The sequence below is a fragment of the Leiobunum rupestre genome, chromosome 1 (genome assembly GCF_980474605.1).
Source record: "Leiobunum rupestre chromosome 1, qqLeiRupe1.1.hap1, whole genome shotgun sequence".
Taxonomy (NCBI): domain Eukaryota; kingdom Metazoa; phylum Arthropoda; class Arachnida; order Opiliones; family Sclerosomatidae; genus Leiobunum; species Leiobunum rupestre.
Window position 1 is genome coordinate 31,342,945 of NC_143384.1, and position 142,036 is coordinate 31,484,980.

The 142,036-nt window shown below is 38.5% G+C and overlaps 9 protein-coding genes and 2 long non-coding RNA genes across 17 annotated transcripts in view; 7 read left to right on the plus strand and 4 right to left on the minus strand.

The window, feature by feature from the left end:
* The first annotated feature begins 21,099 nt into the window (after positions 1-21,099).
* On the plus strand, positions 21,100-27,126 carry Ipo9 (Importin 9). The gene is made up of 21 exons (XM_090178293.1): positions 21,100-21,301; positions 21,443-21,591; positions 21,648-21,938; positions 22,018-22,104; positions 22,179-22,298; positions 22,358-22,458; positions 22,517-22,575; positions 22,814-22,965; positions 23,021-23,119; positions 23,178-23,424; positions 23,522-23,681; positions 23,751-23,898; positions 23,954-24,032; positions 24,926-25,074; positions 25,135-25,263; positions 25,331-25,432; positions 25,490-25,830; positions 25,885-26,018; positions 26,466-26,581; positions 26,679-26,760; positions 26,849-27,126. The coding sequence occupies exons 1-21, from the start codon at positions 21,163-21,165 to the stop codon at positions 27,049-27,051; spliced, it is 3,087 nt and encodes a 1,028-aa protein (XP_090034419.1). The 5' UTR covers positions 21,100-21,162; the 3' UTR covers positions 27,052-27,126.
* A 198-nt stretch (positions 27,127-27,324) lies between these two features.
* Positions 27,325-29,867, plus strand: LOC149962099 (dolichyl-diphosphooligosaccharide--protein glycosyltransferase subunit 1). Its single transcript, XM_090178305.1, has 8 exons — positions 27,325-27,714; positions 27,773-27,831; positions 27,893-28,202; positions 28,269-28,475; positions 28,545-28,737; positions 28,804-29,162; positions 29,230-29,475; positions 29,532-29,867. Exons 1-8 carry the CDS (start codon positions 27,457-27,459, stop codon positions 29,712-29,714), a joined length of 1,815 nt encoding a protein of 604 aa, XP_090034431.1. The 5' UTR covers positions 27,325-27,456; the 3' UTR covers positions 29,715-29,867.
* A 534-nt stretch (positions 29,868-30,401) lies between these two features.
* Positions 30,402-39,931, plus strand: LOC149962100 (uncharacterized). 2 transcript variants are annotated; one of them, XM_090178368.1, is made up of 8 exons: positions 30,402-30,530; positions 30,948-31,096; positions 31,157-31,371; positions 31,433-31,713; positions 31,859-32,008; positions 32,078-32,221; positions 32,282-35,284; positions 35,355-39,931. In XM_090178368.1, the coding sequence occupies exons 1-8, from the start codon at positions 30,492-30,494 to the stop codon at positions 39,627-39,629; spliced, it is 8,256 nt and encodes a 2,751-aa protein (XP_090034494.1). In that variant the 5' UTR covers positions 30,402-30,491; the 3' UTR covers positions 39,630-39,931. The 2 variants fall into 2 exon arrangements, with proteins under 2 accessions (XP_090034494.1, XP_090034503.1); XM_090178377.1 differs by lacking the exon at positions 30,402-30,530 and adding an exon at positions 30,598-30,785.
* A 10,283-nt stretch (positions 39,932-50,214) lies between these two features.
* LOC149962101 (uncharacterized) lies at positions 50,215-52,854 on the minus strand. Its single transcript, XR_016478092.1, has 2 exons — positions 52,418-52,854; positions 50,215-51,270 (listed from the first exon to the last, which is right to left on the minus strand). It is a non-coding gene; the product is annotated as an uncharacterized LOC149962101 (long non-coding RNA).
* Positions 52,855-53,042: 188 nt separating this feature from the next.
* LOC149962102 (uncharacterized) lies at positions 53,043-53,550 on the plus strand. The gene is made up of 3 exons (XR_016478093.1): positions 53,043-53,149; positions 53,224-53,335; positions 53,407-53,550. It is a non-coding gene; the product is annotated as an uncharacterized LOC149962102 (long non-coding RNA).
* A 2,021-nt stretch (positions 53,551-55,571) lies between these two features.
* On the plus strand, positions 55,572-59,092 carry LOC149962103 (dnaJ homolog subfamily C member 2). Its single transcript, XM_090178391.1, has 11 exons — positions 55,572-55,826; positions 55,888-56,157; positions 56,215-56,313; positions 56,377-56,602; positions 56,669-56,734; positions 56,795-56,886; positions 56,949-57,549; positions 57,616-57,716; positions 58,525-58,638; positions 58,700-58,866; positions 58,974-59,092. The coding sequence occupies exons 1-11, from the start codon at positions 55,697-55,699 to the stop codon at positions 59,040-59,042; spliced, it is 1,935 nt and encodes a 644-aa protein (XP_090034517.1). The 5' UTR covers positions 55,572-55,696; the 3' UTR covers positions 59,043-59,092.
* Positions 59,072-59,883, minus strand: LOC149962104 (mitochondrial intermembrane space import and assembly protein 40-B). The gene is made up of 2 exons (XM_090178403.1): positions 59,682-59,883; positions 59,072-59,584 (listed from the first exon to the last, which is right to left on the minus strand). Exons 1-2 carry the CDS (start codon positions 59,701-59,703, stop codon positions 59,199-59,201), a joined length of 408 nt encoding a protein of 135 aa, XP_090034529.1. The 5' UTR covers positions 59,704-59,883; the 3' UTR covers positions 59,072-59,198.
* Positions 59,884-60,249: 366 nt separating this feature from the next.
* LOC149962105 (UDP-N-acetylglucosamine transporter-like) lies at positions 60,250-74,724 on the plus strand. 4 transcript variants are annotated; one of them, XR_016481273.1, is made up of 6 exons: positions 60,250-60,384; positions 61,270-61,429; positions 66,429-66,676; positions 67,202-67,285; positions 72,794-73,726; positions 73,802-74,724. XR_016481273.1 is itself a non-coding variant. In XM_090178412.1 (5 exons), the coding sequence occupies exons 2-5, from the start codon at positions 61,273-61,275 to the stop codon at positions 73,439-73,441; spliced, it is 1,137 nt and encodes a 378-aa protein (XP_090034538.1). In that variant the 5' UTR covers positions 60,250-60,384; positions 61,270-61,272; the 3' UTR covers positions 73,442-74,724. The 4 variants fall into 4 exon arrangements, 3 of the variants coding, with proteins under 3 accessions (XP_090034538.1, XP_090034551.1, XP_090034559.1); XM_090178412.1 differs by having other exon boundaries at positions 72,794-74,724; XM_090178425.1 differs by having other exon boundaries at positions 60,256-60,371; positions 72,794-74,724.
* On the minus strand, positions 74,264-85,925 carry LOC149962106 (uncharacterized). Its single transcript, XM_090178441.1, has 4 exons — positions 85,729-85,925; positions 85,326-85,658; positions 84,713-84,824; positions 74,264-76,866 (listed from the first exon to the last, which is right to left on the minus strand). Exons 1-4 carry the CDS (start codon positions 85,874-85,876, stop codon positions 76,377-76,379), a joined length of 1,083 nt encoding a protein of 360 aa, XP_090034567.1. The 5' UTR covers positions 85,877-85,925; the 3' UTR covers positions 74,264-76,376.
* Positions 85,926-86,528: 603 nt separating this feature from the next.
* On the plus strand, positions 86,529-90,785 carry LOC149962107 (transketolase). Of its 2 annotated transcripts, none has more exons than XM_090178462.1 (10): positions 86,529-86,691; positions 87,925-88,042; positions 88,223-88,336; positions 88,393-88,490; positions 88,554-88,745; positions 88,882-89,009; positions 89,257-89,456; positions 89,512-89,833; positions 89,898-90,329; positions 90,402-90,785. In XM_090178462.1, exons 1-10 carry the CDS (start codon positions 86,588-86,590, stop codon positions 90,572-90,574), a joined length of 1,881 nt encoding a protein of 626 aa, XP_090034588.1. In that variant the 5' UTR covers positions 86,529-86,587; the 3' UTR covers positions 90,575-90,785. The 2 variants fall into 2 exon arrangements, with proteins under 2 accessions (XP_090034588.1, XP_090034579.1); XM_090178453.1 differs by lacking the exon at positions 86,529-86,691 and adding an exon at positions 87,419-87,656.
* Positions 90,786-102,406: 11,621 nt separating this feature from the next.
* Positions 102,407-142,036, minus strand: part of LOC149962108 (sodium- and chloride-dependent taurine transporter-like) — a 63,793-nt gene continuing 24,163 nt past the window's right edge. Inside the window, exons 1-12 of one of the 2 annotated variants that reach the window (XM_090178475.1) lie at positions 137,491-137,998; positions 135,139-135,270; positions 112,135-112,402; positions 111,209-111,341; positions 109,283-109,417; positions 108,149-108,252; positions 107,843-108,080; positions 106,959-107,096; positions 106,782-106,884; positions 105,320-105,420; positions 104,985-105,155; positions 102,407-102,642 (exon numbers count right to left, since the gene is read on the minus strand). In XM_090178475.1, coding sequence (XP_090034601.1) covers positions 102,550-102,642; positions 104,985-105,155; positions 105,320-105,420; positions 106,782-106,884; positions 106,959-107,096; positions 107,843-108,080; positions 108,149-108,252; positions 109,283-109,417; positions 111,209-111,341; positions 112,135-112,402; positions 135,139-135,270; positions 137,491-137,680 — 1,806 coding nt within the window. In that variant the 5' untranslated portion in view covers positions 137,681-137,998 and the 3' untranslated portion in view covers positions 102,407-102,549. Of the gene's footprint in view, positions 102,643-104,984; positions 105,156-105,319; positions 105,421-106,781; positions 106,885-106,958; positions 107,097-107,842; positions 108,081-108,148; positions 108,253-109,282; positions 109,418-111,208; positions 111,342-112,134; positions 112,403-135,138; positions 135,271-137,490; positions 137,999-142,036 lie in introns of those variants that run through there. The other variant, XM_090178482.1, reaches the window with a different exon arrangement.

Sequence of the window (142,036 nt, forward strand, 5' to 3'; positions counted from 1 at the left end):
TACCTTTCATTAGACCAGCTAAAGGTTTCTAATTTGTTTATTAAAGTTAAAACCTTCGGTTGAACTGGTGGAGGTTTTTGGCAAGTCTTCGATTTCTTAGGATTGATTTTTGCGACGTACCTAAAACATATATATATATATGTACATAAATAAAAATTAAACGTCACGAAAATGAATATACTACACCTTTGTAAGAATTCAAGTGTGCAGACACATCCTTTAGGGTACTCCACGTTAGCCATGTAGTATAAACCAAAAAGAGCGGCGATGTTTTCTACAAGGTTGTCGCTTTTTAAATGGGTATTAAGCACCTTTTTATCCATAGATATCATCATCATCTCGGCAGTCAAAAGATCACTGCCTGTTTTTAAAAATAAAAGGTTTTAAGCAGTCTGTTAACGCGGATACACGTCCGTTAGACCATCCGCAAAGCAAACAAAAAGAAACAATCCATTAGGTTGTGATTAAATGGAGTTAATTATACACTTATATTTTGATTGAAGGGTTTTTTGGCGAGAATTTGCGGATCGAAATTAGACTAGCCGGAAAATTTGCGACCGGCAAATTTACTAATACCGTTTTCCTTTTACGCTCGCGGAGCACTCGTGGAGCTATCTCGGAGCAAAAGCTTTCCAATGTTTTGTTCCATTTTAACGATCTCGAATTTCTTCTAGGAGAGACTTTGCAACGCTAATTTCTAGAGGACGATTAAACGTGTCTATTGGTTTCCCTAGCGTTAGCAAAGTAGAAGGAATCTCGTGAAAAACAACCTTAACGTTAAGTAACCGGGTTCAAGAATGTCTAGGGGTATGATATAGGTAAATATACAACGAGAGTATGGGTGTCCAAACGGTTTAATATATTATAAACCAAAATAATAATAACAATACAAATAACAATAAAATACTTAAACACTTAATAATAATAACAATAAGCATGCAAAAACACGAAATACGCGGGGGGGGGGGATACGCGGGCTCTCTCTCTTTATAACAATAGTTTGAAGCCTGTGGCTTTCGCTCACCGATTGATGAAACGGTCTGGTGCCGTTCAACGTCGCTCGTTTGGGTCTCCTTAACCCTTTGGCTCTGTCCGCTCTTTAACTCGGCCCACTCTCTGGCTCGATCCGAATTCTGGCTCTGTCCGAACTCTGGCTCTGTCCGATCTCTGGCTCTGTCCGGTCTCTGGCTCTGTCCGGTCTCTGGCTCTGTCTGGTCTCTGGCTCGGTCCGGTCTCTGGCTCGGTCCGGTCTCTGGCTCGGTCCGGTCTCCGGCTCGGTCCGCTCTCCGGCTCTGTCCGCTCTCCGGCTCTGTCCGCTCTCCGGCTCTGTCCGCTCTCCGGCTCTGTCCGCTCTCCGGCTCTGTCCGCTCTCCGGCTCTGTCCGCTCTCCGGCTCTGTCCGCTCTCCGGCTCTGTCCGCTCTCCGGCTCTGTCCGCTCTCCGGCTCTGTCCGCTCTCCGGCTCTGTCCGCTCTCCGGCTCTGTCCGCTCTCCGGCTCTGTCCGCTCTCCGGCTCTGTCCGCTCTCCGGCTCTGTCCGCTCTCCGGCTCTGTCCGCTCTCCGGCTCTGTCCGCTCTCCGGCTCTGTCCGCTCTCCGGCTCTGTCCGGTCTCTGGCTCGGTCAGGTCTCTGGCTCGGTCAGGTCTCTGGCTCTTCTGTCACTCAGGACCCTGAGGACTTACTCAGGCCTCTGAGGACTCACTCCATCTCTCTGTCTCTGTCTGACATCAAATCTCTCTAACTCCCTGGTTTTGTTCAGCACCATTTCAGTAGGCGTGGTTTAATTACGGAAACTGACATTTGGTGGCATCTTATTGGAGAGGTTAAAAGGTTAAGGGTAGCTTGGAGTAGGCGACTTGGCTTGAAGATTATTGGCTGTAGAAGGTTCGTGTATAAAAGGAGAAAGATGAAATCATCTGGTGTCTTTCCCAGGAAGAAGGTCGCACGACGGTACCACATGTCGCCACGTGTCTTTCGGGAAGGGTACACGTGGTTGTAGTTTTTATTTTTAAAGGTGGCCGTTTGAAATAACGCTTCTTTCAATAGTTTACTATTGACGTCCGAACGCCGTACAATAGAGAGCGAGAATCTCTAAGTCATTTACGATACGACGCCGAGTATTTAACAATAGAGAGAGAGAGAGAGAGAGAGAGAGAGGGGTTATAGCGCACAATGGATGAGTCAAGATGTGCGCGCTTTCCCAGCACCGAACGCTGGTTAGGGGAGAGCCACATGTAGAGGGGAGACGATGCAATACACGGACAACAATAATACATTTTACGAGAAAATACTAATGATACCTTTTTACGACTTGGACACCCGTAAGAAATTGAAAAATATAATAGGGACTTAAAAACTAAAAGGCTCGGGGAAAACATGATTTCCTCCTACATATGGGAACGCATATGGTAGGACTTAATTAAGGAAGTTAATGTGAGAAAAGGTAAAATCTAAATAGGAAATATTTTAAATGCAATAATTTTTAAAAAACACTAATCTTCAAATAACACCATTAAAAATGAGCGTTACAACTTCATGCCGTGACGTCTCGACAGATTTTTAGAGCGATCACCGAGCGAATTCGAATTTGCTCCGCGAGCGCAAAAGGAAAACGCTTTAAGTAACACTAATTACTCTTACATTGAAAGTAAACACTATACCTAAAACAGCCATACAAGGATGCACCTCCAGTTGTTTTTCAATATCAACTACGATAGTTCCAGGCTGCAATAAAATGTAATGTGACAACTACATTTTTATGAAAACGTCAGAGAATAATTAAAATAATACCAAAAGCGACAAACGACCGAAAAGTGTGTCACTTGTACCTTTGCGCCAGTGCAAATATTGACCGCGACATTGATGCGCCTTCTATGCTATAGAACAATTTGATACTAAACTCTTATCGCGAGCTATTCTTGCCTAGAGTAGCTCGCGATAGAAACCCAGTCCGTATACGGTGGCGTTGCAGTGGCGAATTCTCAATTGGTTAAGCTAATTTTTGCCCCACTATCAACCTCCCGCGACGAGGTCACAGTTCAAAAAGGTCTACCACACATTGTGAATCTTATCTCGCTTTTAGCAATAGGCATTCAGAGCGTTTTCAAAACGACAGAATTAAGGAAAAGTACCTGAAAAGTAGGGAAAATAATATTTTCGTCTTCTTTGAAATACTTCATTAACGACAAAATGACACAAGACACGGTGTTTTGACTTTTTGCGGAAGACTTCTCAAACTTATCAATCACGGCTCTAATTTTTGTTTCTTTTTTAAATTTGGATAGAAATCCCAAAATTTTCCTCCCCCTTGTTTAAAAAAAATCATCAAAAAGGAAAAGCAAATCTTTGTCAAGTAGCAGCTTAGTGTGTGTAAAAATTCCGTAAGTTTCGAACAGAAATGGCCAATTTTGCAACAAAATTTGAGCATGTAGTTCTTCGTTTATATCTTTCCGTTGTAAGGCGTATGTGTCCTTTAATTTGCTTTTCACAAGCTCAACGTTTGGGTGCTCTTCGTGTGCTAGATCTTTCATTTCATCCTGTAATTTTTTGGCCGTCGTTGTATCATTTTCTTCAGGGCTCTCATTGTTACAGTCTGGCCTCTTAATATACTTCGTTTTTGATGATTTTCTGACAGGTTCAATATTGTTATCTTTATCTCTTGATAAATTCTCAATTCTTACTTTGAGCTTGCGTGCAAATCCCGCGTAACCGCAACCGAGAATTTCACCATGAATTTTGTCAGTGATGGATTCGGGATAGGCGTTGTATAATTGCTCAGCAACTACTTTAAGGTCGGCACCCAATGGCCTAGAGCAATACTTTCTTACGTCTTCTATTAAATCTTGCACAGCGTTTTTCCTTGCCTTTTTACTTAACGGCTTTCCCGACAGAAGCTGTGTTTTAACACTTTGCCTGAATACACTTAACCTGATCTTATATTGTTCAACCCACCTGTGTGGATCTCTTCTGTGTGAAGTACTCTGCATAATTTAAACAAAGGGTTACACTTTTCATCACATACCAGGAACTCATATCCCTACATAGAATGATTATCTCCACCTATCGTGTGTGGTATGATGTGGGGGAATAAAAGGGGCGTGGTTAAGTGACGTCGCTGCGCGGGAAAATTCAGAGCCTCGCGCGTCAACCGATCGTACAAGGTCCGCCCCTTTTGTTCCCGCCTAGATCAGCGCCAAGGGGACGGCGGTTAATCATTCCAAGACTGCGTTCAGTAACGACTCAACGGAGAATACGGATAAAAACCGTTGAGACCGTTGAACAGTTTACTAAATGCTTTTACTTTCCGTTGTCAATAGCAGACAAGTAAGCCCGTTTTATCGTCTGCTACGTTGCTTTTTACCACGCTGTGATGTCAGGTTACCGTTGCTCAACAAATTAACCGACTGGAAGCTAGAGCAGGTTGAATTGTTTTCTATCGGTTGTGAAACGGTTCCTTACACCGGAAGTCGAATAATTATAACAGTAATAAAACGGTTACGACGTTTAATTTGTTGAAGGTTACTGAACGCAGCCCAAGTAGCGTTATGGATTGCAGCACAAACAAAATAGATGGAAGAACGCTTATTATCGGCTTTTGCGAGGCGTAATTTTTCAGGAATTTTAGCGGGGTAAAATCTTGCCAAGAACTGGCGTTCGAACTCATTGTCTACAAATGTTAATTTCCTAAAATGGAGTAACGGTAACATATTGCTCTTTTTTAAACCAAACTAAAAAGAGTTTAGGTGCCTTTACTCTTGGCGTTTATCCCCATGTTGAAACCTAAGAATCGTGTGAAAAGACAACCGAAATTTAACGTTAAAATAAGGCCTCTTAACTAATTTTTAAAGTAATTCCCGCCTGGAAGCATGAACCACTTCTTAATTTCATTTAGAAATCGAAAGTACTAATGCTACTATAGGAATGTAATTGACGTAGCTTATAGGCAGCTAATCGCGAAGTTAATAACAGTTATGTTTTACTTTCCATACTGCTCGCGCCAAAAAACAATAAATACTCTGAGGCGACAACGAAATAAAAAGGTACAAGAGCGGTGGGGAAGGTAATGGGTGAATGCCTATTTAATATTTCAGGTCCCGTCTCTCTTTTTCGCTAGTGCGTACTTCCATCTATTTACTTTTGTTATTAAGCTTACCGCAGATGGCAAAGTACACTCTTGACTATTATCAATTTGTGTAACTTGCATTGGCTCTTCGACATCCGTTGGCTCATCGACATCCGAATCTTTGAGGCGATCAGGTAATGGGGCAACGGCTACATATTGTTTAAGTTTTCTAGTTTGTATGGGTTTCAAAATACTTATGTCAATATCATTGTCGTTGATGAGATTGAAATCCGATGGCGAGTCAACGCCTAAACTAATTAATCGCTCAAGAAGTCGACATAAAGTTACAGGATTGTTCGATAACAAAGGCAAAGCTAAGAGTAAATGCTTCTCCAGCTCTTTTTTTATTTCCAAAGAAACGAGCTCAGAATCCATATGCTGAACATTTTCCATCTGTAAATATTACAATAAATTTTCATTATTTAAGATCTTAACAGGTAGAGATTATTTGACATAATTTTTTTATAAAACAATTTCAGCCATGATACACTCGATGCTTTAAAGAGATATAGTCAATTTCATTTATTTTGTAGGAATTCAAAGGGTAAAAGTCTTTTGATTCTTTAAGTGGTATTATAGTTGAAGTCTTCATTGAATTTAATGCATAATTAAATGACGTTTTATGTAGCACTGCGGAAAATAACTCCACTAACACATACACCTCATTCAATTTTACTATTAAAGATTCAATTTTACCAAATGTTAAAGTGTCTTCATTGTTATAAATAACGATAAAATGTCCAAGTTCATATGCGGTACCCAAATATGTAAGTTTAGTACCACATAAGCTATTTAATTCATTAAGGTGGTGTTTTTCCGCTGCATTAGAAACGTTCACGTCGCAAAAATATTTGGGAGAAAACCCGACGGAACTAAGAATATCGAACTCCAATTCTGGCCCAAAATACGAGCCACTTGATAAGTAAGCCTGAAGCTTTTGATGCTTGATCGCGAGTGATTTGGTTATGTTGGTGAAATTTTTGGTTTGACGGGCACATTTTTTAAAAAAACCGTTTTTACTTTCGAATCTTAATGTAAAAACGCGTATTAACGGACCAAACTCCAAACATAATTCAGGATAATGAGCAAAGACGTAATGGTGTTTGGGTTTTAACTTGTAGTCTGGAAATATTTCTTTTAACATCGTTTTATATTCGTCTAAAAGCTCTATTAGCACCGCGACATCATCTTTGGATATTATAGGCGCACAAACGAGTTCTACAATCATTTTAAGTGGCAAATATAGGGACCAGACTGGATCCGAGTAGTCTTTTATGTTACCACGTAAAATAAACGAAATAAATCGGAGCAAACACCAATTTTGAGAAGCGTTTCCGGTAAGTTTTCTAGTATCAACAGTTTGAGGACAGGGCCTGTTATTTACGTCACTACCAACAACTTTGAAATGAGTAACTAAAAAATTGAAATGTTCTAATGTCAACCATTGTTTTACTTTTACCCAATAGTCTATAAAAAGACGAAGATCGTACGATACAATTCCTTCGAAAAGGTCATGTGCTAAACATGAGGGTAAACCCGGATTACATACATGGAAGCTTTTTAAAACATTAAATGGCGAATTGAATCTTATACCTCTAACTAGTTCTTTCTCATTGGTGGATAACTGTTCTACTGCATTATCATATAAATCAACTGTTCGCTTTTCAGAAATTATATCTGTTTCAATATCCCCATAATCTATTTCGCAATATCGGCAAATTCTACCTTTACTAAATGACACCTGGAAACCTCCAACTTCATTAGAACCCAAATTGTCTCCTACTATGGCGAAAAGATGAACCTGTACATTTTCCCCGTTTAATAACGTCATACCACTATTTTCTAGGTCTTTTAAATCACCGATAAGTTTACTAAAAAATTTAACCACGCCTACTTTCTTCATATCATTTTCCTTACAAAGAGAAATTAACTGAATGTGATCTATGGTCGATCTTTTTTCCGGAGGGATATTTAATAAAGTGTAATATACACCTATAAGTTTGTTCTTGTTTTTAGCGGGACCCAAAGGGTTAACAATTTGGAAAGCATCTTGGAAAATTAACAAATTCAGGGATTTTTCAGAAAAACAGTTCACGTCATTGTAAACTTTGCCGTCGGTAATATCTTTAAGTAAACTGTTTGACCCTCTTTTATACGTAGGTTTCTCAAATTTTAACAATTTAGCTACTTCCCGATTTGATATGAAGGTCTTTAGTGAGGTTTTAACGGAAACCTAATGATAAACTAGTTTTTTTCCTTCATGGTACCCTAATAAAATGCCAACAGGAGACACATAATTTAGATACGACTTATTAAATTCTTTACGCTGATATTCAGTTTTAAAATTGTTTTTTGTTACTGTACTTAAGAGGTCGTACTCTTTTACCGTTTTCAAAAGTTCCGCCTGTATTTCGTCGTTAAGTCCCATAGTCTTAAGCTTAGATTTCAACTTTATCTCAATGTAGTCTAACTCAATTTCTTTTAATGATTGAAACTCTTCTATTATGCGTTGTATTGTTGAAACAGGAATTAAATTTTTGGCTTCTAACCTCAGGTAAAATAATCCCAAGTTCCTTGTAAATAATATTTCAGGGTCTTCCAAAACACTCTGGTTACCGTTATCGGGGGAGGAATCGAATATATTTCCACCGGTTTGACATTCGATTTTACAGGAGGATGATTCAGTTGCGGGGGGTTCTATAAGTGCTATTTTTTGCCGAGGTTCTTTATCTCCTTTATGATTTCGCGTCAAATGCGATGTAAACGATGATATTACTGTAAAGGGTTTTTCATATTTACACTTAAAAGGACAGGAAACACCAGTGCCTTTTTGTATATGCGATTTTAGATGTTTAACAAAATTAGGGAAATGCTCAAAATGAAGTAGACAATTCTGAACAGTGCATTTAAAGGAAAATGTCGAACCCAAACCATTTAAATTTTCACTGGCGTTAAATGATCTTTTTCGGTGTTGTCTAGCGCAATGACTCTTAAGCGAATGGTAATTTATGAAATTGTAGTTACAATTCACGTATCCACATGGATATTGCATTTTTGCCACATTCTGGTGAAGTCTCATATGCTGCACATATTGCTCAATTATCTCACAAGAAGTGTTACAGTTATTACACGTTCTAATCATATCTATGTAGTTACAGATATAATTTTCAATACAAAACCATCCGTATAATTATTCTTTAACTATAAATATTCCCCTTGTAAAATCAATTGGCGCACCTTTGACCTTGACAAACGTTATTTTTTATTTGATTTCAAAATGCTATACGAATATGACGAATAATATGGCGGTACGTTTAGGTCTCATACAAAGCAAGGTTAATCCCCGTTTCCGATCGGGCCGCCGGACATTTTTCCACTACGGATTTCTTTAAAGAAAAAAAAACGGATGTATGTCAACAAATAAGTTACTAGAAAGTAGCAAATTACATTTTTTATTTCAAAACAAAACTAGCTCCTAACCGTGTAAACAGCGGCCGCTAGTCGTTATACCATAAGTAACGTAAATCCCATTGCATAACACGAGGGGTAATATATTGTTACAACGGCCGATGAACAATCTTTCACAGGAAGTCCACCTCTGCCGTGATGTCGACAAATGTACTAAACAAAATTTATATATTAAAAAAATATATATCATTAATTCCAAGCGCCGAAAAAACCATCCCTCGGAAATTCGCACTTTAAAGGGGAAGAAACTACTATTGTCTTAAAAAAAACTACGTCTACAAAACAAATCATTATTGAAATGGGAACTATTCATGTTGACATAAGTAACACGTGCCATAGTACCTTTTCTCCAGAAAATATTCTTCAATTAAGGTCTGTTTCACCAGTGATTAAAAAAGTGACGGTAAACCTTTTCCGGCGTATATTCAGTCCTATAATAATGTTTTGCTCGCGCAATTCTGCCACCGTTTCACGTTTCCGCGAGTGACTTCCGTTTCTTGATGACGTCATAAATTACACTATGTCGCGATTGCCTAGAAACAGACACTTAAACAATTGCACCCAGAGGCATACTTTTGTTACTTATGATGTTAACCATTAATTTTGTTTAGTCGAAAATTAGATAAATGTATGTATGGTCTAAAATTTGTTATTGGGGAAATGGCAAATAAAGGTTATATCGCGCCTTTACTAACTCGGTGGAAATAGAAATACCAAGCCCACACCAAAAACAGACTTTCGTACTTTGTATCCGAATTAAAAGGTTACGGGAGACTCGAAGGTAATATAAGTACAGTTAAATGAAAATTAACGTCACGTATTTCGACTTCGCGCAACGCCTTCTAGCTGTTCATTTTTCCGAACGTTCATTTCTGAACCTACCAAAAAAACCGAAGTGTCGCCGCTATAAATCTTCAAGGTCACTCCGCAAATTTTGAAATTGAACGCTTAAGAAAAGGGTCGCGGAATTAAGGCAGAGGGCCGTTCCAAAACGCTACACCCACTTGTCAAAGGCGCTGCAGTGCAGAAATTTAAAAAATTTACTACGTATTTTTCTCCAACTCTCTCCACCTCCAGTGACGAGGGCTTAGTAAAAGAAAACTGTTTGACTGAGTTTTCGGTATTATTTTTACGCTTTTGCAACTATTGTGGAAAATTGCTTCCCCGTCATGAACCATTTGTATGTTAAATTTAAAATCCCAACGCCAATAACCTTGTAAAAAATATTCCAGGACTTCATAAAAAACCGCCTTAACTCAAAAATATTGACACTTTAACGGTGTTGAACACGTAATTGATATTGCAACAATATAAGATAATTATTTGTAAAACTGTAAAGCCTTTAATATTTCAATATAAATTTTAAAATTAGCTGGCGCTTTTTGGCCAAAAAAAAACATGGCGCGTGTACACCTTGTTTTTGATGCGTGGGGAACGCGCCTAATTTTACTCGTATTCTTGTTAATTTTTCGTTCGCTTGCATTTCTACAAGTCCAAGAGCCGTATTATTCGTTAGACGAAAGTTCTAAGAAAACCGAGCGGTAACTATTTACTCCTTCTGGAAGGAGGTTTATTATACCATAAGTTAATGATACCTCTAAGTATACAAATAAGCCCTTTCAAGGTGGAATCTTTGTCCAGAAAATGTGATGTCAAATCTTGTCTCTCCGATTCCCGCGAAAATGAAAGACTTGAAAAATATCTCGGACCCAGTGCCGCTGTACGGTCGAGAATGAAACTATATTGGGCTGAGAGAAATAAACCAAAAGCAAAAAAACGTTCTTTTGCCTCTGTGGGGGGAACGAATTTTCTACGGGAATACCGAAATTTATCTCTTTTGGGGAAGTTCAAGCTAGCCTTTCACCAAACGGGATTAAAGAAACGTCAGCTTCGGCAGTTCCAAGTGTATGTTAAGGCTACTTTGATACGCAGTACGGAGAGACATAGGTCGATTTGGACAAGCATATCCGCCATAGGCAGCATAGCCATTTGTCTACTTAGAGTCATTAACTTATGATTATGCACTAAATACTCCCAAATGAATTAAAGTGTAACGAATATAAACAAAATTAGCCTTACCTAAATTTAGGAAGAAGATTATTCCCGCAAAATTTGTTAAATAAATGTATGCGTCTTCAAATACTGAAGGACGACAGATACACTACAAACTGTGCGATTACTTTACGGTTATTCGCCGTGAAAACGAAACGTATGAGGCAATTGGAGTTCGCCCTCTTACCGTACCAGTAAATGTCTACATGGGGTTTCACCCTCTTATCTTTTGTCTGTTTAATTTTTTATCAAGTCGTATCGGTCGGATCGAAGATCAGTCTGCACACTCCCGCGACGAGGTCGTAATTAGAACAAGTTCGCCAAGCCAACTATCTTACCTCTCCTCGGTTCGTGGGATAGTACGGTGTAGGCGTGGATCAGTGGTAGGACGCGCGTCTACTACCGTAGCGACCCAGGATCGATCCCCAGATCATTCCATAATTTAAAAACTTAAAATAAAATTAATTGTACTTCAATTTAAAATATAATGCTAACTTTCATAACCAAATAAGTGCCATTTTGAAAGCTAAAAACTCGGAACAAGGTCGCCAAGGCGACAATATTACCTCTCATCGGACCCATGTTTATGATTTCGTTTAAACTCGTTACGTTCAGCGGCGGTACCGCGGTAAAGCGCTCGCCTACTGTATCAAGGATTGTGGGTCCGAATACCGGCTGAGCCATCAACTATTTAAAAACTGGATCATGTCAATTACTTCTACTATACTAACGGAACGCTATTTATATTGACACCTTTAAATAAGAAGACAAGTTCGGCAAGGCGAAAATATAAGGGTAGTTCGGTAGGCGTTAGTGGCTCGTTGGTAGAATGCTCGCCTACTAACTTACAAGGACAGTGCCCGAGGTGTTTGTTGCCGATTTTGTTCAAAGTCGGGCGTAATGTGAAAACGAATGGGTAGTGCGACGTCTCCTTTTGGGAAATTTCACATCCCATATAGATCTACATTACGCCCGACTTTGAACAAAATCGGCAATAAACACCTCGGGTACTCTCCTTGTTAGCGGATCGGGCTTGATTTTCAGATCATACTAAATCTTATAAAATTATTTAAATTGAAATATTTAAATGGTCGTTATAATGAATAAGTTTAAATGTTTTTCAAATTATTAAGTGAAGCATTGCCTTCAATAGGAAAGTTTTGTCGGTGGCTGTGTCAGATCACTCGGGTGTGTCAGGATGAAGCCTCGCGTCACAAATAAAATACAGACACGTCACAAAAACACGAATTCGCAAAAAAAACCTTATGGAATTTAAATCCTTTTCGCAATTTGAACAAGTTCGCCAAAGCTAAAATATCACCTTGTTAGAGAACCCGTGTCCTACTGTAGTGACACGGGTTCGAACCCTGGATCGTACCATATGTTTATTAAATTTGTAAATTGAAATTAATTTTAAAGTTAATACATTATTTTAAATTTTAGCTTTCAGTATTAAATAACTACCGCGGTTAAAGCTATAATAACCCAAAAAAAAGCATAGTTCATCAAGCGTCGGTGGCACGGTGGTAGAGAAATCGATAATTATATGCAGGTGGGATCGGGTTCGAAACCGACTAAATTTGATTATAAAACTTATTCCATGACCTTTTGGTAGCAGCCCTTCCCTTTTTGGTGGTTATAGACGTTTAACATAATCCTCAGACCGCGGTCCGTCCCAAAAGTCAAGAAATAGACGCAGGGGTTTGGGAATTTCGTACGCACAAACAAACACCGGACGGTATTGAACCACTTAACTACCGATTCTGTTCATTTATGCGCAGTTCGTAAGGGTTATATTAAGGAGCCGAGCGTGCAACCACAGAATACTTCCTTGAAGAGATAGTATTTTAGTTTATCAACTTCTTAGCTGTGAATTTAACTATTGATTTACGAAAATGCGAGTATAGGATTCTAACCCTGGTTCTCCCACACGATAGACATGGATTAATGGATTTATATACCCCCGTACCGTAAAAATACATACCGGGGGTGTTGGATAGACGGGGTAGTTTTGCAGAGAAATTTGGAAGAGGGGGAATAGCGAAAACACAGCCAATGGAACGAGCCGACAACGACAACGCGGAAGGAGGACCCCGCCGACCCCAACCACAGCCCAACCCCGCGAAGGGCAGGAGAGGAGAAGCACAAGCGGGATGCGCCCGAAGTCACCGGTGAAGTTTAATGAGAAAAATTAAGGAAATACAGAAAATACAGAATAACAATGGTTTTTTTTTAAATACGGTAATAGGTGAACAAAGCAAAGCAAAACAAAACAAATCAAAACGCCGAAAAACGAGTTCGTAAATATGAAGGTCCTGATGGTGTAGATGGTTTAATGATGATTTGATGTTAAGTTAAGCGAAGACGATGATCTTGTAGGTATTATGTGAAGTGAATGTGTAGAATTTGTGTAAAGTGAAGTGAAGGTCTGTTAGGTTTATGAATCGAATCGAAGGTCTTGTAGTAGGTTTTTGTTTGTTAGTGTTTGAAGTGAAGTGAAGGTCTTGTAGTTGGTTTTTTTTTTTTTTTGAAGTGAAGTGAAGGTCTTGTAGGTATTTAAATATTGTGTTTAGTTTGAAGTGAAGTGAGGGTCTTGTAGTTTAAATTTTGTTTTGGGTGCGGTGAAGTGAAAATCTTGTAGTTGTTTTGTTTGTTTGTTTGTTTGTTTGTTTGTTTGTTTTTTTGAAGTGGAGTGAAGGTCTTGTAGGTTAATTTATTATTGTGTAGTTGGAGTGAAGTGAAGGTCTTGTAGTTGAAATTTTGTTTTGTTGTAAGTGAAGTGAAGGTCCTGTAGTCTATTATATTATTGTGTATAGTTGAATTGTTGTTTTGTTTGAAGTTAAGTGAAGGTCTTGTAGTTGTTAATTGGTTTTAAGTGAAGTGAAGGTCTTGTAGTGTATTTTATTATTGTGTTTAGTTTGAAGTGACGTGAAGGACTTGAAGTGGTTTTTTTTTGAGTAGATGACTTGGAGAGTTTATTTTTGGAGTAGATGACTTGGAGAGTTTAATTTTGAGTAGATGACTTGGAGAGTTCTTTTTTTTTGGTGTAGATGGCTTGGTGAGGTAAGTTTATTTGTTATTTAGAGTAGAGGAATCGAAGAGTTTTATTTTTTATTAAATTAAAATAAATATTTAGTGTAAAACGCATGTTTGCCCGTGTACCGAGCCTGGTTCCCTAAGTTGTTAAGCAACCGTAATTTACCACTGAACCACCTCGCCTTAACGCAAGAAGTCCGCCTGGCGCTTCTTCCTGAAAACTGGGCCAAAGGCATCAATGTCGCCCCGTCTAGGCCTCCGGCTGTCGAGCAGTCCAAGCAGTCCATCCAACAGCAAGGCTCGCAGGTGTGACTCGGCACTGCGGGGATCTCCCTGCTGTACACGAATCTGTGCTCCATCACAAACAAGCACCTCGCCCTCCGGGCCTTCACTGACACTCTCCAGCCTTCCATAATTGCTCTTACTGAGACGCACTTGGACTCCTCGCTCTCTTCCCTTGAGCTCTTTGGGTCAACCTTCAACGTCTACAGGAAGGACAGGAACAGGAACGGTGGAGGGGTATGTCTAGCCATCGACAGTAGACTCCGCTCTTTCCCTCTGGACCTTCGCACTGAGGTTGAGGCCATTGCTGCTAGGATCACCATTGGCTCTTCCTGCCTCCGCATATGCTGTGTCTACCGCCCGCCATCGGCTAAACCAGCGTACAATAAGCGCCTCAACAAACTTATCGCCAGTCTCTCCACTGCGGAGTCTGACCTCGTTCTCGTTGGCGACTTTAACTTTCCCAAAATCGACTGGCCGTCGCTTACAAGTCCCGCAGCGGAAGATACATCTTTCCTTCACACCCTGCTGTCCTCCAATCTGTCGCAGTGTGTGAAGGAGCCCACCCGTGACAACGCCAATGGTGGGAACATCCTTGACCTCCTTCTCGTATCCAACCCAACCCTGGTGGGTGAAGTCACTCACCTTCCTGGAATCAGCGATCATGACTTTCTCTTCTGCCCTATCCGGGGGGTTAAGCCTCCAGCCCGGGTGCCCCCCCGCTCGGTCATGGACTATAAACACGCTGACTTCTCGAGTATCTCCGCTTGTCTCTCTACTATTCACCTCCCATCGTCGGTTCACGAAGCTTGGAGCACTATACGATCGGCCATTGAAGATGCCACGAAGGCATACGTGCCCGTCAAGCGCATTTCTTCTCGCCAGAACCTTCCCTGGGTTGGGCCATCGCTTCGCCGGCTGATCCGCAAGACCAAACGACGCTACAATCGCACCAAGCTTCACCCTAATGATGCCAATCGCCGACATTTTTCGCAACATCGCGCCATCGTGAAGTTTGCTCTTCGGGCTGCGCGCACGCACCATCTCGAGCTGGTTGCCTCGGACCTGAAATCAAACCGGAAGCGGTTTTTTCAACTCGTCTCGCGAAAGTCAAAGTCATCTCCGGTCCCGGACCTCAAGATGGGCTCGGACATATACACCTCTGCCACCGACAAGGCAAACCTGCTTGCTGCTTCATTCAGGAAAACGTTTCCCGTTTATACCCTTGACTCGGTCCCGCTCCTACCCCGGAGGGCCCCGACCATGGATCCCATCCATTTTTAAAGGCAGGGTATTCTGAAGCTGCTTAAATCAGTCAAGCCCTTCAAGGCCCCCTATCCTGTTGCGAAACTGTGCGGACGCTCTCGCTGCTCCCCTGGCTGCCCTCTTCCAACAGTCGTATGATGCTGGAGCCTTCCCCTCCGACTGGAGCACAGCTAACGTTACCCCGGTTCCGAAGGGAGGTGATCCCTCTGACCCGTCTGAGTATCGCCCGATAGCCCTTCTCTCCCAGGTCCTCAAGCTGGACGAGCACGTTAATGCCTCCCAGATTACTACACATCTTACTACTCACGGTGTTCTCATGCCGTATCAGCATGGTTTCCGCAGTAGTTTTAGCACTGAGACTCAGCTTCTCTGTTGCCTTGAGGACTGGACCACCGGTCTGGAGGCAGCGGGTCGGGTTGACATTATATTCCTCGACTTCCGGGAAGCTTTCGACTCGGTTCCGCATGAACTTCTGAAAGCCAAGCTGCACTCTTATGGGGTCCGTGGCAAAACTCTCAACTGGCTGTCGGCCTATCTTAGTGACCGAAAGTTCCGCGTAGTTCTCCCTGGAGCTGCTTCTGCTTGGCTCCCTGCTTCCTCCGGGGTCACTCAGGGATCGGTCCTTGGACCGCTCCTCTTCATAATTTACATCAACGAAATTGGGGATAATGTTGTCTCAACCCTCTACATTTTCGCTGACGATGTGGCCCTATCCCGGGCGATCGTTTCGTCCCATGACTATCAACTCCTGCAAGGGGATCTCGACGCCATCAATACATGGAGCAAACAATGGAAGCTCCCTCTGAACACTGCAAAATGCGCCATGCTCTGCCTTCGTCGCTCCGGTCAACCACCCGTGGTGCCCGTCTATCGCATCGATGGTGTCGCGCTCAAGGTTGTCACTTCTCAGAAATATTTGGGTGTCACCATCACCGACACCCTGGAGTGGGCTACCCACGTTGCACGGGTCACATCCCAAGCCGCTCGCGCCCTGGGCTTCGTTAAGCGCCATCTGGCCCATTGCTCTTTTGCCACTAAGACCCTGGGTATAAAAACTTATGTCTTTCCCATCCTGGAGTACTGCTCGGCGGTCTGGGCCCCCAACTCGGCAAGCGGGATCCATTCTATTGAGTCTATCCAGCGTCGTGCTCTTCGTTTCGCGGCGAGCGTTGGCTTTTCGTGGGACACTTGTATGACAAACGTTCTAACTAATTTCAAATGGAACACGCTCGCTTCGCGCCGCCGTTTTAGGCGCCTAGTTCTGGTAAACTCTGTCGTTCACCGCCACGGAGGTGCCCTTGCGCCTCTTTCCGCGGTGGCCTCTCAGTGGTTTCCTAAACCCCGCGCTCTCCGCACGGTGTCTGTGGTGCCTTCGGGATTCCGTATTGCGTGCCGCAAGAACTCATTCCTTCCCTCGTCCATTCGGGACTGGAATTCCTTGCCAGACCATCTTAAGGGCATTCCCGTGCAAACTCTATTCCGGAAGGAGTTGGCGAACTATCTCGAACTCTATGACTAAGTGTCCATAATCTCTCAAGCTATTTTATTTTACAATTGTATTACCCTTTTTCGTTGTATGTATATTGTTTTTGCTTATTGACTGTACATATCTCATTTCTCACTGTCTTGACGTGATGGGTCTCTGACCTTTTGTTAAGCTAATAAAGAACTAAAGAACTAAAGAACTAAACGTAAAATCATAGTTCATTCTAATATTCCAACCGTGGCCGCTACCTTCTCATTAACCGCATGCTATTATCAAATGTATCGTTCCTTGTCATAAAACCACAAACAGTTGTTGTTGCTGTTTCTAGAACAACAAGCAATGCTTTTTGTTTTACATATTTAAGCTGTTTCTTGAACAAACAGTATATGAGACGTCAGTTTGACGAGCCTTTACCGTTAATGATGATATATTTACAACAAGATGCCACTATTAAAACAGCTTCCCTATGTATAACAACAGCAAGACGCTGATATCTTGACTAACCACAGTAAACTTGAAATTGCACTGGCAATTTCTGTAACACACAATAAACGGCAGCCTAAGGTTTTTTTAATCCAAAAATTGTCGTTCTTTTGACGTTATGTTCCGAGTGTGTGTAATAGCGCGCAACGCCGTGTGTTTTTCACTCAACGGGCTGTAAATGATTGGAATCAGCTCCCGACAATAGGTGTTTCTAAAAAATACGTTAGGTCACGTGTAAATGTTTTTTCTACGTCACTAGCTAAAGTTATTTCATACATATAATTTTTTTATTGATTTATTTTATAGAAACACATAATTGTGAAGGTTAAATCCTCAGCCTCAGCGTTCAAGACCCGCCTTGATAAGTTTTGTGGCTGGTAAATAAATAAAAAAACAAAAATGTGTATATATATATATATATCTATATAATCTTCTGTCTGTTGTATATAATTTTCTATCTGCTGTATATCCATATTGTATGTCACTTTGGATGTATTTACTCTTTCATGATTTAATAGGCGCTTAAATAAAACATCTTCCCAGAAATTGCCAAGAAGTAATATTTCCGACAGCAAGGACTCGTGAGTTACTATGTTACTATATATATAGTGCTTGTTGAAATATTAGAAAGGCCGCTGGAAACTTTTCTCGAACATAACATCGGTTTTTTGCTAAGCCTTAACATGCCAAAAAAGTTACCTGGTTAAAAGGAAACACTTGTTGCATACCGTACTGCAAAAGTAATACGTTTAGTTCTAAAGGAATTAGTTTTCATCTTTTTCCGAAAGATAATTTTATACGAAATTAATTAACTCTGCCTCCATGAGAAGCCTTAAAATTGCCCGGTAATATAAAAATATTCCGTATAATTTTAATTATTTATACCATAAGAGGATGATAATAATAATAATATTATCTTCTTATATTTAGTTTTAGTAACATTATATATTTTACCTTAAAATATATTATCGAAAATTAACATAAGTCGACGCATTTCTTATCTGACGCTAAATTCTCATGAGGGAAAAAACGCGTCTCCAATGGAATATGATTTTTTAGGCTAGCCATTCTAACCGTTTAACCGACCGACCGGAAATAGGTCCTTCCCAGATGAATTTGGAGAGGGGAGTAAAAACGGAGTATCTTTTATTGAAGCGTCCATTACACAATTTTGAGCCATTCTTCAACTTTAATTAAACATAAGTCGCTTTAAATGTGTAAAAAAAACCGCGTTAGCGTCGAGCTAAAGTCGGCCATTTAGGCAAAATAGAGTGTTAGTTCACCAGTGTGGCGCAGATGGCGTAACTTTCGTTGCCAGCCAAACGAAAAGCATTGGCCAAAGGCAGGGTTTTTTAAAAGTTCTAATCGGACCACGCGACAAAATTTCAAAAATCGTTCTAGTTTGTTATCCGATTTCTATGGGCAGAACCACTCTTTGAGCTCTGATTGGCTGAGATCTGGCTATCGTCTGCCACGGCGTTTAGTCAATTTGACAGTTATGGCGTTTTCCATTGGGACTGCTCCGAGCGTGATCCGGATTTGCCTTCTACGTCATCGCTCTACCACGGAGAACTCCGCTAGGTGATCGGAGGACTAGACTTCCAGCCCTCCCAAAGGAATACGAATTTTTCTCGGAGTCACTTTGCTTAAAAATTGCTCTTTTTTGGTTGCCCCGTCCCTCGAGTTGGGGCAGCTCGGATCAAGCCGTGAGGGAGCAACAGTGCCAATGGAAGACGTGCCTCCTTTTTGGAGTTGCCCTTTTTGTCCCAATGGAACACCTTTTATATTTAGGAGCGCTCCAGGAGCGCTCAGAGGACTCCAATGGAAAACGCCATTAGACGGCAGCATTCTAGTTACCTATGAGAATTCTATGGCTGTTACGATCTCAAAATCGAAAAAACCCAGCGAAATCCTACGGGAATTTCCCGAGCTTGGCTATCGATTGCATCGTCTGCAATTGACTACCGCGAGAGTAGCGGAACCACTCTACGGCCTCTCATTGGCTGAAGGTTCAAAACGAACTGGCGAAAAGATCGGCCGTAGGCGGCAGCATTCTTACCTATGAGATTTCATTGTATTGGGAATAATACTGATAGAATTACAATTACGATTTTGGTTGCCATGGTTACGCGGTACCTGTTCTGAGAAGACTGTACGAAATTCATCTTTATAATTAGGCGGTAGCGCCATCTATATTTTGTAAAGTTATATGGCTAAAAATAAATAATTATTAGCTAACTCACCGTAACTTGAGTTAAAAAGGATCGTGTTGACAGAATAAAATTATTTTTAAACAACTTCAAAGGTTTGTTTTGTTACGAGTAATCATACATTTCAATTTCGCATCAGATTCGCGAAAAAATTCTATTGCAATATAGTTGCCACCACTAGAGACAGATGCCGCCACGGTAGAACGATAAAGTTGATAAAGTCTCCTTATTGAACGAAATTGGTCCCGCGCCAGCCAGATTTAGTTGTACCTCTATTTATTCCCAACTCAATGTGAGATTTCTATGGATGGTTCGATCAAAGATAATATGATATAACTACGTACCCTAGATTCGAAATCACGGCGTTTCTCGATAGCACGTTTTCTGTTGAGGCTCTTACTGAGTTCGCGCCGGAAGTTCGGAAAAATCGGGCTCCATAGCAGGGTGGAATATAAGGAATTTCAAGAGATAACCCAAGATTATATTACTCACCTTTAGTTTTCTTTCGTTTAGAAACATTTTTAGAGCTACAGGCTTGATCCATTATTGTTTTAAAACCATATAACGCAAAAATATCTGGTATCTTGAAAACCGCGAGTCAAAAACAACGGCGCAATTTTCACTAAAACTTTACGTTTTAACTATATGTCGGTAGCCCTGCCAGCTCCATGGAGGCCATTTTTTCCGACTTCCGCCCAGCGTTGCCAGGCGTACCATAATTATGGTACACTTCAATAATTTTACTTCGAAATCTTGGTCGTACCATAATTTTAGCCGTGTACCATATGGTACGCTTTTATGCAATAATTTCCTTAAGATGTACCATATTTTCAATAATTTTTACATAAATCGAATATTACGATTTTTATTAATGTTCAGCCCCATACAAACAAAATTGTCTGGAGCTGGACAGTAACTCACAACTAATTTAAAGTTACTAAACTCAGTTTGCGGCAGTTTGACAGTTCTGTTCTACTCAGCTCCAGCACGATAGCGCCTGAGCGCCATCTCTTATTTTTCACCGAAACACAAAACCACCGACCTAGGCTCCTGGGTTCTCTAGTCACCGGCAACTATGATACAAATACAAATGGTGTAAAAAAATCAGTTCAGCATGGAGACCTGGCGATTATTAACGATCTTTGTGACATTTTTAAAGTGGCGAAAATCAATTAATGTTAAGTTCCTACCTTTGTTTTGCCTAGTTTTTTAATTGGCTGTCATAAGATTTCGTCTGTTGTCAGTTTTTTCTTTATTCGTTTGTTATTTTGTAGCTGGTACTTTTTTTTGTTTTGTTTTTAATTTTTCCTCTTCTTTGTTCTGGTGCTAAGACCTTTTATGTAATTTTGGAGTGTGTGGTGCGAAGACCCCGCTGTCATAGGCACCAAATAAATGTCTTTCTTATTTTGAAAAAAAAAACACCGACTTCCGCCTTAATATCTCTAAATTAGGTGGTTTTGACTCATGTTTCATAAAGAAAATATTATTAAAATTTTAAATAACTACAAGTTCTTTGAATAAGAGGAAATGCAATAGTTTTTCCAAGAATTCAATAATTCTCGATCAGTGATGCAATCATTTTCAGTTTTTGACCTGGCAACGCTGCTTCCGCCGGGAACTCAGTAAGAGCCTGCGTTACGTTCAAGGAGCTTGATTTCCAATCTATAGTACGTAGTTATATTATCTTTGGTTCGATGGTTGTCATAAAAAAGCCCGCCAAATAACTAAAAATTTTTGGTAACAGTGCGGCTCATTTCGTGATGGCGGAATTGAACATGAATGACGTGAGTCGCACACGAAAAGAGGCTCTCTTCGAAATAATATCAGGAATATTATCACCTAACCATGATGTGCGGGTTTGTGCAGAAAACCAAATTAAAGCTTTAGAAGTAACTGATGGTACGTTAAACTTATTTCATTCGATGTTATATATTTCGTACTTTAAGCCTTGGTTAGACCCATGTGACAAGTTGACAGGCCGATGTTTGTGGGCAATGTGAAATATCATACGCTATTCTTTATACAAAACCTTTTGCTTAGAGTTTGGAGTTCATCTTACCGAATTAACACTTGACCCTAATGGACATTTGCCTATCCGACAACTAGCTTCAGTTCTTTTGAAGCAATATGTTGAAGCTCATTGGTCTAACTTATCAGAAAAGTTTGTCGCTCCTCAAACAACAGATGAAGTGAATTTTACTGTTTTTTACGATTTACCTTATTTAATTATGGTTTGTAATTTAAGGCCAAAGCCGCAATCAGACATATGCTACCTCTGGGACTTAAGGAAACAATCAGTAAAGTTCGAACCAGTGTAGCGTATGCCATATCAGCAATAGCTCATTGGGACTGGCCTGAAAGTTGGCCTGAGCTCTTTGACATGATGATGCAGTGCTTGCAAAGTGGAGACCCAAATGCAGTTCATGGTGCCATGAGAGTTTTATCTGAATTTTCCCGAGAAGTTACTGACAATCAAATGGGACAAGTAGCACCTGTTATTTTGCCAGAGATGTATAAAATATTTGCTGAAACTGAGGTATACATTACATTTAATTTTAATTGTTTAGATTATATCTTTTCTATTATTTACTAGTTATTTTAAATTAAATCTTCAGAAATATAGTATTAGAACTAGAGGTCGTGCTGTTGAAATCTTTACAACATGTGCTCACGTAATTGCTGTCATGGGTGAATTTAATAAAGTAATATAGCATTAAAATTTCACTCATAATGAGTACTTAAGTGCAATATCGTTTGTCAATTCAAAAAAACTTAGGGGGTCACTAAAACGTTGTTGTATCCGATTCTCCCTCAATTTACGGAAGCATTTGTACAAGCTTTGGTAATTCCAGATGGAATGACATCTGATAGTGGGTTGCGCAAAGAAGTTTTACAAGTACGTGTTATTATAAGTGAATTAAAAATATTAGACTCAAAATTTTAATTGGTTTCTAGGCTTTAACTGTTTTAGTCAAATACGTCCCAAAGCAAATGGCTACATGGCTACCTCATATTCTAACACCAGTTTGGAATACTTTAACCGAAAGTGCAAATTTGTAAGTCTTAAATTATTTGAGCTTTATCTTAGTTTAATTTAACTTAATTTTTTTGTAGATATGTCCGAACTATCGTTAATGACACTGACAATGTTGATAATCTTATTGACTCTGATGGTATATCGGTTTCAGTTCTCGAAATGGACTTTTTCATGAACCGGAACGTGTTTTGTTTCCTTTCAAAGCTTCCGATTATTCTGAAAAATGGGAGCTGTGCAATGAAAAATAATCTCTACGAACTAGAACAATACGAGGAAAACTTTTACGAAACGGAATTGCGTTCTGGTCCATTTCGAGCATTATCAGTTTATTTGTTTGTAATTGGGGTTGTAACCTCAATATTTTTTATATACAGGCGAAGTGTTGGGTTTTGAAAATTTAGTCTTCACAATTTTTGAGTTTGTGTCTACTCTGGTTGATACGTCAAAATTTAGAGGAATGGTTCAAAAAGGAATGACTGATTTACTTTATTACATTATTTTGTACATGCAAATTACAGAAGAGCAGGTTGGTTCAATCACTATTTAATGTCTATACATTATGTATTTACACTATTTTTCAGATCTCCTTATGGTCAAACAACCCTGATCAATTCGTTGAGGACGAAGATGATGATACATTCTCTTATTCTATTAGAATTTCTGCCCAAGACTTGTTAATGGTTAGATAGAAAGTCAAAATCTATCTGGTTTTGGTTTTTTTAATTTATTTTTGTCCAGTCTTTATGCCAAGAATTCGAGGATGAGTGTGGAACAAGCTTATGCCAGGCTGTGACTAAACATCTTCAAGAAGCTGAAGCCAAGAAATTAGCCGGTGACCCTAATTGGTGGAGAATCCACGAATCTTGCTTATTGGCGTTAGGATTGGTGAAGGATATGGTTATTGAACAGATTCAAAGTGGAAAACTGCAGTTTGATCTTGTTGGTTTCCTCGAAACCGTTGTTTTGTCTGATCTTAATATTGGAGGTTAGAGAGTATTATTTTTTAGACTTTTTCGTTAATAATCCTAGTTTTATTTGGTGAAGCAAATAACCACTTTTTTGCTTTGTCAATTTCAAAACAGGCTTAGAATTTCTTGTTGGACGTTGTTTGTGGACTGGTAGTCGGTTTTGCATTGCAATGAATGAAGATTTAACCAGGAGGTTCTTACAAGCCACCGTTAGTGGATTACAATCTAATCAGCCGTCAACTATACGCGTTTCCTCCGTGAGAGCAGTTTGGGGGTTTGTATTAAATTGTCCATTTATTTTAATACAACACCCAACTATGTTTAAAATTATTCACTTTCTCAGATTCTCTGATCATCTTAAAGGCACCAATCAAGTTGCCATTGTCAGACCCTTTTTAACTACAATTATGGAAGGTCTAATCGGACTTGCAATTCAGTTTTCTAATGAAGTTCTCTCTTTAGTAATGGAAGCTATTTCTATAGTATTATCTGTAAGTACTAAATTAATTTTGTATAAATTCAAAGCTAATTTAAATTAACTTTTAGATCGATTGCGAATTCACTGCAAGTGTTGAAAGCCGTGTTACACCATTGGTTATTGCAGCATTTTTGAAGCATAATAGTGGTATGTCACTATAAATATGACTTAAACCAGGAATCCATAATGATAATTTGTGGGCCATGCTTGTATCCCACACCCGAGACCCTTACACCCACTTTTGTGTTTGATTTAAGAACGATAATTTTATAGGAGGGCAACCACCTTTCTGTCCTTTTTCCCAAAAATATGATTTTGAATGTTTATGAACTCATGATTTTGACATAACACAGTTATTTTATCCATCCATCTAAGCGGGACCAGGGTTAAAATAGGGGATTTGGGCGGGGAGAAAAATTCATTCTATTACGTGTCTAAATTAGGTTTTTTTTTGGAAAATGCATTAATTTTCAAGAGAAAAGTGTATTTTTATCCTACCAACTAAGCGGGATCAGGGTTAAAAATAGGGGATTTGGGCGGGGAAGTACTTTATTTGCATCCACTTAAAGTGGATGTAAATAAAGTAGTTCTAGGTTATAGTAGATGCAAATTCTGTTAACATCAAATCTGTTCATAAATATAGAATAGTTTGAAGAGTGTATCCTACTGAAGAAAAAAATTACAGCCAAAGATTATTAATGCTAATGGATTTTTTTAACCATTTCTGCCGCGAGTCTGTTAGCATTCAAAATCAAATTTTTGGAGATAAAAAAATGGTTGTCGCGAGTTTGTTAACATTCAAAATCACCCCCCATTTGATACCTGAACCTTATTTCCTTTTTTGGTTTCTGAATATGTGAACTAGGTAAATTTTGTTAAGAAACATTTTAATTATCCAAAAAACTTCAGTGACATAACGAAATAGGTTTCTTAAATCCATTTTTGACTTGCGTAATATTTGTATTAAATGTCAAAATACTATAGCCCGAGATATTTTCAATTGATCATTCCAAGTAATGTTATAATATTTAACATTTTAGATCCAGTGTTGATATCCTTGGCTCAAGATATATTCAAGGTTTTGAGCTCGAACCCTGTGTGTATTGAATCAGTTCTACAAAGATTATTGCCAACCCTAGTTTCAATATTGCAAGCTCCTAATGAAAAAGTTGCGAGTGGCCTTCAAGCTGTGAGTTAGTGTATGTTAAATGGTGTTAGAAATGTTTTATTATAAACACATTTGAATTAGGTTGCCATGGATATTATAAATACATTGGTTCGTAGCAGTCCTAAACCATTACCAGAACCTTTGGTTACACAAGTATTTACAGTAGCGGCTCAGTGTACCCTTCAGACTGAGGATAATTCTACAATGCAGGTAACGGTTTGGTAGTTTTTTATACTTAATTAGGTAGATTTTTAGTATAATTACGTCAAATTAATAGAATGGTGGTGAGCTTATGAGAGCTTACGTTTCATGTGCCTTTGAACAAGTATCAGCTTGGCAAGATGATCATGGTCGCACCGGCATTCACTACATTATACAGGTTAAATAATCTCTATAATTTTGTCTTATATTTGCCTTTACTGACTTGAATTTACAGATTGCGCAACATTTACTCGATCCACGATCACCAGAATCAGCTTCGTCGTTTGTTGGCCGATTAGTTTCAGTTTTAATGAGGAAAGCTGCTCCTATGTTGGGAGATAATTCCGAGCTTTTATTAAGAGCTGTGTTGAGTCGCCTTCAACAAACTGATACTCTTAGCGTAATCCAGAATCTAATCTTAGTGTTTGCCCATCTTGTTCATACGCAAATGGAAGCTGTCTTAGATTTCCTATCAAGTGTTCCTGGACCAACTGGTAAATCTGCCTTACATTTTGTTTTGGGTGAATGGTGCTTTCGTCAACACCTGTTTTTTGGCAACTATGACCGCAAAGTGAAGTAAGTTCTTTAATAGTTTCAATTTAGTAGCGTGTTTTAACAATTTTTTTTTAGTATTTTAGCTTTATGTAAACTCCTTGAGCATGGAATTAAGACTAATGATTCAAGGTTAACAGAAGTTACTGTAAAAGGAGAACAAATTATCGATCCTGTTGCAGGCATTAAGACTAGATCCAAAACTACCAAAAGTCAGTATTTTACCATATTTATTTTATACCAGCTTTTTTAGTGCTGGGTCTAAACCGATTATGATAGTGGTATAAGTTACTGATAGTTATTTTATTGATTAATCAGTTCATGTCTGTGATACCAATTTTAAATGGTTAATCAGGGGTAAAAACTTCTGATACCGATATTTTTTGATTATTTATAACTGATTTTTTTCAAATACGTGCTAGTTGGCACAGCTAACCATGAAAATTTAATATTTGATTTATCTAATGACATGAAAATTTTGAAAAAAAATCAAGAATCTGTATCAGAAAAATTAGGAAAATTGTTATTGGTACTAATTTACCACGTGGGTAAAAAAAAATTGGTATCAGTATCTCTATCAGAACTCTAATTCAAAAGCATTTAAATTGTATCAATTAAAAAAATAATTAGTTTTTTTATGTTGTGCTTTGTATTTTTAGGTCCCTTTCAGTATACTGAAATTCCAGTTTTGATTAAAATTTACAAAGCTTTAATCAGTGAACTAGCTAATTCTATTGAAGCTGCCGGAGAAGGCAGTGAATGTGAAAGCTCTGATGTAATTTCTTTTTCAATAACACCTTTATGAAAAAACAAGCTTAGATAGTCAAAGGTTTTGTAAACGGGGTATTTTAATTTTCTAAAATGTTCTTCAGGGCGAAGATTTTGAAACTGATTTAGAAACAAGTCCTGAAAGAGAAAATGCCCTAGCACACTTTTCAGAGGCTGATTATTTGGGTAAAAATTCTTAAAACCATATCTTTTAATATAAAACTATACCAAATTTAAACTTAGGTGGTAATTTTTCTGGTTTGTCTTGCCATAGATTATGGATCTATAGCGGAAGATGATGATGATGAAGTTGACCCAGATGCGTTAGCAGATCCTATTTATCAAGTCAATTTAGAAAGTTATTTAGTACAGTTTTTGCGTTTGCTTGCTCAACAGCCATGCTATCCTTCCTTTTCGCAGCACCATACCCCTGAAGAAATTAATACCTTGAAAAATACAGGAATCGTTGTTTCTTAGACCATTTTTAAACAGATTTTATAAAGAATTTAAAATAATTGAAATGTTAATAAAAGCTTATATATTTAATGAAAAGTTTGTGAAGTTTGAATTTGGCGCTTTCTGTTGTAGGCCGCGTCATTTCCGCTGAATTGGCATTAAGCCGGAAAGTATATAGCCTATTATATTCTTCATATTCGTCTTTTTAATCCTTGTAAGCAGGTTGACTTATTTGATTGGTCCAACATTGCCGGGTTTATTCATTGCCGTAATCTAATTGGGCGATAAAAATACAAGGATTCATTAATTTTTCGGAGTAGTTTGTATTCTTTGACCGGTGATCTTTTTGGTGCGCCGGTTGTTAACAGTAGGCCTCGGCCTAAATATAAATCTTATTTAATCGTCGTTCATTTAACTTAATTTAACATGAAATCGTCGTTATTGTTATTATGTTTCTCCCTATTTTGCTTATCTAAACATATTTTAGCATCCACGGGCGAAGCAACTGTCGTAAATAACGGAATAGTTAATAAAAAAGTTGACAGAAATGTTGACATTTCATCTCAGCTCGTTAAAATTTCGAGCAAAATTACTTTAGAAAATACCGCAAAGTCTCCGGTGACCTTTTTTGTTTTCGCCATAGAACCCGAATTAAAGGAACATCTATCATACATAAGTGCCAATGTAAGTAAAAAATAAATTCGCAGCTATACATAAGAGAGCTTAAACTTTACAATAATAGGCATTAGAAGATGGCAAAATTTCTCTTGACATTTCGGAGACCCAAGTTTTGAAGCATTCGTAAGATGGGCTTTATTTTGACTAGCTAATCACAATTTTTTCATGTATAAATCTATTACAGCAAGGAAGAAACTTTCAAAGTCAAACTACGAAAGCCATTAGAGCCTAACAAAGAAACAGTTGTGGAAATTGAAACAGTTTTCACCCATACTTTGCAACCTTATCCGTCTGAAATTCTTCAGAGTGAAAAGCAACTGATCTTATACCATGGGAATCATTACTTCTATTCTCCCTACCAAACTAAAGTACAAACAACTACAGTACAACTTGCATCTAGCAATGTTGAATCGTACAGCAAGCTGAAGCCTGTATCTCAAACTGAAAGCACAATTGCGTATGGACCATATGAAAACATTGTACCATTCTCAATGGTAATAATACTACTGACATCAGTTTGTTATAGTTAACTTCCAATTTAATTAAATTTTAAACTATAGAACAAAATGACAGTTCATTATGAAAACAGCAATCCATTCTTAGTTATCACTAGTCTAAACCGATTAATAGAAGTATCCCATTGGGGTGTAATATCTATTGAGGAAGAGTACGACGTGAAACATGATGGAGCCATTTTGAAAGGCCCCTTTTCTAGATATGAATACCAACGTGATATGTCTGGATTATCATCTGTTAAATCTTTTAAGGTAAATAAATACATTTCAGTTCTTAGACTTAGATTTAGTTTTTCTTATCAATTTGTATTTTTATTTTAGACCATTTTACCAGCTTCAGCTGGGGATGTCTATTACCGTGATGAAATTGGAAACATTTCTACAAGTCATTTGAAAGTATTGGAAGATTCGGTTGAAGTAGACCTTCGACCCCGCTTTCCATTATTTGGTGGTTGGAAAACCCACTACGTATTGGGATATTATGTTCCCACATACGAATATCTGTTTAATTCTGGTACATATTTTGTAATTTTAGACCTTTGATTAACAATTGATTTTATAATCACCTTTTCATATTTAGGTAACAATTACGCTCTCAAAATGAGATTTGTTGATCATGTTTTTGATGATAACGTAATTGAGGATGCTGTAGTTAAGATAATACTTCCTGAAGGTAGCAAAGATATCAAACTGAAGCTTCCCTACCAAATAGATCGTAGGACTGACGAACTCCATCACACATATTTGGACACCATTGGGCGTCCTGTGGTAGTTTTGCATAAAAAGAACTTAGTCGAGCAACACATTCAAGATTTTGAGCTTCACTATAAATATGAGAAAATGCTAATGTTGCAAGAACCAGTTTTAGTCGTAGTTGCATTCTTTCTCTTATTCCTGCTAGTTATATTCTATGTTCGTCTCGATTTTACCATCACCCATGTAAGAATAAATTGATAGGTTTTGGATATACATTTGACTTAAGTTATTACTATTCCATTTTTTTTAGGATCCTCACAAAGAAAGCCGTTTAAAAGTTGTGGGATTGATTGAAGGTGTTCAAAGTAATCAGCAAACGAGAGCAGATTTGTACACGCAGTTTGATTCTGCCCTGCAAAAATATAAGAGCAGCCGAGATGCAAATGCTTACAAAGCCACCCTGAAGAAATTAAATACTGAGTATCAAACTGCTACTAACAATATCGCTGATTTGCTCACGAAACTGAAACAAGAAGGTTCTGAAGTTGCTGAAAAGGTATTTTTTCCTTGGATTTTTCTTATTACTATTTCCTCTTAAATATTTTTTTCTAGGTGAAAGAACTTCAAAATTTGGACAAAAATTTGAAAGACCTTTTGCAAAAACATGGATCTACTGTGGAGGATTTCTTTGCAGAGAAATTCAACAAAACCAAATTAGTGTCTAGCGAAGCTGCATTAACTAAGAAGAAGGAGGAGGTTGCAGAGAAAATAGTGCATTTAACCAGCACATTCTAAAAAGTTCATTTCATCCTAAATAATTCCAATTCAAGCTACAAAATTGTTTTGTTACCATTTGGTTCAACATGGTGCAAACCCACTACATGTTTATTTTGCGCAACAGGGTTTCGATTTTGTATTAAATAATAAAATGTGTTTTGGCTAAAAGGAGTATATAATCATTATTTGCTCTGTTGTGTAATGAATAGTATCTTAAAAATTTTGGGTTAAAATTAATTGTTTTTAACACAAACTGCAGTAAGTTATGTAGTGTGATCTGTACTGAAAACCATTTTGTGTTTTCCTACGGGATTCTTGTTAAATTTATCGAGGCAGCTGTCAGCGTATGTTATGTATAATGTCCAAAGTAAAGAGAGTGCAAGTATTAATTTACACGTAGCCCATTCTTAAACACTTTCGTATGGACGCTATGAATCATCCCTCATAAATTGGTAAGTCACTTAGTAGTTCAGTGTAAGCTAAGGTGAATAGTAGTACAAAGCCTGCTAAACTTTCAGCTGAAAACAAATCATACAACTGTAGTGCCAGGCACTCCTCTTGAAAAATAACATACACGCTATATATACTTGCTACCTCTCTCGACCAATGAAATTGAAAAGACTAATACTATGGCCAATAGTCTTTGACCAAGGACTAGTAATCGAGCATTTTTGGTCGTTACTCTTCAGTATTGCTATCGTCTTTGGTTGAACGTGATATTCTCTAGTCGCAGCAATGGCCGCTCGTTTTCGCGTTGTGATGCTATGATGTGGGAAATATGATAATATTTTCAAAATGATGGAGGATTCTAATTATTTTTCCAGGATCTCCCAGGTAAATTTGACTATTTCAATTATGGTTTTCATTCATTTAAAGCGGTTTCCTTGGAGTAACACTCGATTTCGGTGCAATGTCTCGAGGGGGACGGAGGGATTTCAGCGAGAAAGGGACGGTTTATGGACCCGTTACTTTCTAGCAGGGGACGCATTTTTAACCCCCTGAACTTTTGAGACAATTATCCCAGGCCGTTTGGCCCTGGCCTGTCCAAAGCCTAAAGTAGAAATAGCCTCAAAAATGGCAAAAAGTTTGGTAATGTTCCTTCCTTGATTAATAAAACAAGGCTATGTTATAATAAAAATAAACAACAAAGGCTTATTTTGTCTAACTTTGACAGTACTATCAAGTGACTTCACAAGGCCTACTTATTAGCCAATTTTAAATCAGCATTTGCTAATGACATTTTCCGTGTAGATCTTGGGAGACAAACAATCTCTGGGAAATAACGTAGAAGAGCGTATATGTATCTTAAAAGAATTATGGTATGCCTTTTCTGAGCCATGGCATGATTTATGCGCAAGTATGCAATACAAGATGGAAGATGGATTTAACCTCTTATATAGGTATAGTTCAGCTCAGGTTGTCTTTTTTTATTTTTAATATTGTTGTTGTTGTATTTGTAGACAAACAACAGAGGTAATTCTCTCCAATGAGTGGCCAACAGTTCCGGCTCGAGCTCAGGATTCTTTAGCATTAACTCTAGTAAAAGTAGGAGAGGCTTTAAATAGCCGCATTAAGAAGGCGAAAAGCTTGTGTTGTAGCTTGGCCAAAGCCATACGAGACCCTTGGGGTGCATCTCTCACATGCATGTTCAATCCAGATGAGCTTCCTAATGCCAGTAAATAAAATTTTAGAGTTTTGAATAATTTGCTTACTAAAAAATATGCTCTATTAAACAGCTGAACAGTTCTTCATATCAGAGCCAAGAGAAATGACATCTGTTAGAATACAACTGTTTTATTCAAACGGGCAAGAGAGAGAGTCTTTGTCATTGTGTGAGTGCTATATTTTGGGAAAAGAAGCTGAGATTAAACGCAGACGAGCTTTAATGCTTCAAACGGAAGGTGACAATATTGACTCTACAGATGAAGATAACACTTATCGAGAATTACTGCCCATATTTGTATGGCTGGTACGACTGTTAAACAAGAAAAAGGATTTAAAAACTATATTTGAGAGAGTAAGTAGATCAAACTTTTGCCCTTGTTTATTCTTATACAGTTACTTCTCTAAATATTTTATATAATTTGAACTTTATATCAACCTCAATTTCACAAAATCTCGTAGTTAGTGTATTTTTGAAGTTTTACACATTTTATTTATAGACATCTGGTCTACCTTGCCACGAAGGTGTCAGACTTATCAGAATATTTTTGGATGAAAACCAGGAGGAGTCATTGGAATTAGCCGTTATCTTGTCACAGATTTTCATACTTCGTGATTTCATTCATTCAAAGATCTATTGCTGTACCAAAGTATGAATTTAAAATTGTTAGGTGTTATGAGGAGAAAGTAAATGCTAATGCTGATGTTTAAATGTTTAGGAATTGATGGAACTTTGGTGCACTTTACAAGTGAAATTAAACAAGCCATTGAAAGTTGTGGAAGCAAATGCGTGGAAAATGGTAGTTCCATTTGCTACCACTAGTGCCCATTTTTATTTATTTGTTGACGTTTTGTGGGAAAAGGTAACTACTTAGTTTAGATTGGTATAGAAAAATTGCTTGAATTTTCTTTTTTATTTACAGTATGGACCTAGTCTCAAAGCTTTGTATGTTGAAATGTATATTCGCGGATTGACTTCTGATTTGAATCACTTGGAAGCCGTTAAGGTCTCTGCCTCGGGTTCAATCTGCAAAGAACTGGAAAACCATATTGCGTCAATTTATTCTAAGATGTCGCAGCTGTTCGGCCGACACAAAAACATTGCGCGAGAGTGTTTACTAAGTGCCTTTGCTCTAAGACCAACTCGTGAAAGGTTGGACTTACTGTTTTCCCTGTGTGATGCGTTGAACGTACCTAATATCACTCCAGCTATCTCTCCAAGCGTTAATGAACCTGAAGTTATCGAACTATCATCTTCAGCTCGAGGAATCTCCATGGTTCCTTGCATGGACCCAGGACGGGATATGTCATCCATATTATACGACGGAAACTGCTCGTTCAAACCTACAAATGTCAATTGTCAAGAAAATGTGACTGATCATAGTGAGTCCTTAATTAAAAAACGTTTAAATTTTGACAAAATTTTGGAGAAGGAAGTAGCCAAGAATGGTGTTAATGTAAACACTTCAACAGAATCAGTGCATACGTCTGAATCGAGTCGGACAGAAGTAAACACCCCAAGTTTGCGTAAATGTAACTGTGAAGGGCGTTGTTCGACTCCAGATCAGAGCCCTCTTTACAAAACCACCTACCCATTTGTACACCCAATTTTAAACTGTAAACTTAAATCACTGCCATATCATATCTTAGCTGACTTGGTAACTGTTCTGGAAGGAACGCGTTGTATGAAGTGGCGCTGCTTTACAGAATGGGAAACCTTTCGTACACTAGGTGAAGCTTACTTGTATGAAGCTAATAATAAGATAGTCAAATCACGTCCCATTCATGATAGCGAAATTACATGTTCAGCCACCGAGTGTGAAGATCAAGCTCAACATCCTTTACCATCTTCTGCTAGTGTGGAATGCAAAGTCAAAGCCCCTCCTCCAATTGCAATGAAAGTGGTTGAGAGAAAACCGTCCACGGAATTAGACACTGAGGAAGATTCGGACAGCGAATTCGAAACCACGCAAACATCAGAGGAGGTTTATTCGGATGTGACGTGGAGAGAAAAGGGACATAAACGTTATAGAAAGAATAAGAAAAAATCTGCAGACCGGACGAAAATGATCAAACAATTGTTGAAAAATAACAAGAAGAAACACCGTAAAGCTAAAGGGGACAAGGACCGAGAATTTGATAAGAGGAATAAAAAGAAGCGTAAGAAAATTAGTCATAAAAATGATATCTCAGAATCTGAAGAAGATAAAGTAGAGGCTGCCAATGTAAAATCAGTCCGGGAACGTCAAAAGAGTGTTGATATTAATAATTCAGCGGAATTGGTATCAATGTTTGGTCCCAAACCAAGGATCATGCTTTCAAGATTTGACGATAGTAAAAAAGATGATGCTAAGGAAGATAAGAAAGGAAATCCCGTAGATACCAATAGCGATGAAACAAAGGAGACTAAGAAAGAGCAGGGGAGGGATCCCAAAAAAGCTGCAGAAAAGAAAATTAAATCAGTTTTGAAGAAAAAAATCAAGGAACTAGAGGTTGTCAATGTAATTAAAGATGCTACTCCTGGAAATACATCAATTATTGGTACTAGCTCTCAGCAAATTTTAAAAAAAATTGCCACCAAGTCCATATTGAACTTAAAAGCTAAAGACAAATTCCAAGCAAGTAATCCAATTCAGCGAGCATTAAGTAATAAGAAGGTACTAAAAGTTGTGAGGAATGCTGAAATAAATAAAAAGAAGAAAAAAGCTAAATTGTGTACAACTGAAACGCAGACGGATCGTCAGCTTAATTTTGATGATTCAATGGTCTTAGGTGGGCCCAAATATCTGGCCCCTCCTCCTAGTAGTATTCTAGTCAAAACTGATCCTGCAGAAATTTCTGATAATTTAGAGTATGACCACAAATTTGGAAAGTTTGAAAAAGGATATTTCTGTTTGAATGGACTGCCAAATCTTCATTTAGGTAGTGTCACCACATTCTGCACCATGACCCCTCCAACTCAGTCAAATGCAAATGTGTCCAAAAACATTTTAAACACAACTTACAATCCAAGCCCAGTTGTTATTACAGCAAAACCGCAGCCACCTTTGCGAAATAAAGCAGCCAAGACAAAAACCATGCGATCTACAAAAAACATTGAGACAGTAAAAACATGTAAAAAAGTTGTGCTTACTACTCCTCAGAGTCGGACTTTGCTACTTACCCCTAAAACTGAGACAGTGGTGGTATCAGCTTCAACCTCAGTTCCTGTTAGTGCGGCAATAGCAAGATCAGTGGATAAAAATCCAGCACCCACTGGAACCCAAATATATCAGTTGAAAACAATGCAAAATGGGCAACTTATGGCAGTACAAGTACAAAAAACTCTGACTGTTTCTACACCAATTAACCCCCAGGAACAAACTTTGAGGTTGCCAATGTTTTCTAAATTAAACGCAATCAAAGTCCCTCAGCAGAGATTTGTACGGCCAGTGTTATTATCTCAAACCATTAATCGAGGGAAAATAATAGTGATTCCACAAGATAGTTCCAAAGAAGGTGCTGTGGGCTCACAAAATGAATTGCCAGTTCATCAGCCAGTCTTAAATGCACCAAGCTCATCGAGTTTATCTATTCCTCGAAATAAAAAAATGTGGACGTCAGTGCGAAACCGACCAGGCAGGTTCGAATATCGTAAAGTTGATAACATAGATCATGGACTGTTGGCTAAATTAAGGGAGATGAAGGCCAAGGAAAAGCCTTTGGATATGAGAAGGTCACTATTAAATATCGAGTCGTATAGTGATTCTCAGCCTGGTACTTCGACACCTCTAAATTTGAGCCAGAGTTCTTTGAACTTAAGTCAACGTGCCCAAGACCTATCCCTGAGGTTGAGTGAGACAGAAACAGTGAAAATAGAAAGTGTAGCTTCAAGCAGTACTCAAGTGGAGCCAGTTGAAGTTCCTAGAAGTGTGATTGATAGCGAGGTAAGATAACTTTTCATAAAACCTTCATCCACAATTTATTATGGTATATGATACAATTAATTATTTTTAGACAATACAAAATCTCAGCTATCCAATGGAGTACCTTCAAGAACTAGAAGGTGCAGACTGCGACCAGGCTGATCCCGAAAGTCAAGCAAATACGGCCACCTTATATGCAGCACCAATGACACAGGAAACTTCAGAAAGCCCGGGTGACTTAAGCATTATGGTTGATACCAGCTGTCATATGTCTGGGTTCACACAAGCACTAAGTCCGAACTCTCTCGTTAATCCCACAACTCCCCAATCAAAGAAAAGAAAGAAGTTGAAGGATGTTGATGGGACAGAAGGAGCCCAAGTTAAAAAGAAGAAAATGGACTCTCCTTTATCGCCAAGCACTTTCTGCACTATGTGTGGCAAGACTATGGCTTCGTCTTATAATTTAAGGCGACACATTAAGGCTGTGCACCATATTGAAGTAGCGTGTCCCAGCAAAATCGATAAAGAATTAGTAGAGGTCAATGCTCAACAGAATGATGGTGCTGAAGTGCAGTTTTCATCTCCGTTAAACTTGATGAGCAATCCTCAAATTTATTCGAACGCTGAGGCTCCTGAACCAATGAATATGGTTTCCATTATCCAAGATGCGCATTCAAACTCAATCAATAACTCTCCACTTCCTACCATGATAAACTCTACCGCCATTACTTCAACTATAAACACAACTTTAATTAGCTCAGTACTAACTCCTATGAACTCACCAATGTTAATAACACCACAAGCCACTCCTTTAAATACATCGTTTGTAACTACGTCATATGTTACACCAGTTTTAACTACAACTTCTCAAAATGTACAATATAACTTAGCAAACCAACCTAAGATTGGACCTGGACTTTTAGGTCCTCAAACTAATATAGTTAGCCAAGGATTTTTAAATGGAATTGCAACAAGTGTCTTGAGCGACTCGATTGAAAATCCTTTACCAAGTTGCAGTACTAATATAACCCCTACTGTTAAGGCTAAGAAATCATCACTTAAAAAGAAAAAACCGAATCCTAACAAATACTCTGAGCCATCTCAATCATTGGACAATGCTCTCAAAAATGCCATGATTGAAGAAATATTGGCTATTAAAGTCGGCAAGAAGAACTTGAAATTAAATTCAAGCCTAAAACCTTTAACACCTAAATTAATATCCGCCACTCCTAAATCAATATCCGCCACTCCTAAATCAATATCCGCCACTCCTAAATCAATATCCGCCACTCCTAAATCAATATCCGCCACTCCTAAATCAATATCCGCCACTCCTAAATCATCTTCAACTTCTAAATCAATCTCCAAACCAAGTACACCAAACACCAGCAAGAAAAGTGTTACCCCTGGTGAGAAGAAATCCAAAAAATCCCGGCCAGTAAAACCACCGAAAGAAACTCTTGCGTCTACCATCAATTGTGCCCCTGCGTCTGACATTGCTTTGTTTACTCAGCAGATACCAAATGACCCTGTCTTACGTAATCTCAAAATGAGGTGGATTGGTGATGATTTTTTAGAAAATTCCCAAGTTATCCAACTCACAGTTTGGGAGATAATTAACAATGTTGTTGATGCTGTTTGTTTTGAGTTAGCAACTAATGATGAGACGCAATCTTTGGAAAATAATAATCCATATAATTTTGACATTTGCACCAATGAAGTCACAGGTACGGAAGCTATTACAGAGTTGGTACCTCTAGGGGATATTCAACAACAATTACCTAAAAATATTACTGCAACAGCATTATGCACCCGGGGTAATGCGGTTGAAGCTCCTACAAACAAGCCACTCAGTCTCATTTCAGCATTAGAACAAGCATGGTTGAAATCGCTAAATGAAAATCAGTCACCAAAAAGCATTGGTTGTGACAATGATAAGCGTAACCTTCAAAATTCAACACAGTCTGCTTCAGATTTTGCTACTGTACATCGGGAGGAGAAAAGCAAAACTAAACAAATGGAAACACACATCGTAGAACCTAATGAAGTTGCGGTTTCCGTTTGCCAAATTAATTCTGAGCTTGAAAATCAAATGCCTATGGACATAACAATGACATATTCTATCAATGACAATTTTGCCACAGAAATTGGTCGTTTGGAAAAAATAAACAGTTCACTCGAGGAAGCTAGCATATCAGGGCCCAAGATAAGCAATATATTTGAAACTAGAGGTGAAAGGGTAGGTGAGAGAGATTCAGAATCCAATGCAATTTATTCGTCACAAATAGAATCAGTTGAAAAGAATCAAATACAAAGAAATGAAGGTACAATTTCAAAGTTGGACACAGGTCACGGAACAACTTTGTCTCATATTGTGGATTTCATTATTGAAGAAAAATTGAATAGAAATGAGGGAGCAATTTTAAACTTGCATGCAACTGATCAGACTCAGATACATGAATGTGAGGCTGTTCTTTCAGAATTGCTATCATCAACTACTGTAGAAGAACCTATCAAAGTTAAACCAGTAATTTGTTATCCCCATGAAGAAGGAAGTGAAAATATTCCTAGTAGCAGTTTGGTTAGTTTGGAATCAACTAGTGCAACAGATAGAAGAGTAGCGGAAGTGGAAAACGTTTTGAAAGCCACTAAAACTGAATCTATTGCACAACTGCTCACTTCATCAGAAACTGAAGACAATCTGAAACCTGTGACAGAAATTAACAAACCCTCTGCTAATGAAGACCAAGCTGTATCTGCTGTATTGAGACGACTTTTAACTGAAGTATCAAAGGTACCTGTATCTTCCAAACCTAAACCCACTATGAGTAGACGAGGTTTACTTAAATCGAAGGCGACACCGTCAAGGCTGGATAAACTAAATAAACATCGAGTGGCCCTAAGTGTTGCGGAAGTACCTCCAATCCCAACTATACCCAAAAAAGTTGAACCTAAACTGACATTCCAGCAGTTGTTTGTTAAGGATGCAACCAGCAAAGTTTCTATCCTCAAATCACCACCAATTAAAGCTCATCCCCTTCCTGCTAAAAGAAAACAAGAAAGAAGACCTCAGGCTACTAGTTCCAAAGTAAATCTATCAGCAAAAATCAACGAAGATCCTTATGCAATAAAGGTTGTTGGTGAAAGGGGCAGAAATTATGTAAAAAAAAGCGAGATTCAGTGTTTGGTAATGGAATTAGTTGAAACTGTTGTAAAAGAAAACCATGTGTCATCGAAAGCACCAAAGACTGTTCAAAAAGCAAAAATTAGTGAAAATTGTCATTCAAATGTAACTACGTCAAGCCTGAATATGTCCTTTGAATCAAAAATAAGCGAATCTGCTTCTTCATCCTGTAAATCCAACACTATTCATGAAGACAAAAGTGCCATGTCTGTTCCTGAATCAGTTTTAATTACCCATGAATATAGTGGGAATGTCTTCCCAGATGATAAACCAGTTAAAATATCAACAACTGAAATTGATATTGAAATACATAATAGCCACAGAACACCTTCAATGTCAAAGTTCTTAGACCAAAGTTCAAACTCAACTACAATGATCCACAAAAACATGTTGCAAAAGCCAAAACCCGTCCCATCAACTGAAACAACATCGACTGTCAATTCTAAATCCTGTTTGATACTGAAACCCAATAAAGGCAGTAAAACTAAAAGCAAACATAAAGAAGAAAATGTCAACAAAAGCTCAGTATCTCTCACCCAAGCATTTATCAATAAAAATCCACTTAAGGTTAATAAAGTAGAACTTAAGCTGGATAGGATCGAGTGTAAGACGGAAGAAAAACAGGAATTGCCAATTTGGGAATATTATAGGGAAGGCAGTAATTCAATTAAAGTTGAAAGCTGCGGTAACAGCTCCGATGTAGATCTCGTTATGGAAGTTGAATGTTGTGATAATGAGATAATGATATCAGATGAGTGTAAAACTCCAGAAGACTGCAATTCGGAAGATTGTGAGTATTTAGGTATGACCAAAATCAATGAAAATCCAGTTTCCAGTCCAGAGTTTGGTGACGAGTTATCCGATATTCACTGTCATTCGGAATCTCCAACACTGGTTAGTGGGAGAAGCCGCAACCGTGAAGCAAAATTACATCCTAAAAGATTTTGCCCTTGTTGTGAGTCAGGGACGGATAAAATAGCAAAGAAAACAAGGAAAGCTAGTGGGAGCGGATCTAATAGCCCTCCTACACCCGCACTAAAACGAGGGAGACGTAAAAAAGCAGTTGTAAAAAGGAAACTTCCTAGAAAATCCAAGAAAGATATTGTGAAAAACGAGTCTTTGGTGCTCGGGAAAGACTCTAGTATACGAATTTTACGATCCAGAACGCGTTCATCAACGTAGTATTTAAAATTCTAATTTTTTGTATATAGTGCGCAACGAATCCCATTGATTTGTTGTTTATAACATATTTAATTGTAAAAGTACATAGCATGTACAGAGTTATATTTAGAATTTTAGGACTACAATGAAACTTTTGCCATATTTGTGAAAGTTAAATCATAACTGCACACATCTGTAAAAAGAACATTAACATTTTATATTAAACTTGTATAAAATTGATTTATTGTGGAAAAGTTACGCGGAAAAAGCTGCAATTTGCATGTTTTTGTGTTTTTCAAATTAAAGGTTTTCCCAGAACTATTTTTGTGAATAAAGAGTGAATGTTCACTTAAAAAAGTTGGTTTTCTTTTTTTTTTTAAATAACCAATCCTCTAGTAACACCAAAAGAACAAAAGATATTATTTATTAAAAAATGCATATGAAGGTTGTATGGTTTACTTACAAACAGTACAATGTGAAATTTACTGCGGATAATAATAAACTTATTAGTAATTAAATATATAGGAAAAAGGGAATATATATAGGTAACCGTGTGTCAGTTTAGTGCGGTCAAGACAAGAAGGGAAATCGAGATAAATATATGTATGATTAATTATAAAATTAATATTGAGTTTATGGTTACTAAAATATTAGATGGAAAGTACATTGTCTATTTTACGTTAAATTTCGACTAACTTTTACAATAATTACATTGTAAAATAGTCCACTACTCCACTTTCGAGTTCGATACACCTGTAACCATAAGTTTATAATATTTTTACATAAGTGTAACACTATTCTTCACATGCAAACGTTTTACTGAAAGCTATTCACAAGACCATGGACGATTCGTCCATGACAAGACAGACTGCATTACGGGCAGTGTTGCCGCTAGGTATTTTCTTATTGTACCTATATACATAGAGAATAAATTCTCTATGCTTTATAGAATACGGAAACGTACTTTTTGTACTTTTGCTATATAAAAACAGGGCGCCATCTATTTCTGTATATTTTTTAAGACATCAAGTTTTAATAGATGGCGCTCAACTTTATTTTTATCTCAGAAATGTTTGAATTTTAAATTGAAATGTGGTACAACCAAATTTTGGTAACTTTGAACATGTGAAATTGTGAGTCTCAAAAGCCTAATTTTGTATATTATTGTAAATCTAACGCTGATTACAGGCTTCACACGCATAGATGATAGAAATCTCGTAGGTAACTAGAAAGCTGCCGCCTACGGCCGAGCTTGTCGCCAGTTCGTTTTGAACCTTCAGCCATGAGAGGCCGTAGAGTGGTTCCGCCAAGGAGTATAATAATCCTCCTTGGTTCCGCTACTATCACGGGAGCTAGATGACGTCATTCTCTCTGGTGACATTAAAACGACGCATTAAAATGATTAAATTCTTGGCAGAACCACTCTTTGAGCTCTGATTGGCTGATATCTGGCTATCGTCTGCCACGGCGTTTGGTCCATTTGCCAGTTACACGGCAGCGTTCTAGTTACCTATGAGATTTCTATGTTCACACGTACCCTTTGACAGCGCCTCACTAGCGAAGATTTTATTCTTGTGATGACTTCACTCCGTTACTAGCTCTCAGTAAAATATTCCCCAAAGTGACAAACTTATGGAACAATATTATCAACTTATACTGTAACTAATAATTTAGTTTGAAAAGTTTACAACAAATCGTTTTCGATTATCAGTAATAAAAAAGCCGCTATATACATATAGTATAATATCAGCATGACGTATGTCGACGTCACCCATGTTTTTCCTATAGGTAAAAAACTACCCTCAAAATGGCGTCCATGGACCATAGCCCAAAGCTACAGAGCGATATTACTCTATTGGCCGAGAGCAACGGGGGCGCATCTCTGGAACTGTTTTTTTGAGAGAAAGTTGAAACGGCGGGAGAGATGGTATCAGTCTATCTCACCAGTGACGTCACTGGTTAGATTTCAAAAGGAGCGAGTTACGGGGTACCTACGTTTGTCTCTTTCTCTGTCTGTCTTATTAACGTGAAACTGGTAGCTGAAATTCAGCTATCAGCTGATCACATTAATTTATTTTAAACGCTGAATAGTAGCGCTCGGTGGCTTAAGCCTTAAGGGACGTTTTTCTCGCTTTTTTTACAGCAAGGTTTTTATTGCTTTCGAAAAAAAATTCGTATTTCCATAAACTAACTTAGTTGTATTATAGCGCTAATAAATAATCCACATGTATATAAAAGGTAAAAACTAACAAGTCCTTTTTTCATTTTCACATACTATAATATAATTTCTTTTGGGTAGCTCAAAAGGTTTCCAGAAATTATTATTGCTAAATTTTTGGTAACTCCCCTTTCTTTATTTAGCGAAGAGGGACCCCTAGAGAGATAATCCTTTTCTTAGTTCCTTGGACCATGGGCCAAATAATGATAAATCCAGGCGATCCAGGACATGACTCTGGTACCTTCACACGTACTAAATCGGTCGTCCACCAAAAGTAACAGGCGGCTATTTTAGTAGGCGGGGAAAAGGAGCAAATAAAAGAAAAATTCGGAGCAAAATAAAGCAGAAATTTTCGGTTTCCCGAACGCCATCTAGTGTTGACTAAGTCGGAATTCGGAAATAAGTGGCGGTTGTTATTCAAAAATCCTGCCATATTGGCCTCTCAGTTTTAGATTAATTTTAACTATTATAGGAAAGTATTATATAATTATATATATTATACTAATTATGAACTTAGTACGTATAAAAATAAGTACTTACATTTATAACCACACTATATATGATAACTGTGAATAAATATTCCAGGATATTTACTACGACGACCACGTGTATAGAGTAATGGCAGTGCTACGTCACACGACGTCACCCATGCTTTTTCCTACTCATAAAAAATTCGCGCCCACAATGGCGGCCATGGCCAAAGCTACAGAGTGCTAGTACTCTATTATTTTTGAAAACTTCCCCTAAAAAATATGCCCCCAAAATGACGTAGGTCCGCGATCGCTGGTTTTTTCCAATAGGGGGCAATAGTGGTCGGGTGTTAGCGCTATTGGACGGGTTTTTCGCATAGAGTCATGTCTAGGATTTATCATTATTTGGCTCATGCTTGGACCGAACAAAGAGCAACTCTTCCCTCGTCTAAATTCATTTCGAGGAATTTTTAAAACTAGCTTATCACCTATAGAGTAAGAATGCTTCCGCAAATGCGAGATTGATACCTACATTTCGTCTACTGTATATAAAACATATTTGAAATCCTCCGTATTGATTTTATTTTATAAAAATTTAAAAAATAGAATTGCGCTTTCAATGGAGTAAATAAGGCTTACTTTGGTAAAATAATAATACATTTTATTGAAAAATAACACTTTACACTTGTTTACAAAATAACTTTTATAGACACTCGCTACAATGTAGCGAGTGTCTATAAAAGTTATTTTCTACATGGCCCCGAAACTGGGTCTGGTAAGTGAATGACAACACAATAAAATAGTACTCCAATCAAGAAATAAAAATTTAATTTTAAAAAAATAAGAAAATATACCTCAAAACAACAATTACCAATAATAAAATATTTCATTGAAAAACAAATTCAAAAATATTCCCTAGGAAAGCTCAATATCCTAAGAAAGTTCATCAGAAATATAAATTGAATTTCATAAAAATACAAAGTAAAAATCAAAATGTTATAGAAATACGAATAAAAAATTAAGACAAATCCAAAAACCCTAAAACAACATTAGAACGTAAATTACTTATTTAATCAATCTACTAAAACTATAAAAACAAAACTACCTGTTTCAAATGAAGTAAGCTATAACCATGGAGAAGAGACTGTCCCCCCTCTTTTAGCTATGAACTAGAGACTAGTCGGGCCCCCGATTGAGTCGGGCTTTTTATGCCCGACCCGGCCCGAGCCCGCTTCGAGCTGGGTCGGGCAGAAATACATTTTAATTTTTACGGGTCGGGCCGGGTTTTTTTTATTTTAAAATTAAATGGACCGGGTCGGGCCGGACCAATTTTCAAAAGGGCCGGGCTTTTAAAAAAGGCCCGGCCCGACCCGACCCGACTGCGTAGGGCGTGTGAATGTTTCGGCCCTTCGGGTGTTGTAGGAAGATAGATAGAGGAAGAGAGAGGGGGTGGGAGAGAGATAGATGTAATGAGTTCTGCGAGTAGCGCGACTACCGTCTATTGACTATCATTTCAAGGTCGTCTCAGTCATCCGATTCGCCTAAACTTCTCTTACGTTTAGTTTTGGTTATACTTTCGATTTCACGGCGTTAAATTGCGAATTTGCAAGTCGCGTGTCTCGGCGTACTTGGAAAAAATAGAGCTAAAAGAATTCTAGATATTCCCGCGTCAGAAACGAGTGACGAACGTGTATTTTCCAGCACGGGACTGACACTTGGTCCTCGAAGAACGAATTTAGAAGGTTCAACTCTTTCGCAACTAACTTTTCTTCACAAAAATTGTTTAAATAAATAAATGCCTCTTGTTATATTTTGTATTGCATATCTACATCTACACTACATAAATAAAATTTTAAAAAAAGCTTCATGCTATGGGTTGCGGCGGTTTATTTTTTTTTTTTATTTGAACAATAAACATTTGTGAAGCCGTTGCCGACTTATATACAGACTTCGGATTAGATACAAAAGTAATGTGATTACCACAATGAGATCATATGATTGAGGAAAAAAAAAGGAATATAAAAAAAAATATTTACAGACAATGCCCGATAGGGACTAGAGTGTAACAGAAAAAAGGGGGGGTTCTTCGGGTCTCATCGGGTTTCCTGGTCGGGTCGGTTTTCGGGTCCTGTCGGGATTCCGGGCCGGGCAAAATCGATTTTTAAATTTATCGGGTCAGGTCGGGCAAAATTTAATTTTAAAAATTTCGGGTCGGGTCAGGTCGGGTCGGGCAAAATTTTATTTTAATTATTTCGGGTCGGGTCGGGCCGGAAAAAAGTGGGCCCGACTCGTCTCTACTATGAACAGTACTGAGAAACCTTAGACAGAATTTGTCCTCAAAAAGGGGGCCTACATCTTCATCCCTCCCCAGTTTTTCAGTAGAAAAAGCCGAACCCATATAAACAACAAAGATGGCTGCGGTTTAAAACTAAACGGTTTCGTATCGTTGTCTTTACGTTACAAAACTACTAAAGGTTTTACTATAAAAATAGTAAATTTTAAAACAAAAAATGGATAGTAATGTTAGGAAAGGGAAAAAGAAAAAATGCGTATGGTAGTTGTAGGAGCGATTCCCGGTACATTAAGAACAACGATATCAAGTTTATACCATTTCCGAAACCGAGCAAAAAATTGGGAAAACAAGAGAAATGCCTCAAGTGGATTGAACGTAGTGGTAGATTGGATAAATTTTACGTTATTTATTATTACCTATTTCATCCATTATATCAGGTACATTTAAATTATCACAGACTTTTGACTAGGACGGTAATATAAAGAAACCTAAGCCTTGGAACGCACATGGAAATTGAGGCAAGGATGTACTTTCTACATCCATGATTAGGGGTACGACGTCAAAGATTGTTTACATGGCCTCGGGATGCGCGGGAGACCAAAAAGCGTTGCGCAGAACTGAGGTACATTTTTGTCTAGAGGGGGGACCGCTAATTTGTATAGCTCCGTGCTATCTACCTTCCAGAGCTAGAGCTAAGTGACGTAGACAAAACATTATCACATGACCTCCCGTATTTAATAGAAACACCTATTGTTTTAATAAATAATTTCATAAAAATTTTATTGAAAAAATAATCGTTAAAGATATTATGCGGTTTTTTAACCCTATATTTACCGTTATGTTTAGAGAACAGATAGTTGTTTTAATAAATAATTTCATAAAAATTTTATTGAAAAAATAATCGTTAAAGATATTATGCGGTTTTTTAACCCAATATTTACCGTTATGTTTAGAGAACAGATAGTTGTTTTTATAAATAATTTCATTTTATTGGTAATTATGTCACTTTTGACCTTTAACAGACAAAAGTACAGGGATTGTCACACTTTTGGTAATTATGTCACTTTTGACTTTTCACCTTTAACAGACAAAAGTACAGGGATTGTCACTTTTGCTAATAGAAATATTTAAAGTCGATAGATGGCAGTGCGTTTATTGAAACTCGCTTTTTATATTTCAATAACACCACCAATAATTTAACTTATTTTTTGACTCCATTGAGCAGTTCAAAAATTTGCACGTTCCGGGAAAACTTAGACAACGCCGGCCATCGTCTGCTACTAATGTTGCTCTAAACTTTATAAACAACAAATATCAACTGTCAGTGGGGAACAAAGGGAAATTACTACCGGTCGCCAGCCAAACAGGGGCCGATATACCCCCCCCCCCTTCTTAATTTCTAGGTGCTCTAGCCTCCTACTGAGAGTTAAAGGAAACCACCGGGTTTTGGATGTAGCAGAAGAAAATAGGGGGAAGTACGCTTCTAGTCAGCTTTGGAAAGGCGTCACTTTTCACGAATTTTCGCGCCAAAACGGTTTGGCGGGAAATCGCGGATGAATACATCGTTTAAAAAGTCATTTTTCTTAAATTGAACAATTGTAACATATTGCCCTTCTCATTCTCTGCTATTTGAGTTAAGGCGTATTTGCTTTCGTCGATTATAGCCGTGTTGAATCAAAACAAAAGTAGAACTACTTTTTCAGTTTGGTTTATTATGCGTAAAAAGGCGTTTTCGTGGGTCACACGACGACTTCTACGGCTCAAAGCTACAGATACGTACTTCCCCTATTTTCTTCTGGATGTAGTTGTTTCCGAACTAGGCTGTAAACATCAAAAATTACAAATAAATCACGATCTGTCAAAAATTACATCGCGTGTAACCACAATACACTCGAAGTTATGGCATATACAGTACACTCTATTCGTGATCATTGCTCCACTAGTTTGACAATATTTTACTGCTAGCGTGGTGAACCGTTACACTTCGTCCGAACGAATGGATAATTACGATTAAAACGTTTGTTTCGTCCGTGTTTACTTTACAAGCTCGCCAACGGTGAATTATCTGATTTAAAAATATATAAAAGATAGCTAAGCCGAATATGTCTGATAAGATCTGTTTAATAAAAAAAAAATAATAATTGAAATTAATATTTTACATAAAACATCAGACTAAGACGATCGAATTATTTGACTATGTTTTAATTGTCAGGAAGGAGGTTCGTTTTACCCGATAATTAAATAGTAAAAGTTCTCCAATTTGTTTAATTCCAACACAACAATAGTTTATTTTTCACGGTTTTTGAATAAGGAAGTTGTAGAGCATACGCGAAAACCTTTAATGGAATTGGTCTGGTGGAAATCGGGCATTTCGTCCCTGAAATAATTGGTCATGAAAAACAAACAGCGTACGCTGGTACTACCTAGCGTTTTAAACCTAACGCTTCTAAAGTCGTGAAAAATTTCATGAGCGTACATACTGAATATTTTAAATTTCTAAAAAGTATAGATTTTAAGAAAAATTCCTGGGCCGATAAAAGAAGACCAATTAAAATTAAACGACCCTCTTAGTTTTAAAGTTTTTGTCATGGAGAAATTGTAGGAGTAAAAGTTAAATGGAGGACACACACGGATTATTATTTATCAAGATAAAAACTGTCTTGAGTTTTCGACCCGCGGGGCTTTTTTTTTTTTATTCGATTGTAACGTGTGGGACAATTCAGTCCTCTCGTCCATCTGATTAATCAGGGCGAGATATGTGTAACGGCCACGCCAACGGGGGGATACGTGGGGACAGGGGTGGGGACACCCGTGGCGGAAGTATTCCGACCACCCGTTGGGGGATTGGTGGTCGTCCTCACACGGCCTTCCACAAACTCTGCCTCCCGGACGCCTGGGATTACAGGAGTGAGCCACTACTCCCGGCCCCGCGGGGCTTTGTCTAACTTACTCGAACGAAACCAATTTTCTTATATATATATCGTATCGTAAAAAATCTACAAATTTATCAATCGTTAAAAAAATGTATTTTTATTTTTAACAATTGATAACTTTGTAGGTTTTTTACGGAACGATATATATAAGAAAATTGGTTTCTTTCAGTTTAGTTTGACAAAGACCTGCGGGTCGAGAGCTCAAGACAGTTATTACCTTGAGAAATAGTAATCCATGTGTCCTCCGTTATAATATTATTCCTGTAATTTCTCCATTGATCCTTTAAATGATTCATATCTAAGAGGGACAATAATTTGGTTTTAAATAGGCAGACGAAAATTTTCAGGTCTCAAATTTACCTACCTAGCTGCACGGCCAATCACGCGATTAAAATTCAACCCAAGGTGGGGTAGTTTTCAACCCAAAATCAAGTTGAATTTTTAACCTTTAATGGGTTGAGTCTAAACAACCCAAATTTTTGGGCTGGGTAAATACGGACCCAGGTTTTGGGCTAAATATTAACCCATTTTGGGTTGAAAACAACCCAACCTTTTTAAGAGTGTAGTAGATCGATACGAAAGTATTATCCTAGTAGTCTATAAATTATTTTGCAGTTGGGGGAGCAACGGCATACGTTTTGGGGGGCCTTTTCAAACATTTGGGGGGGGGGCAATGAATTTGGAGGGGCCATGGCCTCCCCAAAAAGGGTCTGACGACGCCACTGGCAGTAGGACCAAGAGCCTTCCAAAACTCGTTAGGGACATCATCTGGGCCGACGGCTTTTTCCGGCTTAAGAGCTCAGGGTTAAAAGTTTTAAATACCTTGGTATTGTAATAGACGAAGAACTGACATGGCGAGAACATATAGAGACTCTAATCTCAAAATCAAACCAGCGGCTGGGGATTCTTAGACCTTTATATAGAAGCCTGGAGACAAAAATCATCAATCTACTCTATAATTCGCTAATTCTACCACTCTTTAACTATGGAGATATGTTTTACAACTCTGCAAACTTAATGCTCCTAAATAAACTTCAAATTGCTCACAATAATGGCTCAAGATTTGTTGCTAAAAGGGATATGTTTGCCTCAGCAACAAATACTCGTCAAGAATTAAATTGGTTGACTCTCAATCAACACTACATATTGAACCTCTGTGTTATGATGTATAAAATTTTCAATTCAGCCTGCCCGACCTATTTAACAGAATTCTTTAGTAAGCCAAGAGACATTCACACTAAATCAACAAGAGCTAGTGCCCTGAACTTCTTTGTTGAAGACTTACAGACTTCCTTACGACACAAGAGTGCAAAATGCCGCGGAATAAATACTTGGAATAATCTGCCAACTGTTATAAAGAAATTAAAACCCCTAAGTGAATTTAAACACCATTTGCGTCTACATATTTTAAAAGACAAATGATTTCTATTTAAATTAACTCTTAATTAACTATAGAAACTATTTTATACTTTATGTTACGGGCCTCCTTGTAAATCAGGCATGTCCTGAAGGTGAAACCCAATAAAAGCATTATTATTATTATTATCACCGTGGCATGGGTCAAAATTTATAGCCCGGTGTACCGGTAAGATTTAAACCACACCACCGGAGGTCTATCATCATAATGCCCTACGCCAGCGTCCAAAAGCCCGGACAGGTGACAAAAACCAACATGGGTAGTAGAACCATAGATATAGGAAACGTATATAAAGGTCTAGATAAAATATTTCAAAGAGAGTGAATACGGAGGTGAAAATAATACCGATAATAAGCCTTAACCCACGACCGAAACGCCATCGTCAGCTAGAGGTAGGGCCAATTTACGGCGCTTAGACGTGTCTTACTTGCTCGGAGTTAGAGAGCTGCAGAGTAGCGAAAATACCACACCGTTTCCGCTCCGTTTTGTTTCCCGTTATGGTACATATATCCGTTTCCGGTCCGCTTTGTTTCTCGTCCGTTGTTTCCGTCCGTTTCCGGTCCGTTTAGTTTCTCGCCTATTATTTCCGTCCGTTTCCGGTCCGCTTTGTTTATCGTCCGTTATTTCCGTCCGTTTCCGCTCCGGTTTATTTCTAGCCCAATATCTCCGTCCGTTTCCGCTCCGGTTTATTTCTAGCCCAATATTTCCGTCCGTTTCCGCTACGGTTGATTTCAAGCCCATTTTTTCCGTCCGTTTCCGCACCGTTTTGTTTGTCGCCTATCATTTCGGTCCGTTTCCGCTCCGTTTCATTTATCGTCAATATTTTCCGTCCGTTTCCTTCTCCGATATTATTTCCGTTCGTGTTCCGCTCCGTTTCATTAATCGTCTATAAAGCCCCATTTTCATGCTCGCTGGTAGCGGGTAACACTTTATCACTTTCCGCGTCGATCTGTTTCAAACAGATATTTTAGCTTTATTTTAACGCTTGCGAGTGGCGGAAGCAAATTTTGACGAGTTTTATCCAGTACCAGCGAGCATGAAACTGAGACTTATTACTTAATGCTCAGTTTCCGCTCCCGTTTAATATTTTGCTTTCCCTCAGTATACACTCTTTTTAGAAACGTTTACTGGGCGCCGCCATTATCGTACAGACAACCAACGAGCCAGCCCTCTACCGCAGAAATTTCATCCCCCAAAACCGGTTTTCTCATCACCCTCTCCGTAGACTGTAAGGTAATGGCGGTCGATTGGGAAAGCGCGTTTAAGAGTCTATAGTCTTGAAAAATGAGGAAAAATTATTTTATTTACCTGAATACAGAAATTTACAGAAACAATTATTATTTATATTGAATTGAATGTAAAACTAAAACTTTACCGCAAGCTGGGTCACCCGCCAATTTATTCCCCCTTTTCGCTAAACGGCCTTTGTACCTTTTGCGATTCTTCGCATTGATGTACGCAACGTTGTCGTAGAGAAAAAGGCTTCAGTTGCAGTTATGTTTCCCACGAGCCGGTGAAGAAGGGGGATTATGATCTCACTGTCTGGAAAAGTGGGAGACCCAATCAGCAGCCAAGAGAGAATTGAAAAAGTGTCCATGCTTCAATATATGACGTTTTTTTTCGGAATTTTTCTCCGATCCCGTTCTATTACAAAGGTTTTGGAAAATTCTACTCCGATCCCGTTCCGCTAAAATGATTTTTTGGAAATTTGCTCCGATCCCGTTCCGTTACAAAGATTTTTCGGAAATTTGCTCCGATCCCGTTCCATTACAAAGATTTTTTGGAATTTTGCTCCGATCCCGTTCCGTTACAAAGATTTTTCGGAAATTTGTTCCGATCCCGTTCCGTTACAACGATTTTTCGGATTTTTGCTCCGATTCCGTTCCGATACAACAAATTTTCGGAAATTTGCTCCGATTCCATTCCGTTCCTCTACTTTCTTATAAATTAGCTCCGATTCCGTTCCAGCGCCGCGGAACGGAACGGAGTCCGCGGAAACGGAATAATTTCCGCTCCGTTGCAGCTCTCTACTCGAAGTGTTGTACATTGACGTAGTTCCATCTCTGGTTGGATTCATCGGCGTAAAAACTCCTGAAATGAGAGAGAGAAAAGGCGGGAAAATTCCGAGGGGCTGATCACTCCGCGTAGTCGGTGTACAGAGCCGTACCTTTGACTGTACTAATGGGACTACGCGTAATCTTTGAAGTGGTAATCTAAGCGTAATCCGGTGTACAGACTTTCGAAGAGTGGTTAGCCCCTCGGAAAATTCTTGAAAAGTGTCGTCTCTCAAAAATGTCAATGATGCCCACTTCCGTTATTATTTTACTCCTGCTAATATATAAGTTCATTTTGGCTGCGTTCAGTAACTCATAAAAGGTCATCGCTGCACCTAGGAATCATGCGTGTAGGGGGGGGGGGTGAGAGAGAGCCTATTACCAGGAATATCATTTCGCCGGTCAAAATGCATAATCCCGAGATAACAACAAACTCCTGGCTTCTTATTGGCTTAAATGATTACTTAAAGGGGCTGGAAAGTGGGGTTTTGAAAAACGTCATCCGTGACGTCATTAACGAAATTTGGCGCGTAGAACTACTTTTTCTTAAGTTCGCGAAGACGTAAACAGGCACCGCTGTGTTAAGATTTTTGTATGACGAAATCCAGCGTGGTCTTATAGGGTTATAGCTGAGCTCGTAGGAAGTTTTCAAATTTCATTAATCTTTATTGAGATTTAGTTTAGTGAACAACAAATGTTTAACGAAAAATTCATTTGAGTGATAAGGTCTTTTGGTAGTAGTGTGTTCGTAATTTTTTAAATTATTATTTACGAGTTTCATCGAATTTTGTAAAAAAACGCTAGATGAATCGAAGCCAATTTCTTAGGGCCTTGGTTTTACTGGAGCATTTTGATAAACCTTAGTACTACACCACAGTTTTTGCCTTTTCCCACTTATCTAATTCGCCAACAAGAGATATTTTCGTATCATCACGTTTCCGTTTTTTAATTGAATTAAACTCTTTCATTAACATCATTATAATTAAATAAATATTAAAATACTAGAACCAAAACCACGTCCACGAAGGCCCGAATATCTTAGTTCGCGTATGAATACCTGTCACTATAGTCTCTCGGGTCGCTCCTCACTATTTTCAAAACATCTCCGTCAGAGCCAAATTCCTCAAGCGGGGAAAAAAGGAAATAAAGCAGGGTCCGGATTTTTTTGGAGATACCACGTCACTAGACGATTTCAAAACCCCACTTTCCAGTCCCTTTAAAGCGCAGAAAGGCACAGCCCATCCTATGCCGGGAGTAGTGGCTCACTCCTGTAATCCCAGGCGTCCGGGAGGCAGTGTTTGTGGAAGGCCGTGTGAGGACGACTACCAATCCCCCAACGGGTGGTCGGGATACTTCCGCCACGGGTGTCCCCACCCCTGTCCCCACGTATCCTCCCGCTGGCGTGGCCGTTACACATATCTCACCCTGATTAATCAGTTATTGTGTGTGTGCTGGTGTCTAAGGCCTCGTGTCGACACCGCTATTTGTGTATCTCAAAAAAAAAAAAACAACAGCCCATCCTATTCTTAGTGGACATGAATACATTCATGAATGGCGAAAATGTCAAGAGTGTTACTGTAAAAGAAATTAAAGGACTGCGGGAGAAGGGTAAAACCATAGAAATCTCATAGGTAACTAGAATGCTGCCGCCATAGACATAATAAAGAAATAGACACCTTACGCGGAGTTTGATTTGCCAAAAATATACGAGAGCGATAACTAGCAGACAACCGGTATTTGTTCCGTATTCCTGTGGTACCACGTTTAAGCGACGCCTGTCGATTAGGCGAGAAAATACAAAATCATCATGTGATACGTCACACATGTTCGTGTTTGTAATCTTTTAGGTACTCTGACGTGATTCGCGAATATTTTGGCTGTGATAATTTAAAATAAGGTAAATTTTTATTATAATTTTTAAATAAGTCAATTAATTCTTTCAAAACCCAAATAAAAAGCAGCAGATTATCTTATAATTAAAAACAAAAAATTCTATTTGCGAAATGATATTTTGTCAAAGGCTTAAGTAACTATCCGGTTTGTTGTGGAACTTGTGGTTATGGGAATATTCTGAGATTCTAAATTGTAAACAAAAGTAAATGGAATTTTGATGAAAAGGATGATTCTACCTTGAATTAAGAATGATTCTACTAAAGGTATGTAGCTATTGTTCTTGAAATAAAATTAGCTTTGACAATTTAAGTCTGATGGCTTGACCCTTCATTTCTAGATTTTTGTCCTTCTCTAATTTGTGAAGTCTGAGCTTGCAATATAAATTAATAACTTTCTTAATGATGATGTTCGATTCCAACTTCAGGATCAAACATGTTCATGGTGATCTGGTAAGATGTCCATGCCAACAATATTTCATAATACAGCAAGTTCTAGTTCTTAGACTACATTTCTTTTATAGATAGAGGAATATCTCTTCATAACAACTAAACAAGGAGATCTTACTCAAATTATAATAACATAATTAAACCTACACGAAATGATCCTTGGTCAAAATTTAAAGGTGAGAAGTTAGCATCACCGGTTTTTTCTATTTCACTTTCAACTGGATGTAATTTCTTTAAATTAAATAAAAAAATTATTTTGACTATTTTTACTTGTTTTAATTCTATGGAAACCAAACCAGAGTTGGAATGGCTTTTGGTGTGACCCACCTTTTGTCATTTACAATTTGTATATCCCGTTTTAAAAAGTGATCATTACAAATTAAATCATGATTTGAATGTGTCGCGATTTACAGCAATTGTCCATTGAGAAAGTATTGTAGGTTTCGTTATAAAAAGATTTTAAATAAGAATGAATATTCATCGAAATAATATGATAATTTAATCCTACTTATGGAATGAAACCTTTTCCGGTATTGTTTTACTTGTTATTGCAATGCGTAAAAACACTAAAATTAACCTTTTTTTACCAAATAAAAACCAGATTTTTAGTAGAAAACACTTTTTCTATAACTTTTTAATAAAAAAAATCACCAAAACAAATTATGAAACATGTTAGCTAACATAAAAGTACTACCCGTTTATCAAATTCACCCCTAAAGTTTTTGCGTCTGATTTTAAACCGGATAAATATTCCTAAGCGCTAGGTACTACATGGCCTAGGCCAAGCGCTCACTACTCCTCGTAACGTCTCTGTCATGGCTTCCACGAGCCTTTGCTTCGTAACGGAGACAATTCCTTGTGGAAGGCAGGACGGATATGAAACAGAGAGCCAGTGGGCGCCTAGTCCAAAGCGCCACTTAAGTTTAGTGGCGCTTTATAAGTAGGAATAAACTATCATATTATTTCAATGAATATTCATTCTTATTTAAAAATCTTTTTATAACTATAGGCAGGTTCGAACATCATCATTCAGAAAATTATTAATTTATATTGCAAGCTCAGATTCCACAAATTAGCGAAGGACAAAAATCTAGAAATGAAGGGTCAAGCCATCAGACTTAAATTGTCAAAGCTAATTTTTTTTCAAGGACAATAGCTACATACCTTTAGTAGAATCATCCTTTTCATCGAAATTCCATTTACTTTTGTTTACAATTTAGAATCTCAGAATATTCCCATAACAAACCATAACCACAAGTTCCACAACAAACCGGATAGTTACTTAAGCCTTTGACAAAATATCATTTCGCAAATATAATTTTTTGTTTTTAATTATAAGATCATCTGCTGCTTTTTATTTGGGTTTTGAAAGAATTAATTGACTTATTTAAAAATTATAAAAAAAATTTACCTTATTTTAAATTCTCACAGCCAAAATATTCGCGAATCACGTAAGAGTACCTAAAAGATTACAAACACGAACATGTGTGACGTGTCACGTGATGATTTTGTATTTTCTCGCCTAATCGACAGGCGTCGCTTAAACGTGGTACCACAGGAATACGGAACAAATACTGGTTGTCTGCTCGTTATCGCTCCCGTATTTAACCCCCGTAGAATCTTGGGTCTATTTCTTTATTATGTCTATGGCTGCCGCCTACGGCCGAGCTTGACGCAAGTTCGCCTTGAACCTTCAGCCAATGAGATCCTCCTTGGATCCGCTACTATAGCGGGAGATAGGTGACGTCATTCTCTCTGGTGACATTAAATTCTTGGCAGAACCACTCTTTGAGCTCTGATTGGCTGAGATCTGGCTATCGTCTGCCACGGCGTTTGGCCCATTTGCCAGTTACACGGCAGCATTCTAGTTACCTATGAGATTTCTATGGGTAAAACCTAGCCTTTTCAGCGTGTGATAGCTTTTACGTCATCAGACACGAAAATGAAAAGTCACCCATAGGCATAACAGCGACGCGTGAAAATTCCTTTACAAAGCGACTCCTTACTTTTCCTCCAAGATTAATTCCCCTTTCGGGTTTACTCGATTTTTAAATTCCATATCAAGACTACATGTTATTTATTAAGTTTTAAACTCATTAGTTATATTAATTTTGTAATATTTTAACTATTTCCTATGGTTTAACGTTTTGGAGTTCGAAATTTACGCCAAATTTATGTTTGCTCTTTTTAAACTTTCATTATATCATTTTTAGATGGCGCTAGGTGCGATAGGGTTTTTAATAATTAAAGAAGCTGTTCGCTTTTTGTTCTGATCTGTTTTGTCATAATTCTTTTATAGATTTTTTGGAGTAAATGTACAGCTTTTGCACATTAATTAGTGATATCAACGTAATATAAAGTAAAATGGCCGTTTTAGAAGATCCTAATCCGGGAGAAGTTATAGTTAATTTGGCCAATTTATCGGAAATCTCTTCCTTTTGTTTGCCCTCTGCTAAGCCTAATGACGAAAATGTGGTCTTCAAAAGCCTTAGTGGTAAATAATTGCTTTTTAATTAAATATCAGTTCCATTTTTTTTTTAACGTTTTTAATTCAGCTCCAGAAAAATACAAGGTAGAACCAGTTGGGCGTTGGTTTGAGGCGTACCAAATACGAAGACATTCGCGTCATACAAATTCCTGCCATTCGGTGGAGAGTTCCGATGATGAAGATGAAAGTTTTTCTACATTAGAAGAAGAAACGGAGGAAGAAGTAAACTATTTAAAAAGCCTCGATCCTAAGGACTGGAAATCTCAAGATCATTATGCTGTGTTCGGCCTTAAACATAAACGCTTTGAAGCTACTGAAGCAGAGTTGAAGAAAGCTTGTATGTTTGCACCTTGCTATTTTTAGTGATTATGCAGATTCTAAAATATTATTTTAGATCGTAGGAAAGTTTTACGTCATCACCCAGATAAAAGAAGAGGAGCGGGTGAAGTGGTTCGTGATTTAGATAGGGATTATTTTTCTTGTATTACTAAAGGTAATTAGTTTAATTTAGTAGATTCTAATTTAACTAGAAATAATTCAGTTTAAATCTTTTTAGGATATGAGATTTTGGGTAATCCAACAAAGAGAAGAGCATACGATAGTGTAGATCCTGAATTTAATGATGACATTCCTCCGAATAATACTCACTCAAAAGAAAACTTCTTCAAAGTTTTTACACCCATTTTTGAGATAAATTCTAGATGGTCTAGTAAGAAACCTGTTCCAAAATTAGGTGATGACAACTCTACAGTTGAAGATGTAGATTGCTTTTATCAATTCTGGTAAGAGAATTTTACTATAATTATTCATTTAGATGTAAGTTGTAATTATTTAATAAATTATTTAAGGTATGATTTTGATTCGTGGAGAGAGTTTTCATACTTGGATGAAGAAGAGAAAGAAAAAGGAGAAAAGTATGTCACTAAAAGCTTTGACTACTGAACTGCGTTTTTAAGCTTGGGTCGTACTTTTAGCCGGGAAGAAAGAAAATGGATAGAGAAACAAAACAAGGCGGCACGTCAAAAGCTGAAGAAAGAAGAAATGGCCAGAATTAGACAACTAACTGGTACAAACAAGCAGTTTCTCAAGTTATACGTGTAAATTTTAATTCCCAACATTTTTATTTAGACATAGCGTATTCGTGTGATCCTAGAATTCAAAGGTTCAAAGACGAAGAAAAACAACGAAAATTGGCTCAAAAGCAGGCTAAAATTGAAGCGGCCAAAGCAAAGTCGGAAGAGGAAGAAAAAAAACGACAAGAAGCGTTAGAATTAGAGCGTAAAGCCAAAGAGAAAGAAGAAATGGAAGCCAAAGCTCAACGCGATAAGGAACGCAAAGAAAAAGAAGCTCTCAAGAAACAACTCAAAAAAGAACGTAAAACATTGCAACAAATTTGCGAGAATGACAAATATTTTACAACAGTGGAAGATGTTAAAATAACGCGCTTGCAAGAAGTTGATCTCTTGTGCAAACTTCTGCCGTTGGAACGGTTGCAAAGGCTTAATAAAGTCTTGCAATCCGAAGTGGACTCAAATCGGGAGAAATCTTTCTTGTTGGAAGTGGATGCGGTAAACGCGCAGCTTCAAAAAGAAAAGGAGGAATTATCAGCTTCGCTACAGCGATCATCTTCAACACAATCTGAGCAAAACTCCCAAAAGAACTGGGTGCACGATGACATTCAGTTACTAGTCAAAGCTGTTAACGTTTTTCCAGCAGGAACTTCAAATAGGTTTGTGACGGATTGTTTTTGATTTTATAAAAGTTTCTCATGATTGAGTATTGGTCTAATTATTAGGTGGGAAGTTGTCGCAGCATTTATAAACCAACACAGTACATCTGGGACTACAAAAGTGGCGAAAGAGGCCTTGTCAAAAGCTAAAGATCTGCAAAAATTTGGTGATTTTATTCCCCCCTTTACGCTACTAGTTAGACACCCCAAAGCTGTATTTATACTTTGGGGTATTACTCTATAGTAGGGTTGTGTGAGTCCTGTTTTTTAAGTTTTGAGTCGAGTCCATAGTCTTGGGAATCTTAGAGTCCAATTTTGCAATACTCATTCGAGTCTTCGAGTCCGTAGGAAATAGATTTTAAATTTTTTAATTCTTTCGGGGCCAATTCAAGTCCTATTAGGAGCCCTAAATTTTATCCTAACCATTTAAAATCAGAAAAAATATTTTAACTAATTATTATGTACTTAACTAATTATTAAATTTATATGACTAATTTGAAATTTCCAATTGGTATTAAAATATTACAAAAATTTTCAAACTAAATTTTATTATCACTTTTATCATAAATTTATGGCTTTTGTGATAAATATTAACTACTAAATAAAAATTATTTGCGGAATATTTTTAAACCAAGTGAAAAAAGAATCAGCGGAAAATTATGGATTCGCCTGGGTATTTTTAATTTTATTTATAAACTCAAGTCCACTTCTAGTAATTTTTAAGCATTGGCAAAGGACCTGAATACCCGATAGAGTCCTAGAAAAACACTTTGAGAGACTCGAGTCCGAGAACCCGACTCCGACTCGAGACCAAGTACCCAACTCAGACATTATTCATAGGTTTCTTCTCCATGAGAATAAGGGTGTCACATTAAAGAGTGAATCTATATAGTTTTTACACAAGGCTCAAAAGCAAATGCACCATCTATTTAGGGTTTCATTCGTAAATTTGAAGTTTTTGTTTGTTTTTGTTAGATGCCAATTTGAAAGAAGAAGTCAATAAAAAAGCGTACGAGAAACTTGAAAAATCACAAAAACCAGTTCCTCCGATTGTAAAGGAAGAATCAACACCTACAGAACGTTTTGAGAGTAGGTTCACTAATGTTAGTTCTTATTTAACTTTTGTTCATTCTTTCTTTTTTTTAAATAGGCCCAGCTGAGCAACAGGGTCTCAACACATCTACGTGGACAGCTGAGGAACAAAAACTTCTTGAGCAGGCCTTAAAAACATATCCTGCAAGTGCTTCTGATCGTTGGGACAAAATTGCAGAATGTTTGCCAGGGCGTAGCAAAAAAGATTGCATGAAAAGATATAAGGTAATTAAATGAACAAACAATTTCATGGATGTTTACTATTGAATATTAGATTATGGTGTCATTTCTCTATAGTTTCAATTAATTTGAACTTTTTTCTTTCTCTTCAGGATTTAGTGGAATTAGTTAAAGCTAAAAAAGCAGCTCAAGCTGCTGCGGCAAAAGCAGCAAAAAAATGATGTAGGTCTTTCGTATTATTCTACAATAAACTTATTTACAATAACAAACATTTTAATCCATCATATATTTACATATCGTATCTAGAGTAGGGCTTACTTTCAAATGACTATGAAATGAATAAATTGAAAAAATTTCCTAAATTGGTCTTGATAAAATTAAGGTTTTGATTGTTCTTTATCATCTGATGTGTTTTTTACGAGTGACTCTTCATCTTCTATGCCTTCAGCAGGGTCAAATGGTTTTTCCTTATCGTTAGGGTATAATGAGGGGTATTTTGTCATGCAGTCCTGCATAGTATGAAAATTCTCGATACAATCGCTGCCTTTTGGTTCTACTTGACTGTAATGGAAGCAGGAAAAAGCTTCTCGGAACTCTACTCCGCATGGTCCCGAAGCCATACCCCCTAAACACGGACAATTCCAATTTATGTCTCCATTGGGAAGTATTAGCCCGCGTCCTTCGTCCGCGCTATCCTCTGTTAAGACAACTGTGCTAGGAATTTCATGATCTTCTTTAGTAGCGAAGATTATTTTATCTTTACCTAAATAAAATTCGAAATTTGTAAGATGGGAAGTAAACAAATAGGGGTTAAGTGCCTAGGCTTAAAGCCGGTTCTTACGTAATACCAAGCAAGTTACCTATTTGTTTGCAGTAGGACATTGAAAACGGGTATTTAGTGAAAATTAAATGACTGACGTAATTTTTAAATTAATTTATATCTATATGAGTATTTTAAATAAATAAAGTTTTAGTATTTTATTATGTAACCCTTCAATTTACTTTGCCTCACGTGGGCCGTGGCTTCGAAGAAGTAACAAATTGATAACCTCTGATTGGTTGATTCGTTCAACGCTTTTTTTTTTTTTTTTTTGTGACATCCACCCATCGGTGTCGACCCAAGGCCTTAGACACCAGCACACAATAACTGATTAATCAGGGCGAGATATGTGTAACGGCCACGCCAACGGGGGAATACGTGGGGACAGGGGTGGGGACACCCGTGGCGGAAGTATTCCGACCACCCGTTGGGGGATTGGTGGTCGTCCTCACACGGCCATCCACAAACTCTGCCTCCCGGACGCCTGGGATTACAGGAGTGAGCCACTACTCCCGGCTTCGTTCAACGCTTAGTTCAATTCCTTTCGGTAGATGGCAATAAATAGTTTTTAAACACTTTTTGCTTTCTAGGTGGCGACACCGCCTCTAAATTTCACTTACTCTTGAAGGTTAAAGGTTACAGTTTTGTCAAGTCGTGGCTTGTTTTGATGGTACACGTGGTATGTTTCTGAGAACTCGTCTACAGATTCTTTGGAAACAGGAGAAAATAGGTACAGGAATTTTGTAAGTAGTTTTCGTAATAATAATTTGTTTAAATACGAATTTAGTTTATGGACTAAGGCTAACGAAATACTTCAATCAAATCGTGGGTAACTTTCGAAATGCAGCTGTAAATATCGATATATTTTGATTAGCCAAGTCTTAGAGTAATGCTACGCCTACAAACTAATTTTCATCTAGCAGAAAATGTGGGAAGAAGGTTGATGTTAAATTAATTCACATATTTCATAGGCATACCAAAAATCCAAAATTATGCAAATCAAACATCCTGTTTAAACGATAAGTTATCGTTATTAGAACTTTTGATAATACCCAGATAGGTTTTATCTGTAATGTAAATATTGGCATAAAATTAAATTGAATTACATCTTACAGCTTTAGAGAATTGTGTTGGTGCATGCTGTTAATTATTAATTATTCAGGGTTGCAACCAGAAATTCAACAAGAGGGGGGACTGGGATTAGACTATAGGGAAATTGATTTGACATGAGGGCTAGTCAATCAAAGCTAGGAGACTATTCGAAGGGGAAGGTTTTGACCCCAAAATCATTCCCTTTTTAATGCCGTATTTCTTTAAACAAAAATTAGGACATTTTCATATTGCATCTTCTTATAGCGTGTTAGAAATCCTCTGTTATATATTTAACAGATAATTTTTGGAATAATTTAAGGTAATTTTTTTTAATAAGTTTAAATGTATTAAAGATTGCATAGGTCATATTTTAAACTCTAAAAAGGGTAGGAGTATTAACAGTAACTCGTTTTGTATAAATGTCCTCTTTTTTGTGTATGACCTCAATGTAAAATATGGGATGATCATCGAATCGTATAGTCTCTGTATAACTTTGAAGAAAAATATCAGATTATCAAATTTGTTATTCTTTAAAGTGAATGAAATTGGATGAGCCTGAAAAGTTGTCTGCCAATTTGTGCGAGCCATCAACTAAGTTTATAATGGTGGCGTCGAATCATATGGCAATTCCAATTATGGATAAACAACTTCTTCAGCAACATCCTGGTCTGAAATTAGCTGAGCAGTTTCATAAACGTAAGTTACTTTTTATTTCCAAATGTTTCATGTCTAGTTTTAGGGACATAATTTAAGTACTATCCCTGTTTTCCTGTTTGTTGTTTAAAGGGAATATAACCTGCAAAGCAATCTTTACGGAAGACCCCTTCAATTTTTAAATTTTCTTGTACTGTGGCGCCAAACATTTTTAAAGCCAAAGGCAAGAGCAGCCAGAGCTGTGAACGTTGGTGTTCCACACCAAATACCCAAGGTTATATTCCCTTTAAACTTGGGAAAATGTTATTTGGTGAAACCCAGAGAAAATTAGCCAAAGACTCAAACTTTGAAGGCACATTCATTGTGGTGTCTGCCAAAAATCAACATTGAACACAAATGTCCGCCATCTTAAAAAAACACTCTATAATGTGTATTTTTGCTATTATTTTAAAACCAGTGAGAGCTATGTATAGGAATCTTTAAAATTAAGTTATGAAGTATTAAATGATATTATATTTAACATTAATCTCTAACCATTGGATAAGGTAAATTGCGAACTTCCAATCAATCCTACTAAATTTTAATGATAAATGTAAAATTGGGGTTTAACTTTATTCACAGAATTACATTGAGAACCAAATGAATCTTCAAGTATTACATGTTACAAACTGAATTTTAGAGTTAGGGATTTGATAGAGTTGTTTTAATTTATCACAGAATTGTTTCACTTCAAAATTGGGAACAACCGTATTTTGTAAACATTGAACATGATGATGAACTTGCTTATCGGTTGTAGTTTTGCTTTACACAGAGGAATTGTTTCACTTTTGCTTTCGGTTACTTTACCTTGTCTAAATTTCACTGGGGCTGTGTTGTTGCGCGTTCTTCTGGTTCTCTTTTACTCAATATTTCTTATATTTAGTAATATCTTACCGTTAAATCTATTTCGTGATCGTTCCAATAAGAAAGTTGTTCTTCGTCACATTAACATTAACTTTCTAATTGTCATTTTTGCTCAAAACCTAATGGTTCTCGAAATAATTGTAATATGACCTTGAAGAGATGGTTCAAGGTCATACAATTTTCCGAATATTAAAATATCCCACCATGATGAGATTGTCTAGCAAATTTCGATAATGTAACACGACTTGTTTTGGAGTTATTAGCGCTTTCTTGCAATTTTACATTTTACTGCCTTTGTGATTTTGGTAAATTTTTCTCGACTTCCTTTTGGTCGAATCCGATTGGGTCTACGCCATTTAGACCTAAAACGTGACGGGGAACACTTTTCTAATTGGAACCAACTTTCTAACACTTACGGTTCTCAAGATAGTTTTTGGATGACCTTGAAGATATGGTCCAAGGTGATCGAAATTTTCAAATAAGGTTTCCCCCTACACACTATGCGACCTAAAAATTTCAAATTCGTACCAAAAACTGTTTTGGAGATATTCGCCCTGGTCCATATTTTAGTACGCACTACACAGTTGATATTACGGTCTAAAAATTATCGACGTGTACGATAATTATCGTACGTCTGGCAAAGCTGCGGTCTATTCAAATGTCGCACATTAAGTTGACAGGTAGTAGAGCAGATGGCTCTTTTTTCCTAAACCTTTAATTTTCTTGTTGTGATTTTTAGTTTAACATCGAAATATATTTAGAGTGGAGTAAAACTATGGTTTTACCCGAAGTGTAGTTACGTGTTGTCGAGGTTGTCGTCAATGAAATAATGGAAACTTTTCACTAACTTGTACGGTATGCAAGCCAGGCTTGGAAATAAGCGGTGGTCACTGGGTCAAAGACCAGTTTATTAATTTCTCGGACCAGTATTTTTATTCAAAAGCTAGGGGTCACTGGTCCAGTGTCCAGTTTATTAATTCAAAATTATCTACCGTATTATTAACCAACTGGTCTACGTGACCACTTAAATAATTCAAGAGTTGGGAGTCACTGGCCAAATAGACCAGTTTAGAAATAAACCTTTTTTCCAAGCCTGTATGCAACAAGTGTTTCCTTTCAACCAGATAGCTTCGAAAAACGCGATTTTACTGGAGAGCGTGGTGCCATCTATTTATGTCGAAGGAAGCTAAAATTAAAAATTTCCAAATGATAACGCCGTCAGAGAGCCATTGTAGAGGATTATAGTTATACAACGTATACTCTATTTAGTGGGCTTTAACCTAAATTATATATCCCATGAAAAAATATTGTTTATAATTGCTGTAATTTATGTTATTGACCAATTTACAAACGACCCAATTAACGCGAGGGGTACTGCTCCAAATCCCGAAGAGCAGTATCAGTTAACTTGAATTTGACGGCAGGAAACGAGAGAGAAGAGAGAGCTAGGGAAAAATTCGGAAATGGTCTTCCCCCTTTTCGTAAAATGTTCAGCGTTAAGGCTCGTCCAATGAAATGTGTACACAACACTGCGATAGCGTGATTAAAGGCCTTATGTTGAACATTTTTATCGAAGCCGTGTATGTCCAGAAGTAATAAATAAGTGTGACCCTTACTTATCGAAGTCGTGTATGGCCAGAAGTAATATTTCACTCAAATTTAAGGTTTATTACCAATAGAGTGTTGTCGTCTGAAACCTTACGACGTCACCATTGTAATTTGCCTATTGATAAAAAACGGTAACTGTCATGGCGGCCACTATTAACACTACAGCTGTGAAGTTACAAGTTTTCAAAATCGTATCAGACGACAACACTATTCATGATTTTCTGCTACCTGCTTAATTGGAATACAGGCACGAAATAATATTATCGCCTTCTTGGCGAACTTGTTGATTTCGAAGCTAGCGACATCTTTTGAAAAAAGAGCTACTTAACGCCGAGCCGCCACTTGTTTTAGGCACCCCAAGTTTGGATGAAATCGCCGTTTACGTTTAACTTTAGGATATGTTATTTTTCTTTTGGGAAAACCATTGAGTTGGGAATATTAATCTAGAGGTCCAATCAATACGTCGGATTTCAATATTCCGCGAAACAAGTTTTTAAAAAATAAGAATGCTGCTGTCTGCTGCAAATGACGAGAAAATTCTACCCGTGGCGCCGTCTATCTCTCAATGGTTCGTTCAAATAAGACTCATTTTCCGGCAAATTTTTTTTTTCAAAAATAATGGATGGCGCCACGGGTCATATGATAACGTTTTCTCGTCATTTTAGAGGAGACGGCGCATTCGTAATTTTCAAAAACCTGTTTCGTGGGGAGCAGATTTGATTGGATCTCTTGATAAATATTCCCAACTCAATGGGGAAAACTGAATGAAAACGAGGCGAAGTTCAGGGGTAATGATTACGAGGGAGACTAGCCTAATATTAGACTGCGATATAGCCGCAAAATGTTTGCTTTTGGTGCAGGGTGACCAGACTTCCTAAATTTCCTATATTTTTAATGCATTCCTATAAATTCCTATATTTCCACCTATTTTCCCATGAACATCTAGTGAAAACACAGCCACTTTCGAACCAAATCTGGAAATGTACGGGCTTTGTAAATCGGAAATCCGCAAAGTGATCCAATAATGCAAGAAGCCAGTGTACCGAAAATTATCAATATTCTAGCTGGTTCGAGTCCAAGTATACCGATATGCAATTATTACTGTATTTTTTCTATATTTTCGTACTTACGAGCGTTAGTGTCCTATATTTTCCAATAATTCACTTTTTTATTTCCAATTTTTTCCTATAAAATTTTCAAAGCCTTTCCCTGGTCACCCGGTTGGTGTCTAAATTAGCAACTTAGAAACAATCAATGTTTAATTTGATGAGTTTTATTTTTCATGTTGTGTTATAGTAAGTTAGTTGCCATGTAACATTTAGCAGATTGTTAAATAATAAGTTCCTGAAAACATTCACTTCTGATCGTTAATAAATCGCAAACAATTCGGACACCGCCCATGGCTATGTTTGGTCTGTTTTCAAACGTGTGCTATAGCAAGCCAAGAATAGACTGTAAAATAAATGGAGTTAGTATTTTTAAACGACACTACTACCAGGGTTGGATATAAGGCCCGGCATTTGACTAGTAAAATAAATGATCTGATTACTAAAATTAATCGAAATCTGGGGGCTCACTAGTCAATTTGACTAGTGAAAAATTTAGCTAAATATTCATAAGTAATGGCGAATATGGCTCATCATAAATTCATCATTCATCAAAACCATTTAATTAAAAAAATGTGATCGACCAAAGTCATGTAACTCAAGTGATAATTAACTCCTATTTTAATTCTGACCGGTAAAGCAAAATGTTGGCTGTCCTTCTTGTTTTTATACCTAGAGGTCGGCGGAACGAATAAATTAACCGGCAAAATTTCGATTAACCATAAAAAGTTGGTTTAATTGTTTTTATGAACATTTTATACGAATAAACAACGATTTAACATGCAAAAATAATCGGTTTTTTCGTATATTTTTCGGATAATTTGCGGTTATGAATAAAAATAAATAATTGGATAATTTCTTATTCAAACGCCGACCTCTATTTATACCCCCATTTTTACCCCCACTAGTCAGTGACTACCAAAATTAATTAAGATAGGAGGCTCACTAGTCAGGCCAAGGACAGTAGATACAGGGACGAGAAAGTGTATTGGCGGCCTCTGTTGTAATATATCACCTAAAACGACCTAAACGCAAGGAGAGTTAGTTGTAAACAAAAAAATGGCGGTCACCTAGTTTTAGCGGTTCTTGACGAGGCTTAAGTGTTCAAGACAAATGGGAATTTTTTATTTACGCTCGTAGTTTTATTTTTAATTTAACATCAAAATGGTAAAAACTATCTACAATAATACTGTCCATGGTGAACCACGTCTTAACAATGGCCGCGGTTTGTTTACATCTAACTCCCCGTGAATATGAAGACGTTTAAAATCGAATTTTTTTTCCCTGCTTTCTCGTCCCTGTATCTACTGTCCTTGGGGAAAGAACACCGCATTGTTTGGTATTTGAGCATGCGCAGACACTGACTCTTACAATTGTTAGTAAAAATAAATCTATTCTTGATCAAAGTGTATTTCTTTTGCTAGAAACACAAACGATATTGAAGTACACGTCACTGGTGACGTTAACTGTCCAAAATGCCGCCCTGACTCTCACAATGCGGATGGCGCGTACGCAGAAGGTCCTGTTCATTTCGAGTACCGCCGTTGTGATGTCGGAAATTTTGAAGCTGATTACTTGTCTGGGAATGGTGTACGTCGAAGAAGGTTCCACGAGACGCTGGGCGTCCGTTCTCCACGGCACCGTTATTAAGGAACCTATCGATACCTTCAAGGTAAAGTTGGCAAGAGCCAGCCAGACTGGATTAAACCACCCTGGTTTAAGCCGGATTTAACCACCAAATAAAATCCATGGTTAAAACTACTTTTTTTTTATAAAAAAAATTGAGAAATTAATTAGAAACATTGACAAAACTTAACCTTCACTTTTTGTCGCGAGTAATGAGAGCTAACATATAAGCAATTAGGGTATCTTAAAATTAATTTTGCGCGTGAAAATACGCTGCCATGTTAGGGTATAAAAGCGGGTAAATAAGTCTGCTATACCTCACAATGTAAAGGTACTGTCACGCGCAAAAACGTAATTTTTAAATCGGGAAATTTGAGCAATGAGGGCTTGATTTAAGCAATTTGATCAATTTTTATTAATGGCTTTAACCAGTTTAATCCACCGGTTACAGCCGGATTTAACTATACTGGATTTTTCAATTTTTAAAAAAGCCGGTTTTTTGCCAACCCTGAAAGTTGGCGAGCAAGGTTGCGCCTGAAGGATGAATGTAATTGATTTGCGTGTTTTGCAGGTAGCCATACCTTCCATGATATATGTCATTCAAAACAATTTGATTTACGTCGCGGCTACCCATCTGGATGCTGCTACTTGTCAGGTAAACTTTAGTTTTATATTCAAATGGTAGAGTTTGTTTGGACTACTACGGTATCGAACATAGATATAGGAAACGTATATAAAGGTCTAGATAAAATATTTCAAAGGGAGTGAATACGGAGGTGACAGCTAGCAGAAACGCGTAATTTCTGCAGGCTATCCTTATAAGGCGCTATCTATCGGTAAGAAAGCTCGTGCTATCGTCGCGAGAGCCATTGTCTCCTGCTTAAAAATTATACTAAAAGTCACCAACAGATGGTGTCTAAAGACTACGGCCTGCGGAAAGGTCAAACACTTAGTACTAAAATGCTAAGAGAGCTCGCGCTCTTGGTCACGTGCCTTCCTCGGTGTCCGCTAGGTGTCAATTCCGTATTTTATGTTAGGCTTAGACACCCCGAAATTTATCTAGACCTTTATATACATTTCTTATATCTATGGTATCAAATTTGACGTAGGGATGCACCTATGAATTGGGAATAGTACCGCTAGGATGGCAATTTCAATCTGCCTTCCACGAAACAAATTTTTCGAAATTGAGATCTCTATCATTGGTCGGTGGCGCCATCCGCTGTTAGCGGCGGGAACTATTATACTATATCTCATACAATTGAATTAATCGGCTTAAACGAAGCCGATATGGGTAGATACCGGTATTTTAAAAATATTTTCAGGAAAAACCTTTAGTATTAAAAAAATTATCGATTAACTAACTTATGATAATATTTTTAATAATAATAATCAGTTACGCTAATACCCAAGGCGCCACCTTATGCCTAAGTCATCAAGCAAATTCAAAGCCATTAATTTAGTGGGCCGGGTTACAATACGTAGGAGGTGGTGGCAAGCCCATCATCAGTGCCGTAACGCCGCCAAGGGCGCGCGAGGATAAGGGTTGGTTTTCACTAGCGCAAAACCGTCGTGACGGCGGGCGTGAACGCAAAAATTTTCTATTAGGCCTAACGAGGATTTCAAAAGTTAGCACCCGCCGTCACGGCGGTTTTGCCTTAGTGTAAACCAGCCTTAAGGGGCGCCGTTTGGCGTTGAAAAAGCTTAACCCTATTGCCAAGGACACCCACTTTAAAGGGCAACGCAAGTAACCATGCAGGGGGTAAATTATCTTATAGATAAAAAGAACGACTGCGCATGCGCTATCTGCCATAGCCTTTCCCTCTGTAAAAAAGCAGAACCATATTTGCCGAATTTATTTTGTATAAATGCGCCTCTCGCGGTTTTTACGCAAAATCCGTGCATTCTTTAGTCGCGAAAATGGCCGAGGAAAGTGAAGTCTCCGTGCTTACCGACAAATCGGATCCTAAACTTCTACAAAATAAATGTAATAAAAAAAGATAAATATTCTGTCGGGGTATAATGATAGGGAAATTGTTAAGGGAGACGGGATATAGGAGTGTGTGTGGTGTTGAATTTTCTTAATCCAATGTGAGGCTAGCGGCAGAGGTTTACCGCGTCCAAGGCCTAATGTTTCAACTTCCATTTTAAAAATATTCAATTCACAAATAATTTTATTCCAAAACATTGTTAAATCGAAAATATCAAAGTCCAACTCTCGGAAACTAACCCAGTTCATTATAAATAAATTAAGCTAGGCCTAAATTCCTGGGTTCGTTGATTGCGAGCTAACTCAGCGAAGAATATCGAAAAATTCGCGAATGAGAGCGAAATTGCGGCACGTGGCTACACCAAGGAGAATAAGGCTTTCGCGCTGTATAAAATCATCCTTGGAAAACCTACTTACGGCTTGTTGAAGAAAACATAGTTCCCCCCCTGCATGACCACTTGCGTTTCCCTTTAAGCCAGAGATCTGTAGCAAAACTGTCGTGGGGTTGGCTCCCGCCAAGGGCGCTAAAAAGGATGGGCGCCATTTATTACTCAAACTTTTAATCCACTGCGGTACTGCCATATTTTTCTAGAAATTACCCGCCGAAATTATTGAAACAATGGCTTTTGATTTTTAAAGAAAAGTCAACAACGAGAATAATCCAAATTAACTTTCAGCGAAGGTATTCAAGTGGCTGGCGACCTATTGAACTCTAATAGAGGTCACCAGCCTCTAGATTGGCTTGGCTGAAAGCTCCTAGACTGGAAAATTTAGTGACCATCTTAATTAAGAAAACAAGAGTATTTGGTCTTGGTCAAAATAGCACCGTTGTATTTTTTAAAGCATGATACACGACAAAGAAGTAGTTCGAATGGACTGCCGTATAAACGGGTTTTACCTAATCAATTTTCTTTCTTCGTGTATGATGTGTTACAACAAGCTAGTAATCGAGTGCTTTCTACGACCTAACCCAAAGGTGGGCACTGTACAGATTACCTGTGCAGGTCTGCAGATAACTGCAACATCTACAGGTCAGGTCAAATCGGATCACGTTAGAAAAACATTTTGCAGGTTGCAGGTTGGACAGGTCAAAAGAATAGCAGATACAGGATGGTTAGATCATATTATCGCAGGTTTGAGGTTTACCTGTAAACCTGCCATTTATCCGTAAGATCAACTTTCCCGTAACAGATAAGTTGTTACTGCGAAAACGAGTAAGCATACTATGTTGAGACGGACTGGTGTCTGTCCCATTGAATTGGGATTAGTACGGCTAGAATAACAATTTAAATCCTACTTCCGCGAAACAAATTTTTCAAAATGAGAACTCTATCATTTGTCGGTGGCGCCATCCGCTGTTAGCGGCGGGAACTATATCCTATCATGGAGGAAGAGAGAGGATGCTTTATGAATAACCTTTTTAACCCGGGAGCTTGTTGCCAACTCCCACAGGGTAGGAGAGTGGGGGCTGACAAAAAAGGGGATCAGCACCCGTCGGTTTTCGTGTCGTTTCACGCGTTCCCTATTTGGCGCCCTCTTTTAGTGTTTAGGCGTAGTCGGTGTAATTTCACAACGGGCAACAATTTCAACAAAAATAGAGGGAGCCAACTAGAGAACGCGCAGCCAGGCCGTGAGAGTTGACGGGTGCTGATCCCCTTTTTTGTCAGCCCCCACTCTTCTACCCTGTTGGAGTTGGCATCAAGCTCCCGGGGTAAAAAGGTTATTCATAAAGCCTCCTCTCTCTTCCTCCATGATCCTATACAATTGAATTGATAGTACTAACGTACTTTGAAAGTGATAGACGGCGCCACCCGTATAATGATAGAGTTGACCGCTGAGTGCGCTGACTCGAAATTGCAGAATTTGTTTCGCGAAACCACGACTCCCGAACGAGCCTATATCGTTCTAGCCATTGAGTTGGGAATATTAATCTAGAGATCCAATCAAATCTGCTCCCCGCGAAACAAGTTTTTGAAAAATACGAATGTGCCGTCTGCTCTAAAATGACGAGGAAACGTTATCATATGACCCGTGGCGCCATCCATTATTTTGAAGAAAAAATCTTTTTGCTTGAAAACGCGTCTTATTTGAACGAACCATTGAGAGATAGACGGCGCCACGGGTAGAATGATAACGTTTTCTCGTCATTTGGGATGCCAATGGGAGCAGACGACAGTATTCTTATTTTTAAAAACTTGTTTCGCGAAATACTGAAATCCGACGTTTTGATTGGACCTCTAGATTAATATTTCCAACTCAATGGTTCTAGCGGTACTATTCCCAATACAATGGTCTGTCCTCGCAAAATTAACCCTGGGAAGAGTGGAAATGTGTAGCTTCTCGGATTGCATTTTCCTTAAATCTCTCCACCCTAGCTCCACGCGGTGATGCGCCTCGACTCAATTTCGACAGCCGTACGGCTATATTGCCCTTTTGTTTTTTACTCGAGGCCAGCGCTAATAATGAATTTTCTTCTTAAACAACAACACTGATCGCGCCGTCGCCCAAACTCGGATAAAATTATTAGTTTAAAAAAAATAAACGTTTACGGCTACTAGATGGTACTTACTCACTCTTTAGCCTTTACGTCAATAAAATATATATTAATACTTCTCGGCATATATGGTTATTAGTATTTCTGCAGGTGATTTACAGGTTAAATAGTCTGCAGGTACAAGTTACGAGTGTAAATAAATAAAAAACAACGATATTCGATTTGTGATCGAAAATATGTATCCAGTAAAATGAAAAGAAGCATATTCGGATATGCTCTTGTAATGAAAAATTAGAATAAAATGGTACGACATTGTACTGAACCGTCTTTTATAATGATTTTATCATACACGTGTGTCGACTAAAAAACGAAAAATGATAAATAACTGAAAAACGTTTCCCTTGAAAAATATAAAATTTATATGGAACATTCCTCATGCAGATGGACATTTACTAGTGTAAAATTGAATGACCTTGAATCATATCTTCAAGGTCATTCAAAAACTCAAGAACCCTTGGGTTTACGGATTTGATTTCAATTGGAAAGTGGTTGCTCGCCATATTATTAGTTGAAATATCTTGAATTTCTCGGCTTCTGATTGGTCAAATCAAAGTTATTTGAACTAATAATATGGCGAGCAACAACTTTCTAATTGGAACCAAATCCGTAAACTCAACGGTTCTCGAGGTAGTTATTAAACGACCTTGAAGACATGGTTCAAGGTCATTAAATTTTATCCTATTTAATGTCCCCCTGCACGAGAAATGTTCCGCAGAAATTTTTCAGTTATCATTTTTTAGTGGACACCCTGTATATACTGCTGTTATGATAGATAACTTTATCATTTGGCTGTACCCATATCGGTGCATCCCTAATTTGAGGTGGTGTTGAATTGAATGTTCGTTGATCTTGAGCTTTGTTTTGGTAGTAAAAGGTGTGGGTGTTGTGGGTTTTTTAGATTTTGAAGTACCATGGTTGCTTTCTTTTGGTGTCGTATGATTTGTGTTAATTATTATTTATTTTTTAAAATGAGCCAGGATTTTGGGGATAATTAGTTAACTATACCCTTGGATTGTCTAAGGATCCATTTTCACCATGCTCCGAAAGCGGCTCGAGAAACAGTTGGAGCTTAAACTAGGTTGAATGTAAGACGTGACGCGTTTTTTCAAATTCATTTTCTGGCTGCCGTCGTTATGACAGGGTGCGCCCGAAAGAACACCCGGTTAGTTCTCGCACTGAAAATCTTGGATAATTTATCGCGTTCTTAACGAAACTGAAAAGCGTGTATTTAGATGCTTAAAATAAGAGTAAAGGAAGCAAGTGACAAGGCTTAATGTCGACTAGGAGCCAAGTTTAGCTTAGTGCGTCACTATCGTACTCAAAAGTCCCTTGATGACTTAGGCCTAAGGTGGTGCCTTGGGTATTAGCCTAGCTGATGTAGTTAGATGCTTAAAAAGAAGGTAAGTCGACAAGGCATAATGTTGACTAGCATCTCGCAAGCTAAATGTCTTGTTTCTGTGATAATCATCAGTCTTCCTTATACATTTCAAGTGTATATAATTTTTTTGTTTAAGTTATCATTACACATTCGAGTGATACTTGATAAAGTTTTAAGAAGTTGAAAAATAAATTATAAATTAAGCAATTGAGTTACTTTATAATCGTTTTAACTACCTTAGGTCACGTACCAACTCAAAATTCTCACAACGGCCATCTTGTCAGTCTTCATGCTGCGAAAGAAGTTGGTTGGCATCCAGTGGATGGCTTTGCTTCTATTGTTCCTGGGCGTGGCTCTGGTGCAAGTAGCCCAAATTGGAGTCAAGCAAAGCAACATCTCAGGACGGGAACAGAATCCATTCTTGGGCCTCGCTGCCATAGTCACCGCTTGCTTCTTGTCGGGTTTCGCTGGTGTTTACTTCGAAAAGATCTTAAAGGGAAGCGACATATCAGTGTGGATACGTAACGTCCAATTAAGTACTTTTTCGATTCCCATCGGTCTGGTGACCATGTTACTAACAGACCACGCCGAGGTGACCGATAAAGGTTTCTTCTACGGATACGATGTTTTAGTCTGGTTCGTCATCCTATTGCAAGCTGTTGGTGGCTTAGTGGTTGCCATGGTTGTAAAACACGCTGACAATATTATGAAAGGATTTGCCACTTCGATGGCCATTGTGTTGTCTTGCGTCGTGTCCATATACGCGTTCGGATTTGTGTTGACTTGGAAATTCTTCATCGGAGCCTGTTTGGTTATCGCGTCTATTTTCATGTACAGCAAACCTTTCTTCGCTCCTAAAGGCAACGGAAGCTTACCTAAGATTGGTTAGGTTTGGACCTGATAGACTATTTAGGACGAATGCTAATAGTACAAGAGTTCTATATTTTATAAAAAAATGTGATTTAACTGTTTGACTAATGGGAATTTAGTGTAGGTACGCCGTTGTATCTGTGACAAAATATGGTATTTGGTTAAAAAAAAAGAAAATGGTGCTATCTGTTCATTAGTTAAAGTTATGGCTTGTACCAAGAGTGTATTTGGGTAAACAGAGAATAGCTGAGTAGCAAACAGCTAGCCTTGTGATTCCCTGGAGCCAAATTACGCCTTTCCTAATGTAATATTTCTGCCTTTTAGTCGGTAGAAGACTTTTTGGTCCTGTTGTTGATTCTCTCTCTCTCTCTCTCTGTAGGATAAGAACATATAGTTGCTGCCACATATTCACTGTTAACCTCTATACATTCTTGGTTGTGCATATTCAATTTTGGATTTTGTTACACCTTTAAAGCGCTTTCGTTAAGTGTTTTTACCTAGGTCTTTCCACTTTTTGGGAGTTAATAGAAGGCAACTGAAGCCTAAGGCTTAGTAATCTATTACTAAACCTTGGCTTAATATTTTTCCTTGGAATTTTGTAGAAAACGTTGGCAAACTTAGAATATAGTTGTCTACACCGCAAAGAGATGGCGCCACAGTCGTATTTTAACCACACTTTTTAGGTAAGGTTTCAAGGGCCTGGCTGATGAAGCTAAACTCTACCTCCATTATTCCCTTTTTCAAGATATTTAATTTAATTTAGGTTTAACTAATGGAAAACTCCTATAAAGTTAAATGACTTTTTGCAATTTTCACAATATATAATTACAGAAGTATTAAAGGATATACAAAAATATTTAAGATACTCCAGTAGGCATTTATTTTCCAATATATGTTTAGCACAAAAGCTATTCTGTTTCGGGAGAAAATAAGAGATTGTCTTTGAATAACAAACACTTTATAATTGTTAGTTACAATGTATTGGGTCTTTTTCGGGCTTATGGATTGAGCCATTAATCATAATTAAATGGTGCAACATTTTCCAAATCATATACACAATCTTGAAAGCCAAATCTCTGCAGCACCTCGAGTTAAAACTGCACAATTTCGAATTATAAACCATATAACGCCTAAGATTCCTAGAATTTAGTACCTTAAGTGTTTTTTGTGATTTGTGGACTAAATTTTAACTAATTAATTAGTCCAAAATTTTACTCAATGAGGAAATGTTATATTTTTTTCATTTCATCCTATTGTTATTTTATGATAAATTGCATTAAATATTTTCAAGTTTCCACAGTGCTTCCAGAATCTATATGGTCTAAATGACACCAAAAAAATCTTACTCGGAGCAAAGATAATTTAAACTCGTACCCTAGATTCGAAATCACCTTCTCGCGCGTTGCCGATAGCGTTGACCAACTTCCCGCTGGAAATCAGAAAAAATTCTCTCCATGGTTTGCCCCTTAACGCAACCGATGGAGCCCGATTTTTCTGAGGTCACGTGCCGGAAAAGGGTAAGCGCTTCGTAACAAAACCGTCAATGGGAAAGCTCTCAGATTTCGAATCTAGGGTACGAGTTTAAATTATCTTTGCTCAGAGTAACAGGGAAGTTTATTGTTAATACCATAAGGAAAATAACAAAAAGTATGTCAATTAGGAAAAATTATCACTAAACTGATTTTCAGAGCTCAGCTAGGCTAATACCCAAGGCACCACCTTAGGCCCAAGCAAAGATAATATAACTACGTACCCTAGATTCGAAATTACGGCGTTTCTCGATAGCGCGTTTTCTCGTGAGGCTTTTACTGAGTTCGCGCCGGAAGTCAGAAAAATCGGGCTCCATAGCAGGGTGAGAAATAAGGAATTTTAATAGATAACCCAAAATTATATTACCTACCTTTAGTTTTCTTTCGTTTAGAAACATTTTTAGAGCTACAGGCATGATCCATTATTGTTTTAAAACTATATAACGCAAAAATATCTGGTATCTTGAAAACCACAAGTCAAAAACCACGGCGCAATTTTCACTAAAACTTAACGTTTTAACTAGATGTCGGTAGCCCTGCCAGCTCCATGGAGGCAGTTTTTTGCGACTTCCGCCGGGAACTCGGTACTTAAGAGCCTGCGTTTACGTGAAAGTGCTTGATTTCCAATCTAGGGTACGTAGTTATATTATCTTTGGCCCAAGTCATCTAGCGACTTATAATGCCTTTAAACAGGTGGCCGGGTTACAATGCGTAGCTATTACGCAATCTAGATTTAGTCTCCAGTACAGAGCCACCTAGTGTCTAAATATGCCGAAGGCGAAATATACTACTACCAAGGAAGATAACACGCTACTCAGTTCGAGTGAAAGTATTAGTCGACATAATTATGTAAAATGTAAATATTACACTGTAGAGTTATTTATTTATAAATGATATTTTTGCTGCGTGCAATCAATAAATGATATAATTCGCCCTCGTCCGTACAACAGATGCATCTCATCACAGACCATCTATCCCAAGAGGGACATGTATCACGGGTAGTAATTTCATTATTTTTTGTCTCGAATGTAAAGCGGCTTTTATTAAGATCACGCCATCTTACGGCAAGTAGAAACAGTTTTAGAGATGCAAAGACGACCACCCGCGACAATACAAAATGTATGGTAAAATAAAGTATTTTCACGTGCTATTTTCTGTTTGCTGTATAAAAAAGCCACGTCACTTTTGAGACACCTTTTTTCGAGATGGATGCAAGTTCCTCTTTGGGTAAGTGGTCTGTGATCTCATTTAGTGATATATTTTATAATTCTGAAAATAGATTGCAGGGCTGAACATAATACTATGACTGTATAATTAGAAAATAATATATATATATGACTTTCCTAAAAACATTAAGGTATATAAAATAAAATGCAGGTGAAAAACACCCAAATTTTGTAATGGTAAAAGAGTTTGAAAGTATATTTAAGCATCTGAAACAAAAGCAGAGTTAATAGAACCGGCCGAGGTCGTCGCTCTTTGGGTATCTGAAGTGGCTCTCCTCAATTCAATATGATCTTCCCTAGCTGCACGGTTAGGCCTACCGTTGTACCTCACAGCGCCTCGTCTTCCAGCGTGAATTAAAGTAATACGATTGAAGGATGCTATGTCTAGTACGGCGGGATCCGAATTATCACGTTCACTGGGCCAATGTGGCTCCGAGGTCCTGGCGAGAAGCCTGTGACCATTACCGACACCTCGATGTCTGTCTGTCCGTGGTCTGACGTTGTCTGTGGAGAGGTCGTTGTAAGACGGTGGAGGCACTCCGCGGACCACTCGGTCTTGCGAGACGACTTGATCGTAGGTAGGTGGTTTGTCTATGTGCCGCATAGCTGCTAATTCGGCACCCACGTTGAACAAATCGCTGCTCCTTCTCTCGGTGCCATCTGTCGGCGAAGCTCGTCGGAAAAATGACCTGCACAAAAGCAACAATGTTTTCAGACGATTTGCTAATATAGAACGAGTTCGAAGACTTGGTTTGCGTCAAAATATAGGCGCCGCCATGTTCTCTACCAGGGCTGGACATAAGGATAATTTTTCAAGTAGTCAGCCTGACTAGACAGTGAACCTCCAATCTTAATTTATTTTAGAAGTCACTGACTAGTGGGGTAAAAATTGGGGTATAAAAACAAGAAGGACAGCCAACATTTTGCTTTAAAATAGGAGTTTATTATCACTTAAGTTACATGACTTTGGCCAATCACTTTTTTTTTAAATAAATGGGATTGATGAATTTATGCTACGCCATATTCGCCATTATTTATGAATTTTAGGTCAATTTTTCACTAGTCAAATTGACTAGTGAGCCCCCAGATTTCGATTAATTTTGGTAGTCAGAGAATTGATTTTACTAGTCAAATGCCGTGACTAGTGCCTTATGTCCAACCCTGTTCTCTACTATGTTTACCATCTTCCTACAGGCTTTCGCTAAAGTGCTTTCCCCCTTTTGATCTGAGGCGGAAATTTTGGTAAATAAATGCGAATCTCATATATCGACTAAGCCTTAAACTATTCCTTATAATCATATGTAACATAATTACTCATAAGTGTGTCAAAAGGAACGTCTTCCCAATGAGACCTTGTTCACAGGATATGACGTGATTGACGTCACTTTCCAATCGATGACGGCTTTTTCGTCATTAAAACCAGGTCTGGCGGGTAGGGAAGGAAGTTAAAACCGGTTTGGCGCGTAGCTCGTTCGTGAATTCTTTGGTGGCTGTGAAACAAGGTCTCATTGAAATTTTTAATACAGAGATGTTATATAGAGGCATACTTATGAGTAATTATGTTACATATGATATAATGAAATAACGATAACACATTGATTGTGTGATTATTTCATTTATAATATGTGTGTGTTTTCCTGACGCGATGACTAAAGCTAAATTCGATCGAGACGCCAAAAAATGTCAGTAAAGGTTTATTGGTAAAATTTGCTTTGCTGTATTCGCGACCGAAAACTATCGCTACGCCCCCTTTGTTTCGCCATTGAAAGCTAGATAGGTAGCGGCTAAATCAGGCGCTATTAGTTTTTCCTCGTCGTAAATTTGACTTCCTAAATAATGCTACTTGCATTTTAATATAATTTTTGCATCGTTGGCTTATATTTTGAAAAGTGTATTAAAAAAACCGTTCTCTCGACTTTTTAATTTGTCTGTAGCAGACGTTAGATTATAGGCGCTACCTCGCAAAAACTAGCGCCGTTACGCCACCTAGACCAGTCTTGTAAATAACGTTTATTTGCTGGTCCTATGGATCTGTGACCCCTAGCGCTCGGAAATTTTAAACTGTTCCTATTATGACCTCTGACCCCTGGCGCTATTTATTTATTTAAACCACCTGCACGTTGCTGCGACGCGGACTCACTGCAAAGACTATATAACGTTTAGAGTAGTGTTATATAGTCTTTGCTCGCTGACTCCATCGCTGGAGTTGCCGGGCTGCCCATTTCCAAAAATAAAACTTCCCGCGGGAGTGGGACTTAAAAAGGGGACTCTCGATTCAAACCAAATTGTTTGAAACTCTTAAATATTAAACTTAATTTTCAGGAAATTTCACAATTAATTTACAGTTTCCAAAGACCTGTGACCCTGTTAAAGTTTAATACGATGAGGACTCTTGACCCGTATTATATCTACCCTGCAAGATTATCGGGAGCGTGTTTTTTATTTAACAAACCCGATAATACGTTTTTTTAATTGTATATATAATCGCCTGTAACTGTTGTTAATTGGTTCAGTTTTAATTTTCTCGTTCTCATATAACCTTGTACATACGTAAATAAACCAGTTTCGTATTGTTATATGCGTCTTCATCACTTGGAAGCTTTGCTATCTACGTTGAACAATTACTTCAACAGGTTGTGGGCCCAGCACGCTTCCACTGCGCCACGATGAAGACAAGGATACGATGCTGTACTACCGGGTTCTGTCGCTGATAATGGTATTGCTTCAAGTACTCAGTTTCCTGCCTGCAAGATGGATGGTCTTCTTCGTCACGAGGTCGTAAAGTTAACTGGTCCTGAGAACTGGAGAAGCTGGAAGCGTCAGATGGTGGATCTTCTGAATATCCGTCAAGTCTACGGTGTCATTACTGGTCGAATCTTTGAGCCACAAGTACCTGGGTCAACAGCAACGCCCGCAGATACGACCAAATATGACGAAGACTTAACGGAGTACAAGATCGCATTCAGCTCAGTAATCTGGTCGTCGCTGACAAGCAAGGTCCAGGATATGATCATGGATTGCGATACGCCAAAAGACATGTGGAATAAGCTTTTGGAGTCGTCGAATCGCCTGAGACGACTCCTAGCCACTCTTATACGAGCAACGAAGTCGCCGGACGTCGACATGGCAACTCATCTTGCCCTGATGCGTTCCCTCTGGTCAGACATTCTTACGACAGCCCGCAAAGAAAAAGACGTATCACTCGACGAAAATATCCTGATCGCTTGCATATTCGAGTCACTTCCACAAGACGAGTACAAGGAGTTTGTCACGTTATGGGACACACTGCCCAAGGAAAAACAGACCATCGCAGTGCTAGAGCTTCTTCTAATTGGTCGAGCAACTAGGGAGGGTATAATCTGTATTTATGGCCCGTTGAAAGTCGAATACAGCTTCCGTCGATAACTCGAGGATTTGACAAAATAAGACGAAATGTTACAACTGTAACAAGGTTGGTCACATCTCTCGAGATTGTAAAGCTTCTAATAAGAAATCAGCTTCCGACAAAACTGGAGAGTCGTCGAAATCAGCCGGCAACGCTAAAGGAAGTGTCTCTTCGTATCCAGCGGGTTTCTTGCTAACACAGCACCATCGGCTGCGTGGTATTTTGATTCCGGAGCGACCCAGCACATTACAAATGGTGCTACAAACTTCATCAATTACCAGAAGTTCGAGAAACCAGCTAGGCTCCAGGTTGGAAATAGGGCCGAAATGCTATCAGACGGTGAAGGGGGATGTCCAGATCAGTTATAGAGTCGGAAAGCGAATTGTCCAAGATATCATACGTAATGTTTGGTACATCAGCGATTTTGCCTGCAACGTCTTCTCTCTGAAAGCAGCGATGAGTCGAAATCTGAATTTCGAGTTTTAAGCTACGTCGTCATCGTGTGGTCTCTATGAGGTCGTGAAGAGAGGGCGAAGGAGACTTCGAGTTCCTGGCAAAGTCGAAAGCCTTTATCGCTTGGACATCGTGATTGAAAAGCCTGAAGATTCAATACTTTTGGTCGCTGATCCAGAGAATGACAAGAAAGCAGATCTGCAAGTATGGCACGAACGCTTTGGACATCAGGATCGTCGCCATGTCACATCTACCTTGAAGAAGCTCGGCTATGAAGGCATTGACCATTCCGCCGGCAAACAATGCGAAGGATGCATATATGGAAAGATGTCTCGTCACAAGTTTGGCACTCGACTCGACAAAGCAACGAAACCTGGCGAACGGATTCATTTGGATCTGTGGGGACCCGCTCCGACTCCTTCATTGAGTGGACAGAGATACTACCTTCTATTCAAGGATGAATACACTGGCATTCGAGTCGCATACTTTCTGAAACAGAACTAGTCACTGACAATGGAACTGAGTATGTTAATCAAGAATTCCGTCAAGTGACACGAGAAGTCTGTCTAAATCATCGGACATCGATGCCTTATACGCCCGAGCAGAATAGAGTGGCGGAGCGAGAAAATCGGACGATAATGGAAGCCGTCAGACCGATGCTGCTTTCAAAGCCGGATTTACCGCCAAAACTTTGTGCTGAAGCCGTCAACACTATGACGTACGTCTTGAATCGAACAGCACCTACTCGAGTTAAAGGGAAATCGCCTCTCGAACTATGGATTGGCAAGCCACAGCCATCGATAAAGCATCTTCGAGTTTTCGGTACCGAATGCTACGTATATATTCCAAAGGAGAAGAGACGAAAGCTGTCAAGGAAAGCTTACAAGGGGCTCCTTGTTGGATATGAAGAAGATGGCGATGGTTATCGTGTCTACGTTCCTGAAAATGGCATCATCATCTGGTCTCGAGACGTGAAATTTAATCCCGAGAAATGTGTCATTGAGACACTGCCTGTTGTTCTTGAGGATGTCGCTAACCAGGGAGAGCCAGATGTCGCCGAAGAGGACGTTGAGGAAGTTGATGGAACTTCATGCTCATCATCAGAGGACAGCTCAGACTGGAATTCAGTCGACGAAGATACATCCAGAGACGTTGAGACTACAAGATCCGTCCGATCACCAAAAGACGTGGCCTCCATACCCGTCTCCGACGATGGTCAGTCTACTACTGCTAAGAAACAGAATTCAGTTGAGACGACAAGAACCGAGGGTCCTGTTCTCCGAGATAGAACGAAGTTGAAGCTGATTTCTTGCACGGAATTTTCACCTCCAAAAGACAAGGCGTTCTTGGTTTGCGACTTGCTACCTACGAACATCGTGGAAGCTCGCTCGTCCGTCGATCACGTGAAATGGGATAAGGTGATGGAAGAAGAACTCGCAGCCATGAAGAAACTGGGAGTTAACCAGTTGGTCGATCTTCCGAAGGGTCAGAAAGTCGTCGGAAACAAGTGGATTTTTCGAACGAAAATCTCGGAAGATTGAACAGTCGCCAAACACAAGGCACGACTCGTAGCAAAGGGGTTCACTCAACGAGAAGGGTTGGACTATCACGAGACATTTGATCCAGTAACACGCTTCGACACCCTACGAATTTTTCTGAGCATCGTCGCCCAGAAGAAACTCAGCATGCGGCAATTTGACGTCAAGACGGCTTTTCTCCATGGTACTCTGGCGGAGAAGATTTACTTACGTCAACCTGAGGGGTTTGAAGATGGAAGTGGTAGTGTTTGGTTACTGAATAAAAGACTTTACGGTCTGAAACAATCACCTAGATGTTGGAATGAGAAAATTGACAAGTCTCTTCGAGATTTTGGTTTCAGACGCTCTACGTTTATTCGACTGACGATACTTTCCTGATCCTGGTTTTGTATGTCGATGATGGGCTGGTTGCCGGAGATTCCGATGAAACAATTGATGAGTTCTTGAAGAAATTCAGCGAGGAATTCGAAATCATCACTGGTCCGGCAGCAACGTACCTTGGTCTCCAAATCGATGTCACGAGGGATGGGTCAGTCTTTCTTCATCAGAGCGCTTACATTGAACGAGTCCTGGAACGTTTCAACATGGCTGAGTGTAAACCAGTAAAGACACCAGCTACGGTTCCTGGTTTGAGCGCTGAAGATCAGAAACCGTTCGAGTCGTTGACCTTGTACGCATCAACAATCGGAAGCCTCCGATACGCCACCATGGGCTCTAGACCAGACATAGAGTTCGCCGTAAATCGTGCCTCTCAGGCAATGGCAAACCCGACAGTCGCAGACTGGAACTCTGTCAAATGAATATGTCGCTATCTACGAGGAACAACAAATCTTGGGCTGAAATACAGATCAGACGATGTTCTTTCCATAGTCCCTTATTCCGATGCTGACTGTGAAGGGTTTGTCTTATGGCTCCACTTTGGTCACTTGAGCCAGCAGGAGACAGCAGTCAGTCAGTCAGTCAGTCTTTCAACGACCGAGTCCGAACTTATGGCAGCTACCGAGGGAGCGAAAGATGTCGTGGGGATAAAGTCAGTCATGGCAATCATTGGAGTTTCGAACGACGAAGTCCCAGTTCTACGAGTCGACAACGCCGGTACAATCAAACTGATCCGCAACCCCGAGTTTCATCGTCGGACGAAACATATAAGTATTCGCCAATTCTACGTTCGAGAACTGGTTGACCGCGGGAAGCTGGACGTTGTCTATGTACCAAGCGAAGAGCAATTAGCCGACATCTTTACGAAGGGTCTTCCAGCTGAAACTTTCATTCGTCTTCGTCAGAAAATGAATCTGGTAGCACTATCCCAAGTCTTCATCGAGGGAGAGTGTTAAAGTTTAATACGATGAGGACTCTTGACCCGTATTATATCTACCCTGCAAGATTATCGAGAGCGTGTTTTTTATTTAACAAACCCGATATTACGTTTTTTTAATTGTATATATAATCGCCTGTAACTTTTGTTAATTGGTTCAGTTTTAATTTTCTCGTTCTCGTGTAACCTTGTACATTCGTAAATAAACCAGTTTCGTATTGTTATATGCGTCTTCATCACTTGGAAGCTTTGCTATCTACGTTGAACAATTACTTCAACACACCCCTAGTTTTTCAATTAATAAACGAGGCTGAGGAATTAATAAACAGGATTTTGTCCTGCAGACCTGCATAATTTACAAGACTAACCTAGACTCGTTTCGGAAGGAATAACGTCACAGATATTTGCTTCAATCGCATTTTAAGATATGTTAGTTGTAGGGCATAATTGGATTTTTTTTGTGCGCATGAGGGGTATACATAGTTTGCATCCATGCGTCATCAATGACGCAGTTAAAACACGCCATTTTGTTGGTGTATATTTCTTAGTAAAACGCGAGGGTTAATAGTTTCAATCGTCTGCTTTTATTTAATTTCAAATTGACCGATTTCAAAATTACGTTTTTGCGCGTGACAGTACCTTTACATTGTGAGGTATAGCAGGCGTGTTTACCTGCTTTTATACCCTAAAATGGCGGCGTATTGTAAAAGAGATCACCTCAAAGGCCTATTTTGATAAATTTTGCCAACTTCTCTTCGTAATCATTTGCTATTTTATTTAAATAACCCAGGTTAACGATATTAATTTAAAAATGTTAAAGCATAAATCTAATTTTCGTACGTTTTGTCGCCTCGATGAGATGACCAACAAAATGGCTACCGATTTTGAAGCTACGCGCGAAATTGTTTGAATTCTTGACCCCCCTTCCGGTTTCCATGGAGACCATAGGCGCTTCCCTTAGATGCAACTATGTATTGGGAACAACGCGAAAAAGGGTCTCAACATATTCATTTTATCTAAATATAAATATCCACATTCTTGGTTTTAGAAAAATTTCGAAATATCGTTTTCGTTATAAAAGAATTTCGAACTCTCGTAATATGTATTAGCTTCGAAGCGTAATTCGATTAATAAAAACCATCCTGAAGTAAAAAATTTGGTATCGCCCAAACATTTAAAATTGTCCTTATGTCAAAAATTGTGCTGATGCCATAAGTTTCCAAAATTTCTCCAATATCAAATTAACCACCGATATTAAAAATTTCCCCCAGTATCCAAAATTTTCCCCAATATCCAAATTTCCCCCTATGTTTAAAATTTCCCAAATATCCAAATATCCCAATTTCTCCCTATGTTTAAAATTTCCCAAATATCAAAATTTCTCCAATATCAAAATAATCCAATTTCCCCTATGTTTAAAATTTCCCAAATATCCACATTTGTCCAATATCCAAATTTACCAAATATTCAAATTTCCCCCTATGTTTAAAATTTCCCAAATATCAAAATTTTTCAAATATCCCAATTCCCCCTATGTTTAAAATTTCCCAAATATCCAAATTTCTACAATATCCAAAATTTTTCCAATATTCTATAACTCCCATAATTTAAAAAAACACAAACACAATCCAAAACCAGTGCGGTAACTCAGGCGGTGCACAATGCCCTAGGACCAAGGGGGGACCAGAAAAAATGACGCGGACCTTCCGACGTTGAAACGGCACCTCATGGTGCAGTTAAAAATTAAGTTTTTCACTAAACCAAGCTTTAATTAAATGACACATATATGTCATTCAACCGTAGCAAATATTTGAACAAAGTTGAACGTTAAAAGAGAAGCCTACCTGTTGCAGAGAAACAGGACGAATAAGCCAATAACCGTGATCATGAAGCAGGCCAGAGCTATCATTGAGGCTTCGTAAATGTCTTTGCTGCTATTTTTAGTTTTGGGTTTGTCTGCGCAAATTACATTCATAATTTTTTGTTAAATATACAAAAGTAAACATGGTTAAAGGCCTAGGTTTTCTTCGGCCTGTCACCCTTTAAATTTACTTTCCTTCCAAACAAATACCCTGGTGGTAGGCCACCATGTTCTGCTGTTGGCCTACCACCAGGGTATTCGTTTAGAAGGAAAGTAAATTTTAAGGATGACAGGCAGAAGAAAACCTAGGCTTTTAACGTTAGTTTTCAGGGTGGAACCATAAGTATACAATATATATCTTAAGAGAGAAGTATTCTCCTATTCGCCGACTAACGATGTAAAATGTAGAAATTAAACTGCATTTACTTATTTATAAACATTAAGCATTTTGTAAAATCAGGTTGGTTCTGTGAAGGAAAATATTTCCAACGAATAACAATAAAAAAATAGGTAGATGAATACTTCACTTAAAAAGGTATATTATTTACTTCTGGTGTAGTTTTTACTATAAACAACAAATCAACGACGTAGCTTACCTTCTGTTACTCTAAAGTAGGTGCACTGGTCGTGTCCTTCGGTAACGTAACAACAATACTCTCCTCGGTCATCAGGATTAACCGTCTGAATTCTCAAAGTCGAATTTAGCCAAATCTCGTAACGTTTTGACGTTTCAAATTTTGTTATTGAGACAAGTTTTGATTCTTGAGTGATTTCGTTACTACCGTCATTGGTGAGAAGTTGAGTGTTCCTAGTCCACTGAACTGTGTAATTCTTTATGATAGTCGTGTTTTTAATAATTTCGCATATAAAGGACACGTGGCCTCCATTATACACTGTTTTCGGGGTCCTGGTAATGTTGATCACGTCTTCTAATAAAACCATATGGGAGAGAAAAAAGCTTTACCTTATGTCTAGGATACTTTTTGAAATCGTACTTACCATCGTCTAGGTACGCGTTGAGAGTGATTACTTGCTCAACTTTGTTGTTTAATTTTTCGTTTATTTCGATGGTTTTACAAAAAATATCGTCAAATAAAAAGACTACCACGAAAACTTTAAACAACGCTGTGTTTAGTTGAAATTTCATTTTATTTTTGTCATGACTTCGATACAATTCTAGTTCAATCTAGATTGCCACCACTATGGTAAAGCGTTTATTGAAATGAAGGTAACAAACTACGTACAAGGTAGTGCGATAAGAATAATCTCTCCCTCAAATTGGCAAAATGTGATAAGCATCGTGGTATACAGCGTGATAAGGATTTTTATACGGCTGTTAAACTCTTAAGCCGAATTATTGCTTTCAAAACGACAGTGAAGGTTAGGATAACTGTAGTAGTGCTTTTGCTTTCCCGCCTTATTTTGAATTTTGCGTATTTTTTATATATTGTTTTCGCTAATAGATGTCGCTTTTTTATAACTGTTTTTAGTTTGAAATAAAGGGCATAGATGTCGATAGTGCATCGTAAAACAATTTTTGTTACGATGGATTTTATTTTTTTCGACGCGATGTTAAAACATTTTAAACGTAGTAGGTGTTTTGGAACAATTTATCATTGATGTGATTATCTTAATTTTATCGGGTTATATAATAATCTCAAATTAATCAAAACCTTAACTAGCGCCATCATTTCACGATTAATCGAAAAACTTTGGTAATTGTCAGCAGACGTGCGCGTTTTTGCGAGGGGGAACGAAGTTCACGAACAGCGGGTGCCCGTTTTTTTGGACGCTAACTTTTAGTTAAATAAAATAAAGTTTTTTGCTTAGTTTTTATTTGAATTTTTTCATAGTCATAATGTCGTATCATAGGCCTGATAAGAAACATATTCAAGAATTAAAAGACGCGGCGAATAGGCTGAGAATTCTAAGCATAACTTCCACAAACGCATCCAATTCTGGGTGAGTTAAAATAACGAATAAACCTATTCGATCCTTAAGCCTCGGCAGTATTACTTGCAACCCGGCAATTTTTTGACGCGGTTTTGGGTCACATGGTAAATTTCGACCATTCCGATGTGGAGATAATTAATTTGAAAAAGCTGTTATGTAATGACCGCATGCGTTCACCTTAATTTTTAGGCATAAGTTAGATAAAAATCAAATACAATAAAAAAAGTAGCAACGATATGAAACAAATATATATTATTGCACTTGCACTTAAATAAAGCAAGTTATAGATTTAAACTTGAATAAAAAACACGTTTTTTTAGTAATGCGGCCGAATGCATTTTAATTGTATTCTTCTGGTCTGGTTAGAAAGTCATTGACTTTTGCAACCTAATTTTTCTAGGTGCGTTTAACTTATAAAGAAATTTAATTTTTTATTCAGGGCGTATGCTCGCTGACTTTCAATAAGCTAAAAGGGAGGGGAAAAACAAGTTTCCGATAAAAAATAAAAGTTGAAAAACGGAAATAAGTTAACGCGTCTTTTCCTAGAGATAACGTAGAAATAGACATTTGCTATTTTGACCCCCTAGAGGCGCATTATCATTATCAGTCGCTTAGCTTGTCTCCTTGGCGTGGGGCATTAATATTTTTTAAAAGCAAGCGGATTTTTGGCCAATCGGAGAAGGGTATTTGGGACCACGTGTTCTGTCTGGCGTGACTTTAAAGAGGGTACCGGTGCTTGTATTTCTGTCGCTCTCTCCAGTCTTGCTTCTCGTCTCTCGCCGGCTTCAGTATATTCCCACGTGCCCAGTCTTCCGTAGTGAAAGTCAGGAGTTAGATATTTTTCCTCAATATCAAAGAAAAAAAATGCCGGGTATAGGTGTATCTGTCGATTCTGATACTTTGCAAAAGTTGAAAGATGCTGCTAATCGCTTGAGAATCCATAGCATTACTTCTACAAATGCATCCAACAGCGGGTAAATTACTTTGTTAATCTTGCTAATATTTTTAATTAATTCTGAAGCCTTTGACTGTCATTTTAACTATGCAGTAACAGTTAGTCTGACCCTTAACCTGCATGGCTGTTGTTACATCCTCAATAATTATAATTCAAGTGGTTTTGATGGATTTCTTTAATACCTAAGCCTTTGTCATAGTTTTGAATTGTTACAAAACTATTCAAGTGACCCTGTTTTCTCTTAAACACTGAAGATAAATAACTTCACTCTTCATATTTGCTTGCAGACATCCGACATCATGTGCGTCTATGGCCGATATTATGTCAGTTTTGTTTTTCCATACCATGAGGTACAAGGTGCAAACACCTAAAGATGCATCAAGTGATAGGTTCATATTATCCAAGGTAATCAACTCATTCTACCTTTTTTTTTGTTAAAAAGATGTAATCTTGGTGGACAGGGGAGGTGAAATGGGTTGTTTGGTGAACTTCTTACCCTTTCATGGTTTACAGTTATTCCCTGGTCCCCTGAAATTGTGTATCCTATTAATTATACCTTCATTATAAAAGCCTAACATTTTTTAGGGTCATGCTGCTCCGATTTTGTACGCAGCATGGGCAGAAGCTGGCTTATTTCCAGTGGAAGATCTAAATAATCTTCGTAAAATTGACTCTGATCTCGAAGGACACCCCACACCCGTAAATATCAAGCTTGCCCAATTATTAAACAAAATCTAACTGATTTTAATGCATAGCGCTTGAACTTTGTTGATGTGGCAACTGGATCTCTGGGACAAGGCCTAAGTGTAGCTGCTGGTATGGCTTACACTGGGAAATATATTGATAAAGCCAGGTAAATTATCAGCCTTTTTTTAACCCCGTTAATGTCTGCGGTTCATTGATTTGTTTATCCTAGTTATCGCGTGTACTGCGTGATTGGAGATGGAGAATCTGCTGAGGGATCTATTTGGGAAGCTCTCTCATTTGCTGGCATTTACAAATTAGACAATCTAGTGGCTATTTTTGATGTAAATCGTCTGGGTCAGAGTGAAGCAACCCCATTTCAACACAAAATGGATGTTTACAAAAACCGGCTAGAGGCGTTTGGGTAAGATTGCGCTTTAAATGGTTTTGAGGATAATTTTTTCACTTTTTTTTAATGATGGATTTTTGTGACCTTAATTTAGTTTTTAAACTTTCGTAGTTGAATAGCTTTTACGTGACTATTTCCTGTTTTGAAACAGGTTTAACACTTATGTAATTGACGGGCATGATGTTGAAGCAATATGCAAAGCATTCCATGAAGCTTCTCAAGTCAAGGACAAGCCTACTGCTATTGTTGCGAAAACTTATAAAGGAAAGGGCATTGTTGGTAAGCATTGGAACTTTTTAAATTTGCTGGTGGAACAAAGTAATAGGTTGATGCCCATGTGGCTGGCCATAGTATCTGCTTTGTTCAAAAAAAAAAACTGGGCCAATTTTTTAGCTTTTCAAAAGTTTAGAATTTTATCAATCACTTCAGAATTGTTTCAATATCATAATAATAATAATAAACTAGGCTAATACCCAAGGCACCACCTTAGGCCTAAGTCCATAATGCTCTATTTTTATACTTTTAGGCATTGAAGATGCTGACAATTGGCATGGCAAAGCTCTCGGTGATAAGGCTGAAGCTGCTATTGCAGCAATAACAAAAACAATGGTTAATAAAGAAAAAACTTTGTTGGTTCCCCAAAAACCTTTGAAGGACGATGCGGCCCCATCCAACATAAGCAATATTGAATTAGCAACGCCACCAAATTACAAATTAGGAGAAAAGGTAATATTATTAATAAATTTATTACTGGTTTTTTACTTACTGTGCATTTTTAAAGATTGCAACCCGGCTGGCATATGGAACTGCCTTAGTGAAACTGGGAAAGAACAATGATCGTGTTGTAGCCATGGATGGTGATACCAAGAACTCGACCTTTTCTGACAAGTTTCGCAAAGAATTCCCCGAACGTTTTATTGAATGCTACATTGCTGAACAAAATTTGGTGGGAATTGCCATTGGCTGCGGATGCCGTTCACGCACAGTTCCATTCTGCAGTACATTTGCTGCTTTTTTCACTCGGGCCTTTGATCAACTCCGAATGGGTGCAATTTCACAGGCTAACATCAAATGTGTCGGATCCCACGCTGGCATTTCCATTGGTAATCAGTGAACTTCGACTATTTCCTTTTTATGTATGATTTTTAACATTGTTTCAAAAAACAGGAGAAGATGGCCCCTCACAAATGGCATTGGAAGACATTGCAATGTTCCGTTCAATTCCAACTGCCACTGTTTTCTACCCTAGTGATGCAGTTTCTACAGAAAGGGCTTGCGAATTAGCTGCCAACATACATGGAATCTGCTTCATTCGTACTTCAAGGCCTAACACTGCTGTAATTTACCCCAATGAGGAGAAATTTGAAATTGGCAAATGCAAGGTTGTACGAAAGAGTGATCAGGATCAAGCTTTAATCATCGGAGCTGGAGTTACTCTTCATGAAGCCTTAGCCGCTGCAGATATTCTTGCGAAGGAAGGAATCAATGTCTCTGTGATGGATCCATTCACGATCAAACCTATTGATGAAGCTTGCATTCAGAACTGTGCCCAGAGATGTCACGGACGTGTTATCACTGTTGAAGATCATTATCCTGAAGGTACAGTACTTAGCTTTGAAAATACGCTATTTTTATCCTTTAATTTAAAATTTTTCTTTGCCTCTTTTCTAGGTGGAATTGGCGATGCGGTGGCGTCTGCCTTGTCCATGACTCGCAACATTATTCATCGTAGATTAGCGGTTCAGTCTATTCCTCGTAGTGGCCCTCCAAATGTTCTCCTGGATATGTTTGGAATCAGCGCTAAGAGTATAGTCAAAGCTGTTCACGAGTTGATTACAATTTAAAATGTAATATTCTGTGGATGGTACAGTTGGAAAACAAGAATATTTTTGATGGATTAATTTAATTGGGCCACATGGTTTAGCCTCTCTTTTTGTATATGTTAAAAATTAGTTATGGTGTTTTATACAACACTGTCTTGTTAGAATCATTTTGTTGAAATTGTGTTGGAATATGCTTTGGAAATTAAAGAGCTGACCCTTTGTTATACTTCTATTTTGTGGCTTTTCTTTTAATGCGTCAATCGAAGGTGGCTTGTCTCAATGCATTAGTTGCAGAGTGGAGATTTGTAAAGTTTCTGAGTATTTCAACATAGCTGTTACTAACATCTTAATGTTAGTAAAACAAAGTTGTTGCATGCTTTCATTTCAAGAAGAATTTAGACGAAGATTTCGAACTCCTTGTAGCAAGAACATATTGAAACAATCAGAAACCACCACTAAGATTAGGGTGTGGTGGCATGATCTACCACTAATGTTTAATGAAATAGAAAGTTAATATTTGGGGAAAATCTCCTGTTTGTTTTTGTTGAAGTGCAATTATGCAACTAAAAGTGCCTTTCGTTCTTGATTTCTAGGAAAGTATGTTAGTCGGATTTATTAATTGTAGTTATTTACCGTAGTCTATTTATGTTCTGGAGGGCAAATCTATGTAAATAAAAAGTTTTTTTGGAATCTCCATACGTTCGTATAGCTTCTGTCGGAGCTCTACAAAATTTGGTTAATGGTTCCTTGGTGCCCTACGCCAGGTTATATTGAGCCATTGAGGAACTACTTGACATAGTTTTTGGCCACGCGTACAAAAACCCAAACAACAACGGTCGCTATACTGCCCACAGCATTACATTGTTGTGGGGCGACCTTCGGCACTTCGCGCTTTTGTTTTTACAGTGCAGCACGGGATTGTTTATTTTAGCTGTTGTAATGTCATATGACTGTGTCCAGTTTCATACTTCATCTTAAACAGGACCAGCTATAAATACCCTTCATTTGATATTCCATTTTATATGCACCGGAACAAAAAAAACAAAAGTACCTATTGTTAAAAAATCCCTGTACTGTTCTAAACCAAACACCAGTGTTTCTTTCAGGTATCTCTACCGCCCGCCGGAGCTTCCCCTTTTTCCGACGCCACTGCCAGGCGTGCAGGGAGCGCTACGCTCGCCACGGGATACCGGCAGCCCCGAATGTCTGGGAAACCACCCCGAAGAAAAAGCCCGGTTCATACCGTTCTTTCTAAGCCGAAATCAAAACACCTAGCTGAAAGCCCAAATTTATTTAACTCGTTACTGTTTCTTCACATCTTCCATTTTATTTGTACCGTTCTAAGTCGAAATGAAAACACCTAGCGGAAGGCCCAGTTTGTACCGTTTGAACCGTTATGAAAACACCTAGCTGAAAGCCAAAATTTATTTAACCTGTAACCGTTTCTTCCACATATTTCATTTTATTTGTACTGTTCTAAACCGAAATTGAATTAGTGATGAATAAAGTAAGCACCATTCTTGCGTGGCTGGTTTGGAAGAATCATGGTAAATTCTGTTTACTTGATTCTCTGGTAACAATTAATAAATAAAATTATCCATCTACTTGAAGTCCCTCAACTTAAACAAGTACTATTCAAGAGAGGTAAAGATAAACTTCAGAAAATGGAAGAAGAATTTGCAGATTGCTCGTTGAACCCGATACTATACCAACTCAACCTCCCTCCCCTAAGGTTTTAAAGTTCAAAATAAGGAATTTAACGATTATTTAAAAGAGTATAGCTGAACCGTTGCGCCATGTTCGAAGTCAACACTCTTAAGTAGTGGCGTATTCTCAAAAGATGCAGTAAATAATTGTTTCTGCAAACGATATCCCTAAAACATACGACAAATGTAACTGAAAAAAAAATGCTTGGATTGTTAGTCATGCATGAATTCCTTGATGGAGTATATACCAGTAAACAATTACCACCCGGCAGTGGCGTAGGAATTAGGGGTACCGGCGTTCAATGTACCCCTCTTAAAATTTATTACGTTTAAGTGGGGCGCCAAATTCAATATTTAAACTGTACCCCCAGCTTGAAAGGGCTGACTTTCTTGCAAAGTCAGCAACCGATCTTTCAGAGGAGAAGGAAATGAAGCCAACAAAGTTGGTGATTAAAAGGTGGCTTAGCGAGGTGACGACTCAAAGGTAGCAGGAGTCGTGGGATGTGAGTGAGAAAGGCAAAGTAACTAAGAAGTACTTTCCTAAGGTCACAAGTAGTTTCAACACGAACTACTATTTGACACAAATCCTAAGTGAACATGGTAAGTTCCTACTATACCTGTTCAACTTGGGGCATATTGCATTGCCCAAATGCATATGCGGAGCTTTGGAAGCAGACTCAGAGCACTATGTTCGTAATTGTCCCAAAACGAACCATTTGATAAGAAGACCACTCCAAATGGATGGGCTTCGAAATCTGGAAAAACAAAACGATCAACGATCTAGAACGCGTAATGCGTTATATCGTTGTGAACTTTGACGAACTCACGAGTGAGTCGTGAGTAGGTGGTACAAGTGTACGAGTGTATACTTGTTTGTGTACGTCTTTTAGGAAGCGATTCCTAAATTTGTATACAGGTCGACGGCTCGACCAGGACAAATGATGAAAAACCCCTGTAATGCTTAGGCGGTGCACGGGGTATATAAATACTATAGTCCGATGTACCCCCAGCCAAGCCAACGACCGTGGGCTTAAGAGAGGGCAGAGCGGCGAAAAACTCGGTTCGATTAAAAGTTTGCGACAGAAGGTTCTGTCAAGAATGTATTTATTTATATTTAGGAAGAATGATTATGTTGCGACAATCGCCGGGCACGTTGAACGCCTTTCCCCCGTCTCGCGCGGGGGGAAAGACAAAACGTCACCGGCGTTTGATTTCCATCGCGTTAGGTGACGTAAATTTTAAGCAGCCAATGAAATACCGGGACTATTCGTTTTATTTAAAGCGGAGGAGCGTACTGGGGGGACCAACGGGTGGATTGAGAGAATACTAAAAACCGTCTTGACATAGACATTCTCCCTAGGTAGAAATAAATACATTCTTGGTTCTGTGGCGTTAATTTTTGCGTTATAGTTTCGGAAAGAATAATATTCCTCCAGTTGCGCCCCTAGGACCCGGGCTTTTTCCAGCGGAACATTAAACTAGCGAACATTTTGCCACACCATAGCCAATGGTTGCTGATGATAAAGTTGGCAAAAGTAATGTTACCAGGCTTAGCGTTTCACTCTGCGGAGAGTCAATGGTGGTAGTGTTAGTGGTTGCAAAAGTAATTAATCTGTGCGAATTTCTGAGAGAGTTGTTAAGTCATCTAGGGTGGATAATTCTGGTAGTCACCCGTGAGTTTAAAGCTCCCTTTCCGGTGAAGAGCCTGACAGTCTGTGAGAGCTTACAAATGGTTGTGGATAGATTTCCAGGACCAGGGCAAGAAGTCTGCTGCAACAGTGGAAAAGGGCGAGGAGAAATCCATCCAATTGGGGTTTCTGCAATCCCAATGGGGTAGAGAACTTTCATTGGACCGTTGAGAAAACGGCGGAAGTCCACGAATGTAGGGAGATGGTCACTCCCGTCTGTTGGTAGGGTACTCCACCGGCTGTTGGTGGCCAGTGCCGTGGGAAAGACCGTGAAAGCGAGGCAAGAGGGAGTTGTATTCAAATTCTTTTGAGTAATAGGCTTAAAACTTCGGTATGAAAAACAGTAAAATCATGATGGCTCGTTATAGCCAATCCCTAAGTAATTGGTGTAAGTACTTCCTATTGTGTTTGTATAACATATGCTAGATGGCACCACCATTTCCCGCTACATGTTTTTTATTAATTGTGTCCAAGGTTACATAAATAAACATTAAAGCTATATATACAAGAGAGGTAAAGATAATCTTCGGAAAATGGAAGAATAATTTAGCAGATTGCTCATTGAATCCGATACTACGCCAACTCAAACCCTCTCCCCCAAGGATTTAAAGTTCAAAATGAGGAATTTAATGATTATTTAAAAGTGTCAAGCTGAACCGTTGCGCCATGTATAAAGGGCTTCCTGGACAATAAACGACTTAGATGGAACTCTCTCTCACCTATCAGCATGGCTTGACTTTTGTATAATAATTGTAAGCAGTGCCCCCGCCATCAGTAGGCACAAGTAGGCACGTGCCTATGTTAAAAAAATTTAGGCCTATTTTAGGGGCCTCTAAAAGTTAAAAAAAATTGCCTCTGGGGCCTCCAAATGTGATTTTTAAATTTTATTTATTTTTAAAAATTGGTCATCTAGCCCCCTAAAAAAAGAACTCCCATTCAATTCCAATTTCCAAGAGTCCTAAATGGCCCTAACAAAACGTTTCCTTTTGAACCACCTATACTCGAAATCAATATTACTTGAGTACACAAACAAAGGCAGCGAACTCTGTGGTTTCTGCTTTTGGTAGTGTACTCTGTTAACATTGATATAGAGTATATGACAAAAGACTGGCCCGGGACGGGGAAGTCCGTCGTGCAAGGAAAGCAGCAAAAAAAAACCACCTGTTCGCCTCAGTGATAATTTAGCTCCAACCAACACAATAAACATAAGCTTAGTTTTTAGGAATTCTACAAAAGGGGGCATAAAGTGAGAAACTGGATTTCTTTAATACGACTTAAACCGTTGCAACGCTTAAAGGAAGGGAAATCCCAGCGGAGCTGAAGTCGAAGCGTAAAGCATCGTACCAGTCACTACTTTGAATAGAGAGCGTCCTGGGGATTATGGTTTTTTTCTTTTTTACTCCTTGTCCCTTTTGCGAAATCACGTGATATCAGTGACCACTGATCGTAGAGAAAGGACCTAGACCTTCGGTGGTCGGACTTGTCCCAGATAACGCGCGTTTCTTCATTTCGTTTTCTGCTCCTGAACAAACAGGTAGTTCTCAATTTCGATTCTCTCCCAGTCAAATTTTTTCTAAGTCTCTTCCGAGACTAACTTTGCCAATACAGCCTTTTTAAAGGCTATTTAGCTGTTTTAAGCTAATTTTTAAACAGCCTTTTTCAAGGCTAATTAACTATTCTAGAAAAAATATTCAAACCGCTTTTTTCAGGGCTTTGATATAGCTGGTATTATTAAAAAGTCTGTTTGAAGACTACATAGCTTTAACTAAGCTTTATTTTCTTAAACCTTTTTAAGGTTATTTCGCTATTAGTATATAATAGTAGCATTTTCAAATATGAGTACCAGAAAATTTTTATCTGGGTCCCAAAAATGAGAAAAATGGAAAAGGGAAGATAGTTTCGTTAGTAATCAGAAAGGTGCAATGGCACGTTTTTTGAAATCGTCGGCGCAAAGCCATAACTATAGTTCTGAGAAAAACCTAGTCAAAGAATTGGGAGAGGGTTTAGAATCCTTGGAGACTGATAACAGTCACTGTTTTAGTAATACTGCTGAAGTTCTTCCAAACGTCAGTACTGATATGGAAATGGAACTGACTCATGAAGGAGAAATTGCAGAAGTAGTTGCAAACCCCAACTCTAACCATGCACAAAATACATCAAACAACGTGTCCAATTCAAAATAAATGGGCTTACACGCGTTGAATAACTTGGATATTAGTCTAGATAAAGATTGCCTTCCAGTTCAGCCTAAACTAAATCCTTTTCCTAAAAGATTAATTGGCGGTAAAAATCGAGGTTTCAATTCTTCTTGGTATGACAAATATCAAATGATTGAATATTCAGTTGCAAAGGATGCAGTGTATTGTTTTTGTTGTCGTCATTTTTTAGGCAGTAGAAACACTGCATTTCTAAAGGGATTTTCGGCTTGGAAAAACATGGGGACACAATTCGAAGAACACTTCACTTCCAACAAATCTTCTCACCAACTAGCCTACCAAATGTACTTAGACTACATGGAATCCAAATCCCGTGGATCAATAGTTTGCCAGGTTAACGACCACCATAGACTAGACGTTATTAGAAACAGAGAGGTCCTATCTACACACGTGGAAGTGATTATTTTATGTGCCCAACAAGATTTAGCACTTCAGGGGAACACTTACACATCCGCCGACAATATTGGGAATAGGGGAAACTTTATTGCAATATTAGATATTTAAAAAAAAATGTCATGATTTAAAAGCAAGTTTAGTGAGAAAAATTATTGTTCATGAGGTCAACTACTATAGGGTAGTTTGGGCGCTTGCCCAACGTGTTTAGCTCCGGGGGTCCGAATTAAAACGTAATAATTAGATTACTTTGAAATTTAAAATTGTCAAAATTATTTTAAGCACTAAACAAGAGGCTGTTTTACACATCAATATTAATTTAATAAGTTAAAACACAACAATAAAACAGTTCAGCTTGAAATAGCGCGAAACTAGACAATGGCCACTGTAGTCTTCCCCCTTAACAATGGGGGAGACAAGCCTAAATAAGTAGTTGATGAATTTGGGTAAAGAGGTAATCGTAGGGTGGAATTCTTCGATTAAAAGTAAAGTTGGTAATATTTATTTGTAAATAATATACTTAATAATAAAAAATATATTAATTTAATAATAATAAAACTTTTATTAATTTAATAATAATAACCTTTTTATTAATTTAATAATGATAAAAATTTTATTAATTTAATAATAATAAATTTTTTATTAATTTAATAGAGATAACATTTTTATTAATTTAATAATAATAAAATTTTTATTAATTTAATAATAATAAAAATTTTATTGATTTAATAATAATAAAATTTTTAAATAATTATATACAATTTGGCTAGTTAAAGAACAACAAAAATTACAAAGGAGTTTTTTATGGGGGCCTCTTAATCACGCAGTGCCTACTCGCGAAAAAATCCTGGCGGGGCTACTGATTGTAAGTACTTGTAAACTTGACTATAGCTATTAACTTGTAAAAAGAGTTCCAAATAAATAGTTAATTGTAAATAACTGAGTATGTTCCATTGACTTCAAAGAAACTCTCAACGGAACACTTCTCAACCAAGGGAAGGTTCCCGTTGAGGTAGCAAGAAATAATTAGAGGCCCGGACATGAACGAGGGCAAAGCGTCAAGATGCAGTGCTGAAGTACAGTGCCAATCAAAGTTTTAAAACTATACAGTCTAAATGGGACTGAAAGAGATAATGCCAGCCTGCACACATTTCGAATTTTATGATTTAGGGTACATCATAAGTTAGATTTTTAGGTCCAGAATTCGAAAATTTGTATGTTATGGCACCTAAAACAAATATTTAGTTATGAAAATTAACTTTAAAATATTTATATTTTAATCACTTCGTCGCAATCTTACCCAATGTTGACGTCATAAATTGTTGCGGAGAGAAATAAATTTTGAAAGATTTCCTACCTAATAGGCGCTTCAATAAAACATATTCAAGGAAATTGCCAAGAAGTAATATTCCCGAGAGACAGGACTTGCAAGTTTCGGTTTATGTAATGCTTGTTGAAATAATTGAAACTTTTCACCTGCAAATAGAACACCGTGTCTTTGCTAAGCCTTTATAGAGTAGTAGCACTCCGTAGCTTTGGCCATGGCCGCCATTTTGGTCGCAAATTTTTTATCTATAGGAAAGAGCATGGGTGACGTACTAGTACGTCACAGTGCCATTACTCTATATGGTAAAAAAAGGTAACTGGTTAAAAGGAAACACATGTTGCATACCGTTCAGGTGGAAAGCTTCCATTATTTCAACAAGTACTTTATAAACTAACTTGTTGGCAATTTGCTTGAACATGTTGCGCGCTCTCTTCAAAAATAAAAACGCGCGCTCAATAACTTTAACAGTGCATCGTAAAATGGTAAGTCCTATTTTGCGGAAAGAATATTTTGCATATTTTTGCAAGTTGAAAACGCTACCTGTATTTGGTAAGTTAGTTTATTTTTCTAAATTACAGCAGTAAATACAAAAATTTAACCGTATAATGTTAGCGGCAGATGTAATTTTACGTTATAAAGCATAAAGTAAATTTTGTTAGTTTCTTAATTTGGAGGAAGAGGGTTATGTATTGGTAATTACGAGGTAAACCAGGGTACACGAAGGGGAAACCAAAAGCGAATGGACGAAACTACAGCAATGGTTAAAATGCCGTAGGCCACAAGATAATGGCTTAAAGCTTGCAATTTCATTGTCGCGTATCCTGCCTTTTCTAAAAATCTTGTGAACTGATTTAAATAAAGCAGCATTCATACCGTTTTCAATCCCTATTTTTGAATAAGGTATTTCGGGGTTAAGCAAATAATATTTATTGTTTAAATAAAAAATCATATTTTGTGGCTTCTAAAATTTAAAGAGCATTATGGTAAGCTGTCCATTTTATTGGACGATGCGTGTTAAAATGCATAGGTACATAAAATCCACTTTACTCATAAAACAACTACAAAAACATGCAGCCATTTTTTTGGTACTGAGTTATTATATTTTTTGTACTGTGCATAAAATTTGTGTTTAGGTAAGAAGAGCCCGAGACGAACCCACATTTGTTAACTTAGGAAAATTCAGCTCGAGACGAGACGAGGAAGAAAATGAAAAACAAATGAGACTGAGGTGAGTCCACATGGAAAATAAAACTTAAAACGAGTCCGAGACGAGCCGTTTCAAACCCTGAAATTTTACCTGAGTCTGAGCTGAGCCTTAGAATATTTTCCCGTAAATTGAGCCAGAGACGAGCACTTAAACGTTTCGGTAAAAATTTTGAGATGAGCCCGAGTCCAACTCGGGCCGTGCAGCTATGGGTAAAATAGTCCATAATAAAAAGGGACCAAAAAGCTAAACCCTAAACAAATTTGAAGAAATCAAATATTTACAATTAACTCGTACCAATAAGTCTTCAAGCAAACATAAAGACGCGAAATAAAATAGATCTACGAGTAAAAAACTATAGTTTCGGTTGAGCTTTGGTTAGGTGGCCGCCGCTAGCTTAGGCTCGGTAAGGTAAGATGGCTGCCGCAGGACTAAGCTAGGCAGATACCATTTTTTCATAAAAGTCGAATGGCCGAAAAGGTGCGATTCGTTGTTCGACTGGAAATATATTCCCAAGATAGTAATTCGACGAACGATATATTTCACCTGAAGAAAACATGAAAATCATTGGTATTTACAGCGCGACAGGACCTTAATCGTACGCTAGCAGTTCATGTGGATGCTAAACAAGGTTATTTAAAAAAAACTCACAAGCAACCCTTATTCAAGGAAAAATGGAAACCAGCGCTATTGGGGAAAAACTGCGCTAATGGTGAACTGCGTAAATGGTGAACTGCGTAAATGGTGAACTGCGTAAATGGTGAACTGCGCAAATGAGAAAACTGCGGAAATGGGAAAATTTGCGCAAATGGTAAACGGCGCTATTGAGGAACTGCGCTAATGCACAGCCGCGCAAATGGCCACTGCGCATAAGGACCCAAATCTAATTTTCTATTGAAGGAGGTGGATTTAGGGGTATGGTTTTAGGACTTATTCTCTAAGTAAGTAAGAAAGTCACGAAATTGACTAGTTCGCTCGACGCCAACTGTGCGGACAGATACTGGTGTAGGAAGAAAGATAATACAGAAGTTGCAGTACATGGTAGTGTATTACCACCCAGCTGAGAAGTTACACAGGCAGTACAGGGTTTGTGACTGCGACCATATTTCGAGGTATGCCTCAATAGGGGCAGTTGGTACATCGTAGAGGCTTGGATTTTATGGGAAGACACGAAAAATCTGATTAGAAGAGCCTAATTTCCTGGGATAAGTTACCACCTTTGAAGAAGAGATGTCACGCTTTGTTCGCACAAGCGTCGTCCTCCATGGAGTGTCAGCAAATCTACCTCGACCAGGATTCTGATTGGGATATGATTTTGAAGAGTGCATAAGTCAGAAATCATTATACGTTTGATTTCAAAGCTTTTATTTATACTAGATTGAATATTTAACGATTTATTACGAAAAAAACAGTCTAACAATATTTTAAACGATGTTTGATAAAAAATCTAGAAATAAAAGTTAAAACATGGCATCTAGGAGCAGCAAACACAAAACCCCACACAATGAGAACGCAACCCGATCGTGGATTTTCTTGCGTACGTTTTTCATTGACTAGACGCTTTAGCGCCTGCTGCCGTCGGAAGGGGAAAATTCGGAAATTGTCTTCCCCCCCCGCTAGTAAAACGTTCAGCGTAAAAGCTCGTGACGCTCGTCCAATGAAATTCGTACACAACCCTTCGTTAGCGTGTTTAAAGGCTAGCTGCGTTCTCCTTATTAGTTGCTCCTAGATGGCATAACGTGAAATTCGAAAAAAAACAATTGCGTTTTTAAATTATTTTAAAGTTTTAGGCTGTTGATGAAAATTAACATCTATAATTGCGTCACCACTGCGAAGGATCTTCTATTGTACCGTTCTTTTTGTCTTTAGCCAAGGAAAAACTTGTTTCTACGAGCGATACTCAAAAGACAATCAAAAACCAACTTTTCGGACTCAAACCAATAATTCGATGGTACCATGGTGGGTATAATGTTTAACCTAGTGAACCCATTCAAGATTCCATTTTACAAGCATGGAAATCGTAGAAACAACGCGTTTTTTAGCTTACCATATGGAATGTCCTCGGGATAACCATTCCAAGTACTTGGACGTATCAAGAGTACATAGAATTAGGGAACAGATTGAAGTCGTAACTCCTTCCACGGCTACAGTCATTTTCGAATCTTCAATCAGAGTGGCTACATAAATCCCACTTTAGTATTTTCCTGATGACACTACAGACAGATGATTAAGGGCGTAAAATCATGGTAGGTGGGGACGATGTTATCATACAGTGTTCTTATCTACTTCAATACGTTCTTGGACGATGCTTTAGAACCACGTACTATGCGCTTCCCTGATTTCCAAAAGCATCGCAGGTTCGGGAAACGGGGAAATCATGGGAACGTTTTCGTGATTTCGAACAAACTTTATATCGCTGCAGTTCATTTCCGACCAACTAGTGACTAAATTCAGGATTTGGTATTCTGCATTTTAATTTTTATTCGGGATTGTAACGTGTGGGACAAATTCAGTCCACTCGTCCACCTGATTAATCAGGGCGAGATACATGTGTAACGGCCACGCCAACGGGGGGATACGTGGGGACACCCGTGGCGGAAGTATTTCGACCACCCGTTGGGCGATTGGTGATCGTCCTCACACGGCCATCCACAAACTCTGCCTCCCAGACGCTTGGGATTACAGGAGTACGCCACTACTCCCGGCTCTGCATTTTTATTCCAAAACGAAACTAAAACTTAACCTTCACTTTTTGTCGTCAGCTACGTCGTCTCACGAAGTAATGAGGGCTAGATATAAGCAATTAGGTGATCTTAAAATTCATTTTGCGCGTGAAAATACGCCGCCATGTTGGGGTATAAAAGAAGATAAATAAGCCTGCTATACCTCAAAATGTAAAGGTACTGTAACGCGCAAATACATAATTTTTGAATAGGTCAATTTGATTATTTTCGAAGTAATAAGGGCTAGATTTAAACAATTTAGCATTTTTTATAAGTGGTTTTTTAATTTTTAAAAAAGCCGGTTTTTTCCCAAACCTGGAATGTGAGCAGAGTTCAGAGTTTCATCCCTCAAATAAATTACTTACGTAATCTTGTGGAAATAACAGTAAATAAGTCAGATATTGCCGTTCAGCTTACTGAATCTGATGAGATTAAATACAGCAGATCAGATCGGTGACGGTTACTTGGGATAGCGAATTGTATAGAATGTCAGCTCAGATTTCTGGTTTAATGGAACATAACCGCTATCTGAAAATTGCGACCTCAGTTGGGTGGTGGAAGTGTAACTTTATAAAATTAAAATGAGAGCCAAATAAAACGGTTTTAACAGAAATTTTATTTGGTTTCCGGTATTTCTCAAAAAATACAATACGCTAAACAGTAATTTTAAAAAATTCAACTATGTAAAAAATGATAATGTTAAAAACATGAGTAGCAAGTGGTTACGAATTTTAGTTATCTAAACTTTGGTCTGCTGCGTTAAGTCACCATTTGTGGTTATGGTTATTGGGTTTGAATTTTTCCATTGAGCCATAGTCAGTGATTTCCACCTCTGAAATTTATCAAAATTATCCTACCGTGAAAGCTTCTTTAGCCACGACAAGAATTTATTTATTTAGATCAGAAATTATATATGAACACACTTGGAATATCTGAAGAAGATTATAGTGACTTTTATGATTCTCATAGAAATGGGCTTGACTAGGCTAATTCCCAAGGCACCACCTTATGCTCAAGTCATCTAGCGACTCTTAATGCCTTTAAAATCTGGTGGCCGGGTTACAACTAAGCCGAAATTTTCTCTTAAAAATACGGGAATCTTCTTACATTCAACGCAGTTTAAACCCTAGCCGTTTCTCCAGACGCATTAGCCTCAATGTGTATTCAAATACAGTTTCTTATACAGGGTGTCCACTAAAAACCAAAAAATGATAAATAACTTTTTTTTGAAAATATTTCAAATTTCTATGGAGCATTCCTCGTGCAGGAGGACATTTACTAGTGTAAAATTGAATGACCTTGAACCATCTCGAGAACCGTTGGGTTTACGGACTTAGTTACATTTAGAAAGCTGTTGCTCGCCATGTTATTACTTCAAATAACTTTGATTTGACCAATCAGAAGCCGATAAATTGAAGTATAATGAATGCAGTGTTTGATAATAAAATAATCTGATTAGTTTTAATGTGACTAAATCAAATAAAAACTGAATAGTTTACAACGGTTCAATTGTGCCACCGTCGGCTACGATACATGCTTAAGCTCGTTTAACGACGGAGTTCAATAATTCTAAATCTTACAGAAATCAGGCTCAATTTATTAATCTTCAACTTCTCGGCTTCTGATTGGTAAAATTTGGTCCAATCAAAGTTATTTGAACTAATAAAATAGCGACCAACCATTTTCTAATTGGACCCCAATCCGTAAACCCAACTGTTCTCGAGATAGTTTTTGAATGACCTTGAAGACATGGTGGAAGGCGATTAAATTTTACACTAGTTAATGTACCCCTGCACGAGGAATGTTATATAGAAATTTTAAATAAATAAAAAAAATGTTTTTCGGTTATTTATCATTTTCCGTTTTTAGTGGACACCCTATATATACTTAGGCCTAAGTCATCAAGCAACTTTTGATTACGCCAATACACCATCTACCTGTAAGCTCATCCCCTTAATGGCAACTAGGAGCAGCAAACACCTCACCCCACACATGGAGAACGCTACCCGTCTAAAGTCGTGCATTTTCTTGCGTACAATTTTCATCGGTTAGACGCTTAGTGCCTGCGGCCGTAGGAAGGGGAAAGTTCGGAAATTGTCTTCTCCCCCCCCCCCGCCCGTAAGACGTTCAGCGTAAAGGCTTGTCCAATGAAATTCGTACACAACACTGCGTTAGCGTGTTTAAGGCTAGCTGCGACTGCTGCGTTCTCCTTGTGTTTGTTGCTCCTAGGTGGCAATCAAATCACCCTGGCATCTCATTGGTGCTTGTTCCGACGCCATTGAAGCATTGACCGGCGAAGATTTACTCTACCTCTAGTGCCTTGGGAACACTATACGCCCGTGGATCGTGTTATCGTTATCATTATCCCCAAGTATTAATAACAAAAATTTTGCCGTAAATGTAATAGGCGCTTCAATAAATGCCTCTCTCCTTTTCGTTCCTCCCCCACGCGCATGCGCGAGCCACTGAATAAAATAGCCACTTGTTTATGAGCTTTATTTGTTAAGCTAAAGTTGATATTTTTTTCTTTGATGAGGCGCTTGCGAAATTGAACGAGCCCTTCTATTCGCGACCGAAAACTATCGCTACGCCCCCTTTGTTTCGCCATTGAAAGCTAGATAGGTAGTGGCTAAAGCAGACGCTATTAGTTTTTCCTCATCGTTATTCGAAAATTTGACTTTATAAATAATGATACTTACATTTTGATATAATTTTTGCATTGTTGGCTTATATTTTGATAAGTTTAAGAAAAAACGTTCTTATGGCTTTTTAATTTGTCTGTAGCAGACGCCAGGAATCCATACCTCTACTAGGAATGCTTATTGCGTCAGATTTTCGTCTCTATGTGGCTGACGGTTTTTTTTTACTTCACTATGTTAACTTAGTGCGCGCAAAGGGAATTTTTCTCTCTCGTAGGCGGGGCCAAAGCCGTCAGGGTGATCTTACCATATGCGATACGCCAGGATAAGCATACGGAGTAGAGGTTTTTATTTCTGCAGACGCTAGATCATAAGCGCTACCTCGGACGGAGAAACTAGCGCCGTTTCGTTTCGGCCGCAAATAATGAAATATTAAGCAGCGCGCGATTTAAAATATAACGTATGTCCTGGCTCTTTGTATTACTACATCTAGGCAAATCACTGAACAGATTTTATTTAATCGTCAATTGCATACCTCTGAAAGTGTCCCGGATGCCATGATAAATTTGGCTACAGCGTAAATGGGAACAATGACCATGGACATGAGCGCCAGACACCAGCCAAAGTAGTTAGCCCACGTCGGGTATTCGTACGTGCGGTTGTACTTGATAGGTTGAAACGTGGCCAAACAAAATATAAATATGCCCTAAAGTGATACTTTCATGAATTTTGGGTTTTTTTAAGGCAGGTTATGACTCAAGAAAGTATTGAGGTTATCAGAAAATACGAAGCTGCAAGTCGAAGACGGTGCTATCCACAGTATTCTGCTAACCTCAAAATGTTCTTGGTTCAGTGTTATTAAATACATACGCATGTAACGATAGGGCACAGATATTTCCAGCATATGTAAAACCACGGTCCAATCCTGTATCCTAACATTTCTTCTATGTTATCGTAAAAACGGTCAGCACCTGTTAAATGAAGTTGAACATTTGTTCCATGTTCACTAATTACGTTGTAAGCAAAATAAGTACGGAACTTTAGATAAATACTTTACTAAGCATTGGCCCATTATATATAAGCGGGGGGGATGGGGCTGCGCAATCTCGAAGCTAGGGGGGGGGGGTGAGGCGGCGCAATCTCTAAGCCGTGGGGGGGGGGGGGGGGTGAGGCGGCGCAATCTCTAAGCCGTGGGGGGGGGGGGGGGGTGAGGCCGCGCAATCTCTAAGCCGGGGTGGGTGGGGTGAGGTGGCGCAATCTCTAAGCCGTGGGGGGGGGGGTGAGGCCGCGCAATCTCTAAGCCGGGTGGGGGGGTGAGGCAGCGCAATCTGTAAGCCGTGTGGGGGGTGAAGTGGCGCAATCTCTAAGGCTTTAGTCCCATTCGACCGAAATCCCATTCGACCGAAGGCGGTTTTTGAGGTGTCCCATTCGACCGAAATCCGCCGAAACGTGCGGTTTTTATGTGTCCCATTCGACGAACGCTTTTATGTGTCCCATTCGACCGAACGCTGCTATATAAATTGGCTTTTGCTATGTTTTCAATTTAGTTACTGAAGTCGTTTGCAATGGAGCGGATAGCTAATAAAGGAGGGTATTTATACATCAATAATAATTATTTATTCTGTCTTAATAAAAAGAAAGATACAACCAAAACTGAAATAGTAAACTTAACCAAATCTAACCGCGCAAACTCTAAGCCGGGGGGGGGGGGGTGAGGCCGCGCAAACTCTAAGCCTGGGAGGGTGAGGCGGCGCAATATCTAAGCCGTGGGGGGGGGGGTGAGGCCGCGCAATCTCTAAGCCAGGGGGGGGGTGAGGCAGCGCAATCTGTAAGCCGTGTGGGGGGTGAAGTGGCGCAATCTCTAAGGCTTTAGTCCCATTCGACCGAAATCCATTCGACCGAAGGCGGTTTTTGAGGTGTCCCATTCGACCGAAATCCGCCGAAACGTGCGGTTTTTATGTGTCCCATTCGACGAACGCTTTTATGTGTCCCATTCGACCGAACGCTGCTATATAAATTGGCTTTTGCTATGTTTTCAATTTAGTTACTGAAGTCGTTTGCAATGGAGCGGATAGCTAATAAAGGAGGGTATTTATACATCAATAATAATTATTTATTCTGTCTTAATAAAAAGAAAGATACAACCAAAACTGAAATAGTAAACTTAACCAAATCTAACCGCGCAAACTCTAAGCCGGGGGGGGGGGGTGAGGCCGCGCAAACTCTAAGCCTGGGAGGGTGAGGCGGCGCAATATCTTTACCCGGCTAGCAGCGTAATCTCTAAACGGGGGAGGGCAGTTTTAGCGGGAGTTTAAAAACGCGTTGCACTTACCGTAAACCCAAGCGACTATGACGCATTCTAGAAAACAGAACCATAGTAACGTAAATCCCGATGCTGCGTAGTAGTCAAAAAGTTGAAAAATGTACATTCCACCCTGTTTTTGGTATAATAATACCAATTTTAGTAAGAAATTTAGTGTAACGCCTTATTAAAACGGGTGATACTCGCATTCGTGACCATACAGAGTCCCAGTAAGAACGATAGGAAGCAAACAACAGCCACAAATATCTCGCGTCTGTAGCCTCGCCGTAGAATATGAGGCAATGCATCCACCACAGCCGTAATTACTCCTTCAACACCCACAAACTACGAGGAAAAACGGATTAGTAAAAGTGGAGTGGTATAGCACTGGAGCAAGGTCTTTTTACGGAGAGCTTAGCGCACTCCTTATGTCGCTTTGCGCCACCTAAAGCAAACTACACACAATAAATTATATAAATTTAATAGGCCTTTTTATAACTTGTTTTTATGTAGCTCATTCGTCACGAAATAGGTAGAAGTTCAGTTCAGTTCAATTCATGCCTAAAAACCGGGTGATTCGTCTAATTTACTCTTGTGCCTAGGGCTTTTCGTATTAAAAAGTCATCGATACGTCACCCGTGACTCAGCAGCAACATCAATAAGGCCAATGTTATTTCATAGAAAGGCCTATTAATTTACGGTACAATATAAATTCAAATTATTTTATCCTCTTAAGTGAAGTTTAGGACACTATATAAAAAAAAAGTAGATTTTATTTGGATTTCTCAACAACTCCCTCTTTTTCAGTTAAATAGAAGTTTGTTAAAAAAAATTAGACACCAATGATAGGCTCGATTAATTATCAAAACTAATAAAATTTATTTACTTTTATAACTCCGAAATAATTTTTTAAATAAATATGAATTTAAAATTAAGGCTATCTTTTACGTATTTAACCTAGATGGCGCTCATGTGCAATAACCCTCCAGTAGAAGCAGATTACGTGTTGCGCTTAGCTATATGACAGAGACCGGGAAGTGCTCTAACCTCTCCATAACAAGAACTGACTAGAGAGACTTAATCGACCTCACCTGGCTGTCCAAGCCCAAAAACATGATCACAACAAAAAACATCACAGCCCAAACTTGAGAGCCCTCCAACTCCGAGATGGCCCTGGGATAGGTGATGAACACCAAACCAGGGCCCGAAGTGGCCACGTCCTTCACGGCCACTCCCATCTGATGGGCCATGTGACCCAGAACTGAAAACACGGCGAATCCGGCGTAAACGCTGGTGCCGCTGTTACAAGCTGATATTATTATGCATTGTCTACAAGAAATTTCATAAAAATACTCGTTAAGATTTTTGATATATTTTCTAAATTTGGATTTTAATACTTATAAAAATCATTATGAAAGTCATTATAGCTGCCCAACGCCGTCATGCAGCCTAGCGCCACGGCGTAAGAGTAGAATATTTGCGTCCCAGCGTCAATCCACACCTATTTATAAAGACATGGATCATGATTAAATTTCACATTCTATAAAAGTGAGGAGACTCTTTACAGTCTATATGCACTGTCTCCTATTTTCTCGGTGCATCTCCTTATAGCACCTTCTATAGAAATTAATTCCGGTTTTAAAAGTGCGCGTGACTTAATTTATAGCATCACTGAGGTCACAGATGCTAGTTAATTTGGCGGGCTCGAATGTAAATAAGATTTAATTCGTGTCGCTAATGTACTCATTTAGACTACAGCAGCATAATTATTCCCTGCATGTAGAAATGTTTCTTTCATACAGATGGGGTAAAGATAGTTTCATCCACTGGTATTTAAAACCATGATACGGTAATCAGAGCCCTCTATTTCTTAATGTTTAGTATTTTTTCATCCTACAACGCGACATAACTAATGATAACTTGTCCTGGAAATTTGGCATACGTAATCATGATCTAGGCAATTTATCGGTTTGAGTAAAATATATTTTGTTTGGCTTCTTTTACGTCATATATTCAAGATTTCGTGTTTTCGGGTTAATTGAAAGAGGAAGTTTGTCTGCTAAAATTCACATTTTCTATTTAGAATAACTTATAAAATAATTAATATTTTAATATGAAATTTTTACAGTCTTGACAACTATACATAATCTAAAAAAATATTAATTTTTGGGTTCAAGTAGACTTTAACATGGGTAACTATAATAAAAGGTTTGATTTTTAAATACGCGAAGTATTTCTAGATGGCGCCACTAAACTGAAATTTAGATTTTCTTAAAGTATATCTAAACAGTTAAAATTGTAATTTTAGTCACGTTTTTAACGTCGATTGTTACTTATAACTGGACATAAAACCTTGCTGAAAATATTTTTTTTAATAATTGACCTTTAACCTTTAAATTTGTTACATCAATATTATAAGTAAATAAATTGAACCCCGAAAAGCTTTCCGCTATATGTTCGTTTCGCTGTAAGAAGATAAGGAATCTGTCTGTTCTTGCGGATTTCGTGAAGGAAAAAATAATTTTTGGTACCTGGGCTTCGGCTAATTTTGAGAAGTCTGGTTTGAGGTAAAACACGATTCCTTCCGCCGCCCCAGGCAAGGTGACGCCTCGGATCAGCAGCACTGTCAGGATGATGTACGGGAAGACGGCGGTGAAATAGACGACCTGCAATCAAGTGTTGTATACAGATATAAATGTTGCTCTTTACCAGAACATAGCGGCTTAAGGAGCTCCTTATCATTTTGGTAGGGGTATACGATAAAACCTTATTCTTTTGGTAGCGCAACACGCGATCAGGCCCATTTCTACCATTGGTCTAGGTAGGACTAAGCCCTAAGGCACCGCACTCCGGTGGGGAACCGTCTCGCCATTTGTATTTTTTGATAATTTAGTTCTAAAGTATTCAATAAAGACCCCGATATTCCTTGTCCGAGGGAGGCGGGCGCCCAATATTCCTAGACCGAGGGGGGCGGGCGCCCAATATTCCTGGACCGAGGGGGGCGGGCGCCCAATATTCCTGGACCGAGGGGGGCGGGCGCCCAATATTCCTGGACCGAGGGGGGCGGGCGCCCAATATTCCTAGACCGAGGGGGGCGGGCGCCCAATATTCCTAGACCGAGGGGGGCGGGCGCCCAATATTCCTAGACCGAGGGGGGGCCTCCCGATATTACTAGACCGAGGGGGGGGGGGCCTCCCGATATTACTAGACCGAGGGGGGGGCCTCCCGATATTACTAGACCGAGGGGGGGGCCTCCCGATATTACTAGACCGAGGGGGGGGGGGCCTCCCGATATTACTAGACCGAGGGGGGGGGGGCTCCCGATATTACTAGACCGAGGGGGGGGGGCTCCCGATATTACTAGACCGAGGGGGGGGGCCTCCCGATATTACTAGACCGAGGGGGGGCCTCCCGATATTACTAGACCGAGGGGGGGCCTCCCGATATTACTAGACCGAGGGGGGGCCTCCCGATATTACTAGACCGAGGGGGGGGGGCCTCCCGATATTACTAGACCGAGGGGGGGGGCCTCCCGATATTACTAGACCGAGGGGGGGGCCTCCCGATATTACTAGACCGAGGGGGGGGGGCTCCCGATATTACTAGACCGAGGGGGGGCCTCCCGATATTACTAGACCGAGGGGGGGCCTCCCGATATTACTAGACCGAGGGGGGAGCCTCCCGATATTACTAGACCGAGGGGGGAGCCTCCCGATATTACTAGACCGAGGGGGGGGCCTCCCGCTATTACTAGACCGAGGGGGGGGGCCTCCCGCTATTACTAGACCGAGGGGGGGGCCTCCCGCTATTACTAGACCGAGGGGGGGGGCCTCCCGCTATTACTAGACCGAGGGGGGGGCCTCCCGCTATTACTAGACCGAGGGGGGGCCTCCCGCTATTACTAGACCGAGGGGGGGGCCTCCCGCTATTACTATACCGAGGGGGGGGCCTCCCGCTATTACTAGACCGAGGGGGGGGGCCTCCCGCTATTACTAGACCGAGGGGGGGGGGGCCTCCCGCTATTACTATACCGAGGGGGGGCGCCCGATATAATAATAATCAGCTAGGCTAATACCCAAGGCACCACCTTAGGCCTAAGTCGTCAAGCGACTTTTGAAGCCTTTAATTCAGGTGGCCGGGTTACAATGCGTAGGAGGGTGGTGGCAAGCCCTGTATGCCACGCGATCGAGCCAACAGCTCCCTACACTAACTATTACCGTTAACCTCAACAAGTTTTTATGGAAGGGGAAACCGAAGAACTCGGGGGAAAACTCCTTAAACCAGTGGAGAGAGAACTTGCAAACTCAACGCAGAAGGAGTTGTTCCGAGTTTTCACCCAGTGCCACAAGCTGGGATCGAACCCGGCTCCTCTTGCTGCGAGGCGAAAGTGCTAACCACTCTGCCACCCCACTACCGAGGTCTGAAGAAGTTAGTAACTGAAAAGACATATTGCTTACTTTTCCCGAAGTTTTGACACCCTTGCAAATGCAGAAATAGCACAGAATCCACACAATTAATAAACTGATAGCTAATTCCGTTCGGATGCCACCTTGATCTTCTATTCCAGGAGATATTTCTAAGACCTTGCGCCTAGGATATCAGAATGGGTATTTGGGGGGAAATATACATTTTAATTCGTGCATCCTTTATCTGAATATCATAAAAGAACATAATAATGCTTATATCCAAAGATGTGTACATTATGAAATAATGCACTATAGGGTGGTTCGGGCTGGCTTTTAAAATAATCAAAGATGGCGCTACAGTTTACAATACTATGTTACTATATCGTTGCTATATTTCAAACCGCTATTTTCAGCTCTTTCGAACGAGTACTTACAACCATTTATAAACACCCATTTGTTTTATAGAATAAAGATGGCGCCACTAAAGCTAACTTTAAAGTACATGTTGTCGGTATTCGTTCGAAAGGTAATTTGACGCCGAATCCGATACTGTTACGCCTTCAAGATTTAATATTATACTTGTTACGCAAAATTCGAATAAAATCTACTCCAGGTCGAATCACCCCGTAAAATCTGCAAGATCGTAAAATATTAATTTATAACCATCCAAAAGGCAATGAACTATACCAATAGTCAAAAGCAGATACGTTTGCAGCAATGGCAACCACTGAGGCTGTAAAAACTGAAAAACACATTTTATCCCATAGCAACCCGTGTTAACAAATCTAAATCTAAGAGAGAAGCGTAGGCACCTCTAAATTCTTTAATCTATCGCAAGATTTATAAAAAAATCGCCCTATTTTGTCAGTGCTGCACTCTAAATTTGACGTATAGTATAGAGCTTGAAACCTGATTGGCGGTGATAACGGTTCGGGCTCTCTGATTGGTCGAGAGCCCGGGGATAGGTGGGGACGTACTCCCAAAATTCTACTACGGGGTCCACCCAGTAGGAAGCTCCGGTCGTGTTGGCGACGCTGATCATGGTCGTTAGGTTGCCCTCAGTGTAGTTGGTGGGGTACTCTTCGCCGGAACGTTTGATAAAACAGCGTTCCGTGTTCCAGTCGTTGTCGCAACTGGACCATGGCGCCGAGAATGAGTAGTAAAGGTACACTCCTGCCCAGCTTAGGACGATGATGTAGTAGATGTTTAGTAGGAAACATACTACGGTTGTCCCATAGCCGATGCCTGCAAAGAATTAAAATGTCGGGTGCTTCGTTAACTTTAAAACCCTAAAAGTTTGTCACTTAGTTCATATTTTAAATCGCGGCTTTATAAACGGTCCCTTGAAATTTGAAATTGAAATGACCGCTTTATAAACGGTCCCTTAAAGGAGAACTGTCACCACCCTAAAATTGGTTAAAAACCATTTAAATGGATAGAAGACGTCCGAAAATGGTTATACAAAAATTTCATGTTAATATTGCCAGTATGTGATTTATTATAAGCAACCAAATTTTGTGTTTGATCCCCCCCGACTGGAGAATCTCAGAACCGCTTGGTTGAACCTACCTACAGCGCCATCTCGTGAACGAAATATTTTTTCTTCGGTTTTCTCGTTTTTCGGTTGGAACTCTCGTCTGCTACGATATTCTCCTTGGCTTTTTAACCTAGTTATATTGGTAGATTTAGTTGATCGTGTTTTTAATATGCCTTACACGCCGCCCTTTCTAAAATTTTGGCCGCTTCATTCTTTTGGCGCTGCACGTAGGTTGAACTGCGATTTCTGAAATTTTTGAAGCCGTTTGATGTAGGTTGCGGGAAAAGTAGCGTAACTTTTTAAATACTTTTCCAATATTTATAAAATTTAAAGGGACATAATTATTAATATATTTTCTATATTTATGTTAAAAAAACCCGAAAATTTTGGTTTTGGTGGCAGTTCTCCTTTAAGCTTGCCATTGAAATGGTGGTTTTATAAAATGTTCCTTAAAACTTGAAATAGAAAAGGTAACTTTATAAACGATCCCTTAAAACTTGAAATTTTAAGGGAACTTTGTTTATTTGAAATTGAGACTAACTTTCTAAATGATCCCTTAAATTTTTAAATTGAAATGAGAGCTTTATAAACCGACCCTTATAGCTTCAGAAATAGTCCTTTAAAATATGTTTAACTACAGCCTTAAGAAAGTGTCTCTTAAAGGTGCACACAATTGTTTGGAAAAATCAGTCAGAATTTCAAGTAGCTTCTCCCCTTCCGTCATGTGACTCGGATATTCGTTTTCCCAAAACACTATTCTGTAGCTCCACCCTCAAAATACAAAAGTTTGTGGACCTTTAAATTTAAAGCCTGTACTTTTGAAATGGTCCCTTAAATTAAACACATTTTCCATAATAGTCAGACCCTTAAAGGAAATATAACCTGCCTGCAAAGCAATCTTTATGGAAGACCCCTTCAATTTTTTCAAATTACAATATACAGTGGCGCGAAACATTTTTAAGCCAAAGGCAAGAGCGGCCAGAGCTGGAAACGTTGGTGTTCGACACAAAATATCCGAGGTTATATTCCCTTTAAGAATCGGTCCCTTAAAACATGCATTTTCCCTTACTAACGCCACTTAAATATTTATCAAAGCTGCATCGAAATTTCCGTAATGATACTTTAAGATTTAACTGCGTAGATTCAGTTATATGAACTATTTAGTATCAGCTATTTAAAATTCAAGAGATATTAATTCACCATCGGCACTGTTCGGCAGCCCAATTTTTAAAACGCAAATTACTTTTTAATACTCTAATTAAGGAGTATTTAGTTTAACTATTTGAAAAAGTCCGAAGTCTCGACAGGCGATAAATTAAATGGAACAATTAAACGGTGTAATTTAAAAATATTCCTGACAGGGAGGTCATATGAGACCAAGGTTGTCCCCCAATTAAATTTTATGGCGTCGCAAAACTTAAAAATTATTGAGGGACTATCATTTTATCTTGATTATTTTGTAGGGTACATGTACGTTTTTTAACCCGAATTGTATTACCCCCTACAAATTGGTAATCTTTCTACCATTTTCGTTTTTGACGACATGCCCCCGGGGTGCACAAGTTTTATTTTTACAACCCTTTTATTCAATTATTGTTATAATTATTTGCAAACTGTGAAATGTAAATTCCTTAAAAATTTTAGTTGGGATGTTCTTTTTAAAAGCAGGAGCTATATTTTATCACGATTTTACCAACGAGGTGCTCAGTTTAAAGAAAATTAACCAACGAGGTGCTCAATTTAACAAACATTTTCCAACGAGGCATTGGCGTAGCCAGGGGGGTGGGCACATGCCCCCCCCCGGAAACGTATGGACGTACGTACAAATATTTTTTTTTAACTATTTTTCCATGGCAAAACAAAAACAAAATCCTGCAACGAGGTGCTCAATTGACCAATTAAGCGCTACCTTTATCGATACTTGACCAATTAAGTACTAAATTCTGTGAAAAATTCACTGAGAAGGGCTAAATTCTGTACTGACCAACGAGGTACTACACTGTATAAAAAACTGACCAACGAGGTACTACACTGTATAAAAACTGACCAATGAGGTTCTAATATGAAGGGAATATAAACCAACGAGATAAAGAAAACATGTATTTAATTTTGTAAAAATAACCCGACTATTTTTAAAATCCGATTAACATTTCTCGTTTGAATAATCGTCCACTTTTAAGCGCAAAGTACGCTAGTATACCGAACGTTAAAAATAACGTTGCAAGAATTAGTCGCAACGATCTAAATATACGTTGAAGAGGCGTCTAAATGTGCCCTTCAAATCGAGCAGATATTGCAAATACGAGAGTGGATCTTCAATGTAAACGTAAATGTTATATTTAGCGTCCCATTTCAACCCGGCGCGATCGCCGAAAACTGCACCCTAGTTATTACTGTACACTTGGCTGAGAAAACTACCTAGGGGCCTACACCTGAAAACGCGAAATTGTTACGTTCGTTTTTTCGCTCCGCTTTTTGACTTTGGCTGGCGTCATTATTTTTAGATTGCAATGATTTCCCAGCGTGCCAAAAATAAGAGTCTTTTTTTTTTAAGATATTTAATGGAGGTGTCTTTACTTTAACCTTCACCTAAAATTGGACTCAAAAATTCGGGGTTGGTGCCGCGCTGAGTTTGTAAACATTTGGATTATAATTGTTAGTGAAAAAGCAGGTAGTTATGAGGCGCAGAATTACGAAATTGTTTGGGGTAATGGGGATTCGAAGTTCAAAGTTGTTTTAAGGTATGAAGAGGTCTCGAAATTCTAAATGAGGCTTCGTAATTAAAACTACTTTTGGGGTAATGAGGCTTCGTAATACAAAATTGGCTTTGGGGTAATGAGGCTTCGTAATTAAAAATTGGCTTTGGGGTAATGAGGCTTCGTAATACAAAATTGGCTTTGGGGTAATGAGGCTTCGTAATTAAAAATTGGTTTTGGGGTAATGAGGCTTCGTAATACAAAATTGGCTTTGGGGTAATGAGGCTTCGTAATACAAAATTGGCTTTGGGGTAATGAGGCTTCGTAATACAAAATTGGCTTTGGGGTAATGAGGCTTCGTAATTAAAAATTGGCTTTGGGGTAATGAGGCTTCGTAATTAAAAATTGGCTTTGGGGTAATGAGGCTTCGTAATTAAAAATTGGTTTTGGGGTAATGAGGCTTCGTAATACAAAATTGGCTTTGGGGTAATGAGGCTTCGTAATACAAAATTGGCTTTGGGGTAATGAGGCTTCGTAATACAAAATTGGCTTTGGGGTAATGAGGCTTCGTAATTAAAAATTGGCTTTGGGGTAATGAGGCTTCGTAATTAAAAATTGGCTTTGGGGTAATGAGGCTTCGTAATTAAAAATTGGTTTTGGGGTAATGAGGCTTCGTAATACAAAATTGGCTTTGGGGTAATGAGGCTTCGTAATACAAAATTGGCTTTGGGGTAATGAGGCTTCGTAATACAAAATTGGCTTTGGGGTAATGAGGCTTCGTAATTAAAAATTGGCTTTGGGGTAATGAGGCTTCGTAATTAAAAATTGGTTTTGGGGTAATGAGGCTTCGTAATACAAAATTGGCTTTGGGGTAGGGCCCTGCGAATCGGTCCTATTCGAAAATTACGAATATCGAATCGAATATTGAATCGAATGTAAAAAGTACCCGAATCGAATATTTATGAATTCGGAATAATCGAATACGAATCGAATCCTCGAGCTACGAAATGTTTTCTTCGAATTGAATTTCGAACCGGCAGTGAATTTCGAAGCGCGAATCGAATCATCCAATAATTCGGTAACGAATCGAATCGAATCTTATCAAACGTGCTTACGTCATTTATTGATTTAAAAAAAATATACTAGAGTAATGTTTACTGTTTCAGAGTCTTCTTTTTAACTGCCAAGTTTATCATTTGAGTCTTTACAACCCCCACAAAATACAAATTTATTTTGTAGGTCGCAACCTACCGGTTTATGAAAAAACCTCAATTAAAAATGATTTTTTTAATGCTGGCAAGTCGCCATTGAAATTGTGAATCGCGTAACACAATTGTAAGGCTATAGCTATATCACTCGTAATTATGTCGACAGTGAAGATATATTTTATTCAAAGTGGTAATGAGCATCGTTGTAAGTCTTGTCAACAGACGTTATCGTCCCAATCTAGTGGGACAACATCTCATTTATGGAGCCATTTGTTAAGAAAACACCCAGAGCAATACAAGGAAGCGAAAAAAGAATCGGCTAAAAAAGACGTTTCGCCATTGGCAAAATATCCAGAAAAACGTCCACTGTGTCTACCTTCAACTTCAAGTGAAATGCAAAGAAAGAAAACCAAGACATTGCCACTTGAACACAAAGAAAAATATGATAAAGCCGTTCTGAACTACGTCGTCGCTGACGGTAGACCTTTTGAAGCTGTCGCTGGTTCCGGTTTTAATCAATTGTGTGCCGAACTAACTAACAACCATTACAGTCCCCCACATCCTACAACCCTGTCTCGAAGACTAGAGGACATGAGAATGGACCTGGAAAAGAAACTGCAGTTAACGCTGAAAAGTCATGTTGATATTTCACGCATATCTATAACTTTCGATCACTGGAAAAGCAAAAACGGCAGTAACTATTTGGTAATTACTGGTCATTACATATGCGAGCAGGATTGGTCATTGTACTCCAAATGCCTATCAGTGTCAAACTTAGAAATTCGCGACGCAGACCATACTTCGGCGGCTACGGAAAATATTATAAGGAAACAACTTGACCTCTACAATATACCCTTGTCTCAAGTTTTTTACGCTACAACAGACACGACTAACTCCATGCCTTGTACTGCTAGACTTTTGGGAGTAAAATGGCTAGGTTGTGTCGCTCACAAACTACAACTTTCGATTAACGGGGCGTTGGCTGTTCAAATAATGATAAAACATTTGATTAAGCATGCTCATCGAATTGGTGCTTTCTTTCACTCATCTACAGTAGGCGCAAGATCACTAATCAAGCATCAAGTTGACATCGAATTGGCGGAATCTTCGCCCCCACTAGACGTGGTAACTAGATTCAATAGTACGTACAATCTACTACTTTGGTTGAAGGAAAATGAAGTTGCTGTATCTCTAGCGCTTGTGGAATGTACGGAAAAGAAAAACTGCGCAAAGAGTCCACCATCGGCTTTAACTCAACAATTGAAAGACACTTTGGAATCGTCTTTGCCAATTCTAAAGATAATGGCGGAAGCGACGACAATTTTCAGCGCCGACACATCGGTCACGGTCAGTTTAATTATTCCGCTAATAACCACTCTGAAAGATGAAGTAAAAAAAGCATCGGCCAAAGGAGTTAAAACCTTCAGGGACGAAATGTTGAAGCAGTTAAACGACCGTTTCGATCTAACTAACGAGCACTTGCTTGCCGCGACATTTGTAGACCCACGATTTAAAAACTCTTTATTTTCCGACCTGCAAACTGTGGATGTAAAACGTCACTTGAACGACCTTGTTGGGAACAACGAAGACAATGGTAATATATTACAATCACCTGAAATTTCAGGTCAAGATATCGAGTTGCCGAACAGCGACACTGGTGAAAATATCACTGCGGATCGATCATTACTAGACGCCTTATTCCATAAAGTTCATGGAAGTCAACAAAACATATCGACGAAGCAAAATGATTCTTCAAAACAATTACATAATGAGATTGAAGACTACGTCAAGGAACCTGTGTTTGATCGCGGTGGCGACCCACTTTACTACTGGAAACACAAATGTCACATTTATCCTCTACTATCCAAAGCCGCTCGCCAATTATTGGCTATTCAAGCTACCAATTGTGCAGCAGAAAGGGTAAACTCTGTGGGCTCTCAAGTAATCACCGATCTTCGATATTCTCTTTCCAACTACAATGCTGAAACACTCATTTGGGCGCGAAAAAATCAAGAGTTGTTGTTACATAACAAAATTTAACTTTATATTACAAATACTTTCAATTTTTTCTATTGTAATGAGATATTAACAATAAATAAAACAATTTGATTCGATTACTTAAAATTATTAAAACCGATTATTTCTTTATGAGAGGGAATATTACCTCCAAAGCAACCTTAAACGATGACCCCTACAATTCTTGACAAAAACCACTAAACACGCGCGCTCGTAGCGCCGTGTATATCTAAAATCAAAAGTCGCCAACGGCAAAAAATGGAAAACCTTAGGAGACGACAAAAAACCAACGAGTAATATTTACTTTAACCCGGAAAAAAGCCGCCATTTGCTTTAAAAAAACACACCTCTCGTTTGAAGTCGTAATAGCTGCGTAGTAAAATCAAATATTTAATCGGGTTCGATTCGATTCGACTCTTAATTATTCGGGTTTTCGAAGCGAATATTCGCTTCGTACTAAATTCCCGAATCGAACTAGATTCGCTATTCAATTCGACTACTCCGAATCCAATTGATTCGATTCTATATTCGGAAATGATAAAACAAATGTCGAATCTTCGTAATAGCTTTAATCTTCGAATCGAATCGAATTATTCGCGAAAATATTCGAAGTGGAATAGTAAATCGAAGATTCGCGGGGCCCTACTTTGGGGTAAGGAGGCTTCGTAATTAAAAATTGGCTTTGGGGTAATGAGGCTTCGTAATACAAAATTGGCTTTGGGGTAATGAGGCTTCGTAATTAAAAATTGGCTTTGGGGTAATGAGGCTTCGTAATACAAAATTGGCTTTGGGGTAATGAGGCTTCGTAATTAAAAATTGGTTTTGGGGTAATGAGGCTTCGTAATACAAAATTGGCTTTGGGGTAATGAGGCTTCGTAATACAAAATTGGCTTTGGGGTAATGAGGCTTCGTAATACAAAATTGGCTTTGGGGTAATGAGGCTTCGTAATTAAAAATTGGCTTTGGGGTAATGAGGCTTCGTAATTAAAAATTGGCTTTGGGGTAATGAGGCTTCGTAATTAAAAATTGGTTTTGGGGTAATGAGGCTTCGTAATACAAAATTGGCTTTGGGGTAAGGAGGCTTCGTAATTAAAAATTGGCTTTGGGGTAATGAGGCTTCGTAATACAAAATTGGCTTTGGGGTAATGAGGCTTCGTAATTAAAAATTGGCTTTGGGGTAATGAGGCTTCGTAATTAAAAATTGGCTTTGGGGTAATGAGGCTTCGTAATACAAAATTGGCTTTGGGGTAATGAGGCTTCGTAATTAAAAATTGGTTTTGGGGTAATGAGGCTTCGTAATACAAAATTGGCTTTGGGGTAATGAGGCTTCGTAATACAAAATTGGCTTTGGGGTAATGAGGCTTCGTAATACAAAATTGGCTTTGGGGTAATGAGGCTTCGTAATTAAAAATTGGCTTTGGGGTAATGAGGCTTCGTAATTAAAAATTGGCTTTGGGGTAATGAGGCTTCGTAATTAAAAATTGGTTTTGGGGTAATGAGGCTTCGTAATACAAAATTGGCTTTGGGGTAAGGAGGCTTCGTAATTAAAAATTGGCTTTGGGGTAATGAGGCTTCGTAATACAAAATTGGCTTTGGGGTAATGAGGCTTCGTAATTAAAAATTGGCTTTGGGGTAATGAGGCTTCGTAATACAAAATTGGCTTTGGGGTAATGAGGCTTCGTAATTAAAAATTGGTTTTGGGGTAATGAGGCTTCGTAATTAAAAATTGGCTTTGGGGTAATGAGGCTTCGTAATACAAAATTGGCTTTGGGGTAATGAGGATTCGTAATACAAAATTGGCTTTGGGGTAATGAGGCTTCGTAATTAAAAATTGGCTTTGGGGTAATGAGGCTTCGTAATTAAAAATTGGCTTTGGGGTAATGAGGCTTCGTAATTAAAAATTGGTTTTGGGGTAATGAGGCTTCGTAATACAAAATTGGCTTTGGGGTAAGGAGGCTTCGTAATTAAAAATTGGCTTTGGGGTAATGAGGCTTCGTAATACAAAATTGGCTTTGGGGTAATGAGGCTTCGTAATTAAAAATTGGTTTTGGGGTAATGAGGCTTCGTAATTAAAAATTGGCTTTGGGGTAATGAGGCTTCGTAATTAAAAATTGGTTTTGGGGTAATGAGGCTTCGTAATACAAAATTGGCTTTGGGGTAAGGAGGCTTCGTAATTAAAAATTGGCTTTGGGGTAATGAGGCTTCGTAATACAAAATTGGCTTTGGGGTAATGAGGCTTCGTAATTAAAAATTGGCTTTGGGGTAATGAGGCCTCGTGATACCAAATGGTTTTGGAGTAATGAGGCTTCGTAATACAAAATTGGTTTTGGGGTAATGAGGCTTCGTAATACAAAATTGGCTTTGGGGTAATGAGGCTTCGTAATACAAAATTGGCTTTGGGGTAATGAGGCTTCGTAATACAAAATTGGCTTTGGGGTAATGAGGCTTCGTAATACAAAATTGGCTTTGGGGTAATGAGGCTTCGTAATTAAAAATTGGCTTTGGGGTAATGAGGCTTCGTAATTAAAAATTGGCTTTGGGGTAATGAGGCTTCGTAATTAAAAATTGGTTTTGGGGTAATGAGGCTTCGTAATACAAAATTGGCTTTGGGGTAAGGAGGCTTCGTAATTAAAAATTGGCTTTGGGGTAATGAGGCTTCGTAATACAAAATTGGCTTTGGGGTAATGAGGCTTCGTAATTAAAAATTGGCTTTGGGGTAATGAGGCCTCGTGATACCAAATGGTTTTGGAGTAATGAGGCTTCGTAATACAAAATTGGCTTTGGGGTAATGAGGCTTCGTAATTAAAAATTGGCTTTGGGGTAATGAGGCTTCGTAATACAAAATTGGCTTTGGGGTAATGAGGCTTCGTAATTAAAAATTGGTTTTGGGGTAATGAGGCTTCGTAATACAAAATTGGCTTTGGGGTAATGAGGCTTCGTAATACAAAATTGGCTTTGGGGTAATGAGGCTTCGTAATACAAAATTGGCTTTGGGGTAATGAGGCTTCGTAATTAAAAATTGGCTTTGGGGTAATGAGGCTTCGTAATTAAAAATTGGCTTTGGGGTAATGAGGCTTCGTAATTAAAAATTGGTTTTGGGGTAATGAGGCTTCGTAATACAAAATTGGCTTTGGGGTAAGGAGGCTTCGTAATTAAAAATTGGCTTTGGGGTAATGAGGCTTCGTAATACAAAATTGGCTTTGGGGTAATGAGGCTTCGTAATTAAAAATTGGCTTTGGGGTAATGAGGCTTCGTAATACAAAATTGGCTTTGGGGTAATGAGGCTTCGTAATTAAAAATTGGTTTTGGGGTAATGAGGCTTCGTAATACAAAATTGGCTTTGGGGTAATGAGGCTTCGTAATACAAAATTGGCTTTGGGGTAATGAGGCTTCGTAATACAAAATTGGCTTTGGGGTAATGAGGCTTCGTAATTAAAAATTGGCTTTGGGGTAATGAGGCTTCGTAATTAAAAATTGGCTTTGGGGTAATGAGGCTTCGTAATTAAAAATTGGTTTTGGGGTAATGAGGCTTCGTAATACAAAATTGGCTTTGGGGTAAGGAGGCTTCGTAATTAAAAATTGGCTTTGGGGTAATGAGGCTTCGTAATACAAAATTGGCTTTGGGGTAATGAGGCTTCGTAATTAAAAATTGGCTTTGGGGTAATGAGGCTTCGTAATTAAAAATTGGCTTTGGGGTAATGAGGCTTCGTAATACAAAATTGGCTTTGGGGTAATGAGGCTTCGTAATTAAAAATTGGTTTTGGGGTAATGAGGCTTCGTAATACAAAATTGGCTTTGGGGTAATGAGGCTTCGTAATACAAAATTGGCTTTGGGGTAATGAGGCTTCGTAATACAAAATTGGCTTTGGGGTAATGAGGCTTCGTAATTAAAAATTGGCTTTGGGGTAATGAGGCTTCGTAATTAAAAATTGGCTTTGGGGTAATGAGGCTTCGTAATTAAAAATTGGTTTTGGGGTAATGAGGCTTCGTAATACAAAATTGGCTTTGGGGTAAGGAGGCTTCGTAATTAAAAATTGGCTTTGGGGTAATGAGGCTTCGTAATACAAAATTGGCTTTGGGGTAATGAGGCTTCGTAATTAAAAATTGGCTTTCGGGTAATGAGGCTTCGTAATACAAAACTGGCTTTGGGGTAATGAGGCTTCGTAATTAAAAATTGGTTTTGGGGTAATGAGGCTTCGTAATACAAAATTGGCTTTGGGGTAATGAGGCTTCGTAATACAAAATTGGCTTTGGGGTAATGAGGCTTCGTAATACAAAATTGGCTTTGGGGTAATGAGGCTTCGTAATTAAAAATTGGCTTTGGGGTAATGAGGCTTCGTAATTAAAAATTGGCTTTGGGGTAATGAGGCTTCGTAATTAAAAATTGGTTTTGGGGTAATGAGGCTTCGTAATACAAAATTGGCTTTGGGGTAAGGAGGCTTCGTAATTAAAAATTGGCTTTGGGGTAATGAGGCTTCGTAATACAAAATTGGCTTTGGGGTAATGAGGCTTCGTAATTAAAAATTGGTTTTGGGGTAATGAGGCTTCGTAATTAAAAATTGGCTTTGGGGTAATGAGGCTTCGTAATTAAAAATTGGTTTTGGGGTAATGAGGCTTCGTAATACAAAATTGGCTTTGGGGTAAGGAGGCTTCGTAATTAAAAATTGGCTTTGGGGTAATGAGGCTTCGTAATACAAAATTGGCTTTGGGGTAATGAGGCTTCGTAATTAAAAATTGGCTTTGGGGTAATGAGGCCTCGTGATACCAAATGGTTTTGGAGTAATGAGGCTTCGTAATACAAAATTGGTTTTGGGGTAATGAGGCTTCGTAATACAAAATTGGCTTTGGGGTAATGAGGCTTCGTAATACAAAATTGGCTTTGGGGTAATGAGGCTTCGTAATACAAAATTGGCTTTGGGGTAATGAGGCTTCGTAATACAAAATTGGCTTTGGGGTAATGAGGCTTCGTAATTAAAAATTGGCTTTGGGGTAATGAGGCTTCGTAATACAAAATTGGCTTTGGGGTAAGGAGGCTTCGTAATTAAAAATTGGCTTTGGGGTAATGAGGCTTCGTAATACAAAATTGGCTTTGGGGTAATGAGGCTTCGTAATTAAAAATTGGCTTTGGGGTAATGAGGCCTCGTGATACCAAATGGTTTTGGAGTAATGAGGCTTCGTAATTCAAAATTGGCTTTGGGGTAATGAGGCTTCGTAATTAAAAATTGGCTTTGGGGTAATGAGGCTTCGTAATACAAAATTGGCTTTGGGGTAATGAGGCTTCGTAATTAAAAATTGGTTTTGGGGTAATGAGGCTTCGTAATACAAAATTGGCTTTGGGGTAATGAGGCTTCGTAATACAAAATTGGCTTTGGGGTAATGAGGCTTCGTAATTAAAAATTGGTTTTGGGGTAATGAGGCTTCGTAATACAAAATTGGCTTTGGGGTAATGAGGCTTCGTAATACAAAATTGGTTTTGGGGTAATGAGGCTTCGTAATACAAAATTGGCTTTGGGGTAAGGAGGCTTCGTAATTAAAAATTGGCTTTGGGGTAATGAGGCTTCGTAATTAAAAATTGGCTTTGGGGTAATGAGGCTTCGTAATACAAAATTGGCTTTGGGGTAATGAGGCTTCGTAATACAAAATTGGTTTTGGGGTAATGAGGCTTCGTAATACAAAATTGGCTTTGGGGTAATGAGGCTTCGTAATTAAAAATTGGCTTTGGGGTAATGAGGCCTCGTGATACCAAATGGTTTTGGAGTAATGAGGCTTCGTAATACAAAATTGGTTTTGGGGTAATGAGGCTTCGTAATACAAAATTGGCTTTGGGGTAATGAGGCTTCGTAATACAAAATTGGCTTTGGGGTAATGAGGCTTCGTAATACAAAATTGGCTTTGGGGTAATGAGGCTTCGTAATACAAAATTGGCTTTGGGGTAATGAGGCTTCGTAATTAAAAATTGGCTTTGGGGTAATGAGGCTTCGTAATACAAAATTGGCTTTGGGGTAAGGAGGCTTCGTAATTAAAAATTGGCTTTGGGGTAATGAGGCTTCGTAATACAAAATTGGCTTTGGGGTAATGAGGCTTCGTAATTAAAAATTGGCTTTGGGGTAATGAGGCCTCGTGATACCAAATGGTTTTGGAGTAATGAGGCTTCGTAATACAAAATTGGCTTTGGGGTAATGAGGCTTCGTAATTAAAAATTGGCTTTGGGGTAATGAGGCTTCGTAATACAAAATTGGCTTTGGGGTAATGAGGCTTCGTAATTAAAAATTGGTTTTGGGGTAATGAGGCTTCGTAATACAAAATTGGCTTTGGGGTAATGAGGCTTCGTAATACAAAATTGGCTTTGGGGTAATGAGGCTTCGTAATACAAAATTGGCTTTGGGGTAATGAGGCTTCGTAATACAAAATTGGCTTTGGGGTAATGAGGCTTCGTAATTAAAAATTGGCTTTGGGGTAATGAGGCTTCGTAATTAAAAATTGGCTTTGGGGTAATGAGGCTTCGTAATTAAAAATTGGCTTTGGGGTAATGAGGCTTCGTAATTAAAAATTGGTTTTGGGGTAATGAGGCTTCGTAATACAAAATTGGCTTTGGGGTAAGGAGGCTTCGTAATTAAAAATTGGCTTTGGGGTAATGAGGCTTCGTAATACAAAATTGGCTTTGGGGTAATGAGGCTTCGTAATTAAAAATTGGCTTTGGGGTAATGAGGCTTCGTAATACAAAATTGGCTTTGGGGTAATGAGGCTTCGTAATTAAAAATTGGTTTTGGGGTAATGAGGCTTCGTAATACAAAATTGGCTTTGGGGTAATGAGGCTTCGTAATACAAAATTGGCTTTGGGGTAATGAGGCTTCGTAATTAAAAATTGGTTTTGGGGTAATGAGGCTTCGTAATACAAAATTGGCTTTGGGGTAATGAGGCTTCGTAATACAAAATTGGTTTTGGGGTAATGAGGCTTCGTAATACAAAATTGGCTTTGGGGTAAGGAGGCTTCGTAATTAAAAATTGGCTTTGGGGTAATGAGGCTTCGTAATACAAAATTGGCTTTGGGGTAATGAGGCTTCGTAATTAAAAATTGGCTTTGGGGTAATGAGGCCTCGTGATACCAAATGGTTTTGGAGTAATGAGGCTTCGTAATACAAAATTGGTTTTGGGGTAATGAGGCTTCGTAATACAAAATTGGCTTTGGGGTAATGAGGCTTCGTAATACAAAATTGGCTTTGGGGTAATGAGGCTTCGTAATACAAAATTGGCTTTGGGGTAATGAGGCTTCGTAATACAAAATTGGCTTTGGGGTAATGAGGCTTCGTAATTAAAAATTGGCTTTGGGGTAATGAGGCTTCGTAATACAAAATTGGCTTTGGGGTAAGGAGGCTTCGTAATTAAAAATTGGCTTTGGGGTAATGAGGCTTCGTAATACAAAATTGGCTTTGGGGTAATGAGGCTTCGTAATTAAAAATTGGCTTTGGGGTAATGAGGCCTCGTGATACCAAATGGTTTTGGAGTAATGAGGCTTCGTAATACAAAATTGGCTTTGGGGTAATGAGGCTTCGTAATTAAAAATTGGCTTTGGGGTAATGAGGCTTCGTAATACAAAATTGGCTTTGGGGTAATGAGGCTTCGTAATTAAAAATTGGTTTTGGGGTAATGAGGCTTCGTAATACAAAATTGGCTTTGGGGTAATGAGGCTTCGTAATACAAAATTGGCTTTGGGGTAATGAGGCTTCGTAATACAAAATTGGCTTTGGGGTAATGAGGCTTCGTAATACAAAATTGGCTTTGGGGTAATGAGGCTTCGTAATTAAAAATTGGCTTTGGGGTAATGAGGCTTCGTAATTAAAAATTGGCTTTGGGGTAATGAGGCTTCGTAATTAAAAATTGGCTTTGGGGTAATGAGGCTTCGTAATTAAAAATTGGTTTTGGGGTAATGAGGCTTCGTAATACAAAATTGGCTTTGGGGTAATGAGGCTTCGTAATACAAAATTGGCTTTGGGGTAATGAGGCTTCGTAATACAAAATTGGCTTTGGGGTAATGAGGCTTCGTAATTAAAAATTGGCTTTGGGGTAATGAGGCCTCGTGATACCAAATGGTTTTGGAGTAATGAGGCTTCGTAATACAAAATTGGCTTTGGGGTAATGAGGCTTCGTAATTAAAAATTGGCTTTGGGGTAATGAGGCTTCGTAATACAAAATTGGCTTTGGGGTAATGAGGCTTCGTAATTAAAAATTGGTTTTGGGGTAATGAGGCTTCGTAATACAAAATTGGCTTTGGGGTAATGAGGCTTCGTAATACAAAATTGGCTTTGGGGTAATGAGGCTTCGTAATACAAAATTGGCTTTGGGGTAATGAGGCTTCGTAATACAAAATTGGCTTTGGGGTAATGAGGCTTCGTAATTAAAAATTGGCTTTGGGGTAATGAGGCTTCGTAATTAAAAATTGGCTTTGGGGTAATGAGGCTTCGTAATACAAAATTGGCTTTGGGGTAAGGAGGCTTCGTAATTAAAAATTGGCTTTGGGGTAATGAGGCTTCGTAATACAAAATTGGCTTTGGGGTAATGAGGCTTCGTAATTAAAAATTGGCTTTGGGGTAATGAGGCCTCGTGATACCAAATGGTTTTGGAGTAATGAGGCTTCGTAATACAAAATTGGCTTTGGGGTAATGAGGCTTCGTAATTAAAAATTGGCTTTGGGGTAATGAGGCTTCGTAATACAAAATTGGCTTTGGGGTAATGAGGCTTCGTAATTAAAAATTGGTTTTGGGGTAATGAGGCTTCGTAATACAAAATTGGCTTTGGGGTAATGAGGCTTCGTAATACAAAATTGGCTTTGGGGTAATGAGGCTTCGTAATACAAAATTGGCTTTGGGGTAATGAGGCTTCGTAATACAAAATTGGCTTTGGGGTAATGAGGCTTCGTAATTAAAAATTGGCTTTGGGGTAATGAGGCTTCGTAATTAAAAATTGGCTTTGGGGTAATGAGGCTTCGTAATACAAAATTGGCTTTGGGGTAATGAGGCTTCGTAATTAAAAATTGGCTTTGGGGTAATGAGGCTTCGTAATACAAAATTGGCTTTGGGGTAAGGAGGCTTCGTAATTAAAAATTGGCTTTGGGGTAATGAGGCTTCGTAATACAAAATTGGCTTTGGGGTAATGAGGCTTCGTAATTAAAAATTGGCTTTGGGGTAATGAGGCCTCGTGATACCAAATGGTTTTGGAGTAATGAGGCTTCGTAATACAAAATTGGCTTTGGGGTAATGAGGCTTCGTAATTAAAAATTGGCTTTGGGGTAATGAGGCTTCGTAATACAAAATTGGCTTTGGGGTAATGAGGCTTCGTAATTAAAAATTGGTTTTGGGGTAATGAGGCTTCGTAATACAAAATTGGCTTTGGGGTAATGAGGCTTCGTAATACAAAATTGGCTTTGGGGTAATGAGGCTTCGTAATACAAAATTGGCTTTGGGGTAATGAGGCTTCGTAATACAAAATTGGCTTTGGGGTAATGAGGCTTCGTAATTAAAAATTGGCTTTGGGGTAATGAGGCTTCGTAATTAAAAATTGGCTTTGGGGTAATGAGGCTTCGTAATTAAAAATTGGCTTTGGGGTAATGAGGCTTCGTAATTAAAAATTGGTTTTGGGGTAATGAGGCTTCGTAATACAAAATTGGCTTTGGGGTAAGGAGGCTTCGTAATTAAAAATTGGCTTTGGGGTAATGAGGCTTCGTAATACAAAATTGGCTTTGGGGTAATGAGGCTTCGTAATTAAAAATTGGCTTTGGGGTAATGAGGCTTCGTAATACAAAATTGGCTTTGGGGTAATGAGGCTTCGTAATTAAAAATTGGTTTTGGGGTAATGAGGCTTCGTAATACAAAATTGGCTTTGGGGTAATGAGGCTTCGTAATACAAAATTGGCTTTGGGGTAATGAGGCTTCGTAATTAAAAATTGGTTTTGGGGTAATGAGGCTTCGTAATACAAAATTGGCTTTGGGGTAATGAGGCTTCGTAATACAAAATTGGTTTTGGGGTAATGAGGCTTCGTAATACAAAATTGGCTTTGGGGTAAGGAGGCTTCGTAATTAAAAATTGGCTTTGGGGTAATGAGGCTTCGTAATACAAAATTGGCTTTGGGGTAATGAGGCTTCGTAATTAAAAATTGGCTTTGGGGTAATGAGGCCTCGTGATACCAAATGGTTTTGGAGTAATGAGGCTTCGTAATACAAAATTGGTTTTGGGGTAATGAGGCTTCGTAATACAAAATTGGCTTTGGGGTAATGAGGCTTCGTAATACAAAATTGGCTTTGGGGTAATGAGGCTTCGTAATACAAAATTGGCTTTGGGGTAATGAGGCTTCGTAATACAAAATTGGCTTTGGGGTAATGAGGCTTCGTAATTAAAAATTGGCTTTGGGGTAATGAGGCTTCGTAATACAAAATTGGCTTTGGGGTAAGGAGGCTTCGTAATTAAAAATTGGCTTTGGGGTAATGAGGCTTCGTAATACAAAATTGGCTTTGGGGTAATGAGGCTTCGTAATTAAAAATTGGCTTTGGGGTAATGAGGCCTCGTGATACCAAATGGTTTTGGAGTAATGAGGCTTCGTAATACAAAATTGGCTTTGGGGTAATGAGGCTTCGTAATTAAAAATTGGCTTTGGGGTAATGAGGCTTCGTAATACAAAATTGGCTTTGGGGTAATGAGGCTTCGTAATTAAAAATTGGTTTTGGGGTAATGAGGCTTCGTAATACAAAATTGGCTTTGGGGTAATGAGGCTTCGTAATACAAAATTGGCTTTGGGGTAATGAGGCTTCGTAATACAAAATTGGCTTTGGGGTAATGAGGCTTCGTAATACAAAATTGGCTTTGGGGTAATGAGGCTTCGTAATTAAAAATTGGCTTTGGGGTAATGAGGCTTCGTAATTAAAAATTGGCTTTGGGGTAATGAGGCTTCGTAATTAAAAATTGGCTTTGGGGTAATGAGGCTTCGTAATTAAAAATTGGTTTTGGGGTAATGAGGCTTCGTAATACAAAATTGGCTTTGGGGTAATGAGGCTTCGTAATACAAAATTGGCTTTGGGGTAATGAGGCTTCGTAATACAAAATTGGCTTTGGGGTAATGAGGCTTCGTAATTAAAAATTGGCTTTGGGGTAATGAGGCCTCGTGATACCAAATGGTTTTGGAGTAATGAGGCTTCGTAATACAAAATTGGCTTTGGGGTAATGAGGCTTCGTAATTAAAAATTGGCTTTGGGGTAATGAGGCTTCGTAATACAAAATTGGCTTTGGGGTAATGAGGCTTCGTAATTAAAAATTGGTTTTGGGGTAATGAGGCTTCGTAATACAAAATTGGCTTTGGGGTAATGAGGCTTCGTAATACAAAATTGGCTTTGGGGTAATGAGGCTTCGTAATACAAAATTGGCTTTGGGGTAATGAGGCTTCGTAATACAAAATTGGCTTTGGGGTAATGAGGCTTCGTAATTAAAAATTGGCTTTGGGGTAATGAGGCTTCGTAATTAAAAATTGGCTTTGGGGTAATGAGGCTTCGTAATACAAAATTGGCTTTGGGGTAAGGAGGCTTCGTAATTAAAAATTGGCTTTGGGGTAATGAGGCTTCGTAATACAAAATTGGCTTTGGGGTAATGAGGCTTCGTAATTAAAAATTGGCTTTGGGGTAATGAGGCCTCGTGATACCAAATGGTTTTGGAGTAATGAGGCTTCGTAATACAAAATTGGCTTTGGGGTAATGAGGCTTCGTAATTAAAAATTGGCTTTGGGGTAATGAGGCTTCGTAATACAAAATTGGCTTTGGGGTAATGAGGCTTCGTAATTAAAAATTGGTTTTGGGGTAATGAGGCTTCGTAATACAAAATTGGCTTTGGGGTAATGAGGCTTCGTAATACAAAATTGGCTTTGGGGTAATGAGGCTTCGTAATACAAAATTGGCTTTGGGGTAATGAGGCTTCGTAATACAAAATTGGCTTTGGGGTAATGAGGCTTCGTAATTAAAAATTGGCTTTGGGGTAATGAGGCTTCGTAATTAAAAATTGGCTTTGGGGTAATGAGGCTTCGTAATTAAAAATTGGCTTTGGGGTAATGAGGCTTCGTAATTAAAAATTGGCTTTGGGGTAATGAGGCTTCGTAATTAAAAATTGGTTTTGGGGTAATGAGGCTTCGTAATACAAAATTGGCTTTGGGGTAAGGAGGCTTCGTAATTAAAAATTGGCTTTGGGGTAATGAGGCTTCGTAATACAAAATTGGCTTTGGGGTAATGAGGCTTCGTAATTAAAAATTGGCTTTGGGGTAATGAGGCCTCGTGATACCAAATGGTTTTGGAGTAATGAGGCTTCGTAATACAAAATTGGCTTTGGGGTAATGAGGCTTCGTAATTAAAAATTGGCTTTGGGGTAATGAGGCTTCGTAATTAAAAATTGGTTTTGGGGTAATGAGGCTTCGTAATTAAAAATTGGTTTTGGGGTAATGAGGCTTCGTAATACAAAATTGGCTTTGGGGTAATGAGGCTTCGTAATTAAAAATTGGTTTTGGGGTAATGAGGCTTCGTAATTAAAAATTGGTTTTGAGGTAATGAGGCTTCGTAATACAAAATTGGCTTTGGGGTAATGAGGCTTCGTAATTAAAAATTGGCTTTGGGGTAATGAGGCTTCGTAATTAAAAATTGGTTTTGGGGTAATGAGGCTTCGTAATACAAAATTGGCTTTGGGGTAATGAGGCTTCGTAATTAAAAATTGGTTTTGGGGTAATGAGGCTTCGTAATTAAAAATTGGTTTTGGGGTAATGAGGCTTCTTAATACAAAATTGGTTTTGGGGTAATGAGGCTTCGCGATACAAAATTGGTTTTGGGATAATGAGGCTTCTTAATACAAAATTGGTTTGGGGTAATGAGGCTTCTTAATACAAAATTGGTTTTGGGGTAATGAGGCTTCTTAATACAAAATTGGTTTTGGGGTAATGAGGCTTCGCGATACAAAATTGGTTTTGGGATAATAAGGCTTCTTAATACAAAATTGGTTTTGGGGTACTGAGGCTTCGCAATACAAAATTGGTTTTAGGATATTGGAGCTTCGAAGTTCAAAGTGGTTTTATGGGTTATGTTAAAATTAATTAACGTGTAGAGCAATTGAAGTGTTTGAATTTCACTAGTTTCCGGGCGCTCTCCAGATATTGGGTTTCCAATTTCCGAGAATATGATTGGCCGGAGCTGCTATCACGAGATATGGAAGAGGAGGAGCTACCTACAGCAGCGGTTGAGGCCATTTAACAACAAACGCCAGCATTAGATACCTTAGTTACAAAAGCTTCTTTGATCAAATTTCAGATGAGAACTGACGGAAGGGACTAACCTCCTTTGTGGGTATTTAGGTCGAAGACAATTAGCCATTTTTTACTTATGTACCAAGTACTTCAAAAGAAAAGGTGCCAAAATCCTTGTGTTCAGTTTTTCTTAATTCAATTAGTTTTACCTCTTGCGAAAAGTGTCTAAAGTGGGAATACGATTTGGCGCCAATAAACGTTACTGTAGATTTAATTTTAGACCAAATAACTCGCGGCTATTTTCAAAACACTAACATAGTGACAGTTAAATGCTGTCACGTTTGTAATTCGATTTCTGTATCATTGTTGGCAAATGTAACGCTCGCATTGTCTAGAACGGATTTAGTATTAATTTTTTAGTGAGAACTTGGGAGTCGGCCCGTTTCGGTATAAGATGTAATTCCTGGGTAGAGGTTATTCGTGGGTGTGGCTTATTATCATTGCCATGGCAACGAGATATGGTCGGTCATGATATCATCATATCAAGAGGGCTGCGGTTTTCACGTTATTATTTGCATCGCAGGATAGTTTGGTGATTTTTTTTACTCGTTATGAGCGATTGTGACGGGTGGGACAATTCAGTCTGCTCGTCTATCTGATTAATCAGGTGTGAGATGTGTGTTACGGCCACTGGCCAACAGGGGGATACTTGGGGATAGGGACGGAACACCCTTGGCGGAAGTATGGTGGTCGTCCTCACACGGCCATCCACAAACTCTGCCTCCCAGACGCTTGGGATTACAGGAGTGAGCCACTACTTCCGGCTGGTTTGGTGAATTGTGACGATGAATAACGTCTTAGCGGCAGTTTCAAGGCGGGGCTTAGCTAAGAGAAAGCACGGAATATTGGAAACGGTTGCCATCTGTCGGCGTATAATACATTCTTTTGGGTTTTTTGTAAAAATGTAATTGAGAAGTTACTTTATTTACAAAATATTGAACATTAAATTTTAGAAGAGTTGCATTTGGGTAAGGAACGTTATTATTTCTGTTCAATTATGTATCATCCAACCATTACCGAGCTCAAAAGTACCTTTTCTATTCATTCCCCAATTGAAAATAAAATTTAAATATACAATAACGCCCGTTCCCGCGCTATTCCCACGGTTACCGTGGTAAATGGAAAAATAATTAAAATTTCTATCCCTAATACTCACCTTTTATTTAAAGATGCACGGACCAAATTAGTAGTAGCGCTATCAAATAGGGGGGGGGGGGGGGTCTTTCCTTTGTAGGAGGGGCTAATGTTAGGTGATCATGTTAACGTGCAAATACTTAGCTTTACCACAAGTAACATAATAATAATTAGTATTACCACAAGTGTATAATATTGTTACATAAGTGTGACACTTCCTATTCTTCACATGCAAAGGTTTACAAGACAGACTGCATTACGGGCTTCGTCGCAGTTTTGCGTCCTCTCGCGAACGCGTCACACTTTGCCTTTGATAGCGCCTCGCTAGGGGGAGATTTTCTTCTTGTGATGACGTCACTCCGTTACTAGCTCTCAGTAAAATATTCAACAAAGTGACAAACTTATAGACTTATGGTATAGAGTACCAGGGAACTAGAGCGAAGAATTTCCAAAATATTGTCAAAGTTAGATCTACGGAGGCCGAAGAAGACTTATTTTGCTGTAAGTAATGAGTCCAAGTACGAAAGGGGGGATCTGCCACAACGGCAATTGTAGAGATCGAAGTGGGACCTGTAGTATATCCATATGGTGTGGTTTGGAACAATATTATATTACACTATGGTACCCCAGGGCTCGAATTTCAAATTCTAGGGCTCCTCAAGATTTTGAGTAGTGCTATGATAGAGTTAGTTTTGGCCGATAAATGTTAAATACCGAAGTATTTCAAGCAAGGCTTCCACGATAAATAGGAAATGAAATGGGGTTTCACAAGATGACAAAGGTTGAGAACCACTGCACTAGGGAGTGCTGATAACTAAACCATGATTGCGCAATAGCTCGGTGATAATTGGATTAATACTTATAATAATAATCAACTAGGCTCAGTGGGGTAGCTAAGGTCTCCGGGGCCCCTCGCGAAACCCTTTCGAAGGTCCCCTATAATCAGTGGCGTTTATAAGGGAAGAGTGGAGACCCCTTCCTTGAACCCGGTGGACACCCGCATTGCGGGGTCATTATTTACGCCACTTAAAGGCTACTACCACTACCTTAGGCCCAAGTCATCTAGCGACGTATTATTCTTACGTTATTTATGATAATACTTAATACGTTCATGGTATAACACTCTTTTACGCGCGTCTTTCCGCCATCAAGGACCCTCCGACGATTTGCTTCACAGGTAGCTGCCATAGACGTACTGCACGTAGCTCTACCGTGGAAAGTTCTTTCCCCCAAAACCCGTTTTCTCGCGTGTAGCACGGTAATGGCGACTCCCATGAAATACGCGCGTAAAAGAATCTATACATAGTTTGCATCCCTACGTCATCAATGACGCAGTTCCAAGTATAGATATAAGAACCAAGAATGAATATTTAATTTGAGCAAGAATGAACGGTTCTATGCCGCCATTTTGCCGGTGTAGATTTCTTAGTAAAAAGGGAGGGTTAACAGTTTCAATCGTCTGTTTGCGGATTTTAATTATTTTCAAATGATTAAGAAATTAGTTTCACGTTAAAAATGGTTATCTGCCTGGTTAAAAATTGTTCGAGTAGTTCAATTACTAAGGAAGAGCGAAAATTGTTTATTTTATTCGATAGCGAAGGTAATGGTAAAAAAGATGACCGCAAAGGCCTAACTTTGATAAGCTTTGTTAACTTCTTTTCGTAGATATTTCTGTCGTAATTTGATATTTTATTTAAATAACCCGGCCTTAGAATCTTATCTGGCTTTGTTTAGGGCCCGTTTAAAATTTTAAAGCATAAATCTAATACGCTTTGTAGCTTTGACGAGATTACCAACAAAATGGCTACCTATTTAGTAGCTACGCGCGAAATGGTTTGAATTTTTGATCGCCCTCCCAGTTTCCTTGGAGACCATAGGCCCCTCCCTTCGGTGCAAACTATGTATAGGAAACTCCCTTCGGTGCAAACTATGTATTTTGCGACAGCGAAAGATGAAATCTTTTCAGATCACTTTTCCAGAAATATTTCGACATTTTGCGTGTTCTAGGCTTTAAGCCCTCTACAATCCAATAAGTTCACACAAAGAAAAGAAAGGAGAATCGAGCTTACCTTTGAACAATGGGCATATTTCCCAGACTGTAATCCCTCCCTGGCTGGCGTATTGGCCCAATCCCACTTCCAGCACGAAAATGGGAATCCCCGCTGTGATCAGGCAGATGAAATACGGGATGAAGAACGCCCCTGTCCAAAACACAAACCAGTTCATTTCTTAGTTTGGACAATTTCACTGTTATTTAAATAAATGGCTAGGTTAAGAACCCTTGGCACCACCTTAGGCCCAAGTCATCTAGCGACTTTTTAATGCCTTTAAACAGGTGGCCGGGTTACGATGCGTAGGAGGGTGGTGCCACGCGAGCCAACAGCTCACTCACTATTAATAATAATTATAATTATAATAATAATCATCATCATCATCATCATCATCATCAACTACCTATATCTATATAAATCTACTGAAAAATATTTGTGCGGCTAGCCCCCCCAAGATAAATTATAAATTATTATGGAAAACTTTCACCTAGGAGCAACAAACACAACACCCCACACAAGGAGAACGCAACCCGTCAAAAGTCGTGGATTTTCTTGTGTACATTTTTCATTGGCTAGACGCTTTAGCGCCTGCTGCCGTCGGAAGGGGAAAATTCGGAAATTGTCTCCCCCCCCCGTAAAACGTTCAGCGTAAAGGCTCGTGACGCTCGTCCAATGAAATTCGTACACAACCCTTCGTTAGCGTGTTTAAAGGCTAGCTGCGTTCTCCTTGTGTTTGTTGCTCCTAGCTGGCACAAACAAGGAGACGACCTGAGGTGATAATCACCGATTTTGTTCAAACTCGGGTATAATGTACACCTCCATGTAACTTGAAAAATCTGCAAGGGAAAAGTTGCGATGGGCTTTCGTTTTGCCATGGCAACCGAAAACGTTTTTGATAACATGCATGATTTGGAATTATTTCCATTGAAAATAACGTGGGAATCTGAAGGATTTTAAGGGTCCCCCAATTGACCAAATTGCATTTAAACTTGATTGAATTTTATTTTTAAAATCAATTTAAATGTATTTTTAACGTTTTTGAAATTTTCAAAAAAAATTATTTTAAAAAGGTTCCACAGGGGCCCTTAAAGTCCTTCAGATTCCAATGTTATTTTCAATGGAAAAATTCCAAATCATGTTTTCAAAAACGTTTTCGGTTGCCATTGCAAAACGAAAGCCCGTCGCAACTTTTCCCTTGCAGGTTTTTTAAGGTACATGGAGGACTACACTATACCCGAGTTTGAACAAAATCGGTGATTATCACCTCGGGTCGTCTCCTTGTAAGTCTTAAAATAAAATCCACTATTGCACAGTTTGAAATATTTAATTTGCGTGCTACGCCCGTTTCGACTCGATCTCACGAGTCAGTGCCTGACGAAGACTCGTGCGATCGATTCGAAACGTGCGTAGCGCCCAAATTAAATATTTCAAACTGTGCAATAGTGGATTTTATTTTAAAACTTATAAATTATTGTTTTTCATATTTTAAAAGGTATTAATTTGATATTACTAAAGAAGGGTACCGAAATAAGCTTAGAATCTAGTCCTATAAAATGTGCCAAAACAAAATTTTTGAATTAATTATAAATGAATTAATTGGCGTTTTAGATATCAGAGAGAACGCTTTCCTAGAAATTAAACATTAATATTATTTTAGTTTGATGTAAAAAAATTTTATAAAAAAAATTTATAAAAAAAATTCACCCTACAAGAATTTTTTGCGGTCGCCGCCGCTGAAGGGCTACCGAGGGGATAATAAATGACAATTTGACATATCACTGACCCTTCTAGACTTAATTGTTGAAGAGTTATATAAGATTTGACGGATACACTGTACGTGATATTAGCACACACAAATCCTTTCGTGTAATAAGTGAAAATTAAAAGGAACCTTTTCAGTCTTTACAGCGTACGATTTGTAAAATCCTAAGGGTATAATATTATTACATAAGTGTGACACTTCCTATTCTTCACTCGCAAAAGGTTTACTTCGTCATCGTTTCACGTTCGCTTGCTAACGCGTCACACGTAGCCTTTCAAATAGCATCGCTACGGGGAGATTTTCTTCATGTTATGTTGTCACTCCGTTACTAGCTCTCAGTAAAATATTCCCCAAAGTCACAAACTTATAGAATAATATTATTGACTTATGGTAAAATTAAAAGGCTAGTTATAGCAAATTCAATAAAATTTAAATAAAAATCGTAGTTTTCAATAATATTTGGTTTCAAATCTAGCTGTTTTTCCAAAATTTGCAGAAATTTAACTATTTTACAATTTAAATACAGCGAAATATGTCGAAACGCTACCTTTCTGTCAAAGTTTGATTGAACAAATGAAGACATTCGAAGCTAAAAGCCACAACATTACCTCCGCCGTTCTGGTAACACAAATAGGGAAACCTCCAGACGTTGCCCAATCCGACGCACAAGCTTATTCCCGCCATGACAAACTCCAGCCTGGAGCCCCATTTGGCCCTGGCGTTCTGCTTGACCGCGGTCACTGGCGCTCCGTCCGCGCTGGCCAGTGGCTCTAACTCGGCCACTTCGTTCATCTCCATCTATTACTGATCCGATGGTATAATTACGTCCGGAGTAATTGCGAAAAGGACTTGTCTCGCCAGCGACGCTAACTCGTTTAAGTTGTTCGCTCGAGAAGCACGGGCATTTTAATCAGATAGTTTTTTTGACGCCATATCGGGACCGAGAGAAATTTAAAAAATATAGAAATGAATCAGGAATATTAAGCAGCATTTTCCACCTCGTTTTAGCCCCCTTTATCGGATTTTTTTTTTACACCTTATTCGACGATGGTTGTTAAATGAAAACCATCCGTAAGTTTTATTTCGGCTTTTTTTACGTTCCTTTTAAGTTTAAACGATAATGTTGACATATTTATTACGACCACAAGTGCAGTAGACATCGAGAGTTTTCGGATCTGAATGTCTTTGACCAAATCGCGCATTTTGACCCTATCTGTACATATCATCTGGCTTCAAATTTTTTAACACAGAAATTATTTTGTAAAGTTACTATTTAACTAGGAGCAACAAACACAACACCCCACACAAGGAGAACGCAACCCGTCAAAAGTCGTGAATTTTCGTGTGTACATTTTTCATTGGCTAGACGCTTTAGCGCCTGCTGCCGTCGGAAGGGGAAAATTTGGAAATTGTCTTCCCCCCGCCCGTAAAACGTTCATCGTAAAGGCTGATGACGCTCGTCCAATGAAATTCGTACACAACCCTTCGTTAGCGTGTTTAAAGGCTAGCTGCGTTCTCCTTGTGTTTGCTGCTCGTGCTCCTAGCTATTTTAATATCTGTCCCTTCTTAGCCGTACAAATTCAATGAAAAAACACGCTTTTTTCTAGAGTTGCGAGTCTGAAAATGACCATGATTAGCCTAATATTGTTCGCAAATTTAAATTTTTGAATTTTCGGCTCCTTTTGTCGAATCGAAAAGTAAAACTAAACGTTTAGACTAGTCTAGAATTAAAACTCTTAAAAAGTAATGTATGTGTCAATTTTTGATTTTTCCGGCATTCGGAAATTTTTCCGGATTTTAATCTTTCAGGAAAATTAACCGCTTTAGTTTTTTTCAGTTCAAAGAACTGGTTTTCGTATAATTGTATTTATTGAATTAAATTAAATATTACTTTTGAGCCTTGAGTTGTGAGGAATTTGAAATCTGATCTCACTAATTTTATATTTCAATCAGATATTTTATCTGATTAGTTGTCTCATTAAAAACTCGTTTTCTAATTATATAATAGGCGCTCCAATAAAACATCTTCAAGGAAATTGCTAAGATGTAATATATCCGAGAGCCAGGACCCGCAGAGTATATGGAAACTTGGCCAACTTTGATCACGCGCGGTTCGTGCTACAGCAGGCAACGAAATCGCCTTATTTTCTTGAACCAGGATTTTCCCGCTAGGTGAATATTGGCGCTCCAACCTCACAGATTTTTACATTGGCTTCAATGCCAAACGGGTGTTATTAACGCGTCTTATACGCTTAATTTAAAATATCACATATATGTCGGCCACTTTTGCAATTAAATGGTAATAGTACATGTTAATATATTAATATTTACAATTTTTGTCAAAGGTAATTGCGTAAAAATGACAATAATACAACTTTAATATGAATAAGTTTGAATTCCCCGCCTTTGGTCTGTATAAAAAACTGATCTAAAGAAAATATATTCCGCTAGGGGCGCTCAACTCATACAGATATCTTTGGCTCGTAGGTTAACATAGAACAACGAGTGATCAAAGTTGGCCGTGATTGAAATAATGGAAACTTTTCACCTGTAAACAGAACGTCGTGTTTTGGCTAAGCCTTAATATTTAAAAAAATGTAATTGGCTAAAAAGGAACACTTAATTTGTTGCATACCGTAGAAGTGAAAAGTGTCCAATATTTCAACCAGCACTATGTAAACAGGAACTTGCAGATCCTGGCTTTCGGAAATATTACTTCTTCGCGATTTCCTTGAAGATGTTTTATTGAAGTGTCTATTGCCTTTTTATCATTGACAAAAAAAACTGAATTTTAGAATAACGTCTGGTAACTGCGCAGTGCAAGTTGATTTACCAAAAGACGTTGTTGAGGATGAAATAGTGCACGGGAAAAATTAACTTTCTGAAGCTTTTTCATTTCAAAATCTTAAATATGGTTTTCAAATAAGTAAATATATTAATACATTTTACATAGTTAAACGGACTAATACACGTGTTAAATTTTGAGCCATTTGTCTGGAATTCGCGCGCATTGAAAACTGTCTAGTAACTATTTGTTAATTTATATGTATTTGATAGATACTTCTCTGGTAAGTAATATATCATTTACTTATGAAGCCACGTATTTAAATAACGTAAATGCGACACAGACCATTGCAATATTTTGAGAGATTTCACCAAAATAAAAAAATAAAAATGTTTTAAATTTTGAAATATAATTCAGGCCTTAAATATGAACATATGTATTTTGCAATTAAATTTTAGTCCTGAAATAGGAACATATGTATTTTGAAATTAAATTTTAGCCCTTAATTGTGAACATATGTATTTTGAAATTAAATTATAGCCCTTAAATATGAACATATGTATTTTGAAATTAAATTTTAGCCCTTAAATATGAACATATGTATTTTACAATTAAATTTTAACCCTTAAATATTAACATATGTATTTGTAAATTAAATTTGGGCCCTTAAATGCGAACATATGTATTTTTAAATTAAATTTTGACCTTTAATATTTAAATGTTGACGTAGAACACCAAATTCTACCTTTTATACATATCTTTTTACTCAAAAATTCTTTTTTTTTCCTGCCAATCGAGTATGATTTGTCTTCTTTGTTGTTAAAAAATACGCGGACCACAGGTTATTCGCGAAGTTATGAAACAAAAATAGATGATAAGGGAGGTATGTTACTTCCAAAACTGTCGACGGAGGCACTGATCTTTTCGTCCTTGCTAGTCCCCGTTTTGAGACCAAACACGACTTTGAGACTGAGTCCTCAAAATCAATCACGAGTTGAGTCAGAGGAAAATCACGAAATACAGGGGGTTTCAAAAGGTTTTGCAAAAACTTGAAGGAGTTGTAGAGGGTGAGTTGAGAAGTATGCCGGTTTTTTTCCCCATTTTCCTTAACGATGAGTTAAAAGAGCGCCAGAGAGCTTCAAAGTGTGGCCTACTAGCCCCTGGAAGTAGGCTGCAACCGGCACGAAACCAAGCAGCAGGGAAATGTGAACATTAAAGGGAATATAACCTCAGATATTTTGTGTGGAACACCAACGTTTGCAGCTCTGGCCGCTCTTGCCTTTGGCTTTAAAAATGTTTGGCGCCACTGTGCAGGGAAGTTTGAAAAATTGAGGGGGTCTTCCATAAAGATTGCTTTGCAGGTTATATTCCCTTTAAGGTTTGGGTTCGTGTGATAGGTAAAAAGGCCTTTGTAAACAAATCGAGGTAACCAGCGTAAAAAAAGTAAACTTAAACAGTATTTAAAATCCCTACTGCTTGGTTTGGCGTTTGTTGCAGCTTACTTCCAGGGGCTAGTAGGCCACCCTTTGAAGCTCTCTGGCGCTCTTTTAACTCATCGTAGGAAAAGGGGGGGAATCAGGCATACTTCTTAACTCACCCCCCACAACTCCTTCAAATTTTTGCATAACCGTAATTCTGGGAAAAATTGGTTTTTACTTGATGTTTGCTTGTCAGCATAGTGACTACGTAGTTAGTTACTGAACGGTGTTATTTCTAGTCAGTGCTGTTTTTAAAGATGGCGGCTATAAATTTTACGGGGGCCGCAAATCAGAGGAAACGAAAAATATTATTTTAAATAATTAATGAGTTGGTAAATGTCGAATTGACGACAATATTCTTTATTGTTGCAAAGATCAGTCTTTTATTAAAAAGCGAAAACGGCCATTGCAGTAGCTGAGCGTTCCAATTAAATGATAGGCCTTTGACCAAACCGATAAAATTGTTGATTAAAACTACAGTTGTATAATTTAAACTCCTCCGCCAGATAAACTGTAAACACCGATAGTAACAAAATGTTGGCATCGATTACTCATCGATGTTTTTGATGAGCGTTACTGAACGTACCCCTTTTAAAAGAAGGTTGTCATTATCTTCTTTAAGGGAAAATATTTTTACGATAATACTAATTTTTTACAAGCGCTTTTAAGCTGTTACTTCGTATTAGTGGCAGCTAGGAGCAACAAACACAAGGAGAACGCAGCTAGCCTTTCAACACGCTAACGCAGGGTTGTGTACAAATTTCAATGGACGAGCCTTTACGCTGAGCGTTTTACGGAAAGGGGGGAGACAATTTCCGAATTTTCCCCTTCCGACGGCAGCAGGCGCTAAAGCGTCTAACCAATTAAAAATGTACGCGAGAAAATCCACGA

Excerpts from the sequence above, each read along its gene's own strand:
- Ipo9 (XM_090178293.1), top strand. The coding sequence starts at position 21,163 with ATGGCGGAATTGAACATGAATGACGTGAGTCGCACACGAAAAGAGGCT. Across the intron at positions 21,939-22,017 it reads AAATATTTGCTGAAACTGAG|AAATATAGTATTAGAACTAG; the intron begins GTATACATTACA and ends TTAAATCTTCAG. Across the intron at positions 25,433-25,489 it reads GCATTCACTACATTATACAG|ATTGCGCAACATTTACTCGA; the intron begins GTTAAATAATCT and ends TTGAATTTACAG.
- LOC149962099 (XM_090178305.1), top strand. The coding sequence starts at position 27,457 with ATGAAATCGTCGTTATTGTTATTATGTTTCTCCCTATTTTGCTTATCT. Across the intron at positions 28,203-28,268 it reads ACATTGTACCATTCTCAATG|AACAAAATGACAGTTCATTA; the intron begins GTAATAATACTA and ends TTTAAACTATAG. Across the intron at positions 28,738-28,803 it reads CGAATATCTGTTTAATTCTG|GTAACAATTACGCTCTCAAA; the intron begins GTACATATTTTG and ends TTTCATATTTAG.
- LOC149962100 (XM_090178368.1), top strand. The coding sequence starts at position 30,492 with ATGATGGAGGATTCTAATTATTTTTCCAGGATCTCCCAG. Across the intron at positions 31,372-31,432 it reads AGATGAGCTTCCTAATGCCA|CTGAACAGTTCTTCATATCA; the intron begins GTAAATAAAATT and ends TCTATTAAACAG. Across the intron at positions 32,222-32,281 it reads TTGACGTTTTGTGGGAAAAG|TATGGACCTAGTCTCAAAGC; the intron begins GTAACTACTTAG and ends TTTTATTTACAG.
- LOC149962103 (XM_090178391.1), top strand. The coding sequence starts at position 55,697 with ATGGCCGTTTTAGAAGATCCTAATCCGGGAGAAGTTATAGTTAATTTG. Across the intron at positions 56,158-56,214 it reads AGCAGAGTTGAAGAAAGCTT|ATCGTAGGAAAGTTTTACGT; the intron begins GTATGTTTGCAC and ends ATATTATTTTAG. Across the intron at positions 56,735-56,794 it reads GAGAAAGAAAAAGGAGAAAA|CCGGGAAGAAAGAAAATGGA; the intron begins GTATGTCACTAA and ends TCGTACTTTTAG.
- LOC149962104 (XM_090178403.1), bottom strand. The coding sequence starts at position 59,703 with ATGTCCTACTGCAAACAAATAG. Across the intron at positions 59,585-59,681 it reads GTCCTACTGCAAACAAATAG|GTAAAGATAAAATAATCTTC; the intron begins GTAACTTGCTTG and ends AATTTTATTTAG.
- LOC149962105 (XM_090178412.1), top strand. The coding sequence starts at position 61,273 with ATGAAATTGGATGAGCCTGAAAAGTTGTCTGCCAATTTGTGCGAGCCA. Across the intron at positions 61,430-66,428 it reads AGCTGAGCAGTTTCATAAAC|AAACACAAACGATATTGAAG; the intron begins GTAAGTTACTTT and ends TTCTTTTGCTAG. Across the intron at positions 67,286-72,793 it reads TGGATGCTGCTACTTGTCAG|GTCACGTACCAACTCAAAAT; the intron begins GTAAACTTTAGT and ends TAACTACCTTAG.
- LOC149962106 (XM_090178441.1), bottom strand. The coding sequence starts at position 85,876 with ATGAAATTTCAACTAAACACAGCGTTGTTTAAAGTTTTCGTGGTAGTC. Across the intron at positions 85,659-85,728 it reads CAACGCGTACCTAGACGATG|AAGACGTGATCAACATTACC; the intron begins GTAAGTACGATT and ends TGGTTTTATTAG. Across the intron at positions 84,825-85,325 it reads CTACTTTAGAGTAACAGAAG|ACAAACCCAAAACTAAAAAT; the intron begins GTAAGCTACGTC and ends TAATTTGCGCAG.
- LOC149962107 (XM_090178453.1), top strand. The coding sequence starts at position 87,547 with ATGCCGGGTATAGGTGTATCTGTCGATTCTGATACTTTGCAAAAGTTG. Across the intron at positions 88,746-88,881 it reads AACCGGCTAGAGGCGTTTGG|GTTTAACACTTATGTAATTG; the intron begins GTAAGATTGCGC and ends GTTTTGAAACAG. Across the intron at positions 89,457-89,511 it reads ATTACAAATTAGGAGAAAAG|ATTGCAACCCGGCTGGCATA; the intron begins GTAATATTATTA and ends GCATTTTTAAAG.